Raw genomic sequence first — 144,179 nt, 5'->3', positions numbered from 1 at the left:
GTGAACCGTGGGCCAAGGGCCCCCATGTACCCTCTGGGAGACCAGCCTCTTGTTTGTGGTCCCAGTAAGCCACACTCAGCTCAACTCTCCTCCACAGACTTCCTGGGGACGGGAAAACACAGCTTCCTGTCAAGCAGTAAAACAGAGACTATGATTCTGATCTTACAGGATGGTGTGAAGATAAAGTGAGATTCCCCCTTTTCTTTAAGTCAAGAAATATTTATCAAACATCTATTATGGTCCGGACAACCAAGATGGCGCAGTAGGTAAATGCTGTGCTTACCGTCTCTCACAACCACATCAAAATTACAACTCACCTACAAAACAACCATCATTGAGAATCGCCTAAAATCAAGCTGAACTGAAGCCTTTCAACTAAGGACTTGCAGAGGAAGCCACCTCCCTACTGGTAGAAAGGTCAGAGAAGCAGAATGGGCTGGTCCTACAGCTTCGTGTGACCATTAAAGATCAGGAGGGCTATTTCGGCTATGGCGGTCCCTCACCATCCCCTACAAGGGCGAGAGATCCCAGCCCCACTCCAGCCCAGGGTTCCAGTGCCAGGGAGCGAAGTCCCCATAATTTCGCGTTGTGAAAAACAGCAGAAATTGTGACTGAGTGAGGCTGCACTCACAGGCTCTCCTTTTTAAGAGACTGTGTGCGAACTAACCCACCAACAGAATCCCTTGCTCTGAGCTCCAGTGCTGGGGCAGTAGCTGAAAAGGCGGCAGGGACAAATGGTGGGGAATTGAGTTATCTGGCTTGGGATAGGGGCTGGAGAGGTGGCTTTCTTCTGGATGAGGGAGCTGGCAGAGGCCATTGTTTCTTTGTTCAGCCCCCTCCCCCTTCCTGGTGTGTAAACACAGGTGGTTGCCATTTCTGAGTCTCCACCATGAGTTTGCCACACCCTGGTGGTTCTAGACCCGGCCCCACCCAACTTTCGGGCATACCCAGGCCACTTCCAGTGGCTTTTTTGTACAAAATGCCTGCCTTGACTCAAGCTGCAGACTTTGCTATGGTCTCTCAAAGGTTTACAGAACCCAGACAAGTAGCATCTGGCTTGAACTTATCCTGTACCTCTAGCTGAGCAGCCCTAAGCCCGGCACTAGCAGCAGCCAGCAGCCTTGGTTCACGGCTTGGCCTCTCAAGGTGCTTCCAAGCACAGCACAGGCAGCAGCCATCTGCATATTTCTTTCTGGCTCCTGCTGGGGGGCCCTGGGAGGGGAACAGGCTGTGACTGAACTTGACCTACAGCGGATCCCCTCCAAAGTGGTTCTGGGGCTGGCACCCCCAGTAGTCAGCTTCAAAATGAGTTGGAGCATCACCAGCCAACTCCAAGTACAACACACCCAAGGGGCATATTAGGCAGGCACCAGAGTCCTGCTGAAGCAGATCCTGCTCCATAGGGTCAGCCCCTGCACAACAACTCTACTGTAGTCACAGCCAGTCCTCACAACCAGTGAGTCCAAGGGTCAGTCCCTCATATTGATGTGCAATTATCAACCAAGGCTCAACTACAAGAGGAGGGCACACACAACCCACCCATGGGACACACCTGGAGCACGTAGCTCAGGTGAACAGAAAGACTGCACCACAGAACCCCACAGCAGACCTACTACATAAAGTCATTCTACTAAGACCGGAAGACGTAGCAGCTCTACCTAATACATAGAAACAAACACAGGGAGGCAGCCAAAATGGGGAGACAAAGAAACATGTCCCAAATAAAAGAACAGAACAAAGCTCCAGAAAAAGAGCTAAGCGAAACAGAGATAAGCAATCTATCAGATGCAGAGTTCCAAATACTGGTTATAAGAATTCTCAGTGATTTCAGGGAGAACTTCAACAGAGAGATAGAAAGCATAAAAATGGAGATGGAAACCATAAAAAAGAACCAGTCAGAAATAAAGTATACAATAATGGAAATGAAGAATATATTACAGGGAATCAACAGTAGATTAGATGAAGCAAAGGATCCAACCAGTGACATAGATGATAAGGGAGCAGAAGACACCCAACTAGAACAGTGAAAAGAAAAAAGAATCCAAAAAATTGAGGAGAGTTTAAGGGGGCCTCTGGGACAATATCAAGCGTACCAACATTTGCAATATAGGGATACCAGAAGGAGAAGAGAGAAAGCAAGGAATTGAAAACCTATTTGAAGAAATAATCACAGAAAACTTTCCTAGCCTGGTGAAGGAAATAGACCAGTTAAGCCCAGGAAGCACACAGAGTCCCAAACAAGATGAATCCAAAGAGGCCAATACCAAGACATGTCATCATTAAAATGCCAATAGTTAAAGATAAAGAAAGAATCTTAAAAGCAGCAAGAGAAGAGCTGTTAGTTATCTACAAGGGAGCCCCCATATGACTGTCAGCTGATTTCTCAACAGAAACTTTGCAGGCAAGAAGGGAGTGGCAGAAAATATTCCAAGTGATGAAAAGCAATGACATACAACCAATATTGCTCTACTCAACAAGGCTGTCATTTAGAATTGAAGGACAGATAACAGGGTTCCCAGACAAGGAAAAGCTGAAGGAGTTCATCATCACCAAACCAGTAATACAAGGAATCTTAGAGGGACTTCTTTAAGATGGGAGGGGGGTTAGGATGGGTGAAAGGGGAAAGGATTAAGAAGTACAAATTTGTTGTTATATAGTAGTCATGGAGATGTAAGGTATAGAATAAAGAATATAGTCAATAATGTTGTAATAACTAAGTATGGTGCCAGATATGTACTAGAGCTATCAGGGTGATAGATAGGAATGGGGTTGGCTATAGGGTGTAAAAGGTGAAGGCATTAAGAAACACAAATTGGTAGTCAATACAGTATGGGAAATATAATCAACAATGTTGTAGAGACCATGTAAGGTGCCAGATGGGCGCCGGACTAATCAGGGGATCACGTCATAGACTGTGTAGACACCTGACCAATGCACTGTACACATGAAGAGCTGAAGTAGAATAATATTGAATGTCAACTATAACTAAATATATATATATATATATATATATATATGGTCACGGGACGTGGAGTACAACATAGGGAAGATAGTCGATGGTATTATAACAGCTATAGAAGATATCAGAGGGGTAGTAGCTTGAGGGGAGGGTTATCACTTTATGAGGAGTTTAAATGTCTATTACATTGCTTTGTACACCTGAAACTAATAAAAAATATATATTTATTATGTTCCATGCCCAGGAACATTGCTACCTCCCAGGTATTTGGTAAATATTCTGGAACACATTAGCAAAGAAGGGAGCAACTTTTTTGGACATTATAAGTAGATGTGGCAGAGACTGTAATGCTCACTCATACCCAATACCTGTGTTTCTTTCTTTCCCCTGCACACATCATTGGAATACATTCCCAGCCTCCCTTGCAATCAGATAGAGCCACATGACTGGGTTCTGGCCAATGAAATGTGAGCAGAAGTGATGTGTGCCACATCTAGGCCCAGCCCACAAAAACCTTCCACATGATACAAAAATTAACTCAAAGTGGATCACAGACTTAAATGTAAAACACAAAACTATGAAACTTTTAGGAAAAAAAATGGGGGGGGGGTTGGTAGATGAGGGTAAAGAAAGTCAAATAAATGGTTATGGAAGGAGAACTGACTCTGGATGGTGAACACACAATGGGAAATGTAGATGATGTATTACAGAATTGTATACTTGAAACCTATGTAATTTTACTAACCATTGTCACCCCACTAAATTTAAATTAAAACAAAACAAAACAGGAGAAAGCCTTTGGGCTGCAGGGCAAGGCAAAAAGAGTTCTTGATGTAAAATCACAATTCATAAAACAAAAAAAATGATAAATTAATTTTACAAAATTTAAAACCATTGTTCTGAGAAAGACCCTGTTAAGAAGATGAGAAAAGAAGCTACAGGCTGGGAGGAAAAATTTGCAAACCAGGTATTCATCTATCTAGAATATAAAAAGGTTTCTCAAAACTCCATAGACAAAAAGTAAACAACCTATTTAGAAAATGGGCAAAAAAACCATGAAGAGACCTTTCACTGAAGAGGATATACAGAAACAAATAAGCACGTGAAAAGGTATTTAATATCATTAACCATCAGGGAAATGCAAATGAAAATGACAATGAGATGATCACACACCTATTGAATTGGCTAATATAAAACAATAGTGGCAACACTAAATGATGGTGAGGGTGTGGAGAAACTCATCCATTTTTGGTGGGGATATAAAATTAAACATGCAACTGCCTTCCACCTCAGCAATTACACTCCTGAGCATTTATCCCAGAGAAATGAAGACTTACGTTTACATAAAAACCTCTTTAAAAATGTTTACAGTCGCTTTATTTATATTGGACCTAGAAGAGGGCAAGCCACAGAGGGAGAGAGTCTGGGTCCCTGAATGACTGTGTGGAGTAAAGTCGCCCCCTCATTCTCACACACTGGGCTGAGATGTAATCAAGAAAAAACTTTTCATGTGCTAAACCACGGAAGTCTGGGGAGTTGTTTGTTACTTTAATCACTTCTACTTACCCTGAGTAACAACACATTGGAGGATCTGGGGTTTTCACCCAAATTCAGATTCCATGGGGAACCGACAAAGTGTGCTGATTTTTCCAGGATGCTATTTTGGCTTCTAGTGGTAAGAAATTGCCTCATCTTTCTGTCTGTGTGTAAACCTGGGATCAGCTCCCACCTCAGCACGTACTGGTTTTCAAGTTTGAGGTAGTCACTGGACATCTAAGACTCATTCTCCTCAGCTAAAAGACTCTGGAGTTAGGGAAGGAGGCGCATCTATGTGGAATTACTGAGAACTCTGCATGCCAAGATTGGCGGGTTGTGTATCCATCAGCCACCTCATGGTTCTCTTTGTGATCTGACTCTTCTGCCCTTCAAGTTTACTCTATGTCTTAACCTCCTTGAAAACAAAACTGGTCAGTTGCCTTGGTGAAGAAATAATAACGTCCATAACAAACAGTAGTAATAGTATCATTGATAATCATAGTTGTCATTTATCAAATACCTCCTAGGTTCCTAGCAACATTTGTAAGCAACTTCAGTCTTTACCCTTGGGCTTGTGCTGGCATTTCCAAGCCCAGCACCTTCTGAATGGCTCCCTCCCACCCCTTCACCCCCGAGGTGGGTCATGCTCCACCTCAGCTGCTCTTCATCTTAGCCCTCAACAACTCATTCTTGGAACATTGTATTCCTTATTTGATTTCAGAAACAAGGTGTGGGTAGGGCCTGGGCTTTACCAGTTTCTGAATGTGAGGCACTGGGTAGAGTGCTTTGTATACAGCATCTTACTGGGTTATACAAGATGTCCTGTAGAATGGGAAATTCTGACAGGTTTTTCAGGATTGGCTCCTAAAACCAGGGGGCCCCAGACCTCTATAAGGCCATGATGAAGTTTCACTGGTTGTACAAGTTTTCTATGGCTGTTGTAACAAATTACCACAAACTTAGTGGCTGGAAACAACACAAAAGTGTTATTTTTGCAGTTCTGTAGATTTAGTCTCACTGGGCTAAAATTCAGATGTCAGCTGGGCTGGTTCCTCTCCAGAGGCTCTGTGGAAGAATCCATTCCCCTGCCTTTTCCAGCTTCTAGAGGCTGCCCCCATTCTTCGGCTCATGGCCCTTTCCTCCATCTTCAAAACAGTGGTGGAAGCCTTCTCACATGGCATCACTCAAATTTTCTCTTCTGCCTCCTTCTCTCACTTAAGATTAGATTGGATTTAGGACTACATTGGGCCAAACTGGACAATCCAAGATAATCTCCCTATTTTAAGGTCTGTCCCCGAGCAGCCTTAATTCTATCTGCTGCCTGAATTCTCTTTTGCCATGGAAGGTGACATATTCACAGCTTCCAGGGGTTAAGAGGTGGCCATTTCACCTACCACTCCAGTCCGCAGCAAAATGAGAAAAATGACAGGGTAGTGGCTTTTGCATGAAGCTAATTTGTTTTTAACATTATAATTCAGAATATATGAAATGTCCTTTTAAGAAAAAAAGAAAAGTTGGCAAACTGAAATTTTACTGGCCCGTGAAGTTGTGCAGGAAATAATGCTTTGGGCCAACTAGACCCATGGATGCACCTCCCCCCCACCGCCCCGCCCCCCCCCCCCACACACCAAGAGCATAACCCGCATAGCAGTCCAAGCCTGCTATATATATATGGATATTGATGGATATATAAAGGAGAAAATAATAGTCACTCTTATTCTTGCTACCCAGAAATAAACACTGGTAATTTTGTGGTATCCCCTTCTCTTGTTTCGTTTTTAACCGGCAAGAATAAAGCAATTTTCATAACATACTAATATTCCACATAATCCTACCAACATAGACAACTGGCTTTAATTGAACAACAGAAGTTTTGATTTTTTTAATCATTAAAAAACATATCTACCTTCCAATATTTACAGATGCCCAGCAATGTCTGCTTTGACTCCACTCATATTTTCCATTTTTTTCTCTCTCTTAGAAACTCCTGGATCTTCTAGAACTTTCTATAGCACAAGTCTAAAAGAACACAGCTTTTAAAATCACATTGGGATTTATCGTTGGCCACAGAAGCCAGGGAGCCCAGGGACAATAAGGTCGGGAGAAAAGGGGACAGGTGAGTCCTGTTCCGCATCCCTGTCCTTAGACAGCCGTTTTATGACCACCGTGGTAGCATGGTGGTTGGGGCTCAGCCCTTGTTCAAACCCTTCTAGCTCACCTTCCTGATCTCCTCGGCCTGGAACACTAAACAACTTTATCAAACTCTCTTGCACCTGAGCTTTTACATGGGAATTAGAGTCTCTGACAGGCTTGGGAGATGACACTGAGGAGGGGTCAGTGTCTATGATTTCTGGCAAGCTTGTAGACATCAGAAAGCAAAGAGACCTTCTGTTTAGCTGGGATAAATGGCAAGTATGATTTCCGGAACTTACAGCAATATGGCTGTTTCTTGATTACAGAAGAAGGAACTCCTTGGCTTGGTTCTGCAGGTAGCTTTGGGAATCATCCCTGAAAGCTCAACCCACAGGTGGTTTTTCAGCCCTCCTATTGATTCTATAAGCATTTTGCTTAATTAAGCCAAATTCAAGTACATTAGCTAGAGTGTATTCTGTTCCTTGCAACTGAGTTCTCACCGATATGCTATCGTATTGGATCTATGTGGAGCATCTGCTATGAGTCCCCATTGTATTAGGCAAGAAGGGGCCCATCAGAGAAGTACTGTAATAACTCACAACCTACTGCACTCACATTAAGTGAATCCTCTCAACAGCCATAAGAGCTAAGTGCTGTTATCAATCCTATTGTACAGAAGAGGAAACTGAGTCACAGATGGGCTAAATAACTAGCTGGAGGTCACTCACACAGAAAGGCAAAGCCAAGCTTCATCCCTGCGCAGTCCAGCTCCAGGGCCTGGTCTTTGTCCCCACCCAATACTCCCTGTCCGTCTTACCTACAGTTTAGGCAAAGTCTGATAGTTGGTCTGATGTCTCGTTTCTTTTGTACAGAATAAAACCAAACACCATAAATTACAGGCATACCTCAGAGATACTGCAGGTTCAGTTCCAGACCACTGCAATAAAGCAAATATCACAATAAAGCAAGTCATGTGGATTTTTTTTTTTTGGTTTTCCAGTGTATATAAAAGTTATGTTTACACTATACTATAGTCTATTACATGTGCAATAGCACTATGTCTAAAAAAATCCAAAGTACATACCTTAACTAAAAAAATACTCCATTGCTAAAAAATGTTAACCACCATCTGAGCCTTCAATGAATCCTAATCTCTTTGGTGGAGGGTCTTGCCTCAGTGTTGATGGCGGCTGACTGGTCAGGGTGGTGGTTGCTGAAGGTTAGTTAGGGTGGTTGTGGCAATTTCTTAAAATGAAACAACAATGAAATTTGCCACATGGACTGACTCTTCCTCCACTTGAAGAGTTAGAGGCCATTGTAGGGTCATTAATCAGCCTAATTTCAATACTGTCCTGTCCCAGGGAGTAGGGAGGCCCGAGGAGAGGGAGAGAGATGGGGGAACAGCTGGTCGGTAGAGCACTCAACACACACACCACATTTATTGATTAAGTTCACCGTCTTACGTGGGCGTGGTTCGTGGTGCCCCAAAACAATTACCATAGTAACATGGAAGACCATTGATCGCAGATCACCATAGTGAATGCAAGAACAATGGAAAAGTTTGAAATATTGTGAGAATTACCAAAATGTGAGACAGAAACATGAAGTGAGCAAATGTTGGAAAAAATGGCACTGATAGATATGCTCAATGCAGAACTGCCATAAACCTTCAATTTGTAGAAAAATGCAGTTTATTTAAAGCACAATGAAATGAAGGGTAATAAAATGAGGTATGCCTATACGCAGTTATGAAGTGAGCTGTTTTTTTACTCTTTGATTTTGTTCATCTTCATTTGAGGGTTTATAAATTAGACCTGAGAGGTTTTCAAACCCAAACTCAAACAAGGTACCCCGCAAATCTCACTCTTATTGAATGTTTTCTATGTGGAGTATTCACTTTCTTTTCTACCCTCCCCCAACACCATTTATCAGCAGAATGATATTCTACAGGGAGCCTGGTTAGCTCTTAGAAACCAATTTCTTATGTCCTGCATTTGAAGTCTGGAATATTAACCAAATACTACCACAAAAGACATTTTCAGTCTGTTCCTCAAGAGGCCTGAGAGTGTGAATCACACTCTCCATTGTTCTTGCTTTCTTTGTAGGGAGGATTAGTGGGAAAATTGCTTTTCTCTTCACTCCTCCACAGACGTAATTTATGACAATTTGAAGAGTTATATGTTTCTGTGGTTGCTTGGTTTGGAATTGCCACAGACGCTCAGACTTCTGCAAAATTCCATTTATGATCTTCATGGAATGCAACTCAACTCACCAACGTCTTCCATAGATCAAAATCCCAGCCCTATTAATAACAATCCGCAGAGCCTACTGACACCGAGAGCCTTGCCACTGATGCTGTCAGTAGCCTGACTCCATGATTTCACTGTATACATCTAAAGTCTTCCATCACCCGCTGTCTTGCTCCATCCAGCACAAAAAGAGGCAACGCTAACTTGATGGAATTAAAAAATGCCAAAACCACACAAAAGAATTCAGGCCTGGGTGTAGCACTCATCTGCTAAGTATGAAATCTTTCCCTGGAGTGAGTGCTCCACAAACAAGGTCAGTCCCGAAAGCCGATACCACCTTAGCCTGGGAGGGGCCAATGGCGCCATTAAAAACTCTTGCCAGCAGTTACCTCAGACAATGTAAATACAAAACTGGTGCTTGTGTTTATTTAAAGTCATTGGCATCAGGCCCGTTCCTGGTAGACAAAGATTATCTTGTTTACAGGAGCATCCAGATGATGGACAAGACTCTGTATAATATAAATCGAACTATGGTGGGGGGGCACCCCTTAGCATAAACAACTTCCCTCAAGCAAAACAAATCCTGCCAAGACTCAAGCTGGAATTCATTTATTATCCAGCTCCAATGTGACTTGTTTCAACATTAAACAACTGCAAAAGCTGAGGGAGAAGAACTGATGTCCAAGGGCATTACGGGCCTGTCCTTTGACTGTTAACTTTTTTACAAAAGATGTTTCTGGCTTTGTCATGTTGCAATGTTCACGTCTTTGCAAATGCTGTCTCTCCTGTCACTGCACAGGACGACGTGGCTGTGGACTGCACTTGCATTTAAAGGGAAGGAAGAGGCCCGGGACCACCTGAAGACTTGCCATTGTCCTTTCAAAAGCATTAGGCCTGGCGGATAAACCCAAACTTGGGAACCTTAGTGAGTTTCACAACGTGAAAACAGATATTAGGATGTCAGGATAAAGGTACAAAGCTCTAATGGGGGCCAAGCTGGGCGATGACCTCTGCCGTCTTCTGGGATTTAGACTTGCCTGGGGAATGGCAGGGCCTCCAGGGAAAACTCACCTAAATGAAGAGAGAGAATTAGAGCAGACAAGCCAGCGCCAGAGAGAGGAGTGACCCTAGGTTCCGCCTGCTAACTCAGCAGCAAAGACAGTCAGCAGGAAAAGTTGGGCCTGGGGAGCACAGCAACCCCCTAAAAGGGGGTGTGGACATGATAAGGAAGAACAGCTGTGACGGAGGTCACCCTGGGAGCCACTTAAGGAAAAAGAAACAGGGTGTGTGGCAGGAGGGAACAGGACAAGAGGAAGATTGGGATCCTGTCCCAGATGTTGGGCGTCCCCTTGCTCTAGCACAGCATAGGTGACAGCAGGCTGGAGGCGCCAGAGGGACTTGGTTTCTTTGAAAACCATTTCCCTCTCAGGGATTTTCTGCCTTTGCTGTCTGTTTCTCCTTTAGATTCGGACCACGTCTTTATCTTGGTGTCCCTGATACCCTGAAAGTGGGAGGGTTCGCCACTGGGAATGACTCTGCCTGCCGGCCCACCTGCTGTCTGCTCTCCCCTGGCCCGTCTTCTGCACAGCCCTGTGGGGTGCCCAGCCTTCTGCGTGCTCTTCTGGGCTCCTTAGACCATTACACCTCTACTCTTTGGAAAAACCTCCCTGAAGCCCCAAGCCACGCAGAGAAGCCACCTTTACTCAAGCCAATAGATGACCTGAACCCCTCCTCCATATATGTTCAGACTTTTGGTATCTGAAGGTAGGTCTTTCTCCCCAGCCTAAGCCCCACCACTGTCCTGCGTGGCCTCACTGCCCATGAGCCGTAAGTCCACTGACCCTCACCTTCCCTTAACCTCATCCATCCAAACATGATCCCCTTGAACAGGAAATCCCACTCTCTGGCTTCTCTGTCTTGCCCACTCACCCCCACTCCCACTCAAGTGATCTCTAATTTCACTGAGACATCCAGGGTTGTGACTTCCCCATTTCCTTCCCATCTACAAGGTGTCTTCTGGTCTCACTTCATTCGCTTCTTCTCGTAGTAGGAGTAAGTCCTCCTACTTTCCTGCCCCTTTGACCTCTGCCAGGGCCCACCTGCCAAACCTTGACTCTGGATCAATTCCACTGTCCCCCTTCTCTACTCTCACACTTAGGGCAGTATATTGGTTATCTATTGCTTATAACAAATTATCACAAAACTTAACAGCTTAAAAGAACAAACACTTATCATCTCACGCAGTTTCTGTGGGCTTGGCTTGTGGCTAGGGTTCAGGGTCTCTCATGAGGGTGCAGTGAAGACACCAGCCAAGGCTGCAGTCATTTGAAGGCTTGACTGGGGTTGGAGAGTCTGCTTCCAGAGGGCTGCGTGCCTGGCTGTTCACTAGGGGCCTCAGCTCCTTGCCTCAAGAGCTATTCATAGGGACCTTGACCATCCAATGATGTGGCAGCTAGTTTCCCTCTGAACAAAACAAGTGATCCAAGAGTAAGCCACTAAAGCTCTCGTGACCTAGATTTGGAAGTCACACAGTGATACTTCTGCAACATTCTATTCCTTAGAAGTCACTAAGTCCAGGCCACACTGAAAAACAGGGAAATTAGACCACCTTTTGAAGAGAGGAATGTCAGAGAATTTGTGGACAAACTTTAAAACCACAAGCGTTAGCTTCATCCTTTCCCTCTCATGATAGCAATCACTCTACTTTCCTACCCCTTTGACTGGAGCCAAGACAACTTGTGAAAAGTTAACTCTGGATGAATCTTGTCACCCACCATCTCTGTGTGTTGGGGCATCTGAGACCTGGTGGAGACAAATCCCACAAATGGGCCATGGGGACATGCTGACAAGTGATCGCTAGCCTAGCCGGGCTCTTTCTGCTTCCGGTACATTTTCTCCGAGATCCCAGGTGACTCTTACTGCTGTGTCTTGGTGGTACATCCAATGTCCTCCTCGCTCCTCAGCTCCCGTACACCACCCACCCGTCTCTCCCTCTCAGCGGACAATTTGCCTCTGACTCCATTAATGACACCTGCTTCCTCCCCTCTCACACATGAATCTGTATCACAAAGGATCTTTTCTCCCATCTTAGAGGTAGAGGGGCTTCTGTCCTTTTATTCAATCATAGTCATTCCTGATCTAATTCCCCATCCTGCCAGCAATCAGCAAAGATTCCTTCCAATCTTTAACTTTTCTAGTGGGTTCTACCTCTCACCCCACCCCCAACTATGTAAAAACTCACGTTTGTTCCAGCCTTTTTTTTTTTTTAAGACAAAACAAAATAATAATCCATCCTTGGTCCAATGTCTCCCTCCCCCCACCCCCAGAAGACACCCATAGCTTCCCTTCAGAGACCGTCCTATATCTCCTGCACTTCATATTAGAACTTCTAGAAAGAGTGGTCTGCACTCTTGGTTTCTTCTTCCACCCTTCCCACCACCATCCGCCTCTCAACCTACAGCAACCTAGCCTCCCCCTCCCTGGCCTCCGTGATTCTGTCAGGGGCCACGAAACGGTCAACTGCACAGGCACTGACTTATCCTGTCTTGTGTGGCCTCTGTGTAGCCCAAGACTCCCTGGTGACACTTCCCTTCCTTACCCCATTCTCCCCTGGCTCCTCTACTTCTTCCTAGAATGTTGCTGGTCCTTCTGTGGGATGTCACCAAACTCATGTCATCCTCATCCTGGCATTCCTCAGCTGCACTTCTAGCCCAGTCCTTGTTCAGGAGCTCAGAATCTATTCCCCATCTGCCCTCGGCGCTGCTCCCACCTGGATGTCATGCATGAACCTCACCCTCAACATATCCCAAACTAGACTGATCACATTTCTTTCCAAACTTGGCATCCCTGTCCACCTGGTCACGCAAGCCAGAACCTGGGAGAATTTCCATCTTTCCCCCTAGATGACTAATTAATTAAGTAATCCTTGGAAACAAAACAACAACAACGACAACAACATCTGAGGCCATACTTCTGGGATTCACAGTTGTCTCTACCACATCCTGACCTGCTGACGCTGCGCAAGACTCCTGACCTCTGTGCCTGTTTTCTTATCTATACACTGGGCATAATAACAGCATCTACTTCACAGGGGTGTTGTGCTGATTAAGTGGTGAATACAGGTAATGTCTAAACATTCCCGATCCAATACCTGGGTAAAACAAGAGCTGGGTAAAGGTAGGCTCTCACTGTCCAGTCCTCTTCCCCCCCAGGGACGGACATTGCCCACGCAGTGCTACTCAAAGTCTGGTCCACAGACTGGGGCCAGTGTGGGAAATATTTGTTATTGGTCTGCAATGAGGTAAGTGCAAAAGTTGAGAGTAAACGTTTAAAAATCTTATCTAGAAATTTGACAGGATAATTTTATACCTGTTGAACTTAATAACAAAAAAATTGGGGTTTCGCCTTACATCCATTAGCATGGCTACTATCAAAAGACCAGAAAATAACAAGTGATGGTGAGAATGTGGAGACATAGGAGCACCTGTGCACTGCTGGTGGGAAATGGTGCAGCCACTACGGAATAGTACTGTGGTTCCTCAAAAAATTAAAAATAAAATTAGTGTATGATCTAGCAATTCTTTTTTTGGGTCTATACCCAAAAGAATTGAAAGCAAGGACTTGAAGAGATATTTGTGTCCCATATTCATAGCAGCTTTACTCATAACAGCCAAAAGATGGAAGAGACTCAAGTGTCCATTGACAGATGAAAGGATAAACAAAATGTGGAATATTGTTCAGTCTTAAAAAGGATGGACATTCTGACATATGCTACAACGTGGATTACCCTTGAGGACATTGTGCTGAGTGAAACAAGCCAGTCACAAAGAACAAATACTTTATAATTCCACTTATATGAAGTCCTTGGAGTAGTCAAATTCACAGAGACAGAAAGTACAATGGTGGCTGTCAGGCGCTGGGGCGAAAAGGAAATGGGAGTAGTTGTTTATTAATGGGTAGTTTCCATTTTGCTGGACAAAAAAGTCCTAGAGACTGGTTGTACAACAATGTGAATATCTACTGAACACCACTGAAATGAACACTTAAAAATAGTTAAGATGGTACATTATGTTATGTGTATTTTACCTGAATTAATTTTTTTATTAAAAAATTAAGGCTTGTGTTTTGTACATCTTTTTAAAATTTATTTTTTCTGGTAATTCATTTTACAAAAGTATCATATTTGTTCAGGAAGGACTGGAAACAAAACAAAATGGGTCCTTCACTGCACAGCACAGATGCTTCCAGAAGCGCTGCCGGGGGGTCAGGTTCTCCTCCTGTCCTGGCTGGTTTGCCTGCCTACACTGTCACCCCTCTCCAACCCACTTCTTGTCCTGTGGCCACTGTGATCTTTCTAAAGAGCAAGTCTAACTTCATGTCGGTCTCGTGCAGTTTTTCGGTTGTGTTTGCTTGCTTCCAGAAAATCCCCAAAGCCCTCAGCTGGGAACGCAGGGCCCTCTGGGCGCCAGTCAGTACCTCTGCCCAGCCTCATGGCTGCTCATCCTGTGGATTGATCTGCCATTCCTCCATGGCCCTGGGACCTCTGTGTTTCCTCTCTGGGGCACTGGCTGTCCTTTGCTTGCAATGCCTCTGCCCCTATGTCCCGCCCACCTGATTTCTTGCTTGTCTGTCCAAAGGCTACCTTTTCCAGGAAACGTCTTCTGCAGGTCCAGGCATCACTATTTCCACATCCTATGATTAGCCAGGGGAAAAATGAGCCCCCCGTGCATTGAGGCAAATGTAAGACTCTTTAAAAGGAAGAGGTCAGGTTCTTGGGCCACAGCGGGGAAGCTTTAGGCAAGCAGTCTACTTGACACGTCTCAAATGATTCCTGGAAGGTGTTCCTGTCACTTGCCATGTTTTTTTTTTTCCTCTTCCAGATACATTGGCAAACCAGAGCAATCCAGGGGTCCTTCAAACTAGGGGTGTGGGGAGCCAGGCAGTGGGGTGGTGTTAGGTAACAAGGCGTGAACCCTCCGGGGACGTGCAGCTGGGAGCCCCACCCCTCTCCCCACCTTGCACAGCACAGAGACCCCGCAGGGCTCTCAAGCCCCAAGATTGTTGTCTTTCCTTTCAATCTGGGAGAACAGAGTGAGGCTTCAGGCTAGGTTTCTGATGTGCTTGCCCCCTACCTGGCCCAAGAGCAGAGAGCAGGGCCAGTGGAGCTGGCTATCACCACCCTGAGCAGCTTGGCTGCTTCCCACGGCGGGTTCCACCACGGCCTTGGGCCCTATCCTGCAGGGGAGACCCTCGTGTTCCTGCCAGCACTGTTCAAGATCCTGCTCTGGGCACCTGGATTCGAACTGTGTACCAACCTCCAAATAAGTTTTTCTAATTACCCTAAATGATGTGATCACTACAGACAGAAAGAGGCATCTCTTTTATTTTGTGATGGTTACAAGAAGGGGCAGCATAGTGCTATGGCCAGCTTCCTGGTGTGTGCGTGTGTGTGCGTGTGCGTGCGTGTGTGTTTAAATTCTTTATTATACATAGGAATTAGGAATTATTTATGGTTTCCTGTAATCCTCCCAGGTATAATATGTCAGATTCAAACTGGAAACTATGTCTGGGATGAAATCCTACTTGAAACAGTTTCTTGTGGTTCATATATTAATGACTGATGTCTGGCGGGTTTACACAAACAAAGTGAATATTATAATTTTGTGGATAAGCAAATAAATTACTTTTATAAGATTTAGGCACTTTCCACTGGAAGCTTTGATTTACCCAAAGAACTGCCTATGTATACAGGTTACTAAATTGCCAACTTGCAATCCTTCGGGTCTGGTTCTTAGGTTAAACAGGATGCAGACTTCCTGCTTAAACGGGAAAATATAAAATGTTTGATAAGTAGAAAGATTCTTTGTTGACATTTTGAAGCCTGCTGGGAGCGTTGAGAATTTGAGATTTGACCTCGTACAAGGGAATGGACCTTTTCACAAGCCATCAAGTGCCTGCTGGGGATCGTGGAGGACAGTGGCATCGTACCTTGGCCACACAAAACCTCTCTGGCACTGCCAGCCCCCCGCTCTTGGTGAGATCTCTGCTGGTTTTAAATTGCTGCAAGATATGAGCTGTCCTTTCTTCCCTTTGAGTTTTTACCACTCTGGATGCGACATTGCTGACAGATAAAAAGACTCCCACAGTATAACTATCAAAGCTGACAGGCTATATTTGTGTAAATAGCCAAACAAACTCACCAGGGAGCTGTATGGCGAGAGACAAACTCGTTTGGGACTCTGAGGCAAAGATAAACAAGCCTGTGGTAGTAACAGAACCGAGGTTCACAGGAAGTGATCTCTGAAGAAGCTGTCACTGACACAGACCCTAAGAGGAGAGAGAAGGCTGTGGAAAAGGAGTCTGAGCGAGGTGCCAAGTGTAGTTTTCATGGTGGCAAAGCAGGCCTTAGGTGGCCCGTTCCAGTTGCCCCAAGTAAAATGTGGCTCTTTCCTGGAGGTTTCCATGGAAACAAGACATGGGAGTGACTTTTCAGACCTGCGGTCCCTGGTCTTTTTTTTGATGAAGGGAGGTCTGTGGGGTCCTGGCCTCAGGGCTCAGGCTGTGTGTGGGGGGCTCCCAGTGCGGCACCCCCGGGCCCAGCCTGGGAGCTTTGAGGAAGCGGAATGTGGAAGTTGCTGCCTACTCCCTGCCCCCGGGCACAGGTGTCTTTCAGGGCAGGCCTCCAGAGGACCTGTGCCTGGTCAGTAACCCATGATGGGCCACTGACGAACCTGTGACTTAATTTTCTACCCTGATTTGATTCCAATGTTGTCCAAAGTAAGTTGGATCTAATTTTTTTTTAAAAGGTGGGGTATTCTGTGTGCTGTTATTGTGGATGGAGGGTGGTCTGCCTGAGCAGGCCTGGGGGGGTCGGGTGGGGGTGGGGGGTCAGGTGTGCAGTGACCAGGGAAGGACTGTGTTTCTGCTGTGCTGAGCTAGGCAGTGGGTCCCCAGGGATGGGGAGGAAAAAGTGCTCAGGGATCTGCACACTTAATTTTTATTTGCAAATAGTTATGTAAACACACATGCACGCCGGTTGCTGCCCAGAGGATTCTGGCATGCAGGCAGTCCATGCCCTGGGTCTTGGTGCTGGGCCGCCTCAGCTTTACGGCATTTGGAAGGCGACCTGATTGGAGCAGGCATGGACTTTGCTGATGCCGGGAAATTACTTTCTCTTGGATTCAAGCCCTCTTTTGCTTGTTGAGAAAGGGAGAGAGTTTGTTCTGGCTGAGCACCGGCGGGAGATACATCATTTCTGTTCTTTGGGACGCCTCCAGGCACCCAACACAAGCTCTGGGTGCCCTTGGTGGGCAAGCAACGACTTAGGCCTTGGCTCAAGTGTCACCTCCATCGGGAGAGTTTCCCTGACCAGTCTTCCTACAAACAAACAAGCAAACTAGACAACACAAAACACCATGAAATGACCCATCCTGGCCTATTTCATTAATACCACTTACCTTGATCTAGAAACATTTATTTCTTTGCTTGTTTATGATCTTTGTCCACTGGACATGAGCTCCCTGAGAGCTGCGACCTTGTTTGCCCGGTCGCTGCTCTATCCCTGGTATCGAAAACAGTGCCTGAAATACAGTAGGTGCTTTTAAAAATTGTGGAATTGGGGGCAGCCGGTTAGCTCAGTTGGTTAGAGCGTGGTGCTCGTAACACCGGAGTTGCCGGTTCGATCCCCGCATGGGCCAGTGTGAGCTGAGCCCTCCACAACTAGATTGAAACAACTACTTGACTTGGAGCTGATGGGTCCTGGAAAAATACACATAAAATAAATAAAAAAGTTTTAAAAAACGTGGAATGAATGAATGCGCTTTAAAGTGTACACAAGATTTGTTATCATGTGGGTAAGACATGCAGAAATGACTGTCATGACACAAATGTGTGTCGTGACAGAAAGGACTGCCACGAAGGAAGGAGTTACACTCATAGGTCCCTAGAAACAGGAAGCACAGCACACCACGCAGGCCACATGCAGAAGCACCAAGGGCCGTCAGGCAGCAAAAGGGAGAGGAGGCAGCACGGGCACATCTTCTATTGTGGCTTTCCTGGGAAGGAATGGGCGAGGCAGGGTAAGCACTGAGCAGGTTTAGGATTCCATGGCTGGGCTAATTTCAGCGGGCTCTGAGCTATGGTGGTGACCCCTAGCGGTCCAGTACCTGGTGATTAGGGCTAATGACTGTCGTCTCCTGGAATGGAAAAACCAGACAGAGGAGGTGGTTCTGAGCATGGGCTCTGGATGCGTTTGTTTGCATATTAAAGGCTTGCTCACTGGCAAGTCGTTTGCCCTCAACAGGAACTAGCTAACCCTGGGAAGGGCAGTCCCTCCCTGAGTCTGCAAAACCCCAGGATGTCAAAGCATCGGAAAATATAGGAAATAAAAAATGTGACTAAAATAGAATGACTCTTTGACATGTGCAGAAACGTAAAAGCTGTGGGCACAGATATTTAGACAAATGTGAAAGCAAACATACTTGGAGTGAGCTAAGAAACTGGGGGAATCATTCTGTGTCCATTGGTCATGAAATCAACCTGCTTCCTTTGAGTAGTTTTGCCAACGGCACCCTCAGTGGAAAAGATCTTTTCTGACACCACTCGCCTCTCCATGTTTTTATTGGCGTATAACATACATACAGAGAATTGGATCTATCAAAGGTATATAGCTCACAAATGTTCTCAAACTGAACACTCCCAGTAAGCCAGCACCCAGACCAAGATGTTGCTAGGAGTCGCAGGCAGTATCCCTTCCATTTGCAATGGTAAGCACCATCCTGACATCCAATAACATGGGTTGGTTTTGTCTTTATTCGCCTTCATATAAATGGCTTCATATTGCAACTGGCTTTTTTCTAATTATAGTTGTGAAATTCATGTATATTATTGCATATGGTTGAAGATAGTTGATTCTCATTGCTGTGCAGTATCCCATTGTGTGGCTATATCACAAGTTATTTATCCATTCAAATGTTAAGGAGCCTTCAGGAAATTTTCAGATTGGGATTATGAACCCTGTACTGATTTTTGGCCCACCGGTATGACAGGTCCTTTAGTTGTGATCCACAGAACTTAGCCTGGACAGCTTGATTCAGGAAGTGGGTTGATTGGAACCATTCTAAGTAGCTCACAGAATAGGAGGACAAAGGGGAGACAGCCAGGCTTTGAAAAGGATGCAAATCAGGGCTCCGCCTACTGTGGGATCCCGGTAGCGAGAACTGGAGGACAACCTCTCTAAGATAAACAGTACGTTGCTCCACCTGCCTGGAGGAGGGTTTCCTGTCTTCATTGTGTGGAACTTTTATAGTGTGTCATGGGAAAAAATTTTAAGAACTCTGTGGCTAAGTCATTTGGGAAAACTGGTTAAAAAAGCTTATACTTCTCAGGACCTTTAATATGAGAAAAGATATTTTAACCTTGCAGGAGGGCAATATTTCCCAAATTTGAATTTTTTCATGGAATATCAACTTACCTCTTAAGGGGCTTTAGTGTTTCAAGGGACACAGCTTTGGGAAATGCTGAGCCAGAATAGAGTGTGAATAAAGGGGAGTAGCGGGAAATGTGTTTGGGGCTGAATTTTCAATGCAAAGGTAAAGATTTGGGATGTTATCCCCCCAGAAAATAGGGAACTTTGAAAATACTCGGTCAGAGTTATACTTCAGGAATAACAGTCTGCCAAGTGTTACAATAATACCATACTTTCATGTGAGTTTTGCAGGTTAGGGAGTACCTTCAAGTACATTACCTCAGTCAACGCTGAGGGTCGGAGTTATCAGCCCAGATTACAGAAGTGGTCATTGATTCAGTGTGCTCTTCGCGAGCTGAGGGGCCTGGACGGAGGAAGTGTGTAAAAGTGAATCTAGCTGCCCACTGACCCTCTCTGATAGCTGCCTGTCCAAGACTTGGTTCTAAATGGGGATTGTAATGTAAGCCATGGGTGTGGGTAAGCTCACCTGGGCGAGAGCGTGAAGTAAAGGCCTAAGGGCAGGGCTTGGACAATACCAGCATATAAAGGCCACGTCGATGAAGGTGAAGTCGCACAGAATTCTCTGAAACAGCAGCCAGCAATGTTTGAGGAAAACCAGGAAAATATTGAGATACAGAAGCCCAGGCAAGATGGCATCTCAGAAGAAGGAACAGGATAGCTGTCTCTGAAGGTGCTTCAGAGAGGCTGGGTAAGAAGAGGGCTGGAAGACATTCACTGGATTGCTGTCATGGTGGCGTGGCAGAGTGGGGCTACACCACTCAGATCTCCCTTCACGAGACAGACTGTCCCAAGGAGTGCTGTTATGATAGCCTCCAGCTGTGGGTGACTCCGGATCAGCCTCGGCGTTTGAGCGAGGCCACCATCCTTCAGGGTAGCCCTCAGCCAGCAACCGGGCCACGTGATGATAGGAGAGCTCACACTTCTGGCCAGTGTGAGTACACTTTGCACTATAGCCCCATATGGGCTGCCCAGACTTTCTCAGAGCTGCTCGCAGCTTCCTACCCTACTCCCTCCCTGCCTCTCTCCTTCACAGGTATCAGATCGGCAACTTGGTTGGAAGGCTCTCCCTGCCTCCTCCTTGTCCTTTCCACTTTATCTCCTTCAGGTGTTACCCCGAGTGAATCTGTGTCCTTTTAACTCCACCTTGGAGTCTTCCTCTGGGATGACCTGGATTGACATGGTAGCCGTTGATGACTTCAGTGAGAGAGGTTCAGATAGAATTATGATGCTGGCAGCCATACTGGAATGAATTAAGAGTGAGTAGGAAGTGATGAAATAGAGCCCAAGAGTATAAATGATTGCTTTGAGGAGGCTCAGATGGGTCCAATGCTTTTGACCATTTGAGACTGAAACATCCTGTAAGAATCCAGTGGTCCTCAGAAAGAGGGGAGCACCGTGTAGAAGAAAATCAAAATAAAAATGATGAATCATTTTCTCTTTTGTGGGTGCCTCTTTCTCAATGCTGTTTCTCTTTTTTATGTCTTCGTATAAAAGAACACCTGAGAAAAGCTGGTTGATTAGCACTGACTCCTTCTTTCTATTTATTGAATAGTCTTCAACTTCTCACTTTCTTTAACGTCCTTACCAGATAATACAAAAGCTCTTTGAAAGCCTTTTAGGATATGACTCAGTTAATAAAGTGCTAAAACTAGCACTTTTCAGAAAAAGATAAACTTGGAGTGTTTTTTTACAACAAACACTAATTAAAGGAAATTCTGGGATGCACTTCAGCCAGTAGAAAAAAGGTCCCTGATGGACAGTCTGAGAAGCAGTAAGAACTGATGAACAAAGAAAGTGAAAATCTGGGCATAAATGTAAATTATCTGCATAAAACAACGTCTTGTGGGTTTTTTTTTAAAAAAGAGATAAAACATAAAAAAAAAGCACTTAAGTTGGAATGGGAAGCTGGGAGTTTAAATATTCTAAGGTCCTTGGATTGTTTGAAAGGAGGGTAAAAATATTGATTACCCATAGGTACGCCATGTTTCGTATGCATGCTAAAATGTTTAGGGAAACAAAGCAAGGAAAATAGAGTGTTCACCTTCTACCCAAGGACAGAGAAAAACAGAAATGAGAACAATCACTGTTTCTGAGGCTTGGGCAGGTCTCTTTTGTGGAGGGCGCACCTGGTGTATGGACCCCTGGCCCCTAGGGGTGGCCAAGGGGTAGGTATGGAGCTGCAGGGTTATAAGAATAGAGCTGGGATGTGCACCATTGAGAGTGAGGCCCCTCTCAGTGAATGATGAAGCCAGGGCAGGGAGAGAAGGAGAGTAGACTGTAGGCTGGGGCCTCCATTTGTAATCTTGGCCAGAGTCCCACAAGTTTTAGGAAAGGAAGTTAGGGAGGGAGGGAGGTAGGGAGGGAGGAAGGGAAGGAGGGAAGGAGGAAGAAGGAAAGGCCCTCTAAAAGTGGCAACTCTGAACGACCACCCATCCTGGCTGGAATGGAACTGCAGTGTCCACCATTGGCTAAGAGCTGCCAGGCAGGAGGAGGGTGGAGGGCGTGAGACATCCCAGGAACTCCCAGGCATTTCTGACTCTGACTCCCAGATGCAGGAGTAGGAAATCCAGGCTCTCTGGCCTTAGGTTAGTATAACTCCAGGGCACAACTTACCCTCCAGAGTCCCCTGCAGGATCAGGCTGAACCTGCGTCTGCCAGGTGCAGCCATAAATCACGCTGTTGCTTAGCTTCCTCCTCTTCCCTCCTGGCTTCCCTCCCTCTCACCCATCTCCCCTGATGGCACTTCTTCAATATATCACATGCAGATCGATCCTTGTCCCAGGACTACTTCTGGGGAACCAAACCTAGACCCAGAAAACTCATGAGCAAAGCAGAGAGTGTGTGTGTGTGTGTGGTGTTTATGTGGTGCATGTGTTGTACGTGAGCGGTGTGTGGTGTGTAGAGTACATGTGTTTGGTGTATATGTGTGTCGTGTGTGTTTCGCAGTCCAGGGTGTGAAGTGTAAAGAGATGGGCTTGGGGCAAAGTCAGCCCCTCTGACCCCACCATTTGTTGCTGAATTTGCTTTATCCATCTGTGCATTCAATACCCGAGCGGAGGGGACCTATGGGAGAACTCTCCCACTCTCCCCCACAGCTGTCTCCTCCCCGTCTGTGATTCCTGCTCCCACTCTCTCCTCTGTCCCCCGCCCCCACACCCATGCCAATGATTAAGTTCCCCCTCCAATGGGCTCTGCTCCATTATGTTGGGACCATCACAGGGCTCGGAACCTTCCCCTCCAGTGGCTTTGCCCTTAGTGGGTACTAGAGAGAGGCTGCAGGGCTGCAGCTGGAAGCAGACCCACGCTTCCCTCTGTTTGTTCCTGTTCCTGTCAGCATCACCCCCAAAGCCCTGTGACTCCAACAATGGCTGTGGTTTCCAGTTACCCAGTTTGCTTCCCTCAGTCCTAGGACCGGCCTCATCACCTGCGTCCCAGAGCTCGGCGCCACTGGCTGGCACGTCCACCTCAAAGTCTAGCTCTGAGAAGACCCACCTCCAGCTTTTGAGGTCCCAGTGCCAGCGAGGCACTGACGTCTGGTTCCAAATCCTCAGGCAGAGCCCCTTCACCAAGCTTCAGGACCTGGGTTCTCAAAATCCTGCCTTTTCCCCTTGGTTCCTTAGGGACACTAGCTATTTCTTTCAGGTACATGTCTGTGTCTCTTTTAGTCCTCCAACACCCATTCAACCAATCCACTATATAAATTGTCTCTGTTAAAATAAGGGGTCTGGTTTGTCTTTCTGACTGGACCCTCACTCTTAAGAACTCTCTCTTCCCCTAGTTCTCCCAGAGACACGCTGTCACAGTATTGTTCACCATTCCCTGGAAGTTAAGAGATAAATCTACACAATTAGTTTAAAACGGTAGTGTTCCTTTTTGTTTAAGCCAGTTTGCGTGACTTGCATCAAAAGAAGTCTACCAGATCCAACAGAATTTTCTAGAACACTTAAGTGAAAGAGTTGAAGCCACCATAATGGCTCAGGCATTAGTGCAATGGTAAATATTAGAAAGGAGGAGGTAGGGTCAAGATATGTAAGAGGTAAAATCTGTGAGACTTGGTTACTGAATAAAGATAGTGAATGAGAGAAACGGAAGCATTTAATACAAAAAATGGTGCTCAGATTTGGGTATTAAGGTCAATGACTGACAGTAAAATCATGCAGTTAGGAGTTAAATATAGGAGAAGGACAAGAGTAGAGTTGAAGATAACGAATTCCATTTCGGACATCAGTGTGAGGTGCCCGTAGATCACCCAAGGGTCTCAGGGTTGTGAGTCTGAGACTCAGAAGAGGTGTCTGTCAGGGGTGGTGCTGAAGGTCTGAGATCTCCCACGTACAGATCAGTTAGAAGCATGAAACTGAATGGAGCCTGCGTGGTGTGAGACTAACCCTGGATTGAAGGCAGCATCCTAGGAAATGTAAGGGACAAGCCGGGAAGTGGGAGCCTCCCAAGGAGACTAAGACAGGACTGGCACAGAGGCAGCAGGACAGCCAGGAGCACAGCCTTGTGAGGGGGCAGAACACGCAAAGAGGTAACGATCGGCTGCGTGACATCATGGGCCTCCTCGTCCCCTCCAGGAAAGCCAAAGGAGTTCCTTCAGGCTGCTCTGTCTCTGTTTACGAGGTGCCTGGACAACGGCCAGGCACAGGAGTTGAATCACGCTGGTTCCTGGAGCAATAGTTAGCAGCACTTTACAGGTGCTGCTTCTGTTCACTTCTGGGAAGTAATTGGTGTTTAAGAAAATAGATCTAAAGTTACTAAGGACACCTGAGAGTTAGACTGTCTCTGCAGAGAAATGCTGATACTAAAACACCCCTCACCAAAAATCTGAAGGAAAAAAAAGTATTACAAATTGGTGGTTACAAAATAGTCATGGGGATGTAAAGTAAAGCACAGGGAATATAGTCAATAATATTGTAATAACTATGTATAGTGCCAGTGAGGTACCAGACAGTCAAAGGGATCACTTCGTACAATATATAAATGTCTAACCATTGTGCTGCACACCTAAAATTAATATAAAGTAATACTGAATGTCAACTGTAATTGATACATTTAAAAAGGGGGGGAAAGTGAAGAGGAATAAGAGGTCCAAATTTACAGGTATGAAACAAGTCATGGGGATGTAATATACCGTATGGGGAATATAGTCAATAATATTGTGACAGCATAATAATAGTGTCAGATGGTTGCTGGACTTATCGTGTTCACTTCTTTAGGTCTATAAATGTTGAACAACTATGATGTATACCTGAAACTAATATAATATTGTATGTTAACTACATGTTTAATAAAAAAAGAAATTAAAAAAAATAAAAACATCCCTCACCAGAAAATTAGAAAAATTTATCTTAAGAAAGAGTAAGCCACCCTCTTTTGGTTATGCTCTCTGGTTACTTTTTCCGGATCGGTAGCCAAGGGTTGTTAGAACGCGTGGTTATTGCACTCATAGATGCCAGCACCCAGCAACTACTCCCATCGTGATGATTTTAAGTCTTATTTACATTTCGTATATTTCACATCTTCCTGGAGTCTTGTTCTGCACCCAGAGGAGACGGGGGAAATCTTTCAGTCTCTGAGACGGACACCTCCTCATTCCTGCCCCAGCCCCATTTGACTGATTAATGGAGTGTGGGTGCCATGGGCGTGATACAAGCTTCGTACTGAGAAGCTCACTGCTCCATTCTGAAACTGCATTGAGTTTTTTCAAAGCATCAATTTGTATACTTTTTAGATGTTAACATAGAAAGCATTAAAAACATAGTTAAAAGAAATAAAACATGTTTATGAGGTTGGACAATTAAGTTCGCAAACTCATCCTAGAAAAAGTGCTGCATACCTCATTGCTGAATATCACTACAGTCACCTTCGAAGTACTCGCCTTGGGAAGCTATGCACCGATGCCAGTGCCTCGTCCACCCTTCAAGTAATTTTGGAACTCTTTTTCTGGAATGGCCATCAGAGCTGTCGTCATATTACCCTTGATGTCCTGAACGTCATAAAAATTTCTTATTTTCAATATTTCCTTTATCTTTGAGTAAAAAAAGAAGTCATTGGGGGCCAGATCAGGTGAGTAGGGAGGGTGTGCCGATACAGTTATTTGTTTACTGGCAAAAACTCCAGCATAGTCGTGTGTGAGCTGGTGCACTGTCGTGATTCAAGAGCCATGAATTGTTGGAGAAAAGTTCAGGTTGTCTAACTTTTTCACACAGCTTTTTCAGCACTTCCAAATAGTAAACTTGGTTAACTGTCCAGTTGGAACAAATTCATAATGAACAATCCCTTTGATATCAAAAAAGGTTAGTAACATTGTTGCAACAAGTTCACGAACTTAATTGCCAGACTTCATATAAATGTGTGGACAGTTTCTGAAAAGGACCCAGAAGAAGCTGGTAACAGTGAATGATGACAGAACTTGTCCCCGGGTGAGGAAAACTGTATGCTCTTTTGTACCCTTTGAATTTCATAGGATGGATCTATACAGAAAAATTAATTAAAATTATATAAAAAGCAATAGTGCCACTGATAGGATATGTATCCCAGGAAGAAAAAAAAAAGGCATGAATATTACATAATAGGTAACTTCCACAAATAAGAAAGAGTGATTCATTAGAGCAAACACTCATTAGATAGTCCCTGCTTACTGTTGTCTCCAGTCTCTGCCCATTTTATCCAGGTCATGGAAGGGCGGGTGGGGAGAAATCCCCCTAATTCCTAGGCAGGAAATGGGGCCAGGCACCCTTGTGGTATGATTTGTGGGTCCTGGAAAGGGGACCACTGCTGACTGCTGATTTCCCAGGCACTAATTACTAATAGAAATCCCATCCCTCCCAGGACAAAGACCGCCCAGACAGGGCCTCATTCACATGCAAAGGAAGTGGCCAGAGGCTGATGCTTGGCAGGACTGGGAACCGGAGGGCACTGGGGGTGTGGCGGGCTCCAAGGAGCCTGTGTTTGTGGGAGAGGGAGGATAACGTCACATGTCTGCCTTGGGGTCAGGACACCTGTGGTGCCTGCAGGATGCTACCCAGCAAGAAGAGGGGAGAGGAAGCTGCTGGGTGACCAGCAGGAGGAGCTAAATTTGGAGACTGTTCTATAACTCGCCCAGCGAGAACCTCGGATGACTAGTCCATTCAAAACAGCGGTGGGGTTCTGAGGCGGTGCAGATCCAACCCCACCGGACACCCACCTGCCCCACCCACCTAGTTAACAGGTGGTCGCTGCCATCTGGACCTCAGGACACAGCTGGTGCTGTGGGTGATTCCATGCTCCTTAGGAAGGTCAGGGTTTTCTGCAGAAGGCACTGCAATGGTGGAGAAACAGACTCAGGGGTGCCTGCCTGGCTCCAGACTGTCTCTGCTGCTCACAAGCTGTGTGACCCTCTGTGCCTCAGTTTCTTCCTCTACAAAACAGATGATAACAGTACTTACCCAGAAGGGTTGTTGAGCAGTTAAATGAGAAAATCCACTTGAAGTTTAACAAATGTCACATAGTAAGTCCTCAGTAAACGCGGGCCCTTGCCCTCAGAGTCCAAGCCGCCCAGGGCCTGCTCAACAGAGGAAATAGGTTTACAACCGCCAAGGTCCCTGTGTGTTTTAACACGCTCTTGGAGGAAGCGGTGTGGAAAATGGATTAAGGAGGGAGGAGGCTAAAGCCTAGGAATCCAGGGAGCAGTCTGCAGGCGTCCAGATGGGAAGTGGAGGGGCGAGAATTCGGGCCCTTGGCACTGGGATTCGGGAAATATTTTGGAGACGTTCTCTCCAGGACTTGATAACAGGCTGGGAACCGGCAGTTGGCCGAGGGCGCCGGCTTTGCTGGCGCGAGGAAGGTGGAAGGTAGGGAAGGCAGCTGCGGGTAAGATCTTACGGGGTGTGGGCGGGAGCTGTGGCGGCTCGGGCCATGAGGCAGAAGCAGCAGGCCCCGAGGTGCAGGGGTGGGGTTCAGGCTGGAGGTGGAGTATTTCGTGCACGTGGGGGGCCTGCTTCCCGGCGCAGCTAGCCCCTATCGGGATGCGGGGAGGCGAGGCGCTAAGCCCAGTTTTCTAATTCGGACCCTTAGCTTCGCGGCTGTCGGGTGTGCCCGGCAGGGCCGCCCAGGGCCACTAGCTGACAGCACGCTCGGGTCAGGCCAGGAGGTCCACCTCGCTGACCTTCTTTCCGTCCACCTCCCCGCGCCTCCGCCCTCCTAATTCCCTTGACCTCCGACGCGCTCGGGATCCAGTGGAGGCTGGTTTCCCAGCGGGCCGCCCGCCAGACCGCAGGAACCGCCGCGGTTCACAGCCAGCGGCCGCGCGCAGTCCGCGGTCCGGAAGGGACCGGCGCGGGCGGCGGGGGGGGACCCTCTCGGCTCGATCCCCCCGGGCCCTGGCGGCGGAGGGCGGAGGGGCTCGCCTTTCACAACCAGAATTCTGACCCCGCGGGGTCGAAGTGGTGTCTGCGAATCCGGGCGATCGCCGGCTGTGCGCCGCCCACGGGTGTGAGCGCGCGGGAGGAATTAGCCAGCCTGGGATCCCCGCCCCGCCCACCGCAATCTGGGGATTGCCCCACGCCCCCGCCTGCCCCCTGCAAACTCCCGCCTCGCTGCCCAGACCGCGGGGCTGGGTGTAATCACTTGCTCCAAGCTCCCGAAGCTCGAGGGGAGGCAGAACCCTACTAAGGGCTGCTGCTCCGCCTTCCGTGCCTCCCTTTTCGGGGGTGGGGGGGCGGGTGGTGAGCAGCAGCCGACCACCCATCGCTTCCTGCGCGCGAAGGCACTTGGGGACTTTTCTGAGGTTTGCGACTAATGGCAGATAACGCGCCCTCGAGGCGCAAGCCCTTGGATTTGCTTTTCTGTTTCCCATCAATACGGCCGAGTGTAATTTCATTAGCTTTCTTTCTCTTTTCCCCAAATAGAGAAAAAGACCCCGTTTCGGAGGAGCAGATTGTCTCTCCTGCTGGTGGGGAGAGGGGGGCGGCACGAAACCGCCTCGGGTTTGGTGGCACCGCAGCAGGGTTTGCAGCCACGATCCTCAGCGGTGGGGGGTGGCCTGCAAACTCGCAGAGGAAAACGCAAACGAACTTTGTTTTAGTGGAAGCAGTTTCTACCTATATACGCTCTCTAATGTTTGCCGGCCCTGCGGGAGGGGCAGGCCATACCCTGCGCGAGGCTGAGTCACCCTCGGCGACGCTCCTAGGGATGGGTGTGCAGGGCCGAGCAGCAGCCGGGCTACGGGTGGCTGACACCATCCCACAGAGTCACAGGCGAGGAAGGACAGGACAAACAGCCGCCCCGCCCTCCTTGGCTAGACTCGGGCCGTGTCCAGGGCTAGTATCAGGCGGGAAATCTCCGCGCGCTTCTGCGGGTCCCAGACACTCAAGACTCTCTGTCTGGCTCAATCTCTCTGCCCTTTTGCCCCTCATCCCCCACCAACCTCCGTGTGTATCTTGGAGGTTAAGTTAATTGTAGGAAGCTCGTACATTTGGCCAATCCGAAACATAGATTTCTCTACTAGAGCCACATTCCCGCTGCCTGGGGTTTGGAAGGCTAGGGGAGACAGGAGGAAGTGGTGTTCTGGCCTTTCCATTCTCTCAGGCCTGGCCACCAACCCATGCCCCGGAATTTGGGGGTAGCCTTTTCTGATCACTCCAGCCCAAAGCATGTTTCCTTTACCTCTCTGGACTCCGGGAGCCTGCCTTCTGTCCAGCACGTCTTGTACCCTTCTTCACAGGCCCTCGTAGGGGACACTGAGCTTCCTGAGACCTGCCTGTGCACCCCAACACCCCACAGCACATGGCTGTGCCTTAAGAACTGCAGGAGCTGCTGTGCCTTTCAGGGCAATGTGGCAGCCCTGGGCTATTTCAGGAGGTAAGTGGCACTTCTGCAAGGGCTCCGCAGACTGGCTGGTTTTGCCTTTTCCTGGCAGGTCAGTGAATTGTTGCCCCAGACTGTGACGTGCACAGTGATCTGGCTTCTGGAGTGTCCCAGGTATGACATTTGGAGCTTCCTCCCTCACCTTGCTCAGCCTGTTGAATTTTGCTGATGGGATTTCCCCCCAAGTGGAGCAGGACGGTGAGGTATCTACTAAAATAGGGGAATCCGGGAGTTCAGAGGCCTGAGTATGATACAGTGTTCCGGGAGAGGGGTTGGGGAGGGAAAGCTGTTAGGTTGCTGGGCAGGGCATTGAGGGCTCCATGAGATTGCTGAACAGGGTGCTTGGGGAGAGAGGGAAGGCTGGGGTTGGGAGTCAGGCACTGACCTAGAAGGAACCTGGAGCTTCTCAGGCAGACCACGTAGGGCATTAGCAATGTGGACAGAGGGCAGTGGCTGGGGGAGGAAGGCAGAGTCGAGTATTGGAAGGGGGCAGGTGGCTTTCTCATTTTCTTTGGACTGATAAAAAGTGTATCAGCAACTCATCTCTGCAAACAAGGCCTTGACCCCTTAGGGCCAGCCACACCACTTGCAGATGTTTTTAATTTACTCAAAGAAGTGGTGTCAGGGCTTTAAGGGAAACCTAAGGAATTCAAGTGCAAATCTTTCAGTATCTTGCCTCAGTTTCCAACATTAATAACTGCATTGAGTGCTAGCAGCCAGAAACTGTATCATTGCTTTAAAGAAAAGTAAAAAGACAGATTGTAGCAATTAGGCTCACAAAACTTGAATTTGGAAGGTTTTTTAGTAATGATCTCATCCCTGTGGTTTTCAAACTAGTGCCCCACGGAACCACAGTGCTGCTGCTTGAACCAACAGACCTCCATTTTAATTGCCTTAAATAATTGAGCTTCCTTAAATTTAAGAGTTCAATTGCTTAAAAAGATGCTTGAACACCATTGATACAGTCCATCTCAAATGTAAAGGGGAAACATGCTGAAAGAAGCCCGGGGATTTGCCTGGGGCCACCTATTTAGTTGGCAGAACTTGGTGACACACAGCCAGTGGGAAGGAATCTTACTGTCCACCCTTCATAGGGTCTGTTCCCAGAGTCATCAATGGTTCAACCAAATCTTGCCAGTGCTCCATTGCAGGGAAAGCCAACCCTCAAAGTAGCTCTTCTGACACATTCTGACTGGCTCCTTTCCACACTGGACCCTGTCCTCTGCTTGGCACACTGGTCCTGTGTGATAATAATGACTGATGTTTCACTGCCAACTGTTGGAAAGTAATTTTCAAACTTCAGCTCTGTATTTTTGCTCCCATTTTGACTATTACTGATAAAAATCTCTGTAATAGCACTTCGTTATATTTGAAGAGTATAGAACTAGTATTTGTATGAACATTTTTTGACTGAAGGTCATGTCTACGTAAAAACTTTAAAATGTACTTTATTTTATGAGAGATGCACTTTTATTGAAATGTCTGAACTCTCCTGTCTGGTATATGAACTCAGATGACACGATATCTACTTGCTTATCCGAATTCCTTAACAGCTGATCGCACAACTGGCTGACTACGGTTATGTGTCAAGTCCACCAGACTGCACAACATGTTCATTTTGTAGCAAGCACCTCAGTGGTGAAATGTAGCACCTGATAAGTCTGAACATGACTCAACTGCAAGTAGCAAAAACAAAAAAAACCCAACCAACTAACAAACAAAACACAAAAAAACAGTGATTTTCAAAATGTGGGTCCCAATCATTAGTGGTCACGAAATCAATTTAGTGAGTTATAAGAGCATTAAAAAACATAGATGCACAAGAGCCAAAAGTGCAATGGAAGACAAAATATCAAAGAATGTAGCATGCCTCAAGGGTAAATAAACATTTTATTTCAATTATATATATATATGTATATATGTATGTATTAACACATATATACTGGTCATGATATAAAATATATTTCACAGCCTTCATACTTGGCCATTCAGTCCCCTGAGAAAAGATTTCTTTCTTTTCTTTCTTTCTTTTTTTTTTTTTTGATTTCTGGGCAATGGCTCCTCATCCTGGGTCCCCTGAATGCCCTCTCCCCTTAACACAGTAACAATGACCTCTGAGCACCACCATTTCCTGATTCATGGCTATTTTCTGGACACTTCCTCCTATCAGAGCCCTGCGAGCTCAACTGAGGGACAGTTTCTACAGTGCATTTGAACGTGGGTCCAGAGAAGCCACAGGTCCCTGCTACCGTGTGCCAGGCATGATGCCAGGGACTGCACAGAAATGACCCTAATGGATAGGGTTTCCTTTCTTTTACCTGTAGCAGTGCCGCACCTGTACACCTTAAGCTCCTAGCACAGTACACACATAGGCTGAGGGAATGTTTCCAAATAAATGAATTTGACATTGAGCACGTTCCATTGGTTATCAATCATATAAATTAAATCCAACAAAATATATGTTTCAAATAAAATAAAATGTTTAATCATTTCTTTATACTTGAGATAGAAAATTACTATACAAAGCTTTACTTACTTGTATTGATTAAATCATAATAGTTACATAAAAAGTTGAGACTGGCGTTCTGTGGTGAAGGTAGTAATGATATTACTTCATCACGTCATATGGTAAAGTTACACAACATTAACCTTTGATTTTGAGCAGTTATAAACTTACTATCCTAACACAATAACACATTCAGCTCTAGTAATTACTGTCATAATTTAATAATAGTAATTTAATAAATAATAGTAGTACATGATACTGAGGGAAAAGGAAAACAGTTAATAATTTTCCAAATGTTAGTAAGAAAGAAAAACACATCAATGTACACATGAATTGGAGGGTTAACATCATTTGGTCTACGATTCAACAGAATTTGGGAGAGTGAACCAAAGTTTTTTAAATTACAAAGAAGCTTATGTTGATCGAGTTCATGCTCTTCACCTTCTGTATTAGGAAACAGCTGTACACCAGGGTGAGTGACTTACCCAAGGTCACATAATTACACAGTAAGAGACATGCCCCAGGTCTCCTGATAAATACAGAATCTTTTCCAGTCCATAACGGAGGTTTATACTATAATAAAATCACATTTTTAAAAAGATTAGATAAAATATCAAGGAAAACAAATGACAACATGACAACATTTTAGACTTGAAACAACAACCCTAGAGCCACAGTTTAAAGCTAGATGTTCACAAGTGTGTTCAAGTTAACATAATTAGTGTGGAACACAGGGCTGTAAAGATTGATGGCAGAAGTGCATCGGTGAAGTGCTTCATTTGTGTTTTTAGTCTTGCACATTACTTGTGTTTTCATCTGTATCACTTGAGTTAAACTTTTTCCACAAAAAGTTCTCATTGGATTTCCAAAGAGAAGCGTCTAACTCCTCTTTCTTTTTGGAAGAGGCAGCAAGGGGTGCTTTTTCACACAGAGTCTCTATCGCTGCCAAGTCGGTGAGCTTACTAAGACTGTCGTCATTCTGCTCATTCAAGATGTCCCAGAAATCTTTTGGTCTCTGTTTTGCTTTTTGCATGGGCCCTGAAAGAACTTTCTTTGGCAGTCGTGTGGGACTGTTCCCGTGACTTTTAAAGAGGTCATCAAGAATAGAGGTGTCACCGAGTAAGCCTACCACAGAAATGTTTTCTAACGCTGGATTTTCTGTCTTTTTGTTTTCCACTTTGAAAAGGGGCCCATTTCTTGAAACGCCCGTTCTTGTGAGGTCCGGCTGGTTTTTCATGGTATTTTCTAACTCTGTCTCATATGCTCCAGACTTACTGTTCAGGAAACTGGATGCTGTAGTATCTTTGGATACTTGGCTGTTTTTCCCATTGTCAGTCTCTTGGGCAGAGCTTATAAGTAATTTCTTAGTTTCTGCATCATTAGAAAGCACTTCTTTACAGAAGCCATGATTTTGAGGCTTACTTGATTTTTCTTTATATGTTTTTGTGCTGCAAATCTGAGAAGTTTTTTTGGTAGAATCTTTAAACGACAAAGTTTCAGAATCTGGAAGGCTTTCTTTTATAAGAGGTTCTCTCTTTTTAGACTTATTCCTGACTCTGTTTCCTTCCTCATTGGCAGGTTTAATGAATTCTACAGCAGAATCTACAAAAAATTCTTTTACCTCTGGAAACTGAGAAGCATAAAAGTCTCTTAGCATTTTCTGCCGTTCTTCTGATGTGGCATTAGTTATATGCTTAGCAAATTCCTTTACAGGAGACAAATTAAAATAAGAAGCCATTTCTTCGAATTGTTTTCTGCAAATTTAATGAACAAAACCAGCGGTTACTTTTATTACAGTTTATTTTTAAAGAACTCATCATCAGTGATATGAAATATAGAAACAAAGCAATCTTATTCATTTAGCATATATTAGCTTATTTCCATAATAAAAATACATTTTACACTAGTAGAATGTGACCTCTTTTTTTACACTACTGAAAAAAATATTTTAGCTCATGAAATCAGCAGCTTTTTAAATTATTCTGATTTATACTATTAGGCATTTCCTGGGAATTATGGGATCCCAGCTGCTACTCCTCTAGTCAGCCAATTTATGACTGACCTGAGAATCATAATTTATATAGTCTGTATTTGAAAATCTATATTGCATTCAAGTTCCATGAAATAACATTGTCAAAGAAGGGCCTTAATAAATAGAAGAGAGAAAATTCAAGGAAATAAGAAAGGAAATTTTCACTTCTGTCCTTTTTTCCCTTCTTCCACACAAATGCAACAAAGAAATTTCACGCATTTTTTTTTGATGAGCCTTATAAAGGGAAGTTCTAAACTGATAAACCTAGATTCTTTCTTCCCCCAAATGGTCTGACTTCAGTATAGAGAGATAAATTAAGAAGTGAGGTGCTATTTGAAGAAGCAAGTTTCATTCTCAGCATAAGAGACTAATAAAAGCTGTTATATGCATGTGTGAGGAAATGGGCCTTCTGGAACTCTGGTAAGATGGAGGCAGAGATATTGTTCAGGGACCCTGTGCACTAGACTCTGCTCTTTATCTCAGGTGAGGGTGCTGTGGACAGAACTGTGTCCCCCAAAAGTCATATGTTGAAGCCCTAATCCCCATGTGACTATATTTGGACACAGAGCCTTTAGGAGGTGTGAAGGCACTAAGAGGTCATATAAGAAGTCAACAGAGAGCTCTCCCTCAGCCATGGGAGGACACAGGCAGGAGGTGGCTATCTGTAAACCAGGAAGAGAGCCCTCACCAGGAACCAAATCAACTGGCACCTTGACCTTGGACTTCCTGGGCTCCAGAACTATGAGAAAGAAATTTCTGTCATTTAAACTCCAGTCGCTGGTATTTTGTTATGGAACCCTGAGTGGATTATGACAGAGGGTATTGCTTTGCTGATGCTGAGTTTGGGTCAGGAGTCAGAAGAGCCCAATGCCTGTAAACATTCCTTTAAACAAAAGCCATAGATGGCGTGGCAGCACATGATTCAAAGTCCCAAAAGTTTTAGGATTGTATCTATATTTGAGATAATATTTCCTTCAAACATTTGTTTGTTAGACACTGTAGTAGGAACTACACAACAGTGAACAAGCCCTAGCTCCGTCTCTTCAAGGACTTTATAGTCTAGCTGGGAGAGACAGATGCATGAAAATCAAACCAGAAGAGAGCGGTAAATGCCATGATGGAGGTAAGGCAGGGCTCTGTTGGTGCCCACAGAACGGGCCAGTGAGTGGCAGTGGGCAAGGCAGCAGGGAAGGCTTCTCTCATGTCACCTCAAGCCAGTCAGGTGAGACGAGTGAGGAAGCCTTCCTGGAAGAGAGGGGATGTGCACAGGCCCCGTTCTGAGAGGACCTGGTGCACAGAGGGGTAGGAGAAACTGCCAAGGAAGAGACTGAAAGTCACGAGGGGTCCATGTGCCAATTTTAGAAGTCTGAATTTTATCCTGCACACAATAGAGAATCCTGAGGGTAAAATAATATATATATTTTTAAATGTATAAGTAGGGGCTGTAATGTCACTATTATTTTTGCCACCCAGATCAGGTTCTATAAAGTTTGTATTTCCTCTGATTTTTGTGGCAATCCATACTGCGTGCTCATGACTTTCTTTTGTGGCGTCAGGTGAAGACCATGACTTCTGGTCGTCTCCACATGGGTCCTGGTGGAACTGCTCCAAATCCAGGCACTACCTCTGCCTGATTAACAGCCACTTCCCTTGCCAACCGAACATTTAATAACAAGCTTCCAAATTTCTGTCCTGGAAATTGCCAATGTTCTTGTTGGAAAAGCAACAAGCATGTTCTGAAAAGGTTCCAGCTGTCACTTCACATGAAGCAATGAGGTATTATTTTGTTTATTAATCATCTCCAAATCCATTTTCGTGGTCTTTCTAATAAATATTTGTGCTGTGAGGATTAAGTTATTGGCAAGGTTATGGGCTGATGTCTTTTATTTATCCACTGCTTGGTGGTGTCTCAGCAGTGGCCACAGGACTGTCCCCTTTGCTGTACTGACCTTGCCCTTGACCCTGTGATTCTGTTACCTCTGGAAGGAGAGCTGCTTCCAACCCCATTTTATGCACGTCAATTATGCCGCGTGGCTGCCCTTCACAGGATGAGTTATAATTGTAATTCATTTTATTTTGCCTTCTAACTTGCTTTCGTAATTCTTGGTCTTTAAAAGAATTTTCTGTAAAAATTTAAGGAACTGCAAGATACAACGAGGGGGTATAAGCTAGCCAGTTTGTGAGGAAAATTTAGTAAACTACAGTAGACACTCATAAGCCACTTAGAGGGAAAAAAAAAGGAAACCCAAAATAGGTATCTTTCAGTAAGTGCATCCAGAGTAGTTATGTATCATGGATAATATTTAAGTTTCTCTCCCCTTTTCTTGAGAAGTTGGGGGAACAGGGGTGGAACACAGCTAAAATGATCATTTTCTCTCTGCCTAAGCTTTCTGAAGGGAAGGTAGGACTGAACACTTTATTTAGACCATCCGTGGGGCTGCAGCATGGAACAGGCTAGATTCTCATAGTGTAGGATGGTTAGCAGGAAAGAGGTGCCAACTGTTCGGACACTGTTCCCTAGTTCAGATGTTGGCTTTCTAATATTAGACTCCCTTCTCCTTTCTACTCAGCACGAGGCATTTATTCCCTAGGCTGGGTAGAGAAAAAAGGAAGAGAGGCAAAATCTAACCATTGTTAATCCTTTACTTATATTTTTATATACCGTGCTAAAGGGAATGACAACACGTGCTCCTCAAAGACATAGTAGATGCTTAGCCTCCTAGCAAAATCATTGCCTAAAGTGAAAAGGCACACCTGGTAAAAATCATTGTTATAGATCTGGTTGTGAGGAGATGCACTGCTGTAGTAATGTGGGGTGTTTACCTTTCTGGGCAAAGGTGGGCAGCGGAGAGCCATGCCCCAACCTGCCACAGCAGCACCCAAGGGGTCGAGGGACTAGCCTTCCTGGGACAGCTAAGGACCAGCTGCCTGGGAGTTGCCAACCCCCTGAGGGAAGCATGTGGAACCCAGAGAGCCACCACGACTGTCCCCAGAGGCCATGAGAACCATTTTGACCCCGCCTCCCATCCCTGTTTACCTCAGTCTACTCCTTGGTTACCATAACCACTGGCATCCCAACCTTCTACTCTACATCCTTGACCTAATCCAACCCCCCGACCATTCTTCAGTGCCCCTGGAACCCGGCTATGATCTACCAATTCCCCTGTGTCTCCTATGCCGAATGGTCCCGCTGTTGCCTCGTGATACTGCCTCCTCCCATGTAGCCCTTGCAAATCAAGGCTCATACTTGACACCCTTCAACCTCAGGGTTCATGCTTCACATTGCTGCTTCTAGACCACTGTTTTCTCAAAAACTCTATAATGTTTATGCTATCCAGCTAAACCATTCTCTCCCCCATTTTGTTAACTCACTCCTTAGTTGCTTCCTGCTAGGAACTGAACACTCAAGATTCTGGATTAATGGTGCTTCCTATCCGTCCCCTGCCATCACTCTTGATAATTATTATCAATATCCATGTGGACGTGTCACCCAACTCCTGGTCCACCCATTTCTTACCTCACCTGCAAAGACTCAATTCCATGTCAGGCCCCTATTCCCGAGCTCCTACACTGCCACTGTCGTTACCACTAAGTGCACCACCCCCAAACCCCTGAATTCAATCATCTCATGCTCCAACTCAGCTGCTCAGTTACCTCATGATACCAATGCTGGAATCAAGTCGTCCAATTCACTGACTCTCTGCTTTCTCACTATCTCCTTGTCCAGCTCAGGTTCAATTTTATAATCACTCCTTCGCAAACATCCTTCACCTCCCTTGCTTCTCTCTCCCTCCACTCTAACCCCTAGGAAAACCCAGCCATCTCCCTGTTTTGTGTTTGCAACTGGGCAACTGAGGCTTGCTGAATGAAGTCTGCACGACTGCACAGGTGGTTTTCCTGGCCTTGCTCTCAAACAAGGACTTAACATCACCCAGGAATTCTAGTCCCACTAAACTTGCTTTCTTACTTTATAAATGATTTATTTCACAACTTCTCTCTGCCCAAATCTCTCTCGCTGTGAACTGATGACTTTAATTCTCAATTAATTGAGGAAATATCACTATATCTGGGCCTGTCTTCATCTTTTCTCTTTCAATGCCTCTCAAAGGCTAGAACTAGCCAGTGGATCCCAACCTGTACTACCTCCAGGACTTCATGCTGTTACCACCTTTTTGGCATGATCTCATTTTTCCCTATTAGTCTGTTCTCCCGACATACAAACAGGTTCTGTCACCTTACCAACTTAAAAAACCTACCCTTGATCCCACAATGCCCTCCAGCTACTGCTCTTTGTTTTTTTATTTGTAAAACTGGGCCATTTTAATGTTCTTTACAATAGAATAAATAGTTCTCTTGAGGACCACAGGCATGTAAGCTCTTTGGTAGTACTCAGAAACATCACAGTGAAGGTGGTTTTCCTGATTGGTGCGGAGTCTTCAATAATTATAAGGAGTTACTTATATGAGACTGCTGTCAAACCAGTAAGACTGCATTTATGCATCCATCATTTTCAGCATTGTTGGTAACCTGGGCTTATATTCCCAAATAACCTTGCCTCCTTGTGTCACAAGGCTGAACTCGCCCACGTTCACCTTGGTGAGCGTACCCTTGGTAATAACACCCAAAGCTGTATACAGTGGAGATGAGGGAACTCTTCTTTACATCCGGTACTGGCAGGCAGAAGGTGGCTCTCAGTGGTTACATGGGCCTTCTGGGAACAGAAACCCATCAGCCTAATGAATTTTTCATATTTAGGTGGTTTTTAAGTAAAGCCATCTCCGACAAAGCAGACTTTAGTAACCATCCTCTGCCATGCTTTCTTCTTTCTCTTTCCTGTTCGAATAACTTAATATCTCTGTTTCTCCCTGGGCACGAACTTTGGGCAGAGAGACTTCCCATTTTCCTGCTTTCTCTTTTCGTTTCTATTTAATCATACTGGAAAGTACTTAAGCTGGGGCCTGTCCCTCTCTGTCCAGTAGATACCCTTGTGAAGTCTTTTCATCATTCTTTTGTTTGGTGTTTCTCTTTCCATGCATCTTGATGGTCTTTTTCATTTGTCTTTTCTCAGCATGGCGCTCTTTATGGTAGAGCTTAGCTTTGAGACCAATCATCTTTTTTGCCTTCTTTAAATGTTCATGAGCCTGTCGATCTTCCTTTTTTCTCTTTTTCTCATGGTAACCCAAATGATATCCATAGCGCTTATGGTATAACTCCATATATTCATTTTATGGCATGGTTACAACTGCTGAGACACCGGGCGCCGTCCCTCTGGGTGTGAAGAAGCTCTCAGCTTTCAGGTCTCCCAGCTACTGCTACTTTTCACATCCAAACTTGAAGAGTTGTCACAGGGTCTGCCCATTCACTGTTTTTTTTTTTTTTTCTATTGGGGAATATTGGGGAACAGTGTGTTTCTCAGGGGCAATCAGCTCCAAGTCACTGTCCTTCAATCTAGTTTTGGAGGGCGCAGCTCAGCTCCAAGTCCAGTTGCTGTTTTCAATCTTAGTTGCAGGGGGCGCAGCCCACCATCCCATGCGGGAATTGAACCGGCAGCCTTGTTGTTGAGAGCTCGCGCTCTAACCAGCTGAGCCATCTGGTCGCCGCCCATTCACTGTTTGTGCACCTCACCCCAGCATCTGCCTACTCAGACTGCTCATGTAAGGCAGCTAATGAGTTCTCTGCTGCTAACTGCAGGGGGCACTTTCCCACTTCATCTGAATCTGGCTCTTAGCAACGTTTATAAAATTCAGAGCTCCCTCTTTTTTGAAACTCTTACTTTTGTTGGACTTTAGGATCTTACACTGTGCCTCCTACGCAATAGGCCACTATCACCTCCAGGCCGAGTCCTGGGGCTTCTTCTTTCTTCTCTGTGCCCTGTTCCTGGGCAGTTCACCCAGGTCCATGGCTCTAAAAACAATTTATCATCTCTGTGCTGATGACTTCTAAATTTATATCTCCAGTTCCCAAATCCCAGAATGGTATTATAGATCCACTGCCTATTTGACATGTCCATAGAACCTCAAATTTAACACGAGCAAAAAAGAACTCTTGATTTTTTTTTTAAACTCCAGACTGTTTCTCTCCTGTTTTTCCCCATTCAGTAAAATCTATCTGTTGCTCAAGACAGAAAGTTGAGAATAATCCTGTTTTCCCTCTTTTCCAACAACCAGTCTAACACCAAACAAATCCATCTGGCTGTGTCTCCATGGCAACCACTGTATTGCAAATCATCATCACCTAGTTCTTATGGTCTCCTCTAGTCCACTCTGCCCTCTTTCACACAGAAGCTGGAACAATCGTCTAGAAATATACATCAGATTATGTCATTCTTCAACAGCTTTCCACTGTATTTGGAACAAAATCCAAACTCTTTCCCACCATCTAGGAAGCTCTGCATGCTCCAGCCCCATCTACATCTCTTACTTCATCTCATGTCACTCTCTGCTTGGTTTATTATACTAAGTCTCTCAGTTCCTCAGACACACTAAACCTCTTCCATCCTCAGGGACGTTCTTACTCTGGTTCTTTGCTCAGTTATCCCTCACGACACAACTTAAATGTCACCTGTGTAGCGAGGTCTTCCCTGACTACCCAAAATAACGGTACTTGCACCCCTCCCAATCCCATTATTCTCTATCAAGGAGGCCTGTTCCCTTCTTTCTTATAATATGCCATTTTATAATCAGTTATTTATAAGTTATTTTTACTTTTGAAAACTTAGTGGTTCAATGCCAGCCTCCATCCCACTGCACTGTTAGCAATATGTCTTTTTTTTTTTTTTTTCAATGTATACTCAGCACGCAGCACAATGCTGGGTGCATATTAAGTGTTCAATAAATATCCAATGAATATGTGAATACAATGCACTTAAGCATATCATTTATCTGTATCAAGCGATTTATCAATTCAGGGATTAGCTTTCTAAAACCATCTAAAATATTGGGAATTTTATTTTTTAAACTGTACAAATTTAGATTTTTCTGAATTTGATATTTTAAGATACCAGGTATGGTTAAAATTCAAATAATTTATGTATTTTACTAAGGAGCTATATTTCTTTTGAGAATTATTCTTGAAGTCCAATGTTGTTACAGACGACATACCTGCGGATCCCTTTTGGTGTTTCTCCAAGTATAAATGTGGTCTGGTCTGTACGATAGACTTTTTTCTTCTTCTGGCTCACGGGATGTGAAATGTAAAGGGGAGATGAAATGCCTCCTTTACTTGCTTGTTGTTCTTTCTTTGTATGTGTCAATGTATCTGCCTTCATTTTTTCTTTATATGTCTAAAAAAAGGAAGGAAGTAAAACCTGTCTCAAAAAATAGTCATTTTTGGTTAAATGAGGCTGTGTTACTTTTCCCCAATACTCTTTATAATCAAGCATATCATATTCTCCAACTGACATCCTTGTTAGAAGATGTTAACCTAGATATTTAAAAAGAATATGTGTTAGATCTTTCTTAAAGATACAAAAGTAATGGCAATATTATGATGTTTCCATTATATCTATGGTTTAAGATATATGTTAAAGATATATCTTTCTTAAAGTAATGACAACAATGTGATATTTCTATTGTCAAGACTGTGGGCCTACTGACACAGGCTAATATCCACTATTCTAAATAAGGATAAAACTTGATGATTATATAAATAATGGCATGAAAATGGGAATTTTTAAATTTTTTAATTCAGTAATTTCTCTCAAAATTATTAACCAGACTTTCAGTTATTTAATTTTACATAAGTAGTCAAATTTAAAAAACAACAATCTTTATGTGATCATTAAATAAGAAACTATTTTCACAAATCCTACTGTTCCTGTCTACTGGATTTCAAGAGTATTTAGTGATTTTGAAGATGCTAATATAAGTTGATTGAAATTATGGATAGAATTTTATTTATTTTACAGACTATGGGTTGCTTGCTTAACATAAATTGTTTAAAACAGTAGGTCAAGAAAAAATAATTTTAAACTATATGGTTCCAATTTCCCTGACAAGATGGTACAGTGAATATGTGGAAAGTTGCCATCTCATTCCCCAAAAAGAAATACTGGATACAATTTGACAACAACAACAAAATTATATCTGAGCTAAAAGTAAGAAGGGAAAATCTTTAGGTGCCAAAAAGAAGTAACATAGTGGTGAGTGGGAGCTGAAGCTCAGTACCCCTCCAAGGACAGGGTCTTAAGTTATTGTCTGCAGGGCCCCATGTGTAGAGGGGAGATGAAAATGATTTAACTCTCTGAATTAAAAAACCAACCAACCAACCAACCAACCAACCAACAACACAGCAGGAATTAAAAGGATGTCCAATTTGCAAATTAAAGCTAGGGAAACCTGATAAAGACACAGGATAGAAGCAGGCTACCTTCTTACTCTAGATAGAAAGAATCACTGGCAAAAATAAATAAATAAATAAATAAATAAATAAATAAATAAATAAATAAATGAAATGAAATAAACAAAAGGAATGCCCAGCCTGTGCTATTTGTGGCACCTTAATTTGTAGCACTTGGGAGGTATGGAAAAATCTAAGCTAAGAATTATCATAAAAAACTGGCCTAGAACTAGTGAAAACCATAGCTCAATGAGGGATGAATACAAAAATATACCATAGGAAGACTTCCATAATCTGGGGATTGCTTGTTATACCAATGGAGGTGGGGTGGGGGGAATTTAGGCAAAAATTATAAAGAACATATAAAACCCACCACCATGAAAGTGGGCAGATGCAACAAATGTAAGAATCAATACCTGAGGAATTATAGATAATAAAGCAATCTGAAAGAGACTTTAAATAATGAACATGTCCAGAAAGACAAAGGAGGGGATAGAATCCATTAGAAAGAACTGGTTATTACATAGGCAGATCTGAGAAAAAAACAAATACAAAATCTAAAACAGAAATACAGTTTTGAAATGAAAAATAGAGATAGAAACAAACTCAAAATATGAAGTTAAACAGCATACTAAACAGCCCTACAAAGATAGATGATAAACTGGTAGCATAAAGCAGTACAGAGATTAAACAAGAAAGAAAGAAAAAGAGAGAGAGAGAGGGCGGGAGAGAGAGAGAGAGAGAGAGAGAGAGAGAGAGAGAGAGAGAGAGAGAGAGAGAGAGAGAGAGAGGGGAAAAAGAGAAAGAAAGAAGAAAGAGAGAAAGGAGGGCAGGAGGGAGGAAAAGAAAGAAAGGAAGGAAGACATAAAGGAAGAAAAGAAAAAAATTAAGAGAGAGAAGACATACCAAAATTTCTAAAATACCAGGAGGAGAGAACAAATAAAATGGAAGAAATAATGCCAAAGAGATAATGGCAGAGAATTGAAGAAGGCATGAATACTCAAACTAAAAAACGGAGAATTTCTAGTGGAAAAAATGAAAATAAATTTATACTTTGTTATATCACAGAGAAAGGGAATATCTTTTAAAAATACCAGAGAAGACAGGCTATCCCACAAAGAAATGACAATCAAACTAAAGGCAGACTTCTGATTAACATTACCACGACTATGAGAAGATAATGAGATAATGTCTTCAATGTGCAGAGAGAGAAAAAACTGTCAACCTAGAATTCTACACCCAGTTAAACTATCATTTGAGAAATTTTTCAGACATACAGAGACTGCAAGAGTTTACTAGACAAAGATTCTTGCTGATGACATTTTTCTTTTATAGGAGTTCAGTGGGATCGAAGTGGCACATATCGATGAACATGGGTAGAGAATAGCTTTTCATTTTACAAACATTTACTAAGCACTTATTATGTTCCTGCTACCATGCTCTGCAGTTGAGAACAAAGATATTTACAAATACAAAGATACAAAATACCCTTACATATATGTATACAAAATACCCTTAAGGGACTTAAAATTGACAATCTCATTTCTTTAAAAAAATGGTACATTTAGAGTTTTTCATTTTTAAAATAAATCATTTATATCAACTTATATTCCAAGTTCATTTTACTGAAATAAACTAACATAAGACAAAACATAAGACATGACTACATGCTCATTGGCAAACCATTTCTAATGAAAATAAATCGACTTCTTTCAAAGTCTACTGTGACTCAAACAAACACAAAATGTTCAAAGTACTTTCCTTGAAGACATAATTTTTTAAATCTTAAAACATGAAGAAAGAGAGGAAAATGCTGATCTTTAAAGATAAATTTGAAAGAGATTTGATGCATTTATTTTACATTACAAGCAAGTAAGATGAATGTTAAAAGTTCCTAATAAAAAGGCTCATTATCTTAGATGATCCCCAAGAAAGAATTACCCATTCTTTCTTGGAGAGATGAGAATGTTTACATGAGGGTAAAGGGAGTAAACAGAAAGAGAAGGAACTGGGCCAACCAAGAACACACCCTGCCATATACTGCAATTTACATGATTGCTCTGGGCCTTTCTGACCCTGGCAGCATTACAAAGCTCACATTTTGTACAGATACAGTTTTCATAAATCAGTTTTATGAATTCTTCAGGAAGATTCAGCTTTTCTAACCATAGCTATCAGAAATGTGGATCTTTAGTTTTTGCCACATATTCTACATTTTAAAACCTGATTATTTTATACAACAGTAAAAAGGGGAAAGCATTTGTCTCCCACATGGGCTCAATATCCCATCTTTTATTTTTAAAAAATCTAGGTTCAGATTTCCATTTTCGAAAGAAGGCTGTGAAACAAAATTTTGTTAATTAATAAACATTTGGTACTCTTCTTATAAAATCTAGTTTCACTACTTTACAGTAAAATCCTTTATGATTGCATCCAATCCAATACAGATTAATTTCTTTACAATAGTATCCTTTACAACTGATACAAGGAAAATAGTGCCATAGTTGCAGTTGCAGTTGTAGTGACAGTTATAATTTATTATAAAGCAAAGTACAGGGACTATGGCCAGATTATGTGAACTGGACTCAAACTCATTCATTATCATTATGTCAAATCCATGACCTAATTCCTGGAGACACATCAATAGCTGGCACAGATAATGCTGATTCCTTCTTCTCTGCTCATCTATACCCCCATGGAGCAGGGGAATTGGAGGGAACAGTGCTCAATGAAGCAGAACGACCTGATAGGGTGTGCAGGCTGTCCACAGTTGGCTACCAGAAATTACTGAAGTGTTTTGTGAAGCAATTTTGGAATGAATCTGTCTGTGGAGCTGGTTTCTCCAGAAGACACCTTACAGAGAGCATATGCCAGAACAAAGAGCAATGTGTTTTTAACAGTGACGTACTGTTTTTCCCATAACTAGATGGTTATTAGGCTGGATTAGTTATGGAGAAAACTGGAAGCAGGAAGGATATATTCAACGGCTGGAAGGTCCTGATGGTTCTGACCCATTGAGTAGCCTGAGTGGAAGAATTAAAGTTTGGATTCTAAGATCACCAGAGGATGTGCCCGCCACAGGAGAGAGCTCTTTGGTCTACACCTTGTTCCTGAGAGTAGCACAGAATGTCACACTGTAGTCACTGCTGCCGGTGGGCCTATGTGTTGCCACAGGCCACACTGACCTGATCACACCAACTTTGCCATAAAGCTTAAAAATATCGAGTGCTCTTTCGTTTTTTTCCTCATTAAACCTTAAATAGTGAAGTCTGAGAGGCAGCAATGCTTTTGTTTACACATCTGTTCAAACAAAAGATTAAAAACCTCTCTTTGGGTAAGGGCCAACCCTGTAAACACATAAAAAGTCATAAACTTGCTTGTCTTTGCAAAGAGGGGAATCAGGGGTACTATGAAAACATATAGCACATGTAAATAAATTCATTCCAACAGCATCTGAGAGTCTAAAATGACAATAAGTTTTAAGGATCTTTGTACAAGTGTGAAAAAGCCCTTTCCTCAAAGTAATCATTCAAGATATCTGGCTGGAGGTAGGAAATGTTACTGTAAATGCAGTTTTCCAATACTCAACAAACACCTAAGGCAACCATGCTACCCCCTTCACTCACTCTCTAGAGAAAAGCCAGCTGGTTAGAGGACCCACCACGAATATATACTGAAGTCAAATTTTCTGTATGTGTTTAAAAATGACATTCAAATCTGAAAAAAAAATAACCACTTGATGCAAATCTAAAACTTTTTGGGGGGTGAGAGAGAGATTCAAGTTTGTAACTATGGTTCTGACAGCCTCGGGAGAGCACACACTACAAATAGAAACATGAAAGCCCCATCTTCCTGGGATCTGTTAATGGGAAGGCACTAGATTCATGACCACAGCAGCCGACCTGTGGGAAAGGGCCAGGTGAGATGGTGGCCGTTACCTTTACCAAAGCCTGCAGATGAGCAATGAGGAGTGCTCACTCATACCCTCAGTCCTCCACAGGCAGGTGGCCAGGGCGTAAAGTCCCTCTAATACCTCCTACAAAGGCTAGGGCAGGATCGGGGCTTTTGGGGGAGATGTCTGAGCACTGGACTCAGCACCACAGGCCCCGGGGCCCAGGCCTTACCCAGCCACGTGCTGTATAAACTTGGGGAGGTTTTCTATCTTTTTGAGGCTCATTATCCTGGGGGATAATGAGGGATTTGGGGATCAGGATCTGGGGATGGGGAATTTGGATCTGGGGCTCCCATCTGTCTCTTCCATATTTAAAATTCATAATTCTTCCAGTCTTTATAGACATTCCAGAAAGTAGTAATGAATAAATAGGTCCTTAGCATCTTGTAGCCCTGATCTCAGCTTCAAATCTTTCTATGTATGTTTTATTTATATTTCTGTAAAATTTTCTCTAAAGACTACTTGAAAGTTCTATGTTACATAGTACCTGTTATATGAAACGATCACAGAAGGGTGGTGTTGATGGGAAAAAAAAAATTAAAAAGCCTTGCTTGGCAAGCACTCCCCGCTGCCTGCCTTTCCGCTGGCTGGCACTTCCCATGAGATTAGCCACCTCACTTCCCTCTTCCACGGCCTCCAGCTAGAGTAAGTACAGGCTGATTTGGTTACAAGGCCACCAATGGCTCTTCAGCATCTAAGGGAGAATATGTGAAGCACCATGCCACAGATGACACAGAGACACTGCGACTCGTTGTGATGTGCGATGCAGATTATTATTAATTAATAAATAAATAATTCATAATACATAATAAAACACTTAAACCTCTGAATAATTCACTTTTTTAGTAAATTAGAGCAGATTCCCTGTAACTACATCATTTTTATTCTCTCCTATTCTGATTTGCTTTCTTGCGTCATGTAGGGGAGGAAGTAAAGCTTTCACACAGAGAAAGGCCAATTGTAAGCACATCCCTCTAGCACTGAATTTAATGATCAGGTGACTCTCTTCATATGATCTTAAATAGTAGTTCTGAAGCTTTTTGGTCTGTGGGGTGGGGCACAAAAACATAACCTTTGCCCCACCTTCTGTTTTTCTAGCTGGGCTAATAATCAAATTAACAGAGGCAGATTAACAGGAGAAAATGTCTACAGTGTACATTGGGAGTGTCACAAGATATGAGACCCAGTGAGTCGCTGGGCAGTTGAGGTTTAGACGCCACTTTGGGCAAAGGACGAGGGGGTATTCGGTCTTTTACCTGGCAGCAGTAACAGCCTTAAATACTGAATAAGATACAGTAAGGTATAGATTTCTAATTCCATTTTGAAGTAGTGAATGCTAAATAGTCATGAAAACTGTTTATATAACTGATTTTGATTCTGATAGTAACTTGGCTACAAGATGACCCACACCTTTAAAATAAAACATCAATTTACCAATAATCTTGCCATAAAAGCTGTGAGAACTGACTCTAATTTTGTTAAAAGGATTATTATCTTCCTCGGGAAATTTGCAAAACTATCACAAATTCCATATTAAATCAAGGACCACAGTTCAGACATATTCATCCTGCCTAAGCCAATCCACCACACAAGAATTCATGCTTATACCAATAAATTAGAGTCATTCTTCACATTTTCCCTTATAGAATCTTTTTGAGAAGGCTTTATTTAGCATCTACCGGAATTTCAATTACAATCAGTAGGTCCTGTTGATGTAGGATCTACCGGCAATTTCTGGGTGTGGGCTGGGATTGTGTTTCGTGAAGCTGAAGAATGGACACGTGGATCAGGGAGAGGCAAACAGTTGTAAAGGAAGATAGTTTATTAAAAGCAGGAGAAAGGTTATAGCTCCCAAGCGGGAGGGGGTACCCGAAACTGGGAAGCCCACTAGCTAAGGCAAAAGCTTGTGTTTATATACCTTTATTTCTACCTGGGAGGGGGCATGCTGGGGTGCTGGTGCTTACGGTTTATTAAATTCGTTCTGTTGTGTAGCCTGGGGGAGGCTTTTCAAAATGTCCTTCGAAATGTCTTTACTGCCTTGGGGCATGATTGATTTTTCTGTTTTGTGAAGAGTGTGTTATTTTGAAAACTTAAAAAAAATAGCCAGTGTTTTGTTTTTGGTCAGTGTTTCGTTTTCGCTCAGTTCACCAGGGAATTCCTGACTGCCTGATGTCATACTAACTAACCTGTCTCAATGTGACTAATAGACTAAGATACAGTTCCTAAAGCAAAAGAGATTCACAGTCTCACCAGGGAAATGGTGTCAGGCGTTGTTGATGGGCCGTCAACAGACACTGCCGCCCTCTTTGTTGTCTGAGCAAAAGTGGGGTTCTCTCAGAGATGTGCTCAGGGAAGGAGGATTGCTCTCTCAGTTCTTGGGGGAGAAAGTGAGAGTAGTCAAGGAAGTCGTGTTCTGCAGAAAGATTTTCCTCCCTGATAAAGGAGAGATACTTGAAGAGAGCCAGCCTTCCTGCCTCTGGATACATTTGCATGAGTCCTTGAGATGCAGGAGTCATCCTGCAACACGAGGCAAAAGGCCCAGGGACCACAAGTTCACTTACTAAGGATAGTGGGAGCAGAAATGAAACAGCCTGAATCCTTACGATGTCACTGGGCTGTAGCACCAACCCTGGAAATACCTCCCTTCAGACTTGCTGATACATTAGTTAGTTAATGACCTACGTGTAGGCTGCTTTTAGATGCTTATTCTATTCCTTGCAGCTAAAAGCGTTCTCTAGACATACATACAATATCACATAATACAATGTGATAAGAGCTATATAGATACACATACACACAAAGTAAAAATAAAGGAGACATTTACACTGCTTTGGGGAAGTCTTAGGGGCAAGCTGTCACAGGTGATACAATGGCAAGGAGTTCAACAGGCAGACACAGGTGAAATGGAATTTTAAACACAAAACCCCCAGGAGCAAAGGCATGGAAGGGTAAAAGGAGCCCACAGTGTGCCTGGAGACTGGTTTGTAAGCTGAGGGCCGACTGGAGGAGGTTGCCTGCCTTTATGTCCCTGGCGTCTAGCTCAGGGCCTGGCACACAGTTAGTGTCAATCCTCGGGAATGAGTGTCTGGAGTGACACTGGAAAAGCAGCCTAGGGCCAGAATGAAATAGGCTTTGTGGGTCGTGGAAAAAAAACACAGTAAGACATTTCACAGGACTGTGGAACACAGAAAATTAAGCCCCACAGTGGCTGCTCAGATTTCTGTGCTAGACAAGGAAAGCTCATAACGTCATGTACGAATAGGGTTATCTTTCTGACGCTGTTCTCCATGTCTTCCCATCTCGAGTGGGTTTCCTATACGGCGCTACGGCCAACAGATGATAAGGCAATAGGTGTTTCCATTAAGTGGCCATGTCCAATTGATACCATGGCTTTCAGAGAGGGATACAATATAATTTGAAAAGGGCTAAGTGTCAACATTATTTAAGTCACTAAGTCAGTCGGAGTTCCATGAGACCTTGTATCTGTAAGCTTTAATACGGTTACTTAGGCGGCATTCTTTCACGAAATAGTATTTTTTACCTATTTAGAATCTTCTAACTATTCTAAACAGAGGAAGTGTTCAAAGAAGCCGTATCTATCTTCTGTGCAATTGGAACAATGACCAGCTGGGAGAAGGGTTAGTTTCAAACTATTTCCTAATAAGTAAAGATTACTTTTGTCAGTCTAGTCCATTGCCAAATTAGTTTATAATTCCTTTCAAATAAAATTTTTTTCTCTAGTATTCTTCATGACAAACCACCCACAGTTCAAGGCAGGTCTTTCATCTCTAAAATTACAGGACTAGACTACGTATCCTTAATGGTATACTAACATATTCTACTATTGGTACGATGAAAAACAAAAATAATAACAGGTCAGTGTAGACGATAACAGAGGGAGTTTCACTCAACACCCCAACTGATAATCAATAATCATAATTATAATAATACAAATTTACATTATATTCTGAACACATTTAATGCCTTTCTTTCAAAGAGTTGAATGTGTTTTGTACACATTAGTCACGTTACCCACTAATCCTGGTAACATCATTGTGAGGAAGGAGGGGAACAGGTATGTATGTGTATAGTTAACACCGGATTCTCCTTCTGCTGACTAGGTAACAGGTGTTCTTCACAAATGACATACTATCTTTCTGAATCAATCCTAGTTCTAAGGCTAGAAACACAAAAGCTTTTCTCATGCCAACACTAATCACATAATTTCATACATTCATACACACCATTTAAAAAACCTTGATCTCTACTAAAATTACTTGAAAGAATAACTTTCTGTTATAAACACCATAAAATTAACATCTAGCTATAGAAAGAAAAATGATAAGACCATGAAAAATCCCACCCAGTAAGAGTTAATTCCATTACATGCTGAAACCATAAACGTTACTTACTGGACTACTTCATAAACCAGTCATTTGTGAACAATTACTTTAAACCATCATGCCATTCACTCCCCTGAAAAATAGGATAATGGAATGCTATATCTCCCCAAAGTCTGCTCATTGTAAACAGTCCATCCCTCCTTGCTGTCTCCAAAAGCTGTATAAACATACTGCAATCAAATCCACCCTAGCTCCTAGAAACCCTTTCTTTAAGTCATCTACAAAATGCCAATCTAATACAAATACAAGACAGAGAAGTTCTCACTAACACAACATTTTGTATTTACAGTACTCTGAACAGTGCTTAAACCTGCACTGGTTATATAAAAGGCACTCTCCCCCATGCCACCCACAGCCCCCAGGCTGACAGCATGCTTAGTTCTCTCATTTACACCACACTGCAATAACATAAAGAAGGGTTTACTATTAATCCAGGTTTTACTACAAAGCGACCCGTTATTTCTCTGTCAAATACTGGCGAGAGTGCCAAGTGTCTGTCATCCAATTCAGGGGATTAAGTCTTCTTTTATAGTCTGATACTTGTACCAATTTATAAAAATACAGATATAGTTTCTTAGAGTTGGTCACAGTCTATATTTTGGCTTGGATTCAGGCAGCAGAGGTTGACTATGACAGCTGGCAGGAAACTGACTGGAGAATACATCCTCCCCCTTTCAGTTGCCACATCTCAGTTGCCATAGTGATTAATCCTTAATTGAATGCTGTCTTTGTACATTTCTTTTCAGAAAACTTTAAACTTAAGTTGAAAACATGCAGTTGATTGAAAAAATGAGGCACCACATCACAAACAGGTATAGCTAAGTTTTGTGACATACTTCCATATATTAAAAGAACAAATTAACTTTAATAAAGGTATTATCAGTTCCTTCACATACTTAAAATATTTCTTTTGGTCTGAGCTTAACCGTAAATCACACAGGTTTTTCCTCTGGTTATCAGATATCTCTTAAAATAAGCGGTCTTCAGAAATGGTTGTAAAGTATCCAAGTACAATTTAAGGGAAAACGAATTCTTATTTTATATTGTTTGTATTACTACTATATAACAAAGGTATAACTAGAAATTTATTTTAGGAAAGATAGGTTTTCATTCAAGACATCTATAAAATGTGTTCCATAAACAGAAATTATTTATAAAAGTATAAACTATAAGAAACCAAAGGAAAGATGGAAAAGATAGTATATTAGGCCTTATCTTAATATATAGTTGAATTTGAAAAGCAGGTTCATAGCTTTTGGCATTTCAGTTATCAGTAATTATACCAAAATGATTGAGAGGTAAACTCTGAAAGACCACAAGATTTTACCTATAATAGAATCGTGGTGTACATTACGTCTCTTTTGTAAGTTCCCCATGTAGTATACTCCTTTGCAATTTAGTTAAGGCTTTAACTTAGACTCAACTATAGACTCAACCTGCATATTGTGGTCACTGTCAATCATGTATTGCCATCGTACAAATAAATAGTATTTGTTTTCTTAGGAAGTGAGGCAACACATCTGCATCTGGCTATGGGCGCGTGCGCGCGTGCGCGCGCACACACACACACACACACACACAGACCACACGCACTCATGCACACACACAAAATCTTTTCAAACACAAATAAAGGTCTCTAATAAAACTTTGTTGACAGATAAGATGCACTCAGAAGAATTCCCAGTAATCAAAAAAATTCTGGATGTGAGCCCCAGATGAAAGACACTGTCCTGTCGGTGGGAGGTCTGGGGATTTTTAGATCTTCAAAAGCAAGAGGTTTGCAGAGTTTTCTAACACCATGGCTGAATCTCTTTTGTCTGTACCTTGCTTCATTTCCCTTCACCTTAGTTTCTTCTATTTTCTTACCATAACTACTTTTAAATTTTTTCAAAATTGCAAATTCACTATTGCCACCCACCTCCATACTACACGCTACAAAAGCTCTCAGTGAGTGATATACATATCTCTAATCAACGTTTCAATGATTTACTCATTAAAAGTGTTGAATAGTGACGAGATATGATGAAATCAGTGAATGTGAACATTTTTTTCTTAGAAATTCTTTGAGATGGCTTTGAAATGTCATCAATATCTCACCTATGTGAAATAATATTATTTTAAAAAGTCACTTCAGAAATCCTTAATTGAACTATCTTTACAAAGTTTTAGTAAAGAGAAAAATAACACTGGCATCATTCTATCTCCCTGACATTATTGAGGTAGTATGTAGTTTCCAGAAGTATTATAATGAGGAGAACCAAGAATATTACATATAAAGATAATGCAAAAGGACTAGTTTGATGGCAGAGTGATATCTCATTTGAATGTCTGTCAGCGGTTGTGAAGATATCTTAAATTAGAAGCAATCACTTCAATTGATGAATCTAAAGAGAAAATGTATCTATCAGCTTCAAAGAGAAAAATTACTAATAACTTCAATTCTAATACAGACTATCATAAAATAAATTAAAATAAATTATAAAGTACTGAGTGACTTTCTATTTTCATAAGCAAAAACTTAATACTCACATACAAAATTTTAAAAAATATTCCACCCTAAACATCCTTTTTTTTTTTTTTAAGGGAGTCCAAAGCCCCAGATCTGCTAGTACCACCCATTCTTTTATCTATAGTTAAATATGGTTGCATACAACTGTTCAAGATTACTCCTCATTGATCCCCAGGGGGATCAACAACTCCAGAGGACTCAGACCTGACATCAGTCATATCCAGTGGTAGTAATAACAATAGCTATTATTCGTTTAGTGCTATTTGGCGTCAGACACTGATCAGATCATTTTATAGGTATTACTTCATTTAGTTTTCATAAAAACATTTTGAGGTAAGAAGTACAGTTATTTGTATTTTAATCACAAGGACATTGAGGCACAGAGAAGGTAAGTAACTTTCTTATGGTCACACAGGAAGTGTGAGTTAGAGCTAGAATTCAAACTCTGGCATTCTGAGTAGAGTTCATGCCATAGGCTAGTTATAACTATCACAATTCTTTCTGCCTCTGGAAGATTACAGAGTTCAACAAATTGAAGATGAGTCTCATTATATGAATTATCTATTCCTAATTAAACTGAAGAAAAGAATGAGGTATGTCTTAGGGGTCATAGTCTTATGTCAAAAATATAATAATAAAAAATATGTAATAGTTTTAGTTTTTGATATTGGTGAAAAACACCACAAATACGATCACTATCTATTTTGAAAATTCTAATTCTCATGTAACAAGTAAGACCTTTCTTTTTAACAGTAAGTTTATAATATTGTCCCTGAATAATTTTTGCATATAGGTAATACAACTTTCAAGATGTTGAAGTACATCTGTATTATTTACCTGATATATTGAATGGTGTAAGTCAAACCTGAGGGATTGAATCTTCTTGTGTTGGAATTTTACCGTACCAAATATTGATTTAAAGAAGTCAGCCACTGAAATCAGTGTGTTTATTCAGACAGCTCTTGGCTTGCTACTATCGATGGCATGGGATTGGGCCTCCGGCTTAGTGGCTTTAAAACTTCCCTGGCTCTCTTTGGCCCTTTCTCTCTCCCCCTTTCTCTCTTCTGCCCCCTCTCTCCTCCTCTCCCCCATCTTGGCTAGGCCTGTTCTCTTCCCTGAGAATGTATCACTAATAAATGCTGCTTGCATTAAAAAAAAAAAAAAACCACCAAAAAAAAGCATTTACAAAAGGGTTTTTATCAGCCTAAGATTGGAACTAGGTTTAGAGCATGAGTGATTTGGGAACAGAATTTAATGATTCGGGATTAGGTGAAGTAGGCAGGTTGCAGTCACTTAATTGTTACAGGGGCACAGAATAGGTTTTCAAGCAATTTGTTTATGAAAACTTTTAGGGTTTCAGCTTCTTTCTCCCACAACAGTTTGTGGCAACAGGGGCTAGCCCTTTTCAGTCTTAGTAAATTTCCAATTTTAGTTTTCTAAATTTAGTTCTCATTTCTGCCTTTATTTCTCATAAGAAACCATAACAACGACCTATTTTAAACTTTTGTACCTCAAAAAAACACATTTGCATATCACCCATAGAATGGTCAGTGTATGTTAAATCTGTTTTGTCCTGTGCTTTGACAAGTTTTAATCTGGGATTATTTCGCTTCATTCACCTCCATTTGATACAAATGTTACTGAATTCTGGAATTTCTCCAGCAACTCCTGGGTCACCTTATTCATGGGGTTTCTGATTTTAGAGGTTTGAATCATATTACCTTGTCTACCATTGCATTTTTTGAACAAGATTTTTAATATACGTATAAATATACAAACATGTGGCAAAGATAAGGGTCTATGGAGGCAAATGGGTAGGGGAAAAAGGAAGCACCTAGAAACAGTGGCTATCCTGACAGTTCCACGACTAGAGAAAAAACTTGTCCAGAGCTTGGGTCGAGGGATGAGACAGACCAGGGATAGCAGTTGATATGCAGATCTTCACTGTGGAATGTCTAAAGTCCAGTGCAGTTCTGAAGTGGGCTCATCTGCCTCTTAACCAAACACACACACGCTCCTGAGGTGTGGTCCTCTGGCTTGCTTTAGAAAAATAGCAGGTCAAATGTCACTTATGGGGCTGAGCCCCTTCCCAGTGAAACAAACACCATTCGTGGTTAAAAACTTGGGTTTCTTTGCCGACTCATTCTGTGGGTAGAGACATCAGCAGACAGAAGGTTGACACTGGGTGGTGTGGTTTCAGAATCAGGGTGTGGTATGTAAAATGGGACGTGGTTCTTCCAGGAGACCAGTGGAGATTGGAAAATGACAGCCTAGGGAGGAGGCGTGGTGTCCATAGGTTCCGAGTCCTTGATAGGGTTTGCAGAGATGTTGTTTGCTGGAGCTTGGGTGACTGCAGAGGTCACGAGGGGTGCATTTGTAGTGCTAACAGCAGTGCTGACGAGTGAGGTTTTACTTTTCCTATTACCAGAGGTCCCTGATGTGGCCTGAGGGGTGGTTTGGGGGCTACCTGCATAATTGGGGACAAGGCGGAGGTACTTCGATACAGATTCGCCAGGGGAGGTGTCTGAGTTTGGAGGGTTTGCCACACGGCAATAGACTTGAGGTTTGTAATCGACTTGAGGTTTGCGATAGACTTGAGGTTTGCGATAGACTTGAGGTTTGTGATAGACTTGAGGTTTGCGAGACCTCCTTCTGGGGCACGAGGCAGCTGTGAATACGAACACCTCGAAAGGGGGAGGAGGAGTCGTGTCCATGTCAGTGACATCAGAATCTGAAGTAGACCGGCCGGTCTGATTTCCAGATGCATTGGTTGAGGTGGAAGGGATGGCCACAGAGTTGGTGGGCAGGGCAAGAGGGAGACTGGCAGAAGGGACTGGAAGAGGGGTGGGTAAGGATAAAGCAGGGGGAGGAGAATCTACACACATAGGGATCGGGGATTCATTGTTGCAGGAGGGCGGCTGGAAGGTCATAGAAGGTGTGGAGAGGTCAGAAATAGATGTAGTTATGACTGAATGTAAACGGCCTCCATTCCTATTGCGTGGAATTCCCAAAATGTGATTAGAACTGAGAGGTGGAAGAGAATGGGAAAGAGGAAAGTGATCAATATTTTGTGTTACACCTGTAGGGACAGGCTTGGTTTGGGGCCCAGCTGATAGGTCAGCTGAGTTGGCAGCAGTAGCTGGGACCTGCCCAGTGTTATTAGCCTGTAGCAGGGAGTCTGTAACCACCCCAGGTGGGGTAAAAGAAGGGGCAGACTGAGTGGCACTGCAGTTTGCCTTGACCTTGGTTTTATCCTCCATGATCTTATTCCTCTGACATGTAGGGATCTTCAAGGTGTCCGGGTTTCTGTCAAAATCTAAGCAAGGAAGCTTACATGGTACGGGAAGCATCCCTCGATCCCACTGCAGTGGTGGCAGGGGTAGTGAAAGTGGCATGGGCATTTTGCGTTTGAGGAGCCTACTGCTGGCAGATACCCGTGAAGAAGAGCTCCTGGATGGGACATCTGAAGGTTTTAGGCTGTGTGTCTCCTTACCCGACATTAAGGGGTCTGAATTGATGGGCACATGGTCTTCACCTAGCACTTCCTTTGTGGGTCTCTCTGGCAGCAGGGAGCAGCATGCGCTTGGGGCAGAGAGCACCGCTGGTTCAGAATCACGCTTTGGGGGTGGGACCTGGGCGTTCTCACTCGAGCTGGACTGTGGGTGCCTGGGACCGCCGGCCAGAGGTCCAGGACTGCGCTCGGCAGAAATGGCGACTCCGTCGGTCTTCGGGGGCCTCGATGTTAAAGGCAGATCCCCACTACTCTGTTGGCTTTTCTGATCATCCTGCCCGTTGGTCTCCACATGATGCTCTTCATTTTCTGCCATCTCTTTTTTGGGCTCTTCTTGGATCTTCACCTCCAGCTCCTTTGAGCAAGGAAGTGGGATGGTACTGGATGGTACTGGCATCGCACACTTGACTACCCGCTCAGGTGGTGAACGCGGGAGAGTAAATTTTCGCATTGGAGGAGGGATAAATATAGTTCTCGAGGGGCCGAACATCCTGGAATTGGAGCTAGGCAGTACAGGCGTCTTTGGAGGATTTTTCCAGGTCACCAAAGGGAGGCTCCTCAGAAATGAATATATGGCCTGTGGGATACATGCCCTCCTGGCCCACTGGGTCTCGCAGGCCGTTGATAATCCCACACGCCTCGGGAGGCTGAAACCACTGCGGAGGGCATGCGCGGGAGCGGCAGGGTGGTTCCGGCCAGGTGGGCCATCGTCGCGGAAAGCAGGGAAAAGCACCGGGCGATGGCCTCCGCGCAAGGCACGATGGCCACCCCACAAGGCACGATGGCCACCCCACAAGGTACCGTGTCGGAATATAAGTAGCAACTTAGAAAACAAATTGCCCATATAGAACTAGTTGTGCGCCAAAAGAACCTGAGAATAGAGTACGAAACTCGGAGTGCTTCTCCTTAGCTTCCGTCTTTTCTCTGGGTACAGCAGGCACTGAAACGCCCAGCCAGGCGTTTGTGACGTCTCCCTGGAACGTCACAGAGAAAGCTGCACCCACTAGTCCAACACGTGAGGAGATGACGTAAAAGGTCAAAGGTCAAGACCTCAATGGCCAGCTAACCCCTTCTGGACTTCCCAGGACCTGGGACTTCCTGCAGAGGGTTATAGGTGTTTGGCACCAGATAGGCCACCATGCGGGGACCATTCAGAGGACCCATCCACCACGGAGGCCCCATGTTCCAGAGCTCACCCGCCTGGGCAGTGTCTCTGCAGGCCTTCCCAGGTCCGGGAGGCCGCAGCCTGATCAAAGCCTAGTGCGACCCAGATCCAGCCCCAATGTGGCCCACGTCCTCCGGGGCCCTCCCCCTCTTCTATGTGAGGCCTGGAGGCAACTGCACTTTCTCCATGGCGGCCCTGCCTGCCAGAGTCAGCCGCTAGGTGCAAAGGTTTCTGAGGCGTGGACGGGAAGCCCTGACCTGGCTGGGTGCTGCACCTCGCCACACCCTTTATGGCAGGCAGGTTCTTTCTTCAGTTCTTTTTAGAAACTTGGTAAAGCAACATTTAAACAGACCTTTCCTCAAATCGTCCAGTTGGTAGCGGCTTAGCCAGGATTCAAACACAGCTTGTGTGATCACAGTGTTTCCTTATCACATATTCATTATGTGGTATAATTTCCTTCCTTCCTTCCTTCCTTCCTCCCTCCCTCCCTCTCCCTCTCCCTCTCCCTCTCCCTCTCCCTCTCCCTCTCCCTCTCCCTCTCCCTCTCCCTCTCCCTCTCCCTCCCTGCCCACTCCCTCCCTGCCCACTCCCCCCACACCCCGTTCCTTTCTGCCCTCTCACCTGTCCTGGATATCTTAGGGAAAGTGCATATTTCTCTAGTTTCTAGTTCCCCATAATATGCCAAGTTACACCCCTACATAGGGATGTTCTCACAGCCTAGAAAGCTTTCCTCCCTCTTTGAATCAATTTGATCTTCACTTTCTCAGGCAATTCTTTACTATGTCAAAACTCCATTATGGGCTCTCATCCTTACCAGGTACCTTCTGTTAGCAGCTCTGATACCATGTGCAATGATCAGATGCCAAGTTACCAGACAAAATTAACCTGCAGGAAAAATAACTGTTTGATCTTTGAATTCTTGGGAGGAAACTAATATATTTATTTGCCTTGATATTATTAGCAAAGATGCACTTGTGACTTTAAGAATGTAACAGAAAATGGATTAAATAGAAACTATACAAGAAAACATCAAAAAACAAATAAATAAAAAATAGAACTTCCCTGAATACTTTATACCAACCACAATTTAGTCATGAAACGATAAATTTTTTCATTTCCCCTGTACTAAGTTGGTGTACATGGAATAGGGGAAATATACAGCCTCAAAAGGCATATTAAAAACTGCAGGGGATGGATACTCCAGCTTGTTTTCTGGTAAGAAATATCCCTGACTCTGAAAATCCCTGTGAAGAGAAAAGCTTTCTGAGGAGACTGTGCCATCTACCTCAAGAACGTTGGGCCTGAATAGGGTTGAAAACTATTGGTATTGCCAATATAAGGATAAATGAACTCCCTTACTCGCAGGTCCCTGTCAATTAAAGGGAAAGGATATTTGTAGCATTTCTATTTTTACAACTTTCCTTAAGAAGGTCCCAAAGGGACTTTTTATTGCTTCTATATCTAGGGGTTGCTTCTCAGGTCCATTTTGGGAGGAATTATATACCTGCAAACTTCTTCTCTGAAAAATATTTAAGTAAGCTAATGGCTAATATCCAGTTAAATTACTTCATTAACATCTTCCTCAGAGGTTTGACAAACTGTCTTACTTTTTCTAATTAAAATTTGTCTGGCAACGGGCACGGTTAAAAAAAAAAAACCTAATAAAAATGAGCTGTTTAAAAGATATGCTCTTCATTTTAATAAAGCAAATTTCTGGCAAACCCAACATATCTCTGACTGCTTTTTCTAAATAGCTCCTACAAGGTAGTCAAACTATAGACATGCTGTCTACAGTGTTGGTTGAGAAACAGTATACTTCTAGATCAAATGAATGAGTATATCAAAAAGCAGCACACTTGGGTCATGAAAGAATGCTTTCATGAGTTGTATTTTGGCATTGGGCCTTTGGATTACATTAAAAAATGCTAAAAGCACAGCCCTTCAAAGTCCGTTATTACATTTACTCTAAGGATATTATAAGACAATGGACTGTTCACTAGATCATTCCGTGGTCCTCATTTAAAACCTGGGAGGCAAATTTCCTTCAAATTAAGGGGTAGGAAAAGCTTTTCTCCTCCTTAGAAAAGCTAGTATTCCCCCCTACCCTCATACTGCCCCCCCCCACACTTAAGGACAACCATTTAGCTCAGTGTTTCTCTGCAGGGTGTTATGGCATTTTGGGCAGAACAATTCTTGGCATGTGGGATGTTTCCCCCACCCCCCCCACGACAGCCATTTAGTATTCCTGGCTTCCAGACATTAATGCCAGTTGGGCACTCAGTCACTGTGACCACCCAAACTGCCCACACACATTTCCAAATGCACTTAGTTGAGAAAACACTAAATAAATTGTTTACTTCCTTTGAAACTCAATCAAATTTATCATTAAAAAAATATCTGGGTAAGAAAATTATGTCCTATATATCTACATTCTAACTTTCTCTCCCAGTCTTGAAATTCCAGTTTAATTTATATTTCCCTTAGTCCTGAATTTCATTTTGTATTCTGATTTTATTGTTAAGACAATCCAAATCCTTTGTTGAATCAGATGAGGTACAAATAAATGAAGACGGTGTGCCAGTTCAGAGGTGTCTTCCCTGCTTCATTCTTAAAAGCAGTACTAAATTGGAACAAGGTACCACTGTTTTATACAGTATGCATTTTTAACTCCTACACATAAAACAGTAGGAAAACTATTCCTCAGACTTAGCTTTTAGGAATTAAGGAAGGATAATAAGCCAAAGAGAAGATAATATTTTTTAAAACCTTTGATGGAAGTGACTATATGTAAATATCACATTTATATAAAGCCTTATTTCTAAACAACAGCGATTTTTTCAATGAGAAAAGTCCATAGGAAGTATCTATTACTTTTAACATAAAATTTCTTTCACTAAAAAAATAAATTTTACATGAAGCTAGTTTGAGTCTGTCCTTATTTTAGACGAAAAATTTGAGGATCTCTAAATCATACACTTTCCTTTTTCCAGATGAGCAGAAGTGGTTTTGGTTCTGATTTAACTGCATGATTTCCACAGATTCCTCATTTTTGGCAAACTTATTAAGCAACTTAACATTATTACATTTAGATATCGATTTGCCTTTTACTCTAAAACATCTTCAGTGATAACAGTGCCGCCCAAAGGGTTCTGTGTTTTTACACTTATTTGGATGTCACTTATAATCTTAGTAGCTACTTTTGCAAGAGTACTTAAAAGAAGATATTGTTGAGTAACATCTTTGAAAATGAGATAAAAACTAAAGATGACAGTACCTTATGTGCTTCTTACCTTAGAAGTGCAAACAGCTATGTTAGCAGGAAGTTGGGAAAACTGCTTCAGTTCAAATACATCATGTGCTGCCCACCGGCTCATGTGATTTTCAGCTTTGCTCGATCCAATCACATTCTGGTTGGAGTGAATGTAAGCCACTTCCTGAACACCATCTAGGAGGTAATCGATGTTGATTAAGCGATGTCTGATTATGAAGCAAAATGGTTCCATGTATACTTTAAAAATTATCAGCAATACACTAAAAAACAATCATGCTTGTTTTGTTTTGAATCCTCAGGAAAAACATTCAATCTGTCTGTTAACATCATATTTGAAAAAAAAAAAAACTGGAGAGAAAGAGTTCAAATAGATTGGCCTAGGTTAACTTGGAAAGGACTTTCCTCTCCTATCAATATGAGAACTTGAGATTAGGTAACGATCTTTAGATTTAAACCTGAAATGTTGGTTTTTGGCCCACAGAAATGTCAGGGTGGAGGGTCATTTCTATGAATTTGTTGTTCCAGTTGATTTAAAAAGCATGTTTACTAATTTAAAGAGCAGTGCTAGCCTCATAATGTCCTTTAAACATGTACTTGATTACAGTGATGGAGTGGGAGCATGGGATTTATGACTAGGGAGTTTCGTTTGGTTGGCTTTGTTCAGTTTTCCTGTTTGTTTGTCCTTTTTGTACATATGCCCAGAGAATGTCAAGACTGGGAGGTTTTTAGGAAACGAAAAAAATTAACTTATAGCTGTTATCTGAAAGAAGTTTAAAAAATGGACATTTTTTATTGCTTTGCTTCTAGGCAACTATAATTTACTTTTAAATTGTGGTCATAAAAGAGAAGGCTAGAAGTAAGGTCTGTAAAACCTCCTTCCAACAGCTCTGGCAATGAACTTCCATCATGACCTCCAACACTGATGCTGTTTTGATCCGGAACCTCTCTCAGCCAGAATCGCCAATCATGTGAAAACAAGATGTTAAATAAGATGATTGAAAGAGAGACTAAGATAATCTCCTTAAATTTCAAAGCACCAGGGAGTATGTATTGGACAGTTTATTACTGTCCAAAAGGATTCTTCTGGTAGAAAATTCACTCAAATTTTTCTTAATCTTGATGATATATTCTATGCCTTTCTTAGAATAGCATTCATCCCACACTAACTATTGACACCTTTTGGACAGTAATAAATAAGCAAACAAACAAACAAACAAAAAGGTATTTTAAAAATTAGTTCATGTAATAATTCCTCAAACCTAAAAATCTAGTTGTAGCACACAAGCCAAAAGATAGTCCAATACTTAGTTACAAGGGTATCAAAATATGTATCATCATGAACTTTTAAATGAGACTACTAATAACTGCAAAAGAAAACTTGATTTGTAAATAAATTAAATACAATGATTAAGGTTTCTATATCACAGTATCCTTGCTTATATATCAGCTTCTTTCACATAGTTTTTTTGGGGAATGAGTCAGACACTTTTGAAAGCAATGCTAACACTTAAAAATTACTAAACAGATTTTCAGCAGGTGTTAACAGGGGAAGCAGTTCAATTTCTCTGAATCCCCGCATGAGAACAGACAGCAACTACCGGTAGAGAGCAAAATCAAAAGCCATGGACAGCATTTACAACAAACTTAGATGACAAGATACTCCCATGAGCTCTCAAATACAAGCAGGTGGGGACAATCCACCAATAGCTACATACTCTGCATGGCATCATGTCTGTGTGAAGGAAGAAGAAGCAACATAGTGGCATCTAATGGATCTCAGAACAGGAGACCCCAGAATAGCCAACAGGTATTCACTAGAAAGCACAGTGGGCCAACTGGCGATAGCAGCTGAATCTGGGAAGGTTTTCTGTCCAATGCTGAGTGGCTGCAGGGGGCTTAAGGTAAGACCTGAGGGGACAGAATAGGCTAGCACTTAGGAACTTCCCAAACTGACCCACCAGGGCTCCCAGGTCAGGGCCACAGATGAGGAAAAATTGCTAGGAGGGAGTCAAAAGAACAGGAACGAAGGAAAGAGAAGCTCTAGAGCAAAGCAGTCAAGAGGGATAGAGAGAAAATCCCACCAGTTTTGAACACTTCACAAAACTAACAGATAGTGATCTTTATGACGATAGAAAAGATTTCCTAAACTCTGCCTCATTTAAAAAAAACTCAGGGAAAATAATTTCTATAAAAATAAGCAAGAGGGCAAATCTCATAAAAGTTATTATAAAAGAGAATAAGCAGAATTTATCCCTACAATTGAACATGCCAGAAATACGTGCTCACAAAACAGATTAAAATTGTAACTGATTTCAAAATGAGGTAAAAGACCAAGAAAATGATAAAATACAGGAAGCAACAACATACATCAGAATTAAAATAACTTAGAAATGAGTGGCAGAATTCAGCAAAGACTTAGAAATAAAAAATTGTTTTAGAAACGAGGACTAAACTAGAAGAAACATAAGAGGGAATGAACACAATAGCTAATGCTTTAAAAGAAAGAAGGAAATTTTAAAAAAGCAAAGAGAAATGAAAAAGAGAACAAAGGATTTGAGAGAACATGACAAATTCTGAGGACAGGAAAAGAAGACTGAACATTTAAATAACAGGAGTCCCTAAAGAAGAAAGCCAAAGCAAAGGAATAAAACAAAGTAACTGAAAACACTAGTACAAGAAACTTTCCTAAAATAAAAACTGAGTTGAAACTACACTATGAGAATATTGATTCAGAATAACCAACACTGCTATGGATTGACTGTCCCCCGGCCAATTTATATGTTGAAGTCCTAATCCCCAGTGTGATGGTATCTATAGTTGGACCTTTGGGAGATAATTAGGTCATGAAGGTGGAACCCTAATGAGTAAGATTAGTGTCTTTAGAAGAAAAGACAGGAGAGAGATCATTTCTCTCTCCACGATGTGAGGACACAGCAAGGAGGGGACCATCTGAAGCCAAGAAAAGGGCCCTCACCAAGAACCTTACCATGCTGGTACTGTGACCTTGGACTCCCAGACTCGAGAATTGTGAGAAATAAATGTAGCGTAAGCCACCCAGTCTATGGCAGTTTGTTACAGTAGCCCAAGTTGACTAAGACAAACATCAAAATACAATCTAGTAAAATTAATGAACAATAATGAAAAGGAAAAAACCCTTTGCGCATCTAGGGGGGAAAAAAAAGAACACAAAACAAAACACTTCATGCCAAAAGAAAAGAAGCTACATATTTAAAATACTTCAGAAAAGAGTGTGTGAGCCAAGGATTTTATATCCAGCAAAAATAACTTTTAAGTATAAAGGGCACAAACTGTTATCAACAAGAATCTCAGGGAATATTATTCTCATGAACTCTTCCTGAGGGATACGCTAGAAAATAAATTTCAGACAACTAAAATGCCTTAAGAGACATTGGTATAAAGACTGATGGGGAGCATTAATTTACCTGAAAATCAAGAATAAACTTAAGTCTAAGAGAGGGAGAGTCTGTATGCAATGTCTATATGTTTTCACACTGTAGACAAAGTATATCCATTTTTTTAAAATAGGAAGAAATGGGAGATCACATGCAAAACAAAACAAAACTAAACAAAACAAAAAAAATCCTAATGTTTCCAGGAACCATAGTGTAGTAGTATTGGTATTTTTATTCTTTGATTTTTATATAATATGGAATAAAACTAATGAGCAATTATGGGACATTATAATGAAATCATTCCCTATATGCTTAAGAACCAGCATTATCATTGAGTAAATGCTATACAAATTTGACAGCAAAGAGGTTTAGTAAGGGCTCTATAATCTCAAATTAAGTATCAATATAAATATGGAAGTATCATACAAACTCATATTTTATCATGATATATAAAATATATGTGTAAATATGTATATAAATATATAATAAATATAAACACACACACACACACACACAGTCCCCTGAAAAGGCCCAGAAATAATAACTAAGCTAGTAGTAGCAATGATCATTCCTAGCAAAAGACTGAGGTCTTTTCTCATTAAAAGAAACCAAGACTTCTTGGAGGAATGACTGATTCTAGATCTGGGGCAGAAAATGTATGAGATGATCCTGGAACATTCTGTAATACTAGGTAGCAATCAAAGATGACTAGCTCACGTCACAGGGTCTCAGGAACCAAAGTGCTCATGTCCAAAGGCTCCCACTGTCCAAAGATGAGAAACCTCAATAATATTAATTGCAATGGATTGAGACCCATTAAATGTGTTTGAATCAATTCATTCATAATGATTTTAAGAAAGATCATTCCTTCTAGGGATGACAGGGAAACAATTTTATTACACTAAAAACTGGCAAAGAAAAGAAGTATATTCCCTGCCTTCTCCATATGAACTATACCCCTGGGTAAGTACCAGTAGATTTGAGTATCTCCTTATAGGAGCATTCTAACTAACAAATGAAGAAGAAATAAGAGAAGTAGAAAACATCATTTTCCTACTCTAAATAAATACTTCCAGGTTTTAAGCATCAAGGGCTGCCAAGATAAGAGAGAGACCAGTAACATTTTGTGCCTCCCATGGTCTTGCCAAACATTAACTTCTGTCTTGTCAAAGGAATGAACCTGAGTTTGATGCAAGTATCAGATACTGCTCATTTGTAGGAAATATAGAGGGCAGAGGAATATGTTCAACTGTACCAAGAATACACAATTAGCAAAATGCTAATTGAGGAAAACTCCATAGATGACTCAGGTTGTTTAACAGATAAATCATAAGGAAATGAAAGGGACGAAGGAGGAATACTACAGATTAAAGGAGACTAAAAATTTTTTTTAAATGAGACTAAACTATAATGTCTAGGGATACATATTTGTGTGATAAAATTGTAAACATGCAAAAGAGTAATCACTATAAAAGTTAGAACAATTAGTATTTATGGGGGTGGAGGGGCTGTGATTCCAACAGGACACATGGCAGGGGTCGGGGGGATGAAAAAGTTCTTTATCTTGATCAAGCTGGTCTTCCCTTTATCCTGCCATCCACCCACTTCCTCATTTGTGCCTCAATATAGTATTTTGATTTTAGGGGGCTATTTTACAAGCTAATTCAAGAATCTTATGGAACTGTTTGCACAAAACAAATAAGTAAACAAAAGTTTTAGAATGTATATGTAGTTACCTAAAAATTTATCCATTGATTCATACATCTGCTCTTGACTGACAACTCTCTCATTTGAAATTTTCATTGCTTTTCTTGGTACAAAAGTGCTATTTTTCTTATGGCTAGGCAATTTTGAAGAGAAATCAATTCTATCTTTTATAGGTTTTGGTCTGTGTCTCTCTTTAGAGAAACTGATATGGCTAACAGAAAAATCATCATCTGAGGATGAGAAGTCATCAATAGTCTGAGAGTTACAATCTTCATCTGTTGCACACAGTTGGTTTGCTTTCTTCATTGATTTAGGAAAACTGTAAAGTTCCCTTTTATTTTCCTTTTTCCTCTTAAACCTCAAAGAACTAGTAGCTCTTTGTTTTCTTACTCTTGACTTGGAGGAAATTTCAACGTCATCAGACTCATCACTAATGTCACTACTGCCTTTTCTTTTCATAATAGATTTCAGGGTCATGTTCTCAGGATTTAATTGTTTTGAAATTAGTCCATTTCCTCTGACATCGGTCTTTCTATCATCACCATTATTTCTTATTTTTACAGGGTTTTCTGTTTCAGAATCTTCAGATCCATCCACCGGTAGCTGAAACCCTACACTATTCTTAGGGAATTTCTGAGTTGTATATTGTGTGGGAAAGATGACATCACTATCTTCTGATTCTGTGGCATTCTGTAAAATGCAATGGTGGTCAGCTGTATTTTTAACATTTTTCTCATCATCAGACTCAGGAGAAACATTCTGTTCTAAAATCTTCTCACTTTTATCAAAAATACAGTTTTTATTTGGATTTAAGATGTTAGCTAATTTTTGATGTTTTGAAGTACCAAGAGAGTCGTGACTTTTTTGACAACCAACATCTTTAGTTTCTGTTGAAAGGCATGTGGGCTGTTCCTCAGAACTTTCATCGTCAGATGCAATATTTTCATCACTATCCTCAACTGCTTTATATTTTGTCTCAAGCAATTTAGAGAAACCACACTGGAGTAAGGTAATCTGTCCAGAAGAACCTGAAGCTTTACTTGAGTCAGATGCTTTGTTTTTAGCAGTCTTTATTCTTGAGTTTTCCACTGATTCATCATCACTAAAATCACTGCAGAGACCACGTGCTTCTTTTGCCAGTGGTTCTGCAGATTGTTCTGGACCTCTGTGTTCTTGACAGTCAGGCTCTCTAGGCTATATGAGAAGCAATGACAGAAATATTAGAAAACATCAAGATAATGACATCAATCTATCACACTGGAAAGGAATTAAATTTGGGCATATAATTTGTATATCACTTGGTATTTTGTAAAAGTACATTTAGTAAATAAATGTAAAGGATTTAATATTATAGTCTGGTGCACACTCTTTCCTCTTTTCAAGTTGAATAACTTTCCAAAATAAATAAAAAGTTAAACTAGAATACCATGTGACCAAATTATTTATAAGAAAAACACAGAGAGCCAAGTTGTCAGCTTGTAAGAGGCAGGGACCGATTTTGGCCTTAAACATGAAAAGCACACATCTTACTGTTTACTGTTGTCTAGCAGATGCTCCTACTCTCGCTTTAAGAACAAAAAAATTTGTAGGAGCTAACAAAGAATTTGCAATTGGAAAATGGTTCTAATCAATTAAAAATAAGACTAGATAGGATCTTGACAACCAGAAATAAAGAAAATATTGAAGATATTTTGAAGTGAAATTTGCTACAAATTTAAATCCAGTATTTAATTTTTTCACACCAGTCAGAGCTAAATATATCCTTCTGGTTCATAAAACTGAGGCTTTATTAGTAAAATTCTGGGAAAGTATTATCTAGCCATACTCCTGTGAACATTTGATATTCATGTATTTCTATAAATTTTGAAAAATATTCAGCCCATATTCCAAATCATTGGGCTAGTATAAATTTACATAAATCCCTAAAAACAAACAAGGTAAAATTAGCAACAAGAACAAAAAACTTCACATATACTTTTTACTTTTAAAAAGGACTTTTGGTGACAATATAGATTTTATACTATATGAAATGACAAACTACTAAAAAGATTACAAGATTAAAAACAGATAAAATAACATATCTACTGAGTAAGAGAATAATTTAATGTTTGGATTTGATAATCTGAAATACACTTAGATGGCTATTTTCCCATTTCATTTGTTGTTTACTAAAAAATTATTTAGGTTAGATTGGTAACCTATACAGCGTATTTAATTTCGGATTTACAGTTTGGTATAGTTAAAATTTCAATCTAGATCAAATGCCTAATGCATGCCCCTGAATTTGCTCTTATAATACAAAACGTTAAATTAGGCTAAATTATTAATTTTTCTGGCAGCCCTCTGACTTTGGGTCCTTGATTTTTTAAAAACACTTTTTCTTTACACATTGAAAAATGAAGGAAAAGGGAAAGTCACAGTCCATGTTTTCTAGGAGTTCTGGGTGACATCCAAAACCTGCTTACTGTTTCTAGTTTGTGTCCTGGAGGCTCCTCTTTCAACCATGTCGTCGCTGTCAGGACGCCTGCTTCCACTTGGCCTTCTCTCTACAAAGAATGCACACGGCTGTGTAAAACAGGGGGTAGAACAAACAGAAGCAATAGCCATGGCGGGCTAAAATGTGGAGCTAAGAAAGGAAAACTGAGAGCAGCTTGCTTTAGTCTCTTAATGTTATTTTTCAATTTGCTAATTAAGGAACTTCTTTATATAACATTTTAAAATACTCTTAATTCTTAGGTAGTAGACTGGCAGAGCGGAAGCATGCTGGGCCCATAAAATACTTATTTCTTGTCTTAAAGCTTACTTTTTCAGATAGAAAATTAATAATGATTTTCAGCCAACTCCATTAAAAGCTCTAGTAGGTGAGGGAGGGTGAAAAAATGCCATATATATATACATATATACATATATATATATATATATACACACACTATATCCATATATATAGTGTATATTATATGATTATAATAACCATGTCTATATAATAATTATACTAAGGATATATTACCTACATTTCAAACACCAATAGATAATGTTGAGTGTTGGGAACTTGATATTCTAGCCTACATTGCTAGCATGTTTATTGTGCATGTTTATTAATATGTTTGTTGATTCCTTAGGTATAGTAGACATCAAAATAAAAAAGTTTCATCCTAATATGAAACTAAAACAAAAGGTCTTGTTTTTGAAGATCAAAGGTCTTAATTATATAACAGGTTTGCTCATCTTTTGGGAGAGTATTTATGCTTTTAAAGCTTTTGGTATATCATTTAGCTGAGTTCTTTAATTGCCTAGATTCTAAAATATTAAATTTTCCCTCAAAAGGAAGTTAATATATTTCTCTTTCTAAGCTTTGTTGCTAGAACAGGGGGAAATAACACTACAATCACCAGAGTTACAAATGCCCACCTTATGAAAATACAGACAGCTCAATGGCATGGCTCCAGCTACCCAGTATCCAGGACAACAAGTGAGAATCCCCCACAGAACTCTAGAGAATGATAAACACTTCCTCAATTGTCATGAGACCTTTTCTTCCAATGCCTAGAAGCCATTACTGCAAGGGAGTGTGAAGCCTCCTTCCCGGTACTGCCTTTTATCTTTTCAACAGAAGCTAAATGGCTGCAACAGATCCAACTGGCAGCACCCGAAATCCCTCAAGCTATCAGAGCCCTGTTTTGATAGGTAAATGGCAACTCCAGTCTTCTGCTCTGCAGCCCAACACCTTGGATTCATCTTTTAACTCCTCTCTTTTTCTCATACCCTCCATCTGATCCATCACCACTATCACCCTGGCCCAAACCACCATCATCTCCTGGCTGGATTATTGCATTATCCTCCTAGCTTGCTCACTTCTCGCTTCTACTGTTGTACTTCTACAGTCAAATCCTTAATATTTAGTCTAGATAATAGAGATCAGACTATGTCATTCTTCTGTTCAGAGCCCTTGAATTGCTTTTGTCTCACTCCAAGCCACAGTTCCTGCATGGCCTGGCTTCCTGTCATTCTCTGGCCCCACTCTGGCTTCCCTGCCATTCTGAAATCACACTGGGCATACCCCTCCCTTAGGGCCTCTGCATTTGTTCCTAGGTCTAAACCACATCTTCCTCCCTAGTCTGTTCAAAGAACCAAACGCAATCTCATGGTGAGTGCTTCCTTGGCTACTCCACTTAAAATCGAAATGCTGTTTTCTTGACAGTCTCTCCATTTCCCTTCCTGCTCTCATTTTTTTTAATTGAGATACAATTTATATATAATACTGTATACGTTAAAGGTGTTCAACCTATTGATTTCATACATGTATGTATTTCAATATGATTACCACCTGTAGCTTCAGCTAACACCTCTATCATGTCACATAATTATCACAGCTTTTTTGTGGTAAGAACATTTAAGATCTAGTCCCGTAGCAATTTTGAAGTATAAAATACAGTACTATTGACTGTTGCCACTATGCTATGCATTAGAGCTTCCAGGACCTCCTCATCTTCTCCCTGCTCTGTTTTCAGCCTTGGAACCTATCATCATAATATACTACATGGTTCACTTATTTTTTCTGTTTATTATTTGTCTCCCCCAAATAGAAAGCACATTTTTTTGTAGACAGGACTTTTGTCTATTTTATTCACTTTTGTATGCCTACTTCTATGAACAGTACTTGACATTTTAACATATAGTCAATAAATATTTGTGAAATGAACTCTTAATATCTAACTCTAAAGAGAAACCACAATATAAACAAGAAAGTCAATGAAAAATAGAACTAAATTGCTTAGAAATCATCAGATTTAAAATGTTCTATAAATTCAAATTTCTATATCTTAAAACATTTTAAAAGGGATTTTCTACAGCTTTGAAAAATTAAAAACATATCACAAGGAATAAAATACTTCTTTTATGTTATGATATATGCTTTCACTATACAGGGCTTGGAATAATATTTTAAAATATCATTTGGCAAAAAGCAGCATGACTATAACCAGGCCTGAATAATTTTAAATTCTGTTGATAACCAGTGAGCAATTGTAATTCAATATTTAGTAACTGAGTGCTAATGACATGCCTAGCAAGAAGTTAAGCACATTTTACCACAAACAAAAGAAGACATGGAGGGTCCTGTCAGTAATAAATAAACACTCTTGGAAGAGAAACAAGACATACTTAGGATGACCAGAGAACAAGAGAAATTTCCATTTAATAATTTGTCATACTGATATCACCTAATACTTGTTTAACAAAGGAATCAGTGGCTATTCTCATAAAATAGAAAACTAAACTGATATGTGGCAGAAAACAGGATAAGTAACATAATGCTAATGTATTTTATAGATAATGATTTCAAATTAGAAACATGAACATAGGCTGGTATGTTGGGTAGTGCGCTGTGATGGAGGTAAGGTCTGAGGGGGTCCTGGAGGACAAACAAGGTTATGGATTAGAGAAGAAGAATGGGAAAACAAGTCCATAAAAAGAAATAGCATATTTAAAAAAAAGAAAAAGATCAAAGAAAGGGGGACTTTAAATGGGCCACTCAATTCAGACTCAAACAGCTACTATAAGATAAAAACTCAGCAGCAGACACCAGACATTGTAGAACAGGGGCAATATTCCCAGGATACAAATGATATACACCTTCCAGTTTACCATTATCAGTGATCACTTGATAGCATTAGGTTGGAGTCACACTGAAGCTGAACTTGCTTAACATATGCTTTCTGAGGTTACATGTTTATTATGTAAATGTTCTCTCCCACCTCCCATGAAGATGATCTAAGTTCTTCAAGGACAGGAACCAATTGTTCCTTGAACTGTTTTTATGGTACTTACTGAATCAATGAAGTTTTTAAGGTTTTACTACAAAGTCTTGAACGTGAAGGAAAATATCCTTCACGTCCAAGACTCAGTCTATGGAATTATGAGGGGGTTGAAAAAGATGATATTCCAGGATTTTATGATTCTCATATCAATATCAACTAGAACATAGGTTAATATCCTTAATAGTCGAGTATATTCAAGAATTTAAAACTCATTTTTAAAGAATATAAATATCCTGTTTGAAGAATAAGAAATATCTGTATGCTGAGGATGAACACAACTGGGAAAGTCTGAAATATTGGTGTGGAATTTTTACTGGGAACAAAAAACAAAAATCTCCATGAGACATGAGAGTGCATCTCAGGGAATATTTGGTAACTTTTAATCAAAACACATTTCATATTTTTGTTTATTTAGGAAAGTCTCGTTTTTTCATTCCTGAATTCAACAGCTGTTTTCAAAATAATAAACTTCTCTTTGCCAGTCTGAAAATGTCTTGGAGGTCACTCTATTTAGTATATATATCTGTATTTCTATGTGTACATAATTTATAACTATGAAGGGGGAAATCTTAGTTTAGAGGTACAATAATTCATTTCTTATTTCTGTAAAAGTAGAAATTCTAAACATAAGGCATTTTTATGAAGAAAACCAAAAACTTCCCTGAAAAGGCACCAGTAATTATATTTCAAGTTTCCTGAGGGAGAAAACCATGTTTAAAAGATTACTGAGAAGGTCAGAGAACAATTTCACACCTCCAGGATGTCCTTCGTAAGACAAGACCCTTGGGACCTTAGTTTGAAGAGATTAGAGACCCCAAAAAGCTCTCCTTGATGCTCTTTTGATCCTTGAACTGCTTCAAAGTATCGCTTGGCATTTTCACTTCCAACCACCACACAGTGAAGTTGCTAAAACAGAAAAAACAAGACATTTTTGAAGTGTTTGCTCCAACAATATGTCAGAATTTCCTGGCATTCCCTGTATATACACAGCTTTAGCTGGAGCAGGCAGAATCTCCTTAGGGAGGAAATTTTATTTTAATTTCCCTAGCAGATGTTGCCATTATGGTGAAATAATAGTAATAATCTGGCCAGTCCTACTGAAGAAATCTTATATTTCCTATTTTATCTGTTTTCTACCAACTCAGTCAAGATCACATCTCTAAGGACTATCCACCTGACGTAAAATGTTTAATAATATAGGCATACATGCGGATACACTTTCCTCCTCTCTGGACTTTTACTACAACAGGAACTACTAAAGCTGTCAGAAATAATCACTATGTTAGCAAAGTTAAATTATAATCTGAAGTCATTATATGATAACCACATTGGTGTCGAACTAACTGTGGCCATGGTTACGTTGTCAACTAACAGCAAAAACCCAATCACTGTTTAGAAACATTGCGTCTTTGAAACAATTTAGAATATAGGAAGACCACTGCCATGGAACCCTTAGGGATATATGCTACTTTAGTATCAACATTAATGGGCCTCTTTATTTACTGGCTATTTTACTGAAGGTCATGTAAATACAATCTGATTAACCCCATGCATACTTTAAAATTTCTTGGAAGAAACAAAGAATGCACAGAATGGAAGACAACTTCAGTGTATTGTTGATAGAAGGGTTAGTCAGATGGTACGTTATTGTGATTATCATCAGAGTTGAATTGCACTGTAATAAATTACTCTAGGCAATTAAAGTTATTTTTAATAATAAGATGCTATTTACTGAGCACTTACTACATGTGTAGCATTTTTATATCCTCTCATTTAATCTCTACACCCCTATAAGATATTATCTCTCTTTTAGAAATAAAGAAACTCGAGTTTCTCTATTTTAGAAATAAAGAAATTTAAGTTTAGAGAAATTACATGCCTTGTTTACAGCTACCCAGCTAGGAAGTGTCATTTTTAGAATTTATAACTGGGTTTGGCTAAATGCTAAATTTATACGTGTAATAATTTTTCACCTCCAGGATGTCCATCTTAAAACAAGGCTCTTGGGACCTTAGTTTGAAGAAGTTCTGAATCAACATACCAACTCAATCAGTTTGACATCAATATCCCCAACATGGGCTATAGTCCTGGGAATACAGACTCACAATAGCAATTGATGCACCTGATGGCCCAGTTACCTGACGATTGTAGCCTTGCTACTAAATCTACCTTAAACACTGTATTTATTGTCAGACTGCAGAGCTAATAAATATAATCACCAAAGTAATTTGTAAGCATTCAATCTGAATCTTTATAAGTTTCCTACCAAAGTTATCACAAAACTTACAAAAGGCACATTATTTTGAACTTAAAATAAGTTTTTCCAGGGTGGTCAGTTAGCTCAGCTGGTTAGAATGCCGAGCTCTTAACAACAAGGTCGCCGGTTCGATCCCCGCATGAGCCACTGTGAGCTGAGCCCTTCACAACTAGATTGAAATAACTACTTGACTTGGAGCTGATGGGTCCTGGAAAAACACACTTAAAATAAATAAAAGTTAAAAAAAAAAAAAAGAAAGCTTTTCCAAAGTGGTTTCAGAAAAAGTGAAGGCTAAATATATCCATCTTCTTTTGTGGAAAGCTTTGAATTAAAAATTCACTTTTCTCTTCAGAAAGTTTATCTCTGGACATTTTAAGGATTTTTCACTTTATCTTGGTGTTTTACAATTATAGAAAGATGGCGTAACCATGGATCTATTTTCATTCCTCCTATTTAGCACTTGGTAGGCACAAATAACCTGTGGACTAATTTTCTACTTTTTACACATTTCTTCCTTTATTTGGGGCTCCTTCCCTTCTCTTTCTTCTGTTCCCTTCTTCAACTATAAGACTGGTCTTGGAACTTCTAGATCTAGCAGCCTGCATTTCCTCTAACTTTCCCTATATGTGTTTTCGCTGTCTTTTTTGCTCTGTAATCTAGAATTGCTTGGCTCTTTCTTTTAAATGAAAACTTTGCTCTTTGCTTCTCAGTCTATCTCTGGAATTTTTCATTTTTCGGATCTCTAATGGATTCTTTCCCTAGTACTCTGTTCTTGTTTCCAAGGTCCTACTACCTCACTTACCTTTTGAATATGTCATTTATATTTCTTTTAAAATCTCTTTTACTCTCTTCTATTATTCTGTTTTCTCTGACGTTAATTTTTTTTTTTTTTTGAGTGACTGTATTAGTTCCCATGGTTCCCGTAACATTATCATAAACCTTGTGGCTTAAACTTGGTGGCGTAAAAAAACCAGAAACTCATTCTCTTACAGCCTGGAGACCAGAAGTCTGAACTGAGAATCACTAGGCTGAAATCAAAGTTTTGGCAGGCCACGCTCTCTCCAGAGGCTCCAGAGGAGAAGCCATTCCTTGCCTTGTTCAGCTTCGGTGGCTCCCAGCGTTCCTTAGTCGGTGACTACCTCACTCCAGTCTCTGCCTCTGTGGTTACACTGCCTTCTCCACTCTGCGCCAGATTTCCCTTGGCTTCTTTCTTATAAGGACAACTGTGATTTAGGGCCCACCTGGATAATCCAGGCTGATCTCCTATCTCAACATCATTAATTTGATCGCATCTGCAAAGACTCTGCTTCCCATATAACATTTACAGGTTCCAGGGACTAGGACCTGATACCTTTGAGGGCCACTTTCAGTGTTTATTTTCCTAAACTGTTCAGTAATTATTTTTGTTGGGTATCCATCTGTCTTCAAATATCTTGGATGCTTATCTCAGCCCACTGCAGTGATTATCCACAGTGGGAGAGGTGCGTGTATTTAATCCTCTGGGCAACAGAAGGAACTTTCTTCTTGATTTCAGCAAAAATTTGGAGCTCTGTCTTGCTTCTTTGCTCCAGTATTTCTAATTATTGTTTCTACTTGAGAGCAGACACCTCCGTTGGCTGCAACTTGGTACAATGGGGTAGATTGTAAGGATTAAATCACCTCGACAGATCATCAATGATACTGCAAAGAAGGGGTATTTCAGTAACCCCAAGACTCCCTTATTTTTTTAGTATCTGCTGACTCTAAGCTTGGAATATCCAGAAGTTACTCCCACATTTTTCGGTAGCCTTTTCCTGACTGTGTTTAGCTTAGTTTCCTCCTCTAATCTGATCCTAATTGCTTTTTGTCTTTCAGGATTCCTTATAATTTCTGGGCCACAGAGAAAACTCTTCTTGTTTTCCAACATTTTTATAGGTTTTTCTTTTTACACGTCATTTTGGATTTTTTTCCCCAAAAGATTTGAGAACCACCTGGGTGGCTAGAGTGTGTACGCCACATGTACCTTTGGTTCAAACTCCAATCAATCTTTTAATCACATTTAATGCCTTTTCCTCGCCTGACTGCCATCTTATCTTTACTTGTGCCTACCAAGTTTATGGCTGAATCTTCTCTAAGCGGCACACATTTAAAAATATTTTGATAAGTAACTAGATCATACAAAATTCTGAAAATTTAAATTATCCTCACCTTCTTAAGCCTTTTTATTATATATTATTATATAATATACATTATGTAACAGGTCGTTTTACTTCATTATAGAGTCAGATGAATAGTTAAAAATGATAAAGATAGTAATGGGATTGAGAAAACTTACTACATGATTGAGGAAAGACCCTTAATTGTGGTAGGCTAGGATAGTATTCTAAGGACCTGCTCCTAAGCTGAAAAAATAATATCCTACTTATTTCCAAGATTGGTTCAATATATCTAAAAAATATTTTTTAAGTAGTTGTGCTATACCAAGGAACAAAAAGATGAAAGGTTTCTTATAGAGCTAAATGCTTAAAGAAAAAACAAAACCTGCTGTGTACAATCCTATTTTTAGAATTAAGAAAACAGCATGAATTTAAGATTGGATCATTCTTAGGTTAACTACCACCACATGTGGCAGATGTTTGCTCTTAAAGGGATGCCAGCTCAATATATAGGGAGTAATTCAAATTTAACATTTATAATTAAACTTGAACCTCATTCCAGATCTTCTCAAGTGAGCAGTTATAAACTAAATAAACTTTGTTTATTTAGAGGCATACATGGAATAGTAATTGATACCCTAAGGATATTAACGAGTTAATGCAATTTTAGATGAATACTAAAAGCACCAGCACAGTAAGTAGTCAGGGAACTTGAGTTCGATTCCTATATTTCCATTTACTGGGGTGGCTCTGGGTCCCAGTTTCATTATGTATAACATAAAGGGGTTGCTTTAGATACCTCTAAGGCATTTCTCCCCACTCTTTTTCATGTCATGGCACAGTATGGAAAACGGTAACATCGAACATCTACCTGGAATAAACAGAGGTTGTTACTCAAGGCTGGAAGCTGGCTTCGGTAAACTTGCTTCCCAGAGCTGTGGGCTCAGTGTCTCAGTGCACCTGTGTACCATCTGTGACATACCATGTCTTGGCCCACAGTTTGGGAAACTGTGACCTTGCTACTCTAATTGTGGTCTGCAGACTAGTAGTGTTGGCACTCTTTGGAGCTTGTTAAAAATGCAGGATCTTGGGCTCCACCCAGACCTACTAAATCATCTGTGTTTTAAAGATCCCTAGGTGATTCATGTGCACATTAAAGTTTAAGAAGTACTGCCCTAAGAAACTTTCAGCTCTAAAACTCAATGAACCTAAGCATTAATCTGTTTTATAGAAGTGTGTTCTAGAGTATATTTCATAATCTTATTAAATTCCATATTATAGTTAGAATAAAATTAAAAACATATTTTTACACAAATTTGTTCCTAATTTTTGAAAACAGCATGTTTACTTTTTAATGAGAAAACGGGAAATCTATTTACCTGCTTGTATACCTGTCGTAAGTACATGATCTCCTCCACAGTTCCCAGGGATATCAGCCTAAACACTTTGACATCCCTGCATTGCCCAATCCTATATGCTCTGCAGTGAGATTAAAAACAAAAGCAAACAAAAATCAAGTAACACAACTTTGCGTTCAGGCAGTATCTTTTGGACATAAAAATGGAGTATTAGTAAAATTTTAGTTAAAAAGAAACACTTGGTTTAGATATGCTATATTACTTAATAATAATGCAAAGTAGAAATTCATATAAAAAGATCAGTCATGGAGGAGAAAAATATTATAGAAAATGTACATCTCAACTTCATTTCTGTTACAAACATCACCTTCCATTGTCCAAAACCTTTTCCTAAATTCAGATTTTTCTTTCATGATGGTCTTAAGCTTATGAATATTCCCAAATGATTCCATTTATATAAAACTCTGAAAAATGCAAACTAATCCATAGTGATAGAAAGCAGATCGTGATTGTTTAGGGCTGGGGTCTGGGGAGGGGCAGGATGTATGGATTACAAAGTGGCACAGGGGCCTTTTGCGGGTGAGGAATACGTTCACTGTCTTTACTGTGGTGATGGTTTCATGGTTGTATACATATATAAAAACTTATTAATTGTACACTTTAAACACATGTAGTTTATTGTATGTCAGACCTCAGTGAAACTGTTTAAAAAAAAAAAAACCTGGGGAAAAGCAGTTAATCAACTGGCAAGGCCTATGGAAGTGTAGATTTACAGCCCTCATCCACAGAGATTTCCATGGGGTCTGCTTGACTGATTAACTCAGTGGACTAGTACCGCAGGTGTTTTGATAGGAACCTCAGTGCTAATTAAAACTCTAACCTGACTCACCACACTGGTTAACTATGGGGCTAAACCCTGCAGCTTCTCCCAGGTGGGGGCTTTATTGGATGCTCTGAATGAGGTCACCTGCTTCTAAATACCTGTTATAGTCACGGGGCGGGGGCGAGGGATTAGGGGCAAGGCCATACTGCTTCATGCTTTTGACCTTGTACAGTTATGCTGTGTTCTTATAGATGGTGCTCCCTCTACCTCCTGCACCCATTCCTCCACAAAGAAGGGCTTTACGAGAGGGCATCTTGAGGTTCTGAAATATCTTACACTCCCAGAGGAGAATGGGGGCTCCTGCGAACAGCTCAGGAGGGCTAAGTTACTAACTACATTATCACTTCCATCCTGCAGCCTGGATACAGAGGGGCTTGGGCTCATAATCCCTTTCTCTCCCACAGTGGATTTAGGCTCTAAAACAATATGGATCTAAGGAAACTTCTTTTCGGTGTCTGCTCAGCCAATTGTTTGGTGAATGGGATAGACTGTGTTAGAATACATATTCTTTCACCTTTAAAGACAAAAACCTTATACACATTACTTTGGACCTATGCGTCACCAATTTCTTGATACATAAAGCAGGGATATATTACATGATGGGTCTTTTACCATGTAGAGACAGTGTTGAGAAACTGTTACACAGTATGGAGGTCAAGATCTTCATTTCTTTTCTTGTTTCCTCCTACCAGAGTCAATGGAAGGAGAGGGAAGGGAAGAGGAATGCCGTTCATTTAGTTTTATTGTTAACTAACTTTCATTGAGTACCACAGCACGGTGCTTTATGGGAATCCTGGGATAAATAAGATATTAGGTCTTGAAGGCCTAGTGAAAAAGAACAAAATTACAACAAATATCCTAAGACAAAGGAACAATGGAGATTTTTCTGTGGTTTTCATTTGACAATTTTACTTGACAGCTGTCAGTGGCGAGAGGCTGGTTAAACACGTAGGCTCTGCAGTCATACAGATTGCATGGATTCAGATCCTGACCCTGCTTGAGCAATTACTTAAGTTTGTTGTGCTTCAACTTCCTCACGTGACATGGGTATGATAATAGTGCCTATCCCGTAAGGATATCCTGAGTTTTAAATAAGATAATCCATGGAAAGCACTTGGAACAGTTCCTGGCTCACAGTTAGCATGCAATCAATGTTGCTCTTATTTCTTTGCCCTTATTCTTACTGCCTGTTAAAGCACTGAGGCTAATTTGCCAGCACAGTATTATGTGTATTATAACTGGGGCGATCATAATAACAGAGTGTGTTATAAACTGAATTACATCTATCCAGGAAATAGTAATGGGTAATTCAAATTTCTATAAGGACAAAATCCACATCTGATTTGCTTTGACTACCATAGTATTTCATGTGACATCTTATAAATACTAAGTGACCAATACATATTTTTGATATTTATTTGTATAGCATTGAAAAATAAATGAAGTATCTCCATTTAAAAAAACACCACCACAAAAAATAACTGAGCCCAAGTCCTTCATAAAGTTTACATCTTTGACTATCCTGTCAGTTTCTTCTAAAATTATTTGATTATTTTTTCACGTCATCTTTACTCAGTCTTAATCAGTAACCTTTTTCTAGAAAAAGTTCCTTTCATGTAGATTTCCAAATGTACTGGTATAAAATTGTACATAAAAATGTTAGCTATTACAAATAAATACTATTGGTGGTTATTTGGACTTTCTGCTTCCTAAGCTTTTCTGTGTATTTGCTTTTTTCCTCAGATTAGAATTTTCAAAAATTTATTTTATTCTTTTCAATGAAAGATGTAAAATTTCGATTTATTATGTTTTGCTTTTGACTTAATAATTTATACTATTTTCTCTATTTCCCTTAGGTTTATTTTATTATTTTTCTAGTTTTCTAAATGATATCCTTCTTTCATTTACTTTCAGTCTTTCTTTTGTAAGAAATAAATTTAAAACTCTAAATTTGCATCAGAACTTCAATACTGACTCAGTGATTTCATTGTTATTTATTTATAAATAATTGTTTTTCTCTCTTGAGTTCCTCTTTCTTATTGTAAAATACACATAACATAAAATCATTTTAACCACTTTTAAATGTACAGTTCAATGACATTAAGTACACTGACAGTGTTGTGCAACCATCATGACTATCCATTTACAGAACTTCTTCATCTTCCTCAACTGACACACAGTACCTAATGAAAAATAACTCTTCATTCCCATCCCCAACCCCAGTAACCACCATTCTACTTTCTGTCTCTATGAATTTGACAAACCTAGGTACCCCATATTAGTGAGGTCATATAATATTTGTTCTTTTGTGGTTAAAAACAGGAATCCTTTACTTTTGCTGTTGTTAGAGGAAAAGTTTTAATCTTTCAGCACTGAGGTGTGATGATACTTGTAGGTTTTTCATAAACGGCCTTTATTATGTTGAGACAGTTTCCTCCTATGCCTAGTTTGCTGAGTGATTTTATCATGAAAATGTTGAATTTCATCAAATGCTTTTCCTGCATTTATTAAGATGATTGTGAGTCTTTTTTCCTTCATTCTGTTAATGTAGTATATTACATCGATTGATTTTTGCATTGCAAACCAGGAATAAATTGCACTTGGCTCTTTTAACATGCTATCAAATTTGGTTTGGTAATATTTTGTTGAGGATTTTTCTATCAATATTCATAAGAAATACTGGTTAGTAAGTTTTCTTTCCTTATAGGTCTTTGTCTGACTTTGGTATCAATGTAATGCTGGCCTCATAGAATAAGTTAGGAAGTACTCCGTCCTCTTCCAGTTTCTGGAAGAGTTTGAAAAAGATTGGTATTAATTCTTTAAATGTTTAGTAAAATTCACCAGCGAAGCCATCTGGTCCTGGGCTTTTGTTTGTTGGCATTTTTTATATTGATTGAATCTTTTTACTAATTGTAGATTTATTCATATTTTCTACTTTTTTATGGCTCAGTCTTGACAGGTTGTATATTTCTAGGAATTTGTCCATTTCATCTAGGTTATCCAACTTGTTGGCCTATAATTATTTACAGTACTGTCCTATAATCCTTTTTATTTCTGTAAAATCAGTAGTAATGTCCCCCCTTCTCATTTCTGATTTTAGTTTTTAAGTCTCCTTTTTTTCTAGTCAATCTCACTAAAGGTTTGTCAAGTTTGTTGATCTTTTTGAAAAAACTCTTGGTTTTGTTGATTATTTTTCTAGACTTTCATTTATCTCTGCTCTAGTCTTTATTATTTCCTTTCTGTTGCTACCTTTGAGTTTAGTTTTTCTTTTTCTAGTTCCTGAAGGTGTTAGGTTAGATAGCTGATTTGAGACCTTTCTTCTTTTTTAATGTAAGCATTTACAGCTATAAACTTCCCTCTTAGCATTGCTTTTGCTGCATCCCATAAGTTTTCATATGCTGTGTCTTAATTTTCATTTTTCATAAGATATTTTCTAATTCTCTTTGTGATTTCTTTTTTGACCCATTCATTGTTTAAGAGTGTTGATTAATTTCAACATATCTGTGAATTTTCCTGTGTTTCTTCTGCTGTTGATTTCATTTTCATTCTATTGTGATTGGAAAAAGAAACTATATGATTTTAATCATTTAAAATTTATGAAGGATTATCTGTGACCCAGCATATAGTCTATTGTGGAAAATGTTCAACTGGCACTTGAGAAAAATGTGTATTTTGCTGTTGCTGTAAAGAGACTTCTCTATTAGGTCTATTAGGTCCAATTTGTCTGTAGTGCTGTACAAGTCTTCACTTCCTCATTGATCTTCTGACTGGATGTTCTATCCATTATTGAAAGTGGAGTATTGAAGTCTCCTACTATTATTGTGGAGCCGTCTCTTTCTCCTTTAAATATTGTCAGTGTTTGCTTTATATATTTTGGAGCTCAAATGTTTGGTACATTTATGTTTATAATTATTATTGCTTCTTGGTGAGCTGAATCTTTTTTCATGTCACTAAAAAAATACGGTAAACACAAAGTAATGGATGAAATGAAGGAGAAAACAGCTATAAGAAATACAGAAAATAAATGAAAGGGCAAAAATAACTATAAAGTGTAACATTCTTCTTTGCTGCTTGTAAAAGTTTTCAACTTAAAGTCTATTTCTTATGATATTTGTAAACCACCCCTGCTTTGTTTTGGTTACTATTTGCATAGAATACCTTTTTCTATCCTTTCACTTTCAACCTATGCATGCCCTTAGACCTATCAGTATTATAGTCAGAATATAGTTGGATACTTTTTTTAAAAAAATCTATTCTGCCAATCTATGTCTCTTGATTGGGAAGTTTAATCCATTTACATGTAAAGTAATGTTATGGAAAGTGTTACTTTTGCCCTTTCATTTACCTGAGTTTTTTAGTGAAATATTTTGATTTCTTATTTCCTTTTGTGTAAATTCTATACATATTTGTGGTTATTATGCAGATTATATAGAACATCCAGTGGTTACAACAATATTTTAAATTGATACCAATTTAACTTCAGTTGCATTAAAAAAACCCCTTCTTTATAGCTCTGCCCCCTACATTTATGTTATGGATGTCACAAATTATCTTTTTATATATCATATATGCATTAACACAAATTTATAATTATTTTTTATATTTTTAAATTTTAAATCCTGCAGAAAATAAAAAGTTGAATTAGAGTGCAAAATTAAAATAATACTGGTTTTTATATTTGTCCACATAGTTACCTATACTGGAGAACTTTATATTTTCATATGGCTTTGAGTTACTGTTAGAGTGCTTTCATTTGAATCTGAAAGTGTCTCTTTAGCATTTCTTGTAGGGCAGGTCTAGTGGTAATAAACTCACTCAGTTTTGTTTAGGAATTTCTTAATTTCTCCCTCACTTTTGAAGGACAGTTTTGCCGATACAGAATTCTCAGTTGAGTTTGTTTTCTTTTGGCACTTTAAATATATCATCCCAGTGTGTTCTTGCCTGCAAGGTTTCTGCTGAGAAATCTTATTTTAATCTTACTAGGGATTTCTTTGACATTACAAGTTGCTTTTCTCTTGCTGCTTTCAAGATTCTTTATCTTAGACTTTTGACAGTTTAATGATAATGTGTCTCAGTGAAAGTCTCTTTGGATTTCTCCTACATAGTGTTTGTTGAGCTTCTTGAATTTGTTTATCTATGTCTTTCCTCAAATTTGGAAAATTATTATTTCAGTCATTATTTCACCATCTCTCTTTCTCTCTCCTTTTGGGAACCCCACAATGCATATATTGGTCTGTTGCTATGTATCATAGGCTATCCTTTAGCCTATGTTCACTTTTCTTCATCTTTCCCCCTTTGTGCTCCTCAGATCTGTTTTCAGGTGTGCTGATTCTTTCTTACACCTATTCAAGTCTGATGAACCCCGTTAGTGACTTTTTTTTTTTCAATTCAGTTATATTTTTCAGGTCCAGAATTTTTGTTCTCTTTACAATTTCTACCTCTGTTTTATATTCTGATTTTGTTCATATACTGTTTTCCTGATTTCTTTTACTTTGTTGTCTAAGTTTTCATTTATCTCTTAAGGTTAGAACAGTTATTTTAAAGTCTTTTTCTAGTAAGGCCTATGCCTATGTTCTTCAGAGATGGTTTCTGGAGATTTATTTTGTTCTTTGGGAAGGGCTATGTTTTCCTGTTTCTTTGGATGTCTTGCGGGTTTTTGTTGAAAATTGGCCATTCGATAAATCAGTGACTTCTCCCAGTCTTTGCAAACTAGTATGGAAAACATTCACTAATTAGCAGGGTGTATTTTGAACCTTGGGAGCTGCTCAGGATGAAGGCTTAAAATCTTCTTAGGTCATTTCTGGTTATGTGTCCTGCCTGGGCCTGTGTGTATGTCTGTTTCCATATTTCTCCTGTATACAACACTGCTTTTAAATGTCTTAATTTCCCAAAGAATCTCATCTCAGCTTCTTCTCAGGGCCTTACATATTATATTGTATTCCTCTACCCATAATCTCATGTCCCAGGTGTCTACAGGTATGCAGTCTAACTGCAGCTTTCATGTTCCATGAAGCCTACCACTGCCTTCCACAGCTTCTGCCAGTCTGAGATCTGAGCTATGCCACCGATAACTATTATTCAAATAATTTATGTACTTTTTTTGCCTAGTTGATCTATTATTTTTTGAGAGAGGAATATTAGGTATTCCGTCATAATTGTGAATTTGGATTATAAGAGTTTGGGGTTTGTTATGTAGTGACTATTACACTTTCCTCCTGGGTTGTTCCCCATTTTGTTTTCCTTAATGCATTGTGACTTGAATTCTATTAATAATTTGCTTAATATTAACAATGCCACTCATTTTGTGACCATCTCCATGATTAGATATTTTCTACATTTTTATTATTATAACCATTGATATCTTTGTGTGTATACACAAACACACACACTCACACACACAAATAAGCATAAACTTGAATCTAACTTTTTTTACTTTCTCTCTTTTTTAAAAAAGGGAGTTTAATCCATTCATATTTATGTTTGGCCTTATTTCTGACACTTTGCTATGCTTTGTATTTGCCATACTTGATGAATTTCTTCCACCTCCTAACACATTCATATTTCTTATCATTTACTGAAATAATTATGTTTCCTCAGTGCTCTTTTACAATTGCATTGGGAAATCCTGTTTGGATGTTTCACATCTAATTTCCACTGTTTTTCAAAGTGGATTCAAGGTCAATTGTATCACAATCACCTTGGGTCATTTTTTTTTTTTTTAAATTGTGGTAAAATATACATGACACAAGATTCACCATATTAACCATTTTTAAATGGACAGTTTAGTGGCATTAAGAATATTCTCATTGTTTTGCAACTATCACCATCATCTGTATCTATAACTCTGTCATCATCCCAAATTAAAACTTTGTGCCCATTATACAATAATTCCACATTCCCTTCCTTCCCTCAGCCCCTGGTAACCACAACTGTACTTTCTATCTCTATGAATTTGACTATTCTAGATTCCTCATATTTGGACAAAATATTTGTCCTTTTGTATTTGGCTTATTTCAATTAGTATAATGTCTTAAAGGTTCGTCCATGTTGTAGCATATATCACAATTTCATTCTTTTATTTATTTTTTATATCTACATGAGATGATGGATGTTAACTAAACTTATTGCAGTAATCATTTCACAATATACGTAAGTTAAGTCATTATGCTGTACACCTTAAACATGTACAGTGCTGTATGTCAATTATATCTCAAACTGAAAGAAAAAAAGAATTTCATTCCTTTTTAAGGCTGAATAATATTCTATTGTATTACAAAACACATTTTGTTTATCCATTCATCCATCAATGGACATTTGGGTTGTTTCCACCGTTTGGCTATTGTCGATAATGCTGCTATGAACATGAATGTACCAGTAGCTGTTTGACTTGCTGCTTTCAATTTTTGGGGCACATACCCAGAAATGAAATTGCTGGATGATATGGTAACTCTATGTTTAATTTTTTTTAAACCACCAGCTGCTGTTTTCCACAGTAGCTACACCATTTTACATTCCCATAAGCAATGAGCAAGAATTCCAATTTCTCCACATCCTCAGAAAAACTTCTTGTTTACTTTTTTTTTTTAATTGGGGAATACTGGGGAACAGTGTGTTTTTCCAGGACCCATCAGCTCCAAGTCAAGTTGCTGTTTTCAATCCAGTTGCAGAGGGCGCAGCTCAGCTCCAAATCAAGTCATTGTTTTCAGTCTAGTTGTGGAGGGCACAGCTCACTGGCCCATGTGGGAATTGAACCCGCAACCTTAGTGTCATGAGCACTGCGCTCTAATCAACTAAGCCAACTGGCTGCCCCTTGTTTATTATTTTTTTGATAATAGTCATCCTAATGGGTATGAAGTGGTATCTCATTGCAGTTTTGATTTGCTTTTCCCTAATGTTTAGTGATGCTAAACATCTTTGCAGGTGCTTCTTGGCCACTTGTATATGTTTTTTGAAGACCTGTCTATTCAAGTCATTTCACCAATTTTGAATTGGATTGTTATTTTGTTGCTGATTTTTAGTTCTTTATGTATTCTAGATATAAATCCCTTATCACATATGTGATTTGCAAATATTTTATCCTATTTTGTGGTTGCCTTTTACTATTGATATTCTCCTTTGACACACAATCTGAGGTATTTTTAAAAATGTAGTCTGTAGAGCCCCACTCTTAGACCTACAGAATTAGAATGCCTGCAGGGTAGAGCCTGAGCATCTGTGTTTTCAAAAAGTATACCCAGTGATTACTATGTCCTACTCTTTTAATTGCTGCCCTTAGTTTTTTTTGTTAGCATTTAAAAACAATTTTTGGCATAAATTTTGAAAACTGACCAAGATATCCTAATTTTCTCCTGATGAAAGAAAAATTCTAATAAAATTTTACAACACCTCCTCCCCGCTGTTATATTAAAATTACATGGAGTTTTAGTTCTTGATATTAATTTTTTTATACCATCTCTTCATATTTTTGAGAATTCTTTCTTTACAACTGCAGTAAACCTCTCAGCCAATTATTTAGACTTAAATATAAATAGAGCTTTTTGTTCACTGTCATTGCTTTTTGTATGTCTTTTTTATGCAAAGGTTAATACTTCATTTGTTGGAATATATCTTTAAATAATGTTTTCATACCATGAGTAATACATTTCTCAGTTCCTAGACATCAAAAAGTTGCTTTATTTTGCCCTTACATATTGATATTTTAGCCACTGACCATAACTACAGGTCACCATTTTCTTTTGGATATAGTCATATGAATATTCTCACTGTGACAACTCTTGTCTTCTAGAATCCAATAATGTGATAAAAATTTTGTTCTTCAAAGTCTGTTCTGCAGAAATGAGTGTGATTCTCACTTCTTTGTTGATAAACTGTTTTATTATTTTGTCTTTGTTTTTACAAATAATTTTCTCTCCCTCTTTCTCACTCTGGCATCTTTTAGCCCTTCTTTTTACCTCTGGAACTAGAAGTATCACCATATGTGTCAATGTATGTTTTCTCTCCTTATCATCATTGTTTATGTTCTAAAACATTCACTTCTTTTATTTTCCATAACAATTTCCACTTTTAATTCTCTCCATTTGATTATGCAGAATGTCTACTGTGTTATTTTATTTTGGCAATAGTTTTCATTTCTAAGAATTTCTATTTTTGTTTTTCATGGTATCTATTTTATTTTCTTCAGGATCTGTTTTTCACCTTGGTCCTTTTCTCTCATACTGCTGGTTTTATTAAAATGTCCCATAATTCTTAATTTTCCATTCATAATTACAAATGAGGAACTGGATGGATTGTATAGGAAAGCTGGTCAGGGATTCCATGAAGGTACAGGTCTATTTGATCATTTCTCTCTTTTTGTGTCCTGTGTATATCTAGGATTACTTCAGGTTCAGCTCTGCTTTACGATTTGGTTCCAATGGCCACTTTAAGAATCTTTTGTCAGTCAGATTCCCCAGTTATTTATAATATTTATGAAATGATTCTTGCAGCTTAAATCAAAGGAGCACCTGTTATAGGCCAACCCCTCTGTATTATGAGGTATGGAAGAGGAATTTATTTTAGAATCAGCACATTAATTAATTTCCCAGAAGTATGGACTCCGGACTACTCCCACATCCTACAGTTGCTGACTGCATGCATGAAATTCCTCTGTGCTCTCCTGTCGACTTTGGATTGTGGTTTTTCTCTGTTGGTTTCTTGATCATACAGATTCTGTTTGCCTTCTATCTTCTAGGACTTTCTCAAAACTCTGATCTACTAGTAGTGACCTGTCCTATTTTGGATCTATTCTTTCTTTTTAAATCAATTCTGTCATAATAATGGGATTTTTGAGATGAATAGAAAATTAATGGCTGTTATCAGCCTGCCAGTTGGATTCAGAAGTTCATGGTTACCTTAAATAAAAGTTTTTCTGTTTTTTTTTTTTTTTACAAGGTTTTCCCTATCTTCTAATCACAGTCATATGATAAACAACCTAAACAATTCAGGAGAATATTTAGACTAAAAGTATTTTTGCAGGTCACTTTAAATTTTGTCAGTATTATACCTGTCAATGGCTTGAAGGTCATTGGCTGGGTTCCAAGTAGGATCAAATAATACAACAACATTGGCGCCAACAAAATTGAGGCCTAGTCCACCAGCCCTGGAGAAAATAGAAAGAGCACATTAAAACAGCAAAAAAATAATTGCTGCTCTATAACTCAATTGTGCCAGGTTTCTATACCCAAATCAACACAATACTGCACATCATAAAAGTAAGATGATAAAAACACAAATATGCCACAAATGAAATAGTTATGAAATATTCTTTTTCTACCACTCCAGAACATCCCTAAAAAATTTGACCATTAGAGTCCACATAAGTAGACTGTGCTGGTTATACTCAAATACTATTTCTGTAAGATTTTCCTAACAATTTTTAAAAGCTGTTAGTATATTCCAGCTAAATAAAGTAATATGCATATTAAAAAAAAATCAAGCCAGAAGTAGATATACTTCTTATTCCTCCCACTAAGTGCAGCTAAATGAAAACCCTGGCCATTATAAAATAAACATGACTCTGAAAGGTAGAGAGAACACAGTATGGCTAGGAACTGTAAGGCATAAAGAATAACATGCAGTGAGTTTCCTGGCTTTGTTTTTGCCTAATAAATATATCCCCTACTGGGATCTGGAGAAGCCAGTGAACTGGAAATGCCAACAATCATAGACAAAAACAAACAAAAAAACAACAACAAAAAAGAAAATCCTTCTTCTTTTAACCAAAGAACCAGAAAAGGTGAAGCCTTCTAAGACAGAAATACATTAGACAATAACCAGCCTATTCCTGCAAACATCACAGAAAAAAATCTGGCCTCACTCAACCTGGTCAATAAAGGCTGAGTGAAGAGACTAAACTTCCACCCTTGCTTGAATGTAATGAGATACCTTTCACTCCTTCTTTGACACCTGGTGTCAAAGAAGACTGATCGAGGAGCTGGGACTTTCATGTCTGCCAGTCATAACCAGGTCCCCCTGTACAGTTTCAATGGAGGCCATACAGAAACAGTAGTAAAGCACCCCAATCTTAGGATGTCAACAGAAGCTAAGCAAAAAAACCTGGATTTTCATCCCTATGTGGCTGACATAGTATCAGGCTAAAACATTTAAATAAGATATAAATTCTTATAATACTAAAAATCTCCAGCATATGATAAAACATTATTAGTCATACCAAGATCCAGGAAAATCTCAACTTGAAAGAGAAAAGACAATCAACAGATGACAATAATGAATCAGATGTTGGAAGTATCTGACAAGGATTTTAATGTAGTCATAACAAAAATGCTTTGATAAGAAATTACAAATATGCTTGAAACAAACTAAAAGTAGAAAGTTTCTGGGAAGCAATAGAGGATATAAAGAAAAACCAAATGAAAATTTCAGAACTAAAAAATAACTGAATTACAAAACTTGCTGGAATGAACTAGACGCTACAGGGGAGATGACAGAGAACAGAATCAGTAAACATGAAAACAGGTCAATATTATTTACCCAATCTGAACAACAGAAAGAAAATATATTGAAAGAAAATGAATAGAGTCTTAGAGACCTGAGGGACAATAACAGAAGAGCTACTGGAAACACATCACTATAGTCTCAGAAAGAAAAAAGAGACTGAAATAGTATTCTAAGACATGTGGCTGAAAATTCTCTAAATTTGGGAAAAGACATAAGCCTACAGATTCAAGAATTTGCATGAACTCCAAAAAAAGATAAACACAAAGAAATCTATGCCAAGATACATCATAATTAAACTTCTGAAGACATAAGACAAAGAAAAACTCTTGAAAGCAATAAGAGAAATAACACACTACTTTTAGGAAACACCAATCCAAACGACAGTGGATTTCTCATCAGAAACCATGGAGGCCAGGAGGAAGCAGTACTACATTCTTCAAGTGTTGAAAGAACTATCAACCCAGAATTCTATATCCAGCAAAAATATTCTTCAGGAATGAAAGGGAAATCATGACATTCTTAAATTAAGAAAAACTAAGAGAATTTGTTACTGACAGACTTACAGAAAAAAATAAAAACTAAAAAGCCATCCAATGTTAAATCCTAGTAAATTTACCTCAAAAATGTTTTTCTCAAGTCTTCTCCATTCCTATTTCACCTGCCCTATTTCAAGCCCTTATGATACAGCACCTATGTATATTACTTCATTGGATTCTTAACTGTCTTCCCTTACCTCAGACCTTAAATCCATTCTCATATTACACAAAATTTTAAGCACAGAATATAAAAAAATGAAGCATGCCACTCCTCTGTTTTAACCCTTCAATTCTTATACTTTCAGAGACAAACTCTTCAGACCTCCGTGACTAGGCCTACCACCTCAGTTGTATTCTTGGACTTTATTTCACAGAACTACCAATATACTTAAAGTTGCCTTCATACACTACTTGCAGTTTTCTTTGCTCTCTTCTTTGCCTGGCTAACTTCTATTTGTTCTTCAGCATGGCTAATGAAGGATGAACTAAATGTTTCTCCTTTGTGCCTCCTTCTACTGGCATTTACAAACTATATGGGAACAAACCTTTTACATATTTCTGAACAACTATTCCCTCCATCCTCATATTTTTTTAGTTATAAGCTTTAAAAGAGCTGGGGCTGAACCTTTACATCTTTTCTTCTCCAGGACCTGTCACAGAACACTCAATGTGTCTTTGTTAAATTAACTAATGATTCCTTCTATTTAGTCATATACCCAGCTCTTCCCTCCATGTATCCTAAGCTCCAACCACTTAAATTCTCTGGTCATTTCTGTACCGATGCCTAAAATGCCCTTTATGTTAACCTGCTTTTCCTTCTAATGAAATCTTATCTATAAAGGGCCAGTTTAAACATTACCATTCTTCTATGGTCTTTCTTGATAGGCCTATTCTTTAAATGTTCATGGAACTTTAAATATAACTCCAGTAAAGCATGTATTATTTATAGTGCTCCTCAAAGGCAAACAAACAAACAAACAAACAAACAAACCCAAAACTTATTTTTGTTACCCCACATAAAGGGGCAATGAAGACAACTGAATTGAACAATGGGGTGTTAGATTGGCTAGACAACATAACAAAATAATGGATTAGAGGCAGACTTTATCTTTTTGCTCTATATTCTGAGAAATGTCATTTTCCAGTCGTATTATTTTATTTGAAATGATTTTTAATCTAAAATTTTTCTTGCTGTCCAAGCTCTTTTGTTCTCTGAATTAACTTTATTTTGGAACATCAATACCTTAAAGCCTAGCTTTCCATAATCATCTCCTTCAGTTAAATAAAAAAGGGTCATCTGGCATTTTTTCTTGTGTTGGGATTTTTATTGGAATCATTGATTTTATAAATGATTTTGGGGAAAATTGGCATTTTTATGCTAGTGAGCTTTCCTATCCATAGTATCTCTACATTTATTTAGGTCTTTTTATGAGGATTCTTTAAATGAGTATTTCATTTGACCTTTTATAATAGTTAACACATAACAATAACACTTAATTCACTGAAATCATTTTTGTGGACTATGAAGATATGGTTAAAGTATATTTTTTAATATATTTATCTGATATAAGAATTGAATGTGGAGGACCAAAAAGTTAAGGATGCATATGTGTGTTTTATAAAACTTAACTGAAGATAGTATTTTATGTCATTTAATGTTCTGTATGTAAGGACTCGTGAGGAATTACAACTTGAATTCATTCACAAGAAATTGGGAATCCAGAGCTTCTCTCTTTTTGCCTTAGTTGCAAGAATTCAAGAATAATTTCAGTGATCAAAAATTTAATTTCAGTGCTCACTCATTTTTATATATACAATTTTCTTTCTCATTTAAGTAATTTTTATTTTGTCTTAATTTCTATTTTTTGCACTTTCATATGTTTACTGTTAAAGTCTCTTGAAAGTCTTTTTGAATGACAGTGGGAGCAAATCTATAAAATACTTATTAAATTAGATGCAAATAGTTATAAATTTGTTACCCCCCAAAAAAGAGATTCATTTTACTTAGATGTTTATATTGACTTAACTCATTCTCTAAGTGTGTATATTCCTTAAAAGGTTTTAATTAGAGATTTGTAAATAAGTGTTAGAACTGATTTAACTTTTTAAAACCTATAAATGTGGAGCTGCTTTGGTTAAGAAGAGACAGAGACAAAGGGGAGAAACGCCTGACCCACTAGGCCCTGTGGGCTCTCGCCAGCTCCTTGAGCACAGTTTGGAAACCATTGCTACAAGCGATTCTCAGTTATTCGATTGATAACTCAATTATTCAACTTGGTCTCATTGTTCTGAGCACAGACTTGAGTCAGAACAGTACCACAGAAAATTCCTAGAAGAAAACATTCATTTTTTAAACAATTATCATCATCTTTATAAAATGAGACATATAAAGGGGAATTCAGTAGTGATAAGGAAATTGAGAGAAAAGTTTCAGTGAAACTCAAGAAATTGTTATTTCAGTCATAATTAATAGCATTTTTGCTGTTTCTCCTTAAAGCCAAATAAAACGAAGCAATATAAGCATAACGATTGAAAATGAATCCAGCAATAGTTTAAAAATTACCCTAAATCTTAAAAGCAATTAGATAAAAATCAAGTTATCAAATTTTATTTTCTTACATTGTGGAAACAAGGCAAATGTTAACATCTTGTGTACTGTTGAACTCTTTCACGATCTTGATTCTTTCCTCTGATTTTGTACTTCCATCAAGTCGTCGGTAATCAAGCCCAGATGCCATACAGTATTGCTGCAGCACATCAAGCAACTAGAGGAAAGGTATGGAAATGCGCAAAGACAAATTTACGGTTACATAAACTTCCCTCCACTAGAGATGAAATTTACTAAGTATTAATTATTGCTGTTCACAATTTCTTTCTTATAATTACAAAAGCAGCAAATATTTTTCTGACTTCTGACCCACATAGCCCATTATCCTGAAATTGACTTTCAGCAACCTTTCTTTAAAAAAACAAACAAAAAAACAATCTTTCAGGAAAAAAAGTCAGTCTTTAATTTTTAAAACTAAAACCAAATGAAAGGAAAAGTATTGGCCAAATCATTTTTCTAAATATATTTCATTTATTTGTGCTATCTCCTATGTTCTAAAATCTCTTAAATACCTTAAAGAGAATTTTAGTTATCAACAAAAACATCAGAAATTTTTAAAAATCTATCTTTGAGTTTGTTATTTGACAGTAACCCTGATATAACTGAGATTTAAAAGTTGCCTACCTCACTACCATTTCCTATGGTCTGTATAAGACAGAAAATGTGGCTGGATGCTGTTATGCCACTTAGGCTTTATGCCTCAGGAGTTAAGGCTGGGCCAGTGAAGAATACACTTCAGACGAAACTCACCTTGGTGGAAAAGGAGAAGAGAAGAACTTTATCTTTGTTTTTCCTACAATGATTTAAAAGCTGTTGAAGGACCTGGAAGTGAACCACAGAACACCAGTGAACCAGTTCCAACTAAGAGTACACTTTGTACACATAAACATCACTTGAGAATTTCTTAAAAAGTATTTTTATATAACATAACCTCAGTCAGCTTGTCTAATTCCTTTCATTTTTGGCAAGTTATAGAAATAAAGTATTAGATATTACATGTTATTCATCATCATATTGTCAATAATGAGGTAAAGTTCCCAAAGACTTTTATTTCATCTCATCTGGTTTTAATAAAAAGGAAGTATTTTAGATTATGGGATGCATTTAAATGGATTAATTTAATTTCCAAAATACACTTTCTTTATACCTACAATATGTTCAAAAACTAAATTACAGAGCAGCATTCCTTTTAGGAAGTATTTAAATTTTCTCTAGATAGATGTAATGAAATGTGTTTAATTACATCTATGTTCTAAAAGTCTTGATATTTATTTTCTTAAAATAATCAGTAAGATATATACCTCTTCTCATTTTCTCCTCTCTGTTTCTCTATTTACAGTAAGCTCTGACTTCCAGATTTGATTTTGACCTCAAAATGCCAATAATCCGCCCTTATACATGGTGCTTTTAGGGAGGAAGCGAATCATTCAAACCCTGTATATAATAGTAATACTGTTATTTTTAAAATAGGCATTTCCACATCTGGCAATGACATCTCCAGAACACTATGGAAAAGCAACCAACGAAAGACAGAAAAGGAATATTCTGTCCAAAGCCTAAGGTTTTTCGGAACTATGCAATAAACACTTAAGCAATTTTATTTATTCAATGACAAACATTCAAATATCTAAATAAAACATTTATACTCAATATAACATTCTTTGAATATTTGAGCAAGAGAAGACATTGTACTAACTCTGACCCCTACCCCACCAACTCCTCAAAAAGAGCTATGGAGTTTTATAAAAATCTACTCAGATAACCAATCAAATGGTGAGTAAAAATGTCACAGATCGGGTAAACATTATTTTAATACTTGGGGAACATACAAAGTAGTTTTATTGACATTAGCTATATTTTTTGACAAAATAAACGATTCTACATAAAGTATGTACACTTTAATTCCACATAATACGTTAACTTTTTAAAATTAATATTTATTTTTACAGCAATTTTAGATTTACAGGAAAATGAAGCAGAACATACAGAGAACTCCCATGGACTCCCTCTTGCCCCCATTCCCACCCCCCTTCCTTGTATAGCTTCCCCTATTGTTACCATTTTTGTTTTAGGGTGGTGCATTTTTTTTTTCCTGTTCAGCCATTTCATATAGGAGGAGGACACAAATAAATCTTCCCTCTTCAGATCATGGCAATTTTAATCTATCCCATAAGCATAGCCACTAAAATCTATCATTAGGAGAAAATGTGGTAGTCAAATGGGAAAAGGGGTGGTGCATTTGTAACAGCCGATGAATGAATACTGGTAAGTTATAGTTCACATGAAGGTTCACTCATTGTGTTGTACAGTTCTATGGGTTTTAACAAGTATATAATGACATGTATCCACCATATGATACAAAATAGTTTCACTGCCCTAAAATTTCTCTCTGTTCCACCTATTCCTCTCTCCCTGCAAACCCCTGGCAACCACTGACGATTTTACTTTCTCTATAGTTTTGCCTTTTCCAGAGTGTAACACAGTTGGAATCACACAGAATGTAGCCTTCTCAGACTGGCTTTATTCACTTAGCAATATGCATGTAAGGGGCCTCTGTGGCTTTTTGTAGCTTAATTGCTCACTTCTTTCTATTGTTGAATAATATTCCATCATCTAGATGTTTATCCATTCACATATTGAAGGACATCTCGGTTGCTTCCAAGTTGTGGCAATTATGAATAAAGTTACTATAAACATCTGTATGCAGGCTCTTGATGGACATTAAGTTTTTAACTCATTTGAGTAAATACCAATGAGCACGATTGCTGGATCTTATGGTAAGAGTATAATAAGCTTTATGAGAAACTGCCAAACTGTCTTCCAAAGTGGCTGTACCATTTTGCATTCTCATCAGCAATGAATGAGACTTCTTACTGCTCCATATCCTTGCCAGCATTTGGTGGTGTTAGTATTTTGGTTTTAGCCATTCAAATAGGTGTATAGTGGTAACTCATTGTTTCAATTTGTAATTCCCTAGTGACATATGATGTTGAGCATGTTTTCATCTGCTTATTTGCCATCTGTGTATCCTTTTTGGCGAGGCATATGTTCAGATCTATTGCTCATTTTTAAACTGGATTGTTTTCTTATTGTTGAGATTTAAGAGTTCTTTGAATTTTTTAGATACTAGTCCCTTGTTGTTTTGCAAACATTTTCTCCCCATCTGGGGCTTGTTTTTTCATTCTCTCAAAGATATTAACATTTTAAGTCAAGGATATATTGCACAGAAATCCACTGTGATGGTTTGAGATGGTATCATACCTATAGTATTTTCAGGTATGCTTGAGTATCTTACAGTAAAAACAAAATAAGAAAAGTGAATGCTTTTGGACTGGAGGTCTCTATTAGGCTAGTTATTTATTTATTATTTTTTAAAAGACTCATTAAGTAGAGGAATAACTAAGATCCCTCACAAAAATTTCAGAAGTGAGTGCAGTCACTATTTATTGGATTCTTAACAATACAGACCCAGTGTTTTATTACTCATTTGTCTTTCACAGAACAGGCAATCCACCTGAAAAGGAATCTTAAATTTAGGGATGTTCATAGCTAAGGAATATTGGATCTAACTTTACTCAAATTAGTCAGGCATAGATTAACATGACCCTTGCATGATTCCAGCAGCACTAAACTATGTTTCCTAATCCTTTTTCCTACCCCCGATAGTAAGTCGCTCTGTGGCATTTCCCAAGGGAAAGAAAAATGAGGAGTCTCATCAGGGGAATAAGTGCAACTTGTGACCATCCCCTTGAATAGTAGTTGAGGTCAACAAAGACCTTGACACTTAGGAGAAAGAGCTGGAGTTCATGAATGTAGCTTTGAGGCAATGAAGGGTACACTGGGCATTATGTCCACAAATAAACTGCACATGCAGTCTAACTTATAATAAGAGAAACAGAACTAGGATCTTTCATCACTGGAATTAAAGAAATACATGCAACTTGGAGCTCTTAGCTCCATAGGCAATAATTCCATAATAAGCTAACAGGTTTTGAATCACTAAACCACCACATGATGTTGCTAACCAAATGATGAAACACAGCATTAAAAATATGTCCCTACCTTATTACAAAACAAGTAAATTACATGCTTTCTTCACATATAAAGGCACCCAGCCTCCAGCAACAGTTTATGCTTGCTTTTACCCTTCTAAAAATCGTAATAAAAATAAATCTAATAATTATCTTAATCTGACACTGTTATTCCTAGATATATAACTCTAATTAACAGTATGTTTTAAATCATATATTTAATAAATATACAAGAATATAAAATGCAGAGTTATAAACTTTCATTTAACTTCAAGAGTGGTAACTTTTTAGTGAAGAGTCACAATGAATAAAATTTAAATAAACAGCAATGGATAATGCAGATTTTGAAAGACGCCATGATTTTTGGAAATATTCTGTTGGCTTAAATTATGAGATTATAAGTGCTCAGTTCTAAATTAATTGGGTTTATAATATTTTTTAATTTAAAAATAAATAAAACATCAATAAAATGGATGACAAAAATAGATTTACCATTGTCAGGAAATATTATTAGATTTGAAATATTTGTTGTGATAATAAACATAGAATATTCTTACTAGAAAAAACTTATTTATTTTAAAAATACACAACTCTCAACAAAATAGGTATAGAGGGAACATACCTCAACAAAATCAAGGTCACATATAATAATCCCACAGCTAACATGCTCAATGGTGAAAAACTGAAAGTTTGTCCTCTAAGATCAAGAAGGAAATAAGGATGCTTACTTACTCTTGCCACTTTTATTCAACATAGTATTGGAAATCGTAGCCAGAGCAATTAGGTAAGAAAAAGAAATAAAAGGCATCCAAATCATAAAAAAAGAAGTAAAATTGCCTCTATTTGAAGATTACATGATATTATATATAGGAAAACCCTGAAGACCCCACCAAAAAACTGTCAGAACTAATAAACAAATTCAGTAAAGTTACAGGATACAAAATCAATATACAAAAATCAGTTGCATTTCTATACACCAATGAGGAACTATCAGAAAGAGAAATTAAGAAAACAATCCCATTTACATCAAAAGAATAAAATACCTAGGAAAAAATTTAACCAAGGAGATGAAAGACCGGCACACTGAAAACTTTAAGACATTGGATGCAAGAAACTAAAGAAGACATAAATAATTGCAAAGATGGTTTGTGCTCATAGATTAAAATAATATTGCTAAATATTATGAGATCAATATTGTTCTCACTTATATGTGGAATCTACAAAACAAAAAACAAAACAAAAAAAACACCCCAATTCATAGGTACAGAGAACAGGTCAGTGGTTACCAGAGGGCAGGGGGTGAGGGATAAATGGGTAAAGGGAGTCAAAAGGTACAAACTTCGAGTTATAAGATAAATAAGTTCTGGGGATATATTGTATGCTGACTGTATTTAATAATATGATACTGTATATTTGAAAGTTGGTAAGAGTAGATCTTAAAAGTTCTCACCACACACAAAAAAAACTTATAACTATATGAGGTGATGGATATTAACTAAACTTATTGTGGTAATCATTTCATAATATGAGGTGTGATCAAAATATACAGTGAATGTTTAAATTCAAAAAATTTATTACAGGAAAAGACACATTGCCATTAATCCCCCTCAAAATACTCCCCCTTTCTTCGAACACACTTATCCCATTGTTCTTGCCACTTTCTATCTTTTTTTTTTTCTTGTCACTTTCTGAAGCAGTTCTGGAAGTCCTCTTTCATGAGTGTCTTTAGTTGTGCTGTCGTGGTTGCCTCAATGCCCTAAATTGATTCAAAATGTTTACCTTTCATGGTCTTTTTCACTTTGGGGAAGAGCCAGAAGTCACATGGTGCCAGATCTGGTAAATAAGGTGGATGAGGACACATTGTAATGTTTTTATTTGACAGAAATCGCCATATACCGGAAGCAATGTGTGACACGGAGCCTTTCCATTGTGATCACAAAATACGGTGAATGCTGCTGCTGAGGGCCATCCAAAGGAAAGCAGGGATCTTCAATACGGGAAGCACCATATGAACCTTAGTAACAGTGTGTGACAAGTTTAAACTTGTTTGGTGCAGTCGGCTGGGTGTGAGTTACGGTTTTAAAGCATGCTGTAAGTCATCCTCTATCATGACAACGCTCCCTGTCACACATCACTTCTGGTACAGCAATTTCTGTCTAGTAAAAACATTACGATGTGCCCTCAACCACCTTATTCACTGGATCTGTCACCATGCGACTTCTGGCTCTTTCCCAAAGTAAAAATGATTCAGGACATTGAGACAGCCATGACAGTGCAACTAAAGATACTCATGAAAGAGGACTTCTAGAACTGCTTCAGAAGTGGCAAGAACAATGGGATAAGTGTGTTCGAAGTGAGGGGGGGTATTTTTGAGGAGGGTTAATGGCAATGTGTCTTTTACTGTAATACATTTTTTAAATTTAAACATTCACTGTATTGTTTGATCATTGTTTAATCACCCCTTGTACATATATATCAAATAATTATGTTGTATACCTAAAGTAATGCAATGTTATATGTTAATTGTATCTCTATTAAAAAAATATATACTCACAAGTTTTTAATTGTAACTGCCCTAGCTTTCATTGTATATCATTAAATTTTGAGGTCCCAGCAAACGAAACTGTGGTGAGCTTATGTAGATTAACTCCTAAAAATATTTCCAGGATTTTAAAGAAAAAAAAAAATCTACTTCATATTACTTCCTTTATATTTATTTATTTATTTTTTGCCAAAAGAAATAGCATACTTTTTCTTAATTAATACATAAAGTTGGGAATAGTTCTGTAGAAATCTTTGAATCCATAAATAAAGATTCTTGGTAGTTATTAAGGGATTAAACAAATTCTGCCACAAATAGGCTAGAAGCTGTCAGCATTTCATGCAGCTGTGACAAGCAATGCCCAGAGGCCTGGGTCATAGCTAGAGAACCTAGCCTTACTTTTCACACCATTCCTTTAGTAAGAGATCACCAAGAGCAGCACCTACAAAGAACTCATAGAAAACTCTTCCAGAAGTTCGTCTCTCTCTATTCTAACCTCCTACTTATCCTTACCTTCCTATTTGGCATTAGCATTTATATTTATGGTAAATTAGCTCCTAAACATTTGAAGACAAATTATTACACATATGGCAACAACAGACATTTTTAAGAGTGCATGAATCCAATACATCACTAGGAAAGTTTGAAGTATATTTGATGTACTTCTAATTGAGAATCCACTGGATGTAGAGTTCATAGTGAGCTTCTAAATGCAGATACAACTATACCAGTTGTCTCTGGCCACAATGATGGGGCCTGAATGATGGAGCATCTGTTCTGATTAGTTGGTGTCCCTCTCATACCACTTGATAAATATTTTATATATCATCTTTCTGTGCATGTGACCTGGAAGAACAGCACTTACCTTCATTTTTCCACTGTATTTTGGGTCAGAAAGTGTTTGAAAGGCTGCATCTTTGCTTTTCTGCACAAAATCTGGGAATCTGGAAAATACCTGATCACATATCCTTTTGATCAGTGTTTCCTTAAGGAGAAGAGGTAGAAGAAAAGAAATATCAACTTCACACATTTAAACCCGTATAAATTAAAAATAAAATTTTATAAATAAGTGATTTTAATCTAAGCTTAAATTTTCTCACTTTGATTAAAAATTTAAGGGCATATATTTCTTTGACACCTAAATTAAAAAATGAGCAAGTAAGTTTCCTGTTAAATTTCATATAAAAATAACTTAAGTGTATTTGCTTAAGAAATTTATACTAAATATAAACTATTTCTACCAAGTAGCACCACAAAAAGATTTTAAAAGCCAACCCAAACCTGTTGTTTGGAGGTACTCGCAGCCTGCAGTAATGCGATGTGGTTAGCTACCTTCTGAAGGACAGCAAGGTAACTGAAATACAAGGTTTTCACTGTTTCACCATGTGAATTTGTCTGTAACCAGAAAAATACAGAAAATAAAAACAAGCAAGGGACTGATATGGCTATGTAACTACTTACATCACAAAACATATCACTAACAATAATATTTATTATCAGGTTATTATTGGCATAATACATTCTGAGAAAATGATAGTCAACAGTTTATACTAAATATCCATGAATCGCTAATGTGGAATCATACTGTTGGTGAACCATAATACAGTGATGTTTTTAATAAAAGAGGGGAGAAAGTCCTCATTCCAGAAACAACATTTATCATCATGGTACACAGTGATAGAAGTGCTGTCATAGAGGTTCCTGGTAATAAAACTCCTCTCACTTACATTCAAGGTTTCCTAGGAATCTGGGCTATTACAAGAAAAGTGAAGTGGTTAAAAACAGCAAAATAAATGAGAGAATAAATATCGATCTAGATAAATATTTATTTAGGGTCCCATTATGTATCAAGTTATGTGAACATAACTTGATAACAAAATAGAGGTTAAAAAAGGGCAGAAAATGTAGATTTAAGGTAAAAGAAAAAAATAGTATTTGTTTCTAAATAAAATATTTACTATATTGCATATAGTTTCTGTTAAAATAATACTATATCTCATATCAGAATAATATTTTCAGCCTGCTATGAAAGAGTAAGTAAGTTTACTCTTAGTGAATAATGAAAGACTTCCTGACAATGAATGAAATTTTAAGATGAAAGTGGGATACTTCCCTATAAAGTTGAATGGAGGATATCAAATTGAAGCTACTTTCAAAAACTAGTTTTTTGAAGATATTTGAATGCTGTATTTAACTATGATTACTATTTGATGTTGAAAAATATTTTGAATTGACAAATATTTTTTAAAGCTATCCCTTTTTATTATCTCTTTTTATCCCTTCTAAAGTTAAAGAACTGTCTGAAGAAAAGTTACTTTATCTGCTACTTACTCTGACAATAGAATACAGTGCTGTGTAATCAAAACAAGATAGTAAAGATATCATACTGAAATGCTCACCTTGTAACAACAATTCCTCCTTTTTTGGCCACTGCTGCAGGTACAAGGATCAGAGGATTGAAGTATCAAAGTCACATCTTCTGTTTCTAATACTGTCTGATAGACAGCTTTCTGAAAATCTGTCAGAGAACAATACACCATCTGCCAAGAAAAATACAAGGTTATTATTAGTATTATTATTAGTATCTCACTACAACAAAATATTGCTCAAAAAAGGACAAAGTTGTGCATCCGAGCAAATACAGGGAAGCCTATATAAAACAATGCTAGATTAAAAAAAAAAAACACATACAATATTAGTTATATCTTGACTATACTTGAACACAAAAGTACATATAAGAATAAAAAGGGAATATAGAAAATGGGGGTCAGTGATTAAGGTATGGAGGGAATTTTGAGTTATTATCATTTTTCCCAGCTTTATTGAGATGTAATTGACATGTAACATTGTATAACTTTAAGGTGCACAATGTGATGATTTCAAACATATACATTGTAAAATTATTACCATAACAATAAGGTTAGTTAACATATCCATCACTTTACATAATGGCATTTTTTAATTTTTTTGTGGTGAGAACTTTTAAGATCTATTCTCTCAGTAACTTTCACCTATACAATACAGTATTGTTAACTACAGTCACCATGCTGTACATTAGATCCCTATCATTCATCTTATAACTGGAAGTTTGTAGCCTTTAACCAATATCTCTCGATTCCCTCTGCCACTGAGCCCCTGGTAACCACAATTCTACTCTTTGTTTCTATGAGTGCAGCTTTTTAAAAAAAATATTCCATACAAGTACAATCATATAGTACTTGTGTTTGTCTGACTTATTTCACTTAACATAATGCCTTCAAGATCTATCTATGTTGTCACAAATGACAAATTTCCTTCTTTTTATGGCTGAATAATATTCCATTATATTTATTCCTATATCTACAATCACATTTTCTTTATCCATTAATCTGTCAACAGACTCTTAAGATGTTTCCATGTCTTAACCACTGTGAATATTACAGCAATGAACATGGGAATTCAGATATCTCTACAGTAGTAATTTCATTTCCTTGGATATACACTCAGAAGTGGGTTTCTTTTTTATTTCTGTGAAAAATGCCCTTGGAATTTTGACAGGGATTGCATTGACTTTATAGATGGCTTTGTGTAGATGGACATTTTAACAATATTAATTCTTCCAATCTACAAACATGGAATATCTTTCCATTTATTTGTGTCTTCTTCAATTTCTTTCATTAATGTCTTACAGTTTTCAGTGTATAGGTTTTTCACATCCTTGGTTAAATTTATTCTTAAGTATTTTATTGTTGAGTTGGTACCGTGTTTCCCCAAAAATAAGACCTAGCCGGACCATCAGCTCTAATGCGTCTTTTGGAGCAAAAATTAATGTAAGACCTTGTCTTATTTTAATATAAGACTCAGTATAATATAATATAACATAACATAATATAATATAATATAATGTAATATAATATAATATAATATAATATAATACCAGGTATAATATAATGTAATGTAATGTAATGTAATACAATACAATATAATACTGGGTCTTATAATATAATATAACAATATAAGACAGGGTCTTATATTAATTTTTGTTCCAAAAGATGCATTAGAGCTGATGGTCTGGTTAGGTCTTATTTTCGGGGAAACACAGTATTATTAAAACATGTAATAACATTTACTGAACACTTCTTATATGCCACACATTTCAGAGCAACCATGTGAGGCAGACATTATTATCATCATTCCCATGATACAGATAAAGAAACCAAAGTGTGAGAGACTTAGCAAATTGCTCAAGGTCATAAAATTCCTAAGTAGAGGAACAGAGGAGCCAGGATTCAAACCTATGGTATTTGATTTCAGAGCCCAAGCTCTAAACTTCTACGTGTAACTCTCTTTTCCTGTTTTTATGGTTTGTTGTCTCTACTAGACAGACAACTAAACAATATACATTAAATTGCACAAAACATTTTTAAAAAGTGGAGGTTCATGAAGTTTTCCAATTAAATAATAATTGCTTCAGATCAAAAGTCAAATGTTATATCAATTTCCCCAACTTGCATATCATATTTTTCTTTCAACAGGATATTTGTAAGACAGGAAAGTATTTGATGGAATTGCCCTTATGTGGGACAACATTAGTTAGATTTAGTTCACAGTAATTTATAGAAACTTTACTCCACTGCCTGAGCTAGAAGAACCATAAGATTAAAAACTATAAAAGCGAAACATTATATTAAAAAAAAAAATCCTCTTAAGGTCAACTCCTCAAATTTCCTTAAACAATTAATAGAGTTTCACTGTAATTTTCCTATAAAGTTGTAAAATTAGATTAGTCATCGCAACAAATAGCATTCTATAGGCGACAAATCTAAAATAATAAAAAGCTTTTAACCACTTTGGTCCTGTAGCTAGAGTTAAGGTACCAAAGTATATACGGAAGTTTAGATAGTAGACAGTGTAGGAAGGACAAAATACAAACAGAAAACACATTAGGGAGAGAAACTCTTCTTTCTTCATTGAGGAAGAATTATATCAAAAGTCTTTTTGTTCTAAAATAAGAGAAATGAGCTTAATGCATACTAACAATAAATCTGTTAGCTGACAGGTTAGTAAAGTTAGTAAGGAAAATGGGCTCAATTAATGTTTTCTGAAATTTAGCATATAACATTTTTTTTTCCACACTGAGTAAAAGGCAAAAAACTATATTGATAAAATACCATAGGAGATAGATTTCCTATTGTAAAAAATTTTTTTCAGAAGAATATAAAACACAAGAAATTAATAATATATACGTGCAATTCTCACCCGGTCTTCCTTGTTAGGCAACTGATCCTTGATTAGAGTCTTGGTACGCCTCAGAAACCATCCAGACATCTTTTTTGCAAGTCTTTGCATGGCTTTTCGGCCAGTAGCTAGTTCTCTTTTTGTTGCTGTATGTCTCTGACCATGTTCTACTGGGTCAGAAAACTGCTTCTTGAACTGGATCCTGCTACCTAAAAGTCCTGGCACAGCCCTTCATAAAGGCAGTAAGAAAAATGTTAGGGCTTTACTTAATCATCTAAAAAGAAAAACACTGGCTTTCTTTTTGCTTCTAAGAAATCTACTAGGCACTTATTTGTTAATGACAACAATAACAAAAGGCAAACAAATAAACCATTCTTTCTTTATGACAGTTTCAGTAAATAACTATAAGATGATGATAGAATTGGTAAATTAGTTCAGATATTTACTTCAGGGACCAAGAGTAATATATAAAGAGAGGTTTCATGGAACTCTATTCTGCATACTATGTTTGGGATCAAACTCTTCTGTAAATAGATAAATAATTGTGTTTTCCCCCCCAAGAAACTAATAATTAGCAAACAAGATGACATTAAATTGAAAATGTATTAAATAATTTTCAAAAAAACAAAAACTATTTTCACTCACCAGTCCATAACACACCACAGTTCTTTCATATTGTTCTGAAGAATGGTTCCAGTGAGGCCAATGCGAACATTGCATTTTAAAGCTTTCATTACTTCTGTTACTCTGGCCTTTGGATTCTTGATTCTATGAGCTTCATCCACAATGACAGCTGACCATTCCAAACTATTAAGTGAGAAAGAAAGGGGGAGAGGTTGAGAAAACTTTCCTTTCTTAGCCTATATAATTTTTAGAAAGCAGCTTTCTCTACCAAAGTTTTTGACTTTTTCCTTTTACTCTTTGATGATTTCATAGTTAGTTAAATGGTCACAGGGATGGACAGCCCCTGAAAGTAAAATGTGCATAGAGATAAAAGGGTATAGAGATTCTGTTTAGTGATGGTGGAATTAAAAAAAAACTCATTTAAATGTTACTAAAATTACCAACAAAAATTTAATAACCAGACAAATAAATAAAAAATATATGAATCAAAACATGCAATGTTAAATTTGAATGAAAACAATCAATATTAATTCATGATTTTTTATTGTGTAGCTCTGCTTGCTGAAAAGGTTTAGAGTGACTGTTACCCAGTAGCAATGAGCACCCATAAGCAGCCAGAGCCCCATGGAGAAAAGGTTGATTTCAGATGTGCAGCGGGGGAAATACTGAAGAACCAGAAAGCACAGTCCCAAGGACACAGGATCCAGGCTAATCAAAGAATCCGAGCTTCATCAAGAACTGAGTATAAGACATTTAATAAATAAAAGCCCAGGGAAGAGTACTATGAAAGAAATTTAATTTAGGCCCTCACCTTTGAGGGGAACAAATGTTTTGCGACCCCAAAATATGCCTTTGGGATATTAACTTTAAGCTGGCTATTAAGAAACAAAAGACTTGGAAAGAATCTTTGACTTTCCCCCTTCCTGCCTAAAGGAATTCAGACGAAAAACCTGCTTCAGGAAGGGAACCTTAGCAAATTCACCTTATCCATCATCACCTTTGCACATATGAATCAAGTGTGATAGGCAGGGAGGATCCAAGCAAAACTCTGTGTCCCCTTCTTTCTGACTGGCCCAGCAAGAATTTGTTTACCACATGTTTAAATTGCCTATTTTCCCTTTCCAATCCCAGGCCCCTGCCTCCTTCTCCTTTCTTCAAAATGATGTATAAACCTCAACTGTCCAATGCATTTTCAGGTTTCATGTTATGGCACCCCTGAATGTACGTCCATAGTAAATTTTGGATATTTTCTCCATTAATCTGTCTCCTGTCATTTGATTATTAGCCCAGCTAGAAGAACTTAGAAGGTGAGAGAAAAAGTATTTTTTGTGCCCTCACACTTCACACCATATGCAAAAATTAACTCAAAATAGATCACAGAATTAAACATAAGAGCTAAAACTATAAAACATAGGGAAAAAAATCTTGTGACTGATTAATCATACATTTCTTAGAAATGATACCAAAAGCATTGTTAGTAAAAATTTTTAAAAATTGATAAGTTGGACTTCATCAAAGTTAAAAACTTGCTCTACCAAAGATACCATTAAAAAAATGAAAAGATATGCTACAGACCAGGAGAAAATATTTGCAAATCATAATGAAACCAGAGGCCAAACGCGTCTGGGACTCATGCTGCCTGCGCCGCTCAGCCAATAGACTGACACAGGAGTTGGGTCATAGAATAAGTGTTTATTATCAGAGCACAGGTGGTCTGAGAAGGCAGCGGGTTACCACCTCCAAAAACTGCCTTAACATTCTCAGACTAGCCTGAGATATTTAAGAGAAAATCTGGGCATTCCTCCAGAGGCTACGCGATGGTTCTGGGGGTCTGCATAGAGCTGCCCCTCTGGTGATGTGGCTCTCCAATGTGGTCACCAACCCAGGAGCAGTAACCTGGAAAGAATGCTAGGCCATAAAGATTGTAATCAGCAAGCATAGGAGTGGGGGGGGGGGGCATTGTGACTAGTAAGCAAGCATGAGTTTCAGGGTGATTACCTAAAGCAGGGAACTGGGACGGGGGCATCCTAAGCTCAGGAACTGGGCCAGGGGACATTCCAAGCTCAAACTGCAGGGAGGTGGTTGATCAATTGTTAACCTCTAGGGCAGGGAGAGGTGAGGCCTCTTTTGTGGGGGTCCCAATCGGGCCCTGTTTCAATAACCTGGTAAGGGACTTGATTACAGAATAAATAAAAAACTGTTACAACTCAACACAAGCTAAAACAATCCAATTCAAAAGCTAGACAAAACGTTTTAATAGACATTTCACCAATGAAGATATACAAATAGCAAATAAGCCAATGAAAAGGTTCTCAACATCATTAGTCATTACAGAAATGCAAATTAAAACCACAAGACACCACTCCAAATCCATCTGAATAGCTATAATAAAAAAAAGACTGACAATATCAAGTGTTGACAAGGATGTAGGGAAATTGAAACAGTGGTTCTCAGTAGGTATATGGATTTTTTGCCCCTCTACATTCACAACAGACTCGCATAATTAAAATCACTCATGAAAATCACTGTTTTAGTCTTGAGGTTTATGCATAAAAGGTTGTATTTAGAACAAGTCTTATTGTTCTTTAACAGGCACTGTTTGGAGAGGTCATAGAGGAACTGTGGGAAATCTGATGCAAGTTTTTCCTTCTTAGAAAATAAGTTAATTATTATAGACTATATCAATAATTCTGAAATGAAATTAAGTCATGCTAAAGAATATTTAGAGCTTAAAAAAAATCACAATATAGAGGGATAAATATAATTGATGTAAGCAGAATATTAACGTAATCATTCCCATTACTGCCATTACCTGTTAAGTTCATCCAGACATAAGCGCAGTGTTTCATAAGTTGTTAGAGCAATTTCACATTTCCTCTGCTTTACACGAATCAGTTCGTTGTCTTTCTTGTTACCATGTAATATAGTGACTCTGAAATAACCCCAGGTGTCCAATTCATCCTTCCAGTTGTACAGGACAGAAAGAGGAGCAACTATTAAGAACATCTAAAAGAAGAAAAAGATTTTTCTGATATATTTTTAAAAAATGAAAATGAACTCTAAAGTGAAATCCAGAATATCAATAGTCTTATTCTTTAATTTTTGGCACTGCAGTTAAAAACAAATACAACTGAGAAATTGGATATATCTGGACATAGAAGATAAAAAAAAACTTTATTGTTTACTTAGTTTTTTATTAAGACAAAACAGATACTTAAGCTTGCTCAAAGGAACAGCTCTTTTTTTTATTTCCCCCTCAGAAAGGAGTTGAGAGATAAGAGAGAAGTAATTTTCCAAAATGGAGAAAACAGTATAATCAGGATCCCAATAACAACTTCAAAAAGTGGGTAATATAAATATGCAAAGCAGGCCAGGTATTTTTTTTGAAATATATGGTCTCCTGGAGCACTCTTGGTTTTCATTTTCCTACTTCATTTCCTTTCCCCCTCTCTCAGATACTGTCGGTTGAAGACCTGGGAAACTCATTGGAAAATCAAAGTAACTAGAAGAAAACCTCCATTTCTAGTTAAAATGGCAGAATATGTAAATGCTGTGCTTGCATCCTCTGATGACCACATCAAAATTACAACCAAACTACAGGACAACCATAATTAAGAATCGTCTGAAGTCCAGCTGAACAGAAGTCCTATGACTAAGGACGTACAGAAGAAGCCACGTGTAGACTGGTAGGAGGGGAGGAGCATGGAACGGGCTGGTCCCATACCTGCATGTGGCAGTTAAAAACTGGGATGGATATCTTGGCTGTGGAGGTATACCTGAGGAGCGAGGAGTCACACCTCTACTGTGTTTCCCCAAAAATAAGATCTAACCGGAAAATAAGCCCTAACATGATTTTTCAGGATGACATCCTCTGAACATCACCCCTAATGTGTCTTTTGGAGTAAAAATTAATATAAGACCCACTCTTATTTTCGGGGAAACATGGTATATCAGGCTCCCCAGACCAGGGTTCCAGTGTTGGGAAGAGAAGACCCTATAATTTGCAGCTATGAAAACCAGTGGTGATTGTGGCTGAGTGAGAAGAAGGGCTGCTGGAGTCCCAGGCGTTCCTCTTAAAGAGTCTATGCACAGACTTACTCATTGATGGACTCACGGGCTCTGAACTCCAGCACTGGGGCAGCAGCTTGAAAAGCTCCAGGGACATATGGGAGGGACTGGATTGTCTGGCTTCAGGATGAGGGCTGGAGGGGCAGCTTTTTCTCAGACCAGTGCTGGCAGAAACCACTGTTCCTTTGTTGAGCCCTCCCTGCTCCCAGCATGCACTTGCAGGCAGGCTTCCTATCAGAGTCTCCATCAATCTGGCTACACCATTTGCCCGCCTCTGATGATGCCTTGAAACTCCACCCCCAGCCAACTTGCAGGCCCACCCAGGTCACTTCCAGTGCCTTTTTCATACAAACAGCCTGTCTTGGCTCATGCTGTGGACTTTTCTAAAATCTATCAAAGATTCACAAACCCAAAACAAGCAGCATCTGACTTCTGTGTGTCCTGTACCTCTTGCTGAGCAGCCCCAAGCCCAGCACTGGGGGCAGCCAGCCTTGGTTAACACCTTGGCCTCTCCCAGGCACCTCTCAGGCCAGTGCAGTTGGCAGCCATTTGCTCTGTGGCTCAGGCCAGGTGGCCCCAGTCAGGACACAAGCTGCAGTTAAACTTGGCCTGTTGTGGGGCCCCTCCCAGCAGGCCCTAGGACCAGCACACCCAGTGGGTGGCTTCAGACTGAGACAGAGCACCACCCGGCTGCCTCCACATACGACACCCAAAGAGCAGACTGGGCAGGCACCAGAGCCCTGCTAAAGTGTAGCCTACTCTGTAGGGTCAACCCCTGTACCACTGCTCCTCCACTGTAGTCACACTCAGTCCTCACAACCAATCAACCCCAAGGTTCAATCTCTCCCACTGACATGCAAACAGCAACCAAGACTCAATTACAACAGGAGGACACACACAACCAACACAAGGGACACACCTGCAGCACCTGGCTCAAGTGATCAGGGAGACTGCACTGGGCCCCAGAATGCGTCTAGAGATAAGGCCACTCTACTAAGACTGAGAGACATAGCAGCTCTACCTAATACATAGAAACAAACACAGGAAGGCAGCCAAAATGGGGGAGACAAAGAAATATGTCCCAAATGAAAGAGATCAAAACTCTAGAAAATGAACTAAACGAAATGGAGACAAGCAATCTATCAGATGCAGAGTTCAAAACACTGGTTACAAGGATGCTTAGTGATCTCAGGGAGAACGTCAACAGAAAGATAGGAAACATAAAAATGGAGAAAGAAAAACATAAAAAAGAACCAATCGGAAATGAAAACAATAACTGAAATAAAGACTACATTAGAGGGAATCAACATAGATTAGATGAAGCAGAGGATTGAATTAGCAATTTACAAGATAAAGTAGCAGAAAACACCCAATCAGAACAGCAAAAAGAAAAAAGAATCCAAAAAATAAATAAAATAAAATAAGGATAGTTTAAGGGGACTCTGGGACAACATCAAAAGTCCCAACATTCTCATCATACGGGCACCAGAAGAAGAGAAAGAAAGAAGAAGAAGAAAACCTCATCTCTCTCACCTTTATAGGCATACCTCGTTTTTTTTGTTTGTCTCTCTGTGTGTGTGTGTGTGTGTGTGTGTGTGTGTGTGTGTGTGTGTGCTTCCCAGATGTTGCTTTTTTACAAATTAAAGGCAAGACTTTCCACCAGCAGAAAGATTATGACTCACTTTATTGCAGTGGTCTGGAACCAAACCCACAATATCTCTGAGGTGTGCCTGTGTATCAATAACCTACCTATATTTACTTCCATATGTTCTGCCCTCCCACAGCTACCATGGATGAACTGCCCATGTTCTTATCTAAAGACAAACCCTGAACATGTACCATCACTCCTACCACTTCTTGCCAACCTAAAGACAATGCTGGAGAAATCGCCCACAGTCTTCCCCACATGATTAACTTTCCCTTTTTAATTGCCAACATCTATTCACAAGCAAACATGTTCTAGGATTTCCCAGAGTTAAAAAACAAAACAATACCAAAACACCTCTTCTTTAACCCTACATCTCTCTCTAGCTTTCCCTCATTATTTTACTTTCTTTACACCGGTAATAATGATCCTCACAAGTTATCAACTTATTGTCTCTACTGACTTTCCTCCTGTTCTCTTTTGAACTCATGTAAGTGGCACTTCTGCCCTAACCCTCCAGCCAAAGCAGTCCTTGTCAGACTTACCAACATGTCTCTGTTTAGTCTTCACATGAATGTTTCTAAGTTCCACTGACCTTTCCTGTACTACCCCTACCTAAGTCCTGCTGTTATCAAGCATTTTAATATTTTAATGTTTTTATTTATCACTGTTCCACTACTCCTAAGCTATTGTATTTAGTAGGATTATATGCATGAAGTTAAGTTTCTTTTCTAAAGTTTTATACTTGTCCTACTTGATAAAGATGAACCAATTAACTATATTAAAAAATTACAGTTTAACAACAAAAAAATAATACAATACTACTCTAAATCCTTCCCTCTCTTCTATGATGTATTTCAGTGAGGCCATTTGTCAGCGATAAGATGTCAAATCTGTGACTGTTTTCAGAGAAAGAAGAAAAAAGACAGATTAACCTACTGAATGTGGGAGTTCCCTTTTCCCACCCCACCATCAAGCTTATACTATAAGTACTTTCTCGTCATATTTGATTCATCTAAAATACCTTTGCCTTTTGGCTCAGAGTTTATCCTATGACTTCCATTTTTCTTCTACCTTCAAATATAAAACAAGGGCTCTAAGACTAAGTCCAATTATAGTGTCTTTCCCCCCACTTTTTGTATATTACAAGATGAAAATGTTGGGTCCAAAGTCCGTCTGAGCACTTTGAGCAGTCTTCCACTTGAGCGGGTCATTCATCAAAGGTGCATGAATCTAAAGATTTCTAGAAACAGCACTAAGAGTCCAGAACAGGTTTAAAACTTAATACAGGTCTTACAGTCATTATTGGTCTTCAAAATCGTGAAAGGTAAATCACATAGTTCAGTAACTTATTTTAATACTAAAAGAGGTCAGAGAACTGAGTTATGCTATTTGCAAAGTCCAGAGAAAGTATGTAAGAACTTAAAGTGTTTACTACCATGCTGTAAATAATATTTCATTTAATCAGCCTTCTTAAGCAAAGGAAGCCAAATGATAAAATGGAAAGCAGTGTCCAACTGCTAAGTCACACAAAGAAATTCTATTTTTTATTTTGAACCTAAAGAACAATTTTAAAAACTAAGTCTAAAATATAATACAAATAAAATTAAAAACTTCTCACTTAAATATTATTAAAATTAAGAGGCCATGTTTAATAGTGCAATTTAAGAATGCCGAATTATTTTTAACTTTCAACAAATCAATTATTGAAGCACATGCTTTTAAAGTTTGATTCTTCATGCACTATGGCTTTAAAAAAATGATGTGGTATGGACTGTGACAAGACACCCAAAGATGTTTCACATGTGATGATTTTTGTAGTCGAAGGTAGTTATAGTATTAGCAATTAGCATGACCATTATTGAGCATTTACTGTGAGCCAACGACAATGCAAGAGGTTCACTCACATTAATATACAAACTTTACATTGAAATGTTATAAAGTAGAAATATTCAGTATTTACTTTTTAGAGATAAAAAACTAAGGTGTAGAGATGTTAAATAACATATGCAAGGTCATACTGCTATTAAGAGGCAAAGTAAGTATTTGAGCCCATATCCATCTAATTCCAAAACTCTTAACCACCACGATACAACATCATGTTAGCACCTTAAGTCAGAAAGCCCATGATCTTGAGACATGGAACTTTATTTACTACTGTAACTCCAGTACTTTGTATGGTGCTTAGAAAACAAAGGTGTTCAATTGATAAAATAATAAAGGAAACCATGCATGCCAATGCCAAGGTAGGAAAAGCACTGTATATTCAGAGAACAATGACAGACCAACAGAGTTGAAACAAAGGTTCATATAGGTGGCAGTAAGAAATCAAAGTGAAAAATAAAATGGACCTTTACAGAGAGAAATCACACACCATAAAATTGGAATGTTTGCTATATTGTTGACCCTTGAATAACAGGTTTGAACTGCATGGGTCCACATCCACGCAGATTTTTTCCAATACATATGCATATACAGTTAGCCCTCTGTATCCCTGGGTTTCAGATCTGTGGATTCAACTGATTGTGGATTAAAAAAACAGTATTTTGACCCACAGTTGGGAATCAGAGGATATGCAGGGTTGACTACATGCACTATTCTACACCATTTTATATAAAGGCCTGGAGCATCTGTGAATTTTGGTACCCATAAGGGGTTCTGGAACCAATCGCCCATGCGCAAAATGCACACCTGTATAGCAAATGTATAACTGAACAACAAAGTTCTAAAGAATATTCCTTGCAACAACCTCCACAATTTTAATTCTTTCAAAAATGCCCAATCTAATTTATACCCTGTTGTGCATAGTTGCTAACTTTTCCTTTGATATACTGTGGCTATTTTATATATGGGAATTTTAGTTTAGAATCCACTCTAGTCATCCAAATCTAGAATCCCAATCTTTTTTAGAAAAACAGCATAATAATATTACCAAAATTTGACAAACATTCTATCCTAACAGAAAATTACAGATCAATATCATTTATGGATAGCAAATCAATAAATATCAAATTTACAATTAAGCAAGAGAAGTTAATAAGATATGGGAATGGTAACAAGTAAAATTACAATTACTTGCAGAAAAGATAAGTAAATCAACTAAATGAACAGTGAATCAACTATTATAAACAGTAAAAGAATTTAAAAAGCGGGATTTATAAAATATATGTGGCTTTAATATACACAAAAGCACAACCAGTTAGAAAATAAAATTCAGATAGTAATATTTTAAAATGAATTTACTATGATTCATTTTCATAAAGACTGAATTCCAATCTTAGCCTAAATCTAAAGAATCATTCCAAGAATTAACATTGGAAATGCATAGTTTGTGTCTTTTCCTTTAGGAATTTATTATTGGCGCAAAACATCTATTTCACTCATTCTTAGATGATTTATTGAAAAGTTTTAAAATATATATGAGATGTATCATATACCTCAAACCTACCTCAAACACATACCTCAAACTTACCACTCCTTAATTTATAAATTCAATTCATTAAAAGGATATTTTCAAGGAGTTCCAACATTCATTTTATAGGATTCCGGTGCAATTATGGCACTAGCAAATTAATATAAAGGAATTTATTTCTTCTCTAGCTATTTCATAGACTGTCTTTGAAAAATGCACAGTTTTAAATGGATCAATATAAATTTTTCTTTTAAGAATTTCACCACACAAAATTATAATTTTTGTTCTGATTTACTTCTGGGATATACTTACTGTAGGATGTCACTTATAATCTCATTAAAAACTTTCTTTATGGAACAGTTGAAATGATTAACTATTTTTTTATTTATTGATGCCAATGAAACAAAAATAACAAAAATAAAAATAAACCAATAATACCATAGTAGTAAAATGCCTTGAACGGTGCTACCAGCAGGTCAAAACAGTGGGAGAGCACATGAGAACTGACATACTTGAAGAACTGAGGAATCTATCCTATACCTATGTAAGCGAATACTTCAAAAAAAACGTAAGTTTTCCTTGGGGGAACTTAAAAATGATAACAACAACAAACAAACAAACAAACAAACAAAAAACCTCAAAAGAGCTGAGGCAGTTGAAAGGACTGGATCATAAAAAGGAATGGCACTTTAAATGTAAATGGACTAAATTCTCTAATCAAAAGACATAGAGTGGCTAAATAGATTAAAAACAAACAGAAAAAAAAACCACCACACACAAGACCCAATTATATGCTGCCAACCTGAGACTTCCTTCAGCTTCCAAGATATAGAATGAAAGTGAAGGGATGGAAAAAGGTATTCCATGCAAATGGAAATAAAAAGAAAGCAGGGTTACCTATATTTACATCAGAAAAAATAGACTTTAAACCAAACACTGTAACAAGAGACAAAAAGGCTCATTAGATAATTATATCATCGAGGATATAACAATTTTAAGTATTTATGCACTCAACATCAGAACACCTAACTATACAAAGCAAATAATAATAATACACTTGAAGAGAGAAAATGACAGCACTACAATAATAGTAGGGGACTTCAATACTCCACTTTCAAAAATAGAAGTTCATCCAGACAGAAAATCAGTAAGAAAACATTGGACTTATACTACACATTAGAACATATAGAACTGACAGACATATATATAGTACAATCCATTTCTTAGCAGCAGAATACATATTCTTCTCAAGTGCACAAGGAATATTCACCAGGACAGATAATATATTAGGCCACAAAACAAGTCTTGATAGATTTAAGAAGATTGCAATCATATCAAACATCTTTTCTGACCACAATGGTATAAAACTAGAAATCAATTACAAGAGAAAAACTGAAAAATTAAAAAATATGTGGAGGTTAAACAATTTGCTCCCACAAAAAGTGGGTCAAAGAGAAATAAAATAGTATCTTGAGATAAATGAAAACGGAAACAACACATCAAAACTTACAGGGTGCAGCAAAAGCAGTTCTAACAGGAAAGTTTAGAGATAAGGGCTCACATTAAGAGAAAAGAAACATCTCAATAAAACAACCTAACTTTTCAACTCAAGAAACTAGAAAAAGAAGGACAAATTAAACCCAAAGTTAGTAGAAAGAAGGAAATAACAAAAGTCAGAGTGGGATATAAATGAAACAGAGGGTAGAAAGACAATAGAAAAGATCAATGAAACTAAGAGCTGCTTTTTTGAAAAGATAAACAAAATTGACAAACCTTTAGCTAGACTAAGACAAAAGAAAGACTGAACTAAATAAAACTAGAAATGAAAGAAAAGACATTATGACTGACAACACAGAAATACAAAGAATCATTAAGAAACTACTATGAACAATTATATGCCAACAAATTAGAAAAACTAGAAGAAATGGATAAATACCTAGAAATGTGCAACCTACCAAGACTGAATCATGAAGAAATAGAAAATCTGAACAGGCCGACTACTAGTAAAGAGATTGAATCAGGAACCAGAAAATCTCCCAACAAAGAAAAATCTTGGACCAGATGACTTCAATGGTGAATTCTATCTAACATCTAAAGAAGTAATACCAATCCTTCTCAAACTCTTCTAAAAAATAAGAGGAAGACTCCCAAACTAATTTTATGAGGCCAGCATTACCCTGATACTAAAACCAGACAAGGACATTGCAAGAAAAGAAATGTACAGACCAGTATCCTGATGAACATAGATGCAAAATTGCTCAACAAAATATTCACAAATGGAATTCAACAGTACATTAAAAGGATCATATACCATGATCAAATGGAATTTATTCCTGAGATGCAAGGATAGTTTAACATGCAAAACAATAAATGTGATGCATCATATCACCAAAATGAAGGATTAAAATTATATGACCATCTCAATAGATGCAAAAAAAAAAGCATATGACGCAAAAAAAGCATTTGACAAAATTCAAAGTCGTTTAATGATAAAAAAACAAAAAACAAATAATACTCTCAACAAATAGGGACTAGAAGAAAAGTACCTCAACATAAAAAGGCCACATATGACAAAGCCACAGCTAACATCATACCTAATGGTGAAAAGGTGAAAATTTTTCTTGTAGGAGCAGGGACAAGACAAAGATGCCCACTTTCACCACTTTCACTCAACATAGCATTGGATATCTTATCCAGAACAATTAGGTAAGAAATAGAAATAAAGGCATCCAAATTGAAAAGGAATAAGTAGAGGGTGGCCTGTTAGCTCAGTTGGTTAGAGCGTGGTGCTAATAACTCCAAGGTTGCTGGTTTGATCCCCACATGGGCCACTGTGAGCTGTGCCCTCTTAAAAAAAAAAAAGAAAGAAAGAAAAGGAATAAGTAAAATTGTCTCTTTTTGTAGATGACATAATATATATATATATATATATATATATATATATATATATATATATATATATATAAAACCCTAAAGACTCCACCAAAATGTGTAAGAACTAACAAACAAATTCAGTGGAGTTGGTAGACACAAAATCAATATAAAAAACCAGTTGTGTTTCTATATACTATCAATGAACTCCTTGAAAAAGAAATGAAAAAAACAATGAAAAGAAATGGCAGAGTATTTAATTAAAGAAGGAACGATTATCTTCAGAGAAGCTGATTCTAGCATCAGTACTCTGTTCCCTCTACACAAAGTACTGTGTGTAGTTTTCTGAAGCAGTAGAATTATTTTAGAAGAATTCTACAGTGAGTGTTGGGGCTGAGGAGAGTTCTTGTGGGGACAGAGTCCCAGAGAGTGGTTTCCAGGGTCTCGGCCTCACGTGGGGAGGTGCTGGCTCTGGTAGTGAATGACCATCAGCTGTGACTGGTTGTCCATCAGCCGTAACCGGTTAGCCAATTGGCTACTGATGTAACTGTGGGGCTGCGTTGATTGGTTGGTTGGCAGGCAGAGAAGTGAATGGCGGACTGCGGGTCGTGTGGCTACTACTGCGTGTGTCTCGCCCAGCCACCAGAGAGAATATAGTGGTATGACTCCCTATCTATGGCTCCGTGGGTGTTCCTTTTTGGCCTAGCCATATCCTGCGTTCTTATGTGGGGAGCAAGACCAGAGGCCCCGCAGGCCGCCCCGCACGACAGTTCTGAATTTCATGAATAAAGAAAAAGTCCTAAACACTTTCAAACAAAAAGAAAATTTCCTTTCCAAGGGAAAAAGGTCAGTTCAGCATTGGATCCTCATCTGCAATATGGAGTGACAGAAGACAGTAAAATCATTCCTGTTAAACCTTAAAAGAAAATTCTGAACTTAGAATTCTACACTCAGACAAATGTGAGCATGAGGGCAATATACAAGCACACAAAATTTATGAAACAATTAACTGAAGTTGTTAAACAAGCAAAAACTGGCACAAACACAAGAAGAAATGAAAAAGCTGAAAGACATAGCACAAAATTTTAATATATATATATGCGTGTGTGTGTATACACACACACACACACACACACACACACACAAATCCCTCAGGATTTAATTGCTCAAATAGACCAAAAAAGAAAATTTTAAAAACCCCAGTATTAAGAATTTTAACAATACAATTCACAAGCCGCATTAAATAGCAAAGGCCATATTATTTGATGCAACAAAACTAGGAACCAACAACAAAGCTAGCCCTCCCAGAACTCTCCACCCAATAATATCTATTCACTTGGAAAATTTAAAACTTCCTTTTAAATAGTATTTGAGTAAAAGAGAACAAAAACTGAAGTCAGAGATAATTTAGAAAAGAATAATGAAAAGACTACATATCCAAAATTATGGAATTCAGCCAAAGTAAGTACTCCAAGGAACATTTATAGCCCTAATGGAATTAATTAGAATACAATAAAAGATTGAAAATACAGTAAATGAATTAAGAATTTAACTGAAGCAGGTAGAAAAATAGCAATGCATATTACAGCAAGAAATTTACTTGTGTGGAGAGAGACAGGAAGGAGAGAGGGAGGGAAGGAGACAGGGAGGGAGGGAGGGAAGGAGGGAGGCAAAAAAGGAGGAGAGAGGCAGGCATTAGTGTCAATTAAGATTGCTACCAGCATATTTCATCACACCATCAAATGATTTTCTTTACTTCTCTCTTCTCCCATTTTTGTTCTTTGTAAAATGTTTTAAATATTTTAAAATATTTAAAGTATTACTTTACCTATTTTTTCTCTCTCCTCTCTCTACTAATGGTCACAAGTGATATATAAAACACATCTAATCTCTGCACTGACATTTAGAAGCAAAGAACAACTGAATCCAGGGCTAAAAACAGTATTTGAACTCTTGAAGACTTAGAACACATTAAGAATCATAGTGTTTTTTAGGATCAAATTGAATTTGACACTCAGGATCCATTTATGCTATTAAAAATAATAAAGTGAATTTAAAGTAATAATTATAATGCCTTAAACCAATAAATACTCTCAAAAATATTCACTTCAGCCCCTAATGATACACAAGAGTAAACCTTGACTTCTCAGCAATGTTACATACCTATAAGACTATTTTAAAATTTGTGGAAAGTAATTTTCATTAACATAATATAATAAAGGTTTCATAGAATCACTTTCTGTATTTCTATCCAGTTTCCTAGATGCTGAGGAATATGAAAGTCAGACACATAAGTATAGAACACTTGTTTTGCATTTCATCATTTTGTTAGAAATTTTCCATTTTTTAAATAAAAATCAGGTATTCAGGTATAAGATATTTATAAACATACATTTACGAAGGAGAAAGGATGGACATGAATAGCATTCACAGTCACATGGGCAGAAACAGAAACAAGTCTAGCTAGACCTTAGTCTTTCTGATTCCAACTTCAACATTCTTTGTATAAGAAGAATTTGTTTAGTATTTTGGGGATGGAGTCTACTAAGCAACTTTATCGATGATGTGCCTCTGCTACCAATATCTACAACTGTCTCCTTTTCATTCTCACATAAATAAAAACAATATAATGAACTTCAACTGCCTTTACATACACATTCATGGATACTTAAATAAATTAGTCTCAAAGTAAATCATATAAATCTAGTGAAGCAAAAGATGGGAACAACTTCAAGCTGAAATTGTATTTTGCCATTCTGAGAGTCAATCATATTTAACTTGAGGAAGAAACTCATAATTCTTCAAAAATTAGATCTACAAAACAAGTATTTTAATAATATTTTTAAATTCTTATGTTTTAAATTTATACTATAATGTGTGATGTTTAAAATTTTCTATATGTTCTTGCAATATCAGCTACATGAGTTGCATACTTCCAGATAGCTTACCTTTTTTGCTACAGAAGAGGGTTCTTTTTTCAGACTTCTTAATAAAAACTCTGGCATGTTATTTTCAATATCCTCACGAGTTCCCTTTTTATGCAAAACTGCAGCCAAAAATGAAATAACCTGGGGGAAAAAAATCTTTTTCAATTAATGTGTATAACGTATCATGATGGACATTATTTTACTGCTTACATGACTACCACAAAAACTAATATTGGTTTTCTTTATTTGTATTAACAAATGTATAATATACATGTTAATCTTGATTACAGTAAAATAAAATTCCCACCTTGCCATTTCTTCCATGATTAAGTTCTACCTACTCAATGAATTATTTCTTTATCTCATCAGCTGGGACATTATCTTCTTATTTGTTTCAATCCATGGAAACTAACTCTTCATATTCTCTATTAGAATAAACTGTGCACATTCTTTTTTCCTTGCAAAAAATAAACTCCATAAGGGAGTAATATTTAGCTTGTAAATTTGTATACTTATTTATACAATAAATATAGGTGGAATGATAATGTTATTTTAATACAGACTAAGATAATTCATCAATATACACATCATTCCAAAAATCAAGTGAAAAAAACAAACAGACATAGAAAAAAAGGAAAGACAACCTCAATTAATGAAGAGAAAGAGAAGTTAATCAGTTGGACTTTGGTTCAAATTTCAGGCTTAGTTACTTGGCACCTATGTGAACTTGGGCCAGTTAGTTTTAACCTCTTTGAATAACTGTAAAAATATGTAAAAATGTGAAAGTAGTAAAATAATACTGGCAGAGTTGTTTTAAAGATTCGACAGGAAAAGTATGAGATATCCATATAGGGGGAAAGAACTGATCATTACTTTAGAAAAATAAATTATATAAATATTAAAACCTAAACAGAAAATGAGAGAATTAGCAAAGCTACAGGAAAATAGTATTTTTAGCATGGGTGTGGATACCTATAATATGAATCCCAAGTGAAAGCAGAAAAAGAATGGTGCAGTGGAAGTATTTGAAGAGATAAAGGCTGAAAACTTTAAAAAACTGACCAAAAAAAAAAAAATCAAGCCATATATTCCAGATCCACTAAGAACATCAAGCCAAAAAATAAATAAATAAAAATTTTTAAAAGACACAAGTATGACCTTTATTTAAAAAAACTATGCAAAATTTGAGACATTAAAAAAAAAAATCTTAAAAGCATCCAGAGGAAATAAAAGATGACCTATAAAAAAGCCACAATTGGACAAATGACTTTGACTTTGCAGCCAAAACCATGGAAGACACTACAATAGAATGATACTTTGAAAGTGCTGAAGAAAATAAAGGCAATCTAGTTTTATAATCAGTGAAAATATCATTCAAGAATAAAGATATTTTCAGACAAACGAAAACTGAGCCAATTTATCCCCAAAAGAGGCACACTAAAAAATAATAACTAAAGGATGTTTTCAGGCATAAGGAAAATGATCCCATTTATATATAGACAGTGATGCAGGGGAAAATTAAGAGCAACAAAAATGATAAGTATATAGAAAATATAAATGTATACTGACATTATGAAACAATAATACTAATTAATAAATTATTTTGTTGGGATCAAATAACAGAAGAATTTTAAAATATGACAATAAATTTGAGTCAGAAAGGGCACACGTAGTTGATATTCTGAAGTCCTTATGCTGTCCAGGAGTAAATAAAAGCACTAATTAACATTAGATTTTTGACAAATCAAGCATATCTGTTGTAATCTGTGGGGAATTACTAGGAGAATAATGCAAGAAATAAAAGTTAACAAATGCACAAGCACAATGGTAGATTTTGAAACAATTCACTAAGAATAAACAATCAGTAAAGATATAGACTATTTGAATAACATGATTAGCAAATTTGACCTAATGAACATATGATAGAACACTGCACACTGCTGATAAACAGTTTCATTTAAAATTTGTGTATTATGTGCTGTAGAGTCAGCTCTGACTCCTGGTGACCCCACGAACAAGTGACGTCTGCAGTGTCCTGTCGTCAACAGCCCTGCTCAGCTCCTGTAGACTCACACCTATAGATTCTTTTATGGAGTCAATCCATCTCATATTTGGTCTTCTTCTTTTCCTGCTGACTCCTGTTTTCCCCAGCATTACTGTCTTTTCCAAAGGACCCTGCATTCTCAGGATGTGCCTGAAGTAGGACAACTTTGTCAGTTTTGTCATTTTTGCCTCCAGCAATGTTTCAGGCTTAATTTGCTCTAGGTCCCATTTGTTCATCTTTCTGGTGATCCAGGGTATCCACAGAGTTCTCCTCCAACACCATATTTCAAATGAACCAATTTTTTTCCTATCAGCCTTCTTCACTGTCCAACTTTCACATCCATACAGAGTACAAGGGTGTAGATGATCTTAGCATTGGTCACTAATGACACATCTTTGCTCTTGGTGATCTTTCCTAATTCTTCCATTGCTGCCCTTCTAAGTTGGCCTTCTTTGGATTTCTTGGCTGCAGTCTGCATTTGAATTGATCACTAAATCAAGATAAGCAAAATCTTTAACAACGTCAATGTCTTTTTTGTGTATTTCTTCTCATAATTTTTGTCTTCTTGATGTTTAAATGCAGTCCTGCTTTGGCACTTTCTTCTTTCACTTCTATCAGAAGTCATTTCAAATCAGTGCTACTTGCTGCCAGTAAGATGGTGTTATCTGCATAGCTTAAATTATTGATATTTCTTCCATCAATTTTCACCTCCTTCATCTGAATCTAGCCCAGCTTTTTGTATATGTTCTGTGTACAGACTAAATAGGGAATTAAAATGCACCCTTGTCTGACACTTTGCCTACAGGAAACTATTCTGTCTCTCCATAGTCTGTCCCGACAGTGGCTTCCTGTCCATGATATGGGTTATGCATCAGGACAATCAAGTGCTGAGGCATGACCATTACTTTCAGAGCAACTCATAGCTTTTCATGATTGATGCAGTCAAAGGGTCTACTGCAGTCTATAAAGTATAGACTAACCTTCTTCTGACATTCTTTGGAGCACTCCAGTATCACATGAAATATTTACCGAAGTTGACACGCCAGATCATAAAGCAAATTTCAATAGACAGAAATCATATATAACATGTTCTTTGATCACAACGCAAGAAACTAGAAATAACAAAAACACAAGCAGAAAATCCCTAAACGTTTGGAAAGTAAGGAATATGCTTTAAATAAGAACTCACAATGGAGATCAGAAAATAAATTAAATAATAATGAGTAATAATTACATATCAAACATGTGGAATATACCTAAAGCTATGCCTTAGGGACTTAAAATGCATGTATTAGGAAAGAAGAGAGGCTGCTAACCGGATATCTAAGAATCTATTGCAAAAATTTATAAAAATAACAGAAAACTTAAAAAAGAAATTAACAAAACACGAAAACATGCAATAAAAAGGATCAACAAACGCAAATGATCATTTTGTGAAAAGATTTAAAAAGCGATAAACCCCTGGAAAAACTGATAAAGAAAACAGAGAAACTAAGAGAAGAGGCAAACACACAAAAAAATACATATAGGACATAATAATCAATGTTATGACAAAAATTGTGAAAATTTAGGTGAAAAGGAAAAACAGAACTTAGCAAACTTATCAAAACTAACACTAAAGGAAACAGAAAATTTACATATTCATATGTAACTATTAAATAAATCTAAACACAAAATTATAATCCTTCCACAAAGAAAACTAAGAGTCAGATGGTTTCACCGACAAAGTCTACCAAGGGTTTAAGAAATGTATAATGCCAGTCTCAAGCAAATTATTCCAAAGTTTAGAGAAAGGAAGAAATGTTCTCAACTCATTTTAGGAGTTCAACATGATAAGAAAATTGGACAAAAATATTACAATACAAGAAATTTACAGATCAATTTCTCTTACTTATAAAGAAGCATAACTCTTAAAATATTAGCAAATGGAACACAGAAATATAGAAAAGAAATATACACCAAAACCAAGATTGATTGATTCTGGGAATGAAGTTTCATTTTACCTTCAAAATTTAGATATTAGGTGTTAGGTAAGCATTACAGATATTATACTTAGCTTTCTTCACTCTTACTTTCCTTAAAATAAGAATAGGAAGACCTATTTCATTACAAGATACCTATATTTTACAGAAAGTGGTACATTAACTTTTAGTAAATTGTGAAAAGTTAACTGTATATTTTCATCACTCAAGCAACCACCAAAAAAAAATGAAAAGAAAAATAGTTATAAAGTCAATAGAAGAAACAAAATGGAATTCTAAAAAATATCCTATCAACACAAAGTAGGCAGGAAAGGAGGAAAAGTAAAACAGAAAATAGTCTGTCCAAACAGAAAACAAATAATAAAATGGTATGTCCAAATCCAAACAAAACAGGAATTACATTAAACATAAATGGACTAACCAATTCAATATCATAGATTGTCAGAATGGATAAGAGTTGTGTACAAGAGATATACTGTAAATATAAAGACACAGCTTGAAAAAGACATACCATGGAATCAGTAAGCAAAAGAATACTGGAGTGGCTATCTTAATATCAGATAAAATAGATTTCAAATAATATTACCAGGAATAGAGAGACATTTCATAATGATGAAGGGTTCAATTCATCAGGAAGACATAACAATCATAAAGGTTTATGGCCCTAATAACAGAGCTTCAAAATACATGAAGGCAAATTATTAGAATTAAAGAGAGAAATAGACAAACCCACAATCATAGGAGAGGATTTTAACTTCCCTGCAAGCAATTAATAGTAAAAAAATAGAAAACCTGAACATTATCAATCAGCTTGATCTGTAATTGATTTTATAGACTATATCCAAGTGTAGACTACATATTCTTTTGATATGCACATAATATGTTCAATAAAATGGGCCAAAAAAAAAGCTCTCAATAAATTTTCAAAATACTGAAATCTTACAGACTATCTACTGTGAAATTAGAAAAAACTAATGATGATATACCTAGGGGAAAAAATAGGTAAATAATGGCAAATCAAATATATACTTATAAATAACCCAAGGATCAAAGGGGAAAAAATCACAAGTTAGAAAAAATTTTTGATTGCATGGAAATTAAACTATAACACATAAAAATGTGTAGGATGCAGATAAAGCAATGGTTGAACATAAATCTAAAGCATAAGAAGGTAAGTATGAAATTAATGACCCAAGGTCAAGCTAGAAAATGAAGAGCAAAATACTTCCACAGTAAGCAGAAAGAAAATAATGGAGTTAATTGCAGAAATCAGTGAAATACCAAACAGACCAAACAATAGAGAAAATTAACAAAGTTAGAAGCTAGCTGGTTCTTTGAAAAGATCAACAAAATCAATAAACCTCAAGGCAGCTGAATCAAGAATAAAACAGAGACTATACAAAGAATCCATTAGGAATGCAAAGAGGTATCCCTCAGACCCTACAAACATTAAAATAATAAAGGAATATCACAAATAACTTTATGCCAATCAATAGACAACTTAGATGAAATGGATAAATTCTTTGAAAAATACAATTTATCAAAACTGACATAGCAAGAAATAGATAATCTGAATAGCCTCATACCATGTTTCCCTGAAAATAAGACCTAGCTGGACAATCAGCTCTAGTGAGTCTTTTGGAGCAAAAATTAATATAAGATGCGGTCTTATTTTACTATAATATAAGACCCGGTGTTATATAATAAGACTTGGCATAATATAATATGATTGATATGATATGATATGATATATATGATATGATATAAGACTGGATCTTATATTAATTTTTGCTCCAAAAAGACACATTAGAGCTGATTGTCCAGCTAGGTCTTATTTTTGGGGAAACACAGTATCTACTAAAGTAATTGAATTCATCATCAAAAACTTTCCTTTAAGGAAAACTCCAGGTCCAAAATATTTCACTAATAAATTCCATCAAATATTTAAGGATAAAAATTACACAAACTCTTTCAGAAAAGTGAAGAGAAAGATGCAGTTCCCAATTTATTTTATGAGGTCTACATAACCCTGCTACCAAAACCGGATAAACATATTACGAGAAAAATTATACACCAATATCAGTAATAAATATAAATATAAAAATTCTTAAAATATTAGGCAACTGAACCCAGTAATATATAAAAATAATACCTCATTACCAAATTGGGTTTATCCCAGGAATAAATAATGGTTAAACATTAAAAAACTAGTCAACATAAATCATACTGATTCATATATTATGTTAACAGAATAAAGGAGAAAAAACATGATTATCTAAATAAAGGCAGAAAAATTATTTGAAAATTTAATACACGTTAAGTATTTAAAAATTCCAGTAAGTAAGGAGGACTAGAGGGAATATCCTGTATCTGATAAAAGATACTACAGAAATCCTATAGCTAATATACTTAATGTTAAAATATTGAATATTTTCTCCCTAAGATCCTAATGAGATAAAGATATTACTCTCTCATTTCTATTCAAATTGCATTGGGGTCCTACCTAACCAGTAATGCAGCCATAAAAATTTAAAAAGTTAAACTGCCTCTATGGATGACATAATTATTTATACAGAAAATCCTAAGACATCTACAAAACAACTACTAGAATAAGTGACAAATTTAGCAAGGTCAATATACAAAAATAAAGTTGATATTTATATACAGAGTCCCCCCTTATCTGCAGGGGATATGTTCTAAGACTCTCAGTGGATGCCTGAAACCACAGATATATATAGGTAGATAGATAGATAGATAGATAGATAGATAGATAGATAGATAGATAGATAGATATAGACCGACTATACATATATACATGTATATAAACAAAATGATGTTTTTCCCATACATACATAACTTTTCTCTTAAAGAAAGCACTTTATGGCTTCAGTTTGGCATATCCAAATTGCCAGCAGCACTACTGTTGAGCTTTGGGGCCATTATGAAGTAAAATAAGGGTTACTTGAACATAAGCACTGTGATACTGCAACAGTCAATCTGATAACCAACATGGCTACTAAGTGACTAACGGGCAGGTGGCATATACAGCATGGATACTAACCTAGACAAAGGGATGACTCATGTCCTGGGCAGGACAGGGCAGGATGGCTCAAGATTTCATCACAGTACTCAGAACAGTACACAATTTAAAACATATGAATTGTTTATTTCTGGAATTTTCCATGTCATATTTTCAGACCGTGATTGCCCATACAAGCCCTGACAGTTAAGTTCACAAACTTGCCACCGTGCGCTTACACTGGCAGCACTGTACAAACAGCTCAGTAAGGTTTCGTAACCTTGGTATATCTGTGTCTCACAGCTGTGTTCGTGTCGACGTGTGGCGGTGTCTCACTGAGCAGCGTTCATTATTTTGTTGCATATTTTTGTGTGTCCTTGTGAAAATGTCTGAGCTTGAATTAGAGCAATGAACAAATATTAAATTTTTTGTTAAACTTGGCAAGGGTGGAAGTGAAATCAGGGACATGTTAGTCCAAGTTTATGGGGATAATGCCATGAAGAAAACGGCAGCGTACAAACAGATTAAGCGTTTGTCTGATGAAGAGACATCAGGGCGGCCAGTAATGAGCAGAACTGACAAAAACATTGCAAAAATTCATTGAATTGTGTGTGCAAATCGTTGGCTGACTGTGAGAAGCATAGCAGACCAAGTAAACATCGACAGAGAAACAGGAAAATCTTAACTGAAAATCGTGGCATGAGAAAGGTATGTACAAAAATGGTCCCAAAGGAGCTCTTGCATCACGACAATGCACCAGCTCACACGGCACTGTCTGTGAGGGAGTTTTTAGCCAGTAAATAAATAACTGTACTGGAACACCCACCCTAATCACCTGATCTAGGCCCCAATGACTTCTTTCCTTACCTGAAGATAAAGGAAATATTGAACGGAAGACGTTTTGATGACATTCAGGACATCAAGGGTAATATGACGACAGCTCTAATGGCCATTCCAGAAAAAGAGTTCCAAAATTGCTTGAAAGGTGGAGTAGGCGCTGGTTTCAGCGCATAGCCTCCCAAAGGAGTACTTTGAAGGTGACCGTAGTGTTTGATATTCAGCAATGAGGTACGTAGCACTTTTTCTAGGATGAGTTCGCAAACTTAATTGTCAGACCTTGTAGGTAACTAAAACTGCAGATAATGAAACCAAGAATGAGGGGAAACTACTGTAAAACTAGCAAAAAATTGGACAATTAAATGAAAAGTATTCTACTGACAATACCATCAAAAATAGAATTAAGAATGATTATTTTCTATTTCTTGTTGCATCAGTTTTGTGAGTGAATTTCACAAAATATGTGTAAGGCCCATATTAAAACTATAAAACATTGTTTAGAAAAATTAAAGTTCTAAATAAATGAAGCTATTGCTGCATCTTAATTCTCCCCAAAGTGTTCTATAAATGCAACTCAATTCAGTACAACTGAACTCCACACTCCTAATCAAAATCCCAACAGATTTGTTCATGGAACTTGACAAACTGATTAAAACTTTACATGGAAATACAAAGGAATAAAAATAGACAAGGGATAGCAAGAAAGTAATTAACAAAAAGGATAGCCAACCTGAACAATGGTACAGAATAGAAACACCAGAAACAAACCCACACATATGTAGACAAACAACTCAGTTTTAAAAAAAAGGGCAAAGAACGTATCTTAATTACTTAGGGCTGCTATAAAAAATTATCATAGGGGCTGGCGCAGTGGCTCAGGCGGTTGGAGCTCTGTGCTCCTAACTCCGAAGGCTGCCGGTTAGATTCCCACGTGGGCCAGTGGGCTCTCAACCACAAGGTTGCTGATTCAACTCCTCAAGTCCCGCAAGGGATGGTGCAACTAAGATTGAACACTGTACCTTGGGCTGAGCTGCCTCCTGGATGGCTCAGTTGGTTGGAGTGTGGGCTCTCAACCACAAGGTTGCCAGTTTGATTCCTCGAGTACCACAAGGGATGATGGACAGCATCCCCTGCAACTAAGATTGAACACGGCACCTTGAGCAGAGCTGCCACTGAGCTCCCAGATGGCTCAGTTGGAGCGTGTCCTCTCAACCACAAGGTTGGCGGTTCGACTCCCACAAGGGATGGTGGGCTGCGCCCTCCACAACTAAGACTAAAAGGACAACAACTTGAAGCTGAACAGCACCCTCCACAACTAAGATTGAAAAGGACAACTTGACTTGGAAAAAGTCCTGGAAGTACATACTGTTCCCCAATAAAGTCTTGTTCCCCTTCCCCAATAAAATCTCTAAAAAAAAAAAAAAAAAAAATTATCATAGGCCAGGTGGCTTAAACAACAAATTTCTATTTCTCACTTCTGGAGGGGCTAGCAAGTGCAAGATCAAGGTGCTGGGAGATTCTAGTGTCTGGTAAGGGCCCATTTCCTGCAGATGGCAATCTTCTCATTGTATTCTCAGATGATGGATTACAGAGAGAGGAGGCAACCTCTCTGGAGTCTCTAGCACTTATAAAGGTACTAATCCCATCACAAGGACTCCATCCTCACCACCTAGGCACCTCTCAAGGGACACATCTGGATTAGTGTAACACGTGAATTGGGGTTGGGGGGGTCAAGGGGATATAACTTGAATACACATTTCTACAAAGAAGATACACAAATACCATGTTTCCTCAAAAATAAGACCAGGGCTTATGTGAAGTTCTGCTCCAAAAGACGCATTAGGGCTTATGTTCAGGGGATGTCATCCTTGATTTTAGGTCTTATTTTTGGGGAAACATGGTAGCCAAAGAGCACATGAAAAGTTGTTCAACATCATCGGTCAATAGGAAATGCAAATCAAAACTATAATGAGATACCACTTCACATGCACTAGGATGGCTACAATGAAGAAAACAGAAAATAACAAGTGATGGCAAGGATGTAGAGAAGTAGAAAACCTGATAGATTGCTGATGAGGATGTAAAATAATAGCCACTGTGGAAAATGGAATAGTTCCTCAAAAAGTTAAACACAGAATTACCACATGACCTAATAATTCCACTCGTAGGTATATATACAAGAGAAATGAAAGCAAATGTCCATACACAAACTTGTACACAAATGTTTATAGCAGCATTATTCATAACAGCCCAAAACAGAAAAATCCCAATGTACACAAAGCATGAATGGATAAATAAACTGTAGTATTTATATACAATAGAATATTATTCAGCTATAAAGAGAATGAAGTACTGATAACATGCTACAACTTGGATGAGCCCGGAAACATTAAGTGAAAGAAGCCAGACATAAAAGACCAAAATTGTATGATTCCTTTTAGATGACATATTCAGAAAAGGCAAATCCATAGACAGAAGGCCAATTAATGGTTGCTGGGCAATGTGGGAGGGGATAATAAAGAGTGATTACTTAACGGGTATAAGGTATTTTGCGGTGATGAAAAAGTTTTTAAACTAGAAAGACATGGGGGTTGAACTACATTGTGAACTCATGAAACACCACTGAATTCTATACTTTAAAATGGTTAATTTATTATGTGAATTTCACAACAAAGAAATTAATCTTTGCATTTTTATGAGCATGAATTTGTCTATTTTAAGAATTATCAATATTATTTTACCTCTTAAAAATAGTAAAAATAATATATGTAAAATATCAAACTAGTACCTATTAATGATTCAGTAAACAGGAGCTATTTTTGTTAGCATCCACTTAAGGCTTTATGCCCTGTATACAATTTTGTACATCACAACAAGTATTTTCAGCCAATTTTTATCTAAATGATTATAAAATGATATACGAGAATGGTCAAACTTATGCTGAGTTTTAAAATTTTCTAACAAAATTTGCATTCCTAATCCACATCACATAAGGCAGTGTAATGTAGGAGTTATGGAACACTTTGAAGGTTGACCAACGAACTTTATCTGTGACCTTGAGCAATTTACATTAACTATAAATTTCAATTTTTTCATCAATAAAATGGGGACAATAATGCCTAATTAACATGTATGCTTACTAGAAAACATCTATCATAGAACCTGGCATATAGGGATCATTAAATATAAGCTATAACCATACGATTACCCAATTCAAATTAAAATTCATGAGTGCATTTAATAAAAATATACATATTACCTACTACATGCCAGGTACTGTGATGGGTGCTGGAAAAGGTTAGATGAAAGGCTTATTTTTATCCTCCAGCAGTTTGAAATCCAGCTGATTTGGAGGAGGATCCTGGGGGTGGGGGTGGGGTAGAAAGGAGATGAATTGAAGAAGCACGGTTGAGAAAAAGTAAATCCATGAACAGAAAGTTACTGAAGAATTCACCAAGCAAGTGATGTGAGCAAAATGGCTGATGCACTATGTAAAACCAGATTAAAGGAGGCAGAAAGGATATTCCACAAATAACTGAGTTAAAGCATTGGACAATTTAAATATTTTTAATATAACCTCAGTAAAAGACTTCTGATGCATACCACAATTTCCACTTTATAATTATTTTAGTAAGTTAAGTTTAAAGTTATTCATGCTTTGTATTCAAAAAATATGTAATCTAAATTTAAAATTTACTGAATTCCATATGATGTAAATATTCATAACATTTCAGGTTCTGATCGCTTCTTGTAATGTAATACTCAAAGAATCACAGAAAATTTATAATTAAAAATTTAGGCAACTAGGGTATTGACAGGAAAGAGACATGAGGAAAATTTCTAGGGTAAGGAAAATCCTTTATATCTTGATTATAGACTCTATAGAACATATAGAAAACATTTTTAAATGTGGGATAGTTCTAAAACTGTTTAGGGATGTAAAGAACAAATTTAAGTATGTAAATCAGATACTTACAGAATAGTAAGAGTCCAAAAACTGCATTTCAGAAATAAAATATCACTTTGGGAAAGCTTTCTGTTTTTACAGGCATTCCTTTTTAAATATCAGGCAAACATTTTTATAGGTCATTTTCCTCACATACAGTCAGTTCATGATATACAGAGTAAATCAGAGGCAGGGAAATAATGCAACAAACCTTCCCTTAGACCAACAGAAGGCATAGCAAAAACATTGTCTCTTTCTTATAAGACCAAAAAAAAAGTCTATATTCCTCATTTTTCATCTCCCTGGGACATAGAAAGGTGAGAGAGTACTCTGAATCTTACTTCACAAAGTATGACGATTTTTGCCTGCTTACAAACAACAACAAAGACCTGTTTTGAAAAGGGAACTAGTCCATTTATCTTTACAAAGTTCTACTCCTAAAATCTGAATACATGCCAAAAGAAAAGCAATTTATCTCTAAAACAAGAGGACACTTTTGTTTCTGCTTTAAGGGTTTGTGGCTCTGTAGGTTAATTAGTCTCTCACATTGGAAATTATGGCATTTTCTCCATGAATGACAATACAGTCAATATTACTTTTTCTTTATTACTATATTCCTGAGTGAACCACATGACTTGTGATCTACAGAACTTTTAAATTTTAGTATAGCTTTTGAATCTAAGATCATATTATCCAAAAAATGATATCAACAATGACCTAAGAAAGCTGTATTTATCAGCAATTTCCTCATTTCTCTCAGAATTGAGGTTTACTGTATACATCTTTTTTAAATGACGTCCTTCAGTGACATCTTTGATTATATAATATCTAGTAATACAGAAACAAAGATTCAAAGAAAATCTTTATAGCTTACAAATTTCTATCTTTCCTCTGCTGCTCAAAACGTAGTAATATCATCTTCACATAGCAGATGGGGAAATAAATATGTAAAACACATATTGTACTTATCTAATCGTTTTTAAGACTTTGTGCCTATGAAAGCTAATTACCAAATTAAGATTAAAAAAAAAAATCTGACTTAACAAATGAGATCTTCTTTTATGATAAACCTTTCAAACACTGTACTAGAGCTATGCCTTCAGTGAAAAAGAGAAAAAAAAACCTCTAATGTCCTAATTGATACCGCTCAAATTAATTCTAAATTTTGGTGGCAGTTCAAAAGTAAACCCAACAAAAAGCAAAGGATGAAAGTACCAACTTCCCTTTGAAGCCTTCCTCTCTCGATTCTACTCACCAGACTGGATAATGATCCTTTGGTTTCATTTATTTTTATCACCCATTTGTGAACATGTAAGTATTATGATCATGTGTATCTATATTACTGCCTATCACAGAGCCTGACTCACATTAGGTGCTTAATAAATTCCAACTCATTGAATAAATGAATACAGTTAATTAAAAGCTGAATAAAAGACTACCAGATAGAGGCAGCAAAGGGTAGAGACAGGAGAAAGAGTACTGAATAGAAATGAAAATGGTTACTTCCTGTATATGACCTTAGATAGGAAAGTCATTTAGTAAATAAGCTGAACAAGATTATCTCTAGTATCATTTCCATTTCTAAAATTTTATTTTTTTAAAAAGTGAAATGATCATCATCCTATACATAAATATTCACATAGACTAAATAAACACTCTTGACCAACCTCCACTGAACCAATTCACCAAATTAACCGGTTTTCCATCCCCTCTGAAAAACAATAGTCTGAACAAAGGTTCTCCAACTTTAGTGGGCCTCAAGTTAACTGGAGGGATTGCTGAGTCCCACTCCCAGTTTCTGATTCAGTACGTCTGGGGTAAGATCCACGCATTTACAACGCTAACAAGTTTCTAGGTGATCTGATGCTATTGGTCCAGAGATTACACTTTTGAGAACCACCGCTCTACAGTAGGTGCCCATTCATCTCCCTTCCTATCAGGTGAACTGTTTGATTATCAAAGGTCAGTTTCCCAAACCTGTATAATCCAGTTGAAATTATTTATTATAGTTATATTAGCTAATTAAATATTAGGAGAATGTATAAAGGGGTGTCATTTTCAAAATACCTATTGAATTACATGTGGGAATGCTATAAAATATTGGGAAATTTTCATAAAAATCTAGAATTTTGCATTCCTTCCCAATTTAATTTCTTAGTCCAAATAAAAACTAAAAGTGAAAGTAGTAGGTGATGAATTATTGATGTTGAACATATCACAGGCACAAATGGACATGAGGAAACTTCTGGGGGTGATAGATACGTTCATTATCTTGACTGTGGTGTTGTAGTGATCACTTCTTGGATATATACATATATATATATATATATATATATATATATACGCACACACACATACATATGTGCTAAACTTATCAAATTGTACACTGTAAATTTATGCAATTTATTGTATGTCAATTACACCTTACTAAAGTATGTAAACAACACACAAGCAAACACATACACAGATACCTAACAAAACTGCTAAAATAATCACAAAACCAAATTTTATGAAGATATGGAATAACCATAACTCTCATACACTGTTGGTAGTAAGGCCTAATTATGTAGAAATTATTCTCTGAGTTACAAGAACTAGACAACTAGTCCCCAAGAATCAGACAAATCCTTAATGTCAAAATTAGGACAGAATCTTTTTTCTAATCTTCAGGAGATGAGCCCTCAAAGACTTTCACAGCACGTAACACAGCTCAAAGCCTTCCAGTGATTTCAGTGTGTCAGGTAATATAAAATTATGCAGTAAAATCACTTTAAAAACAATCCTATGAAATGTAACATGTGCTTCAGAGATGAAAGCTAAATCTGAGCCTAAAATATGCAAAAGAATTTGAATTGTATTTAGTAGTTTTAGGGTGGGGGTTCCTAAACTGCAGGTCACATTTTGTAGCACCCTCATGTTTCTGACTTTGAAGATGAACAGGCATTGGCTGGTCAAAGTATGAGAAAGATCATTCTATCATGGGCGAAAACAGTAAAAGTATATGTAAAGATAGTTACAGAAGGGCTTTATTATTTATTTTCCTCTAGTATTCATCTATGTATCTTAGTCACAGGCGGTAGTATCCGGAAGGCTCCCTTCATTATTCTTGCCTCCTCTTCTCCTGAGAAAGCAAATTCATTTATTCCACAAGCAATTACTTAGCATCTTCAATGTGTAAGCCTAGAACTGTGTGCACTGCCTGAACCTACAGGAACAGAGCGTTGGCCTAATGGTAATACACTATGATTATTGAAAGACTTCATTTTACCCTTGCTTTTGACACCACAGCTTTATACATAGTCCCATTATTTGCCTATTTTTACATGTTAAATAAGTTTTTCACTTACCTTTGAGTTCTACTAACAATGGAAGTACCATGAAGAATAAAATAGCTTAAATTCATTTATAAGGAAGAAACACGGAAGGACTTAGTCACAAACTAGACAAACACTCCTGACAATCCAGAGTGATTATTTAGTATAAGGTCTAGATTCAAAATGCTAAACTCTTTGGATCATAAACCCCTTCGAAAATCTAATGAAAGCTAAGGAGCCTGTGGTAGGCAGCTTGTGACAGGGCTGCCCATAATCCCCAACTCTAGGTGCTCACAACGTGGTTTCATCTGCCCTTGAGTATGGACTGCACCTAGCAATTTGCTTCTGATGAAGCTGTCTCTCCTGTGAGTAGGTAACAAAGATCATGACTTGTCTCACTAGTGCTGTCTCTCGTCCTCTCACTTGCTCTCCCTGATGAAGTACACTGTCATGCTTTAAACAACTCCATGCAGAGGCCCATGTGGCAAGGAATCGAGGGAAGCCCTTCACCAATAGCTCACGAGAAATGGAGGCCTCTGTCTAACAACCCACAAGGAACTGAATCCTGCCAAAAACCATGTGAGCTAGGAAGTGAATCCTCCCTTCTCTAAGGGAGGACTACAGCCTTGAGAGAGAAAGAGCCAGGGGACCTAGCTAAACTGTATCTGGATTTCTGACCTACAGAAACTATAATATGATAAATGTGTATCATTTCAAGCTGCTAAAGTTTGGAGTAATTCGTTATACAGTAATAAATAACTAACATGGACCCTCTCTGCAGAAACGTATATAGTACATGTACAAATTCCGGCACACATTTTAGGGAAATAGCAGCCTCTCTGAAATCTACCCGTAGAACTCCTAGTGGCCCAGGTATCCCAGATTAACAAATGTCTCAAACAGTATGCACAAAAGGCCTGCAAGAAATCAATTTAACCATGCTATACAGCTTAACAAATGTCAGAATACTTTCCTTCCATAAACTATTACTAAGAAAGTTAAACTACTGTATAAATATAATTGATAACTTAGTATTAACAAAGGTAAAATCAAGCCAAGTTATACCTAAACGTTATTTCAAATAATATATTTCATAAATACTAAGTAATTACTGAGGATAAAATAATGACTAAAGCACTGTCCTTAACTTTGAGGACTTGACTGCCAGGTGGGAGACACACTCATACACACAACAGCTATCATAAGAGTTGGGAGTACACATAGAGATTTGCATATGGTATCTACTCATGTACATAATAAAATGACTTTACTGGATTTTAATTATAAAGTAATTAAAATAGTTACCTGTATTGTTTTTCCAAGTCCCATGTCATCGCCAAGAATACATCCTCTCCCTTGGACGAAGTGTCCATAAAGAAACTGGGCTCCTTCCCTTTGATAGTCTCGCAAGTATCTATTAATAGTATAAGGAATGGAGTCTCCATCTTCAGATAATTGAAAAGCAACAGCAGATGATGGAAATTTTTGGTCTGGGAAATAAGGTTTTTCTAAATCTTCATCATCAAATATGAAATTCCTGGAGCAATCTTTAACAGATTTTACTTCTTGAAGTCTTTTAAGAGGTACTTTCCTTTCTTGAAGATCTGAATATAAGACCACTGCAAATGACTTCCCATTTTCATCCACTATGATAGACTTTATGCTTGCTTCACACAGTTTTTCATTATCTGGAGAAGGGACAAGACATCTTTCTCCTGGATGCCATATGTCTGTAATGAAGAAGAAAATAAAGTTTCCAAATCTAGTTTATAAAGTAATACCTCATTTATCCACTGCTATGAGAAAAAATAAAAATACCTCCCATAAATACTCTTTCCAAATAACTGAAACAAGATAAATTATACCAATAACATGTATAGATATTTTCCTAAAATACATCATCAGATGTCCTTCTATAAAAAGCAGAATAAACGGTACATAATTTTTTCCAGTGGTTCTCACTCTGGCTGTGTCATAATCTCCCCATACATGCTTGGACATTACCTCTGTTGATTCAGTGCATATGGACCATGGGCAACTGGTTTTATTACTTTGTTTGGTTGTTATTGTTGAATTCCAAGGTGGTTCTGATGCACAGCCAGGGTTGAGAATCACTGATTTAAATATTCATGATGACTCATGAACATTACGTATATTATTCATGATGGTAGCAGAATAGTGAATGGGACTTGGTGAGGAGTAAGCTAAAATCCTCTGGACAGCAAAGCTTTTGTTGTCTTCTCTCTTCTTTTTTATAGTTATTCCATTTTTGTTCTCTGAAGACAGCTGTTTCTTCTCACTGTCGATACTGCTGCTTCTAAACTGTTGCTTTAATATGTATACAACTAACCAAGGGAGCCTCCAATTCAAAGATGTGTGCCAGTTTTGTCACAGCTTTTTCCCCTCGAGGTTTTTTTGAAGGGTTGAGGTTCTTAGAAAATAGATGAATTCCAAGATCTCTTTCTGTTAACATTTTATTATTTTTTTAAGAGCCTTGACTTCTATATACATGAATTTATTCTGTGCTTAACTGTACAGCTATTTTATTTTCTCTTCAGAAAATATAGCACTATGAATGGGGAGGAGAGTCTCAATAAAGTATACTATTGATGCAATTAAGAAGTACCAAATAGAGGAAACTAAGTAAAAATAATTTTACAGATGGAATTTCTTATAGCAAGAATCCCAGAGGATTTGTGGGATTGGCTACAACTGTAAGAACTGTAGGAATTATTTTTCTCACACATTTCTCATTGAGATAAGATGACCACTGCTAGTTTCCTAGTGTCTTCTTGATGATTTCAAGTTTGGTTTTTGTAACATTCATGATTATAATATGACCAGTATGTCTATACTCTCTTAAAGAAGAATAGCTCATTATGCTATTTCTATCAGTTGTTCCTCCAAAGTAAAACCATTATTCCCACTAACTTTGGTGAGGTTGTGTTTTGCATAACAATTAGAAGTACACAGAGAACAATCTGTTCTCCCACTCTAATCTTTGGATCTGAACTATCTGAGAACTGCAACACTATTCTAAAAGACAGTTTAAATGTGAAACTAAAACTCTGATCCAGTGTACAGAGATAACAATAGGTCAATGGGCCCTATTTTCAAAATAGTATTTTTTGAGCCTTAAAACCTAAATTAACTGATACAGCGATTCTTAACACATTATTTCTGTTTCACGTGATTTGTTTGCCTACTCAGCAAACACCTTCTAATTTTAAAGACCTAATTCATTAATCTATTTACTATTCAACATATATGATTTGATATCATTATTCATTAGATACTTTTCCACACAATGGGTACAAAATGAAAAATAAACAATGCCAAAAATGAGAGTGATTAAACATTGCTCAGAACCAGATTTTCTGAATATTAAAAATGGCATTATCATCTAAGCAACCTTTCAAAGTAAAAAACCTTTAGCCAGCCCTTACTTATCTTTTTATATCACTCCCTAAACCCAATCCATCAGAATATCCTGCTGGCTCTACTTCAAATATGTATCACTTTTCCTCCATGCTTCCTCGAAAAGAAGACCTAGCCGGACAATCAGCTGTAATGCATCTTTTGGAGCAAAAATTAATATAAGACTGGGTATTATATTATATTATATAAGACCTGGTCCTATATTATAGTAAAATAAGACCAGGTTTTATATTATTATATTATACCCGGTCTTATAATAAGACCGGGTCTTATATTAATTTTTGCTCCAAAAGATGCATTAGAGTTGATTGTCCGGCTAGGTCTTATTTTCGGGGAAACATGAACAACTGTTGGCAAACTATTTCTGTAGAGTCAGATTTTAGCTATTTGTTGTTTTAGATTTTGCAGGCTATCCTGTCTCTTGCCCCTTGTAATGCAAAAGCAACCACAAACACATAAACACATGGTCATGGCTGTGTCCCAACAAAACCTTATCTATGAAAACAAGTGGTAGGCCAGATTTGACTCAACCTCGGCCCCAAAGCATGTCACCTTCAGCTTTCTCCTAAATTCCTGCTATATATAGACTCCTAACCATTCTCCGTGCTGCCGCTACTTCCCCCCTAAATCCATTTCCTACATAGTGGCAATACTGGCTATTTAAAAATATAAATTATTAGCAAAACTTTAACTTAAAATTTTTCAATAACGATCCATTGCACAAAAAATAAAGTCCAAACTCCGTACTATAGCCTACAAAGCCCTGTATGATCTGTCTACCTCTACTTATCTCTCCTACTTAATCTGCCAATTACTCCCTTGACTCAAACATGCTATGCAGGTCTTCTTTCAGCTGTTTTTATGTCATCTCCTTAAACCTCATTTAAACTAGGGTACCCCATTTTTCTCTACGTCAGTATTTTATTGCCTCCGTAGCATATATCACAATGTTTAATTATGTTTACTTGTTTTTATCAGCCTGTCCCACTAAAGAGTAATTTCTTTTCCAAGAAAATGTCTGTATTGTTCAAAATTTTATCTCCACGACCAGCACACAGTAGACATTCGATAAACATGTGCTGAATTTATGAATGAAAACACATCCTTGATCTCACAGATCCTTGGTATCTACTGAGGGAGACATATTACAAACATGAAATTGTAGTAAGTGCTCTGGAAGAAGAGAACAGTGGGCTATGAGAAAGAAGTGCTGAGGAAACATAATTTAAAAGGGAAGGTCTAAGAAGAGTATGTCAGTCAAAGGGTACCCCATGTCCAAAAGCCTTATGGGCGTCACACAATTTATGGAAATCTATTTGGTTGCTGAGTTTGGATAATTTCTTGAACTAAATACAGTTAATTTGAGCTAGGGGTAGAATCTCTCCATATTCAAACTCCAGAACAATAGCTTAAATTGGAAGGATTTCCTGTTGGATTAAAGGAGGGGGAGGGGAGTGAGGTTCCTTATCTGGTCCCTGTCTTCCTCCTTCACTTCATTTCCTGCCCTCTCTCCCTCTTGCATTCCAAACTGGCCTCCTTGCTATTCCTCACCATGGCAAGCATGCTCCTACCTCAGGGCCCCTGATCTTTCTGTTCCTTCCACCAACACACTTCCTAAATACCAAAGTGACTGAGTCTTTCACTGCATTTGGGTCTCTGCTTAAATGGCATCTCCACATTTCTCTGACCATCCAATCTAAAACAGCACTCCCTGCCCTCTCTCTTCCTCTACCTTGTTTGATTCCTTTTTCAGAGAAAAATATGAAATATCGGTTATTGTTTTGCTCCTCAATTTGAATATGAATTCCTTAGACCAGGATTTAATTTGTGTTCACAACTACATCCTGGACACCTAGAACAATGTCTGAAACTCAAATACTCGTAGAATTAACAAATATTTATGTATAGCTAACATTTGAAGGCTTATGTGTTCCAGCATGTGCTTTACATGTAGTTTATTTAAGCCTCACAACCTTTTCATTACTTCATGTAGGTAATATTATTTGTTCCATTTTACAAATGGTGAAACAGATAAAGGTTAACCAACTTGTCCATCATCGCACAGCTAGAAAGTGGCAGAGCCTGGACTGCACCAAGCTATCTGACCTTGTAGCTACCATGCTGTACCAGATCACACATGCACGAACAATTCCCTGGAACTGAGTAGCCCCTGTCCCTTTTAAATGAAGCATCAGTACTCCACTCACTATAATAGCCACTCAGCAGCTTTATCTGTTTATTTCACTTGCCATGTTTCTATAGGTAATGATATTTGTAGTCCCTAAGTTACAGTGTCATCAATTCCTAGCATCTAGAGTTAAGGCTTATTACATGAACCTCTTTAAACTTTAGCTCTGAATTCCTTATCTACGTAATGAGATCGAGCTCTTCCTCAAAGGAAAGCATGTAAATAAACAATCCGTATATTGCAGGGTGCAGAACAAGCACTCAATATCTGGTAGCTTTTGTTATATCACCATGAATGATGAAAGCTATTAACTGGGGGTAAGAAGGCACCTCAGATAATTTGCAGCAGACAACCACACCCTCCTTAAGCCCTCTCTTGGTGACTCCTTAAAGGCAGAATATAAGGCCCTGATTCAGTACATCATATATTAAGCTCTTTGTGTTATACACGGAACTAAATATCTCAATCTTTTTTCAAGTACTTAACAAAACAACTTCTACCATTCTCAAAGAACCGGGGCAAACAAGTTTAAAAAGTAAAAATATCAACTATTTACTATGGGCCAGACACTGGGTCACATAAGTGCTTTGCACATACCATCTCTTTTAATAATCACAAGAACTCAGCAATGATCTCAATATTACAGATGAGGAAACTGCCCAAAGTTGCTTAGCAAGTAACGTCAGAGCCAGCACCAGATCCAAGAGCAGTATGATTCCAGAGTCCAGATCTCAGGACTGAATCTCAAAGAATTGGTCCCAGCCTTAGAGAGGTTCACAATCTCCAGCTGTCACTCAGAGGAGCCACAGGGTGAAATCCCAACCCCAAGGGAACGGAAGGAACAGGTCCAACCCGGCGCAGTAAAGACGGGTGTCAGAAGAGAGGCGAACTCGGGGCTTATACCTTTGCCGCTGGTTTCCGCGAGGGGCTTCGGGGCAGAGGGATCCATCTGGCCAGAGGGATGGGCCTGGAAGCCTGGTTACTTTTAATACCCAACCAATAGCGGAGGACCGCGAGGAGGCGAGCGGGCGGACCGCGGCCAACACCACTTCCCGCCGCCCTCCGTACATCGCCCCCCTACGATCCCACGCCACCGGGCGAAAGGGAACAAAGATTCGGCCTGAGGCGCTCCAGGGAGTAGGGATGGCGACGTCCGAGGCAGCGGCAGAGCCGGAAGGCGCTGTGGAGGCTGACAAGGCGGCGATCACCCAGCCGTCTTGGGCTCCGCCGCCGAGGGAGGACAGCAAGCGGGCATGCCGACCCCTACCCCTCCCTCTCAGGGTTGAGCCTCCTTCTACCACCCGCCTCAACTTCTAACCCTGACTCGGGAAATCCCGCGAGAACGGGCTCCCGAGCTGTCATCGGGATGTCGCGAGAACAGAATCTTGGTCACATGGGCGGAGCAATCTTCCTGCAGTATTTTTCTCCCAGGGCCGTGCCACAAAGATCCGTGGTACTTGGAAGTATCGCGAGGTTTGATATTGCTTGCGCGCGCGTTGTGCGGAATCTTGCATCGCCTGGAGGAAGCAGGAAAATATGCGGGTCCTTGGTTCTGCTGTGGCCTTCTAAGGGCCGGTAACAAGGTTGGCGGCTTGGCAGGAGATGGTCGTCCCTGCGAGAATGGCATTCTGGCTTATATTTGGTGCTTAGTTACCTCGTCCAAGCCCCAAACCCAGGACCTTGAGGATGCCAGCGATTCCCTCCTGGAGTGCTGCCTCAGCCGAGTGGGACACCGACGCCTCAGGACACCCCCCACCCCCCGAGGCTGAATGAACTTAGCACGTTTTTCTTGCATCATACACTAAAATATAGTAAGTCATAAATAACTAATGTGAGTACAAAACCAGCAACACGTGCCATAAATGGAAGGCAAAGGTTAAAATGCTATGAAAATTTAAAGTGTTTTTCCGTGTACCATCTAAAATTACCAGTGATTTGTATAACACATGGGAAAATGCTAAGCAAACCATCTGGTATGTTTTGTAAGCAAATTCATGAGTTAAATGGATACTGCTTATCTAACACTTTTCCAATCTAATGCTCTGAATTAATACAAAAAGGGTTCCTTCACTTGTTAAAATGTTTTCGTATACTGTACATTATTTTATTGAATTAGGTTAGCCTAAATAGGCCTGTATCAGTTTCCTATGGCTGCTTAAACAATTCACCAGAAACTTAGTGGCTTAAGCAGCACAAAAGTATCTTACAGGCAACACAAATGTATCTTCCAGTTTTGTAAGTCAGAAGTCCTGCAGGGGTCTCATGAGGCCCCTGTAGTTGGACTACACTTTTTTCTGGAGGCTCCACAGGAGAATCCCTTTCCTTGTGTTTTCCAGCTTCTGGAATCTACCTACACACATCACTTAGCTCATGGTCCCCTTCCTCTGACTTCAAAGCTAGCAATGTTGCATTTTTGGACCCTTCTTAGTGTAGTCACATCTCCCTCTGATTGCAGCTGGGAAAGATTCCTTGATTTCAAGAGCTCATATGATAAGATTGGGTCCTCTTGAATAACCAGGACAGTCTTCCCATTTCAAGGTCTGTACCCTTAATCACATCAACAAAGTCCGTTTGCCACATAAAGTAACATCATGGGCTTCAAAGATTAGGATGTGAGCATCTTTTGGGGAGTGGGGGGAAGCAGAGATTATATTTTGCTTACCACAAGATTTTAATGAAGAAAAGTATATGGTTATTTGCTCTGCAAACAGATATCCACTCTTTGACATACTAAAAATTAGCAGTAATGTTTTCATAAAATTCTGTTTACCAGTAGGTAAAAACTTTGTATCTAAGGGAAACATCTAACTCGTACACTAATTATGTGTGCATGATTGGCCTTCACACATCATTAAGAGGTTAACTCATTTAACCTCACAGCTTCAGTGTCCTCACCCATGACAGCAAAGAGGTTAATAATAGGAAGCTACCTAAAAAGGGTTATTGTAAGAATTAAGTAAAACACCTAAA

The 144,179-nt window shown here is 38.4% G+C and overlaps 1 protein-coding gene, 2 non-coding genes and 1 pseudogene across 5 annotated transcripts; 1 reads left to right on the top strand and 3 right to left on the bottom strand.

Moving 5' to 3' along the window:
* The first annotated feature begins 17,499 nt into the window (after positions 1–17,499).
* TRNAT-CGU (transfer RNA threonine (anticodon CGU)) lies at positions 17,500–17,573 on the top strand. The gene has a single exon. It is a non-coding gene; the product is annotated as a tRNA-Thr (tRNA).
* A 13,720-nt stretch (positions 17,574–31,293) lies between these two features.
* Positions 31,294–142,618, bottom strand: ERCC6L2 (ERCC excision repair 6 like 2). 3 transcript variants are annotated; one of them, XM_033123197.1, is made up of 19 exons: positions 142,113–142,602; positions 136,889–137,313; positions 120,463–120,582; positions 108,331–108,524; positions 105,540–105,701; positions 104,916–105,123; positions 102,077–102,217; positions 100,959–101,072; positions 100,543–100,662; positions 93,855–93,926; positions 93,116–93,261; positions 88,507–88,602; positions 77,603–77,702; positions 72,585–72,737; positions 68,481–68,561; positions 66,045–67,209; positions 60,915–61,069; positions 40,848–41,029; positions 31,294–33,469 (listed from the first exon to the last, which is right to left on the bottom strand). In XM_033123197.1, exons 1-19 carry the CDS (start codon positions 142,156–142,158, stop codon positions 32,503–32,505), a joined length of 4,647 nt encoding a protein of 1,548 aa, XP_032979088.1. In that variant the 5' UTR covers positions 142,159–142,602; the 3' UTR covers positions 31,294–32,502. The 3 variants fall into 3 exon arrangements, with proteins under 3 accessions (XP_032979088.1, XP_032979089.1, XP_032979090.1); XM_033123198.1 differs by lacking the exons at positions 136,889–137,313; positions 142,113–142,602 and adding an exon at positions 131,583–131,733; XM_033123199.1 differs by lacking the exon at positions 40,848–41,029 and having other exon boundaries at positions 33,297–33,469; positions 142,113–142,618.
* Positions 33,639–38,981, bottom strand: LOC117032058 (ribosome biogenesis protein NSA2 homolog; annotated as a pseudogene).
* LOC117032610 (small nucleolar RNA SNORA29) lies at positions 95,191–95,330 on the bottom strand. Its single transcript, XR_004424785.1, has one exon. It is a non-coding gene; the product is annotated as a small nucleolar RNA SNORA29 (small nucleolar RNA).
* Positions 142,619–144,179: the final 1,561 nt, after the last annotated feature.

This window comes from Rhinolophus ferrumequinum, chromosome 12 (assembly GCF_004115265.2).
Source record: "Rhinolophus ferrumequinum isolate MPI-CBG mRhiFer1 chromosome 12, mRhiFer1_v1.p, whole genome shotgun sequence".
Taxonomy (NCBI): domain Eukaryota; kingdom Metazoa; phylum Chordata; class Mammalia; order Chiroptera; family Rhinolophidae; genus Rhinolophus; species Rhinolophus ferrumequinum.
The sequence above is the reverse complement of the archived record's forward strand: the minus strand, read 5'-3'. Positions and strand labels throughout refer to the sequence as shown.

Bases quoted from the DNA above. Each gene is read 5' to 3' on its own strand.
- ERCC6L2 (XM_033123197.1), bottom strand. From the start codon at position 142,158: ATGGATCCCTCTGCCCCGAAGCCCCTCGCGGAAACCAGCGGCAAAG. The intron at 105,124-105,539 runs GTGAGTGAAAAT...GCCTTTATGAAG, and splicing joins CTGTGGTGTGTTATGGACTG to GGCTGTGCCAGGACTTTTAG. The intron at 93,927-100,542 runs GTAAGTGCTGTT...GTTCACTTCCAG, and splicing joins AATACAGTGGAAAAATGAAG to GTCCTTCAACAGCTTTTAAA.